At 41.3% G+C, this 143,611-nt stretch overlaps 8 protein-coding genes across 12 annotated transcripts in view; 3 read left to right on the top strand and 5 right to left on the bottom strand.

Annotated features, from left to right (window-relative positions):
- Positions 1–20,794, bottom strand: part of LOC310988629 (rap1 GTPase-activating protein 1-like) — a 60,624-nt gene extending 39,830 nt beyond the window's left edge. For 2 of the 5 annotated variants that reach the window (XM_083975300.1, XM_083975303.1), the window contains exons 1-2: positions 20,703–20,794; positions 7,323–7,358 (exon numbers count right to left, since the gene is read on the bottom strand). In XM_083975300.1, the coding sequence (XP_083831426.1) occupies positions 7,323–7,358; positions 20,703–20,746 (80 nt within the window). In that variant the 5' untranslated portion in view covers positions 20,747–20,794. The remainder of the gene's footprint in view (positions 1–7,322; positions 7,359–20,702) is intronic. The other 3 variants (XM_083975298.1, XM_083975299.1, XM_083975301.1) reach the window with 2 other exon arrangements.
- A 20,326-nt stretch (positions 20,795–41,120) lies between these two features.
- On the bottom strand, positions 41,121–53,731 carry nt5dc2 (5'-nucleotidase domain containing 2). The gene is made up of 14 exons (XM_083975312.1): positions 53,286–53,731; positions 50,624–50,808; positions 50,466–50,540; positions 50,328–50,383; positions 49,099–49,192; positions 48,140–48,268; positions 45,966–46,026; positions 45,770–45,872; positions 45,584–45,685; positions 45,360–45,441; positions 45,085–45,171; positions 43,862–44,002; positions 43,280–43,344; positions 41,121–41,757 (listed from the first exon to the last, which is right to left on the bottom strand). Exons 1-14 carry the CDS (start codon positions 53,650–53,652, stop codon positions 41,496–41,498), a joined length of 1,809 nt encoding a protein of 602 aa, XP_083831438.1. The 5' UTR covers positions 53,653–53,731; the 3' UTR covers positions 41,121–41,495.
- A 6,046-nt stretch (positions 53,732–59,777) lies between these two features.
- Positions 59,778–83,405, bottom strand: LOC310988621 (protein bicaudal D homolog 2). Its single transcript, XM_083975285.1, has 10 exons — positions 83,178–83,405; positions 80,771–81,098; positions 76,811–77,023; positions 76,451–76,603; positions 72,785–73,294; positions 70,448–71,317; positions 69,339–69,518; positions 66,368–66,519; positions 63,847–64,207; positions 59,778–62,436 (listed from the first exon to the last, which is right to left on the bottom strand). Exons 2-10 carry the CDS (start codon positions 81,020–81,022, stop codon positions 62,431–62,433), a joined length of 2,697 nt encoding a protein of 898 aa, XP_083831411.1. The 5' UTR covers positions 81,023–81,098; positions 83,178–83,405; the 3' UTR covers positions 59,778–62,430.
- Positions 83,406–83,718: 313 nt separating this feature from the next.
- apex2 (APEX nuclease (apurinic/apyrimidinic endonuclease) 2) lies at positions 83,719–86,909 on the top strand. The gene is made up of 6 exons (XM_083975313.1): positions 83,719–83,862; positions 83,978–84,061; positions 84,296–84,476; positions 84,644–84,787; positions 85,178–85,247; positions 85,765–86,909. Exons 1-6 carry the CDS (start codon positions 83,748–83,750, stop codon positions 86,899–86,901), a joined length of 1,731 nt encoding a protein of 576 aa, XP_083831439.1. The 5' UTR covers positions 83,719–83,747; the 3' UTR covers positions 86,902–86,909.
- A 5,445-nt stretch (positions 86,910–92,354) lies between these two features.
- Positions 92,355–101,389, top strand: LOC310988652 (sodium-coupled neutral amino acid transporter 3-like). The gene is made up of 15 exons (XM_083975329.1): positions 92,355–92,449; positions 92,919–93,003; positions 93,111–93,226; positions 95,307–95,380; positions 96,322–96,414; positions 96,520–96,601; positions 96,708–96,790; positions 96,980–97,038; positions 97,131–97,289; positions 97,456–97,535; positions 97,631–97,731; positions 97,905–98,029; positions 99,661–99,805; positions 99,904–100,007; positions 100,096–101,389. The coding sequence occupies exons 1-15, from the start codon at positions 92,409–92,411 to the stop codon at positions 100,198–100,200; spliced, it is 1,452 nt and encodes a 483-aa protein (XP_083831455.1). The 5' UTR covers positions 92,355–92,408; the 3' UTR covers positions 100,201–101,389.
- Positions 101,390–101,660: 271 nt separating this feature from the next.
- On the top strand, positions 101,661–112,494 carry LOC310988640 (actin nucleation-promoting factor WAS-like). The gene is made up of 11 exons (XM_083975316.1): positions 101,661–101,946; positions 102,800–102,940; positions 103,516–103,602; positions 103,773–103,869; positions 104,287–104,316; positions 104,436–104,465; positions 104,934–105,138; positions 105,271–105,449; positions 108,766–109,388; positions 110,661–110,775; positions 110,886–112,494. Exons 1-11 carry the CDS (start codon positions 101,845–101,847, stop codon positions 110,942–110,944), a joined length of 1,668 nt encoding a protein of 555 aa, XP_083831442.1. The 5' UTR covers positions 101,661–101,844; the 3' UTR covers positions 110,945–112,494.
- Positions 112,495–113,038: 544 nt separating this feature from the next.
- Positions 113,039–128,713, bottom strand: LOC310988627 (semaphorin-3F-like; the record flags this gene model as incomplete). Its single annotated transcript, XM_083975293.1, has 17 exons — positions 113,039–113,473; positions 113,855–113,982; positions 115,638–115,705; positions 115,797–115,954; positions 117,049–117,090; positions 117,185–117,273; positions 117,777–117,999; positions 118,173–118,317; positions 119,737–119,806; positions 119,916–120,030; positions 120,146–120,291; positions 120,422–120,541; positions 120,688–120,781; positions 120,982–121,101; positions 121,218–121,280; positions 124,133–124,293; positions 128,602–128,713. The coding sequence occupies 17 exons, from the start codon at positions 128,711–128,713 to the stop codon at positions 113,039–113,041; spliced, it is 2,289 nt and encodes a 762-aa protein (XP_083831419.1).
- A 12,774-nt stretch (positions 128,714–141,487) lies between these two features.
- tspy (testis specific protein Y-linked) overlaps positions 141,488–143,611 on the bottom strand; it is an 8,805-nt gene continuing 6,681 nt past the window's right edge. Inside the window, exon 8 of the mRNA XM_083975311.1 lies at positions 141,488–143,220. Coding sequence (XP_083831437.1) covers positions 143,171–143,220 — 50 coding nt within the window. The 3' untranslated portion in view covers positions 141,488–143,170. The remainder of the gene's footprint in view (positions 143,221–143,611) is intronic.

Here is a 143,611-nt window from a genome sequence, read left to right as displayed (position 1 = left end):
GGTATGAATATATTAAGGTATATCTTATCTTATCTTATCTTATCTTATCTTATCTTATCTTATCAGCCTCTTCTTACAGTAGCTTAGCATGTCAACATACAGTACAAGCATGTGGTTATTCATAGTAAACACAGGCTGTTCAGGAAGTCATGAATTTGGTCATAAATCAAAACAGGAGACAAATTTAAATTCTAGGTTGAAAAGTATAGAAATTGACAAGTGTATTAATTCATTCTGAGGGGAAAATAATGTATCATAGTAGTCGAAGAAGCAAAATTTCCCGGTAATTCATCCAACAACTTCACAAGCTGCTGGTGGAATAGAATAAAAGTCTGAACATCACCAAAGTCAGAGGGATTCTGGGCGCCCTGAGTAGAAAACACATTGATTCACTATAAATCAATAACAGTAACTGTACAGTGGCAATAAGATCAATAAAGTCAGTACAATCCACTCAGAAGCTGACTTATTTAGTCTAGTTTAGTTCATTATGGATCCCCATTAGTCACTGCCTCAGCAGCGACTATTCTTCCTGAGGTCCTACGTGACAATATATAAAAAAATAAAATAAAAAAAAAGCTTTAAATCTGGACCAAAGGCGTGAACTGACCCACATTTCCGTCCTCGGCGCCACGAGGCCACTGGTGTGACTGACAAAAGGTTAAATTCCATATTTTAATAAATTAAAATGCATAATTTCCATGCTATGTGAGTAATACACCCTCACCACCTTAACTTACCTCCTAACCACAGGTTTGACCTCAATTACTTCATGAGCCCTGTCCACAGCCGCCTCTAACCCCCCTCACCTCCTCAAACATCATTTATTTACACTGCTCACTGCTGATAACACGTGTGAAATCTTACTTCTGCGGTCGGACGCCAGCACCTTTAGCTACGCTGCTGCTGCTGCACGCTAGTATTGTTTCCCCATGAGACTCCGTATATTACACTGATAACAGCAAAGTGCTCACACATACGGAGCTGCTCTCTCCCTGTTCTCTGATTTTTTTTTTTTTTTTTTTTCCAAATTCATTATGCCGTATAGAGCAGCACCTGCCGCCTCGCCTGTCACCTGTTCTCCACAAGCCGGAGACATAAGGAACACATGTGCTGTGAATTATCACATAAATAGGCCCTGGAATTGCCCTGTTCTCCCCCTCACCCCCTCCTCACCCCCTCCTCACCCTGACCTGAAGCACTCAGACAAACAGGGGGGGGAATGATTGTCTCTGGTGTGAACCCATCTCTCTGAGTGGCACTTTTAGGCGTACTATGTGGCAAAATGAAAAGATGATTTCCTCTCACAGTTTTTCTCTTTTGGTTGAGTTTCAGCGACATAAATGTCTCATAATGAAACATAACATTTGATCTGACCTTTTGACTTATCTCTGTGTCTTAAAGGTACATTGTGTAGGAATTACTCCCATCTAGTGTTGCGGTTGTATATCGCAAGCAACTCAATCGTATTTTTCATGCTGCATTCACGTGAAATTGGGCAGACGGACGACAGCTGCTGCACGTAACGGCATAAACAAGCCTCTATGTAAACAAGTGGTCCGTCAGCACGAGGCAAAACAATACACGTGACAATATGTTGTCATGGCGATGTGGTATTGTTTACCTGACCCACGTTTTACCGTCTTTCTCTGGACTTCTGTGACTAAAATGACATCTGGTTTGTTAGCGACGGCCGTCTGCCCGACTGCAGGTGAATGCAGCATCAGTGTAACGCTCCATTCCTCCTCACTGCGTTACCGCGGTGACTTTTCACAGACGCCACCTCCACCTGAGCCGACAGCTCCGGTGTCTCCGCTGAGTTTCCGTGGTTTCCTACCGTCACGCTGCCACTGAACGTAAAAACATGGCGACACCACATGGCAGCAGCACCGAGCTTACCCGCTCCATGTAGATATGAATGATATGAACGGCTCATTCAGAGCTGAAAGGAACACTTCACTTTGTTGATGGGGGGATTACTGACTAATGAAAAACAGACTTTTGAACCAAATAATCGATTTTCGTGAATAGATAACAGGAGAAGTTACACAATGTCCCTTTAAAAGGGAAAAAACACAAAACAACTCCACAACGTTCCTCAGTCTGTTTTGGAAAATACTGAACCGCCGCAGCCTTTTATCGTACTGCCATAAAAAATGATTGCTGCAACAATCAAGCAAAAGCAAATAGTGGACAAAAATTCAAAAAGCGATAGATAAGTCAGAGAGACTGTTTGTTCCCAAGGGAACTGCACTTCTAAAAGACCTTTAATGCAAACAGGCAGATATGGAAATCCTATTTAGTCTCTCTTATCAAGGCACTAGAACACATTGGCTGCTTTCACTTGAAGGTATGAGCTGGTTTTTATGGTGCAGCGTCGTATTCAAGGCAGGAATATAGTGGGAAAAACAAACTTTGACTACGGGGGCTGTACAATCAAACGCTACACGCTAGGAATTATAAATAATAAAATATCTGTGGGATCCGACGTGACGAGTGAGCGGACTCCTTAATGGGCTCTCAGGAGCTCACACCTCCCCTGACAGCTGCTCGTATTCCGTGTGCACTAAAAGGCCAGGTACAGCAGGTGTTTCTGAATAAAGCATGTTCGCTTCCACCAACAGCTTCCTGATTCCCCGGCTCGCTCGCTCGCTTTATCTCTCACAATATCGCCGTCCAAGATTTCCTTGGTAACGTTGAACATCGTCCTCAGGGGAAATCACAGCGATGCAGATGTGCCATTTCAACAACAGAAGGTCACCGTGGGATCATTTTGCACTTTTTTTTGTGTGTTTGATATTAATGCCACCGAAGCGTATAGCTACATCCCTCCTGTTGATCAAGATGAGACCAAAGGAACTAAATCTTCGACCAGGAGAGAGTTTCCTTTTCCCCATGGGAAAGAAAAAAAAAAGCAGCAAGCAGGAGACAGGAGCAGTAAATCTCAGCCTCTCCCCTTCACGCTGGCTTATACCACACTGTCCTGTGCATGACAAGTGTCAATAAAACAGGCTGCCAACATCCCAGGATATCCACTCAGGGATATACCCATCCACAAACAACAAAGAAATAAAGACCTTGGCTTTCTCTCTCTTTCTTTTCAATACCTGAAGTGCAGTACAAGTGTGTCTTCCAAGCCAGAAGACACTGCAGCAGTTGCAACAGTGGGCGAAGGAGGAGTAAAAAAAAAAAAAGAAAAAGAAAGGAAAAAGCTTGGAAAGAAAAGAAACAACTTCGCCAGAGAAAAAAGCTCCAAGAATCTCAGAGATAAAGCAAAAGAAGAAATGTCCAGTCAAGTCAACGTTGTTCCCGGTGCAGCTCGTCGTCGTCGTCTCAACGGTCCGCTGCTGTCATCTGAGCTTTATGTTTCCTTTTAGACATCTTGTGCCGGTGCTGGATAGATGGATGGTGGTGGTGGTGGTGGTGGATGACATGTCAGGATTTGGATTATTGAGACGGGGGAGAACCAGGGGGGGGCGAGCTTGTCACTTTGGCGCTATATTTAGTGAGACAGCAGGAGACTCGCAGAATGAGACAGAGAGAAAGAGAAAGAGAGAGAGAGAGACAGACAGTCTATCCTGATTGGCTTTGACAGTTCGCTATATCCCCACTATGTCCGCTTCTCTCAGACAACTCAGCCTGACACACACACAAGACGAGCGTGCACAAGCAAACTGACACCCAGGCCCCGGCTTAATGCTCCGAGTGCAGAGAGGAGAGACACACACAGAGGCTGATGTGGAGCGATGCATCTCATGGGAAATGAGCGAAACACAAACAGAGGAGTGTTTACAGTCACACCTCTGAAGTGTGTATGGGCAGAGGGATGAAACACAGGCTCAGAATTTAGACAGCGTAATAAAAAGAGAATGAGGAGGACTAATAAATAGCAAGGTCACAGTGCAGCATTCAATTCAATATAGATTTGTATCTTTTTACCTGCTGAGTAAAATATATATTCACTCAAAAGAAAGAGAGGAAGAAAAAAGGGGGGGAAAAAGGCAAACGTGACGATGCATATTCTCTGCCACTAGAGGGCAGAGGTCAGTTCAACCCAGCACCACCACATCCATCCTCTAACTGAGATACAGACTTTTCAAGAAACAGAAAACAGTGGGCATTTGAGGAAAAGAAGACACTTAAAGGGATAGTTCAACATTTTGGCAAACTGGCCCATTGCCATAATCCCTATAGTCATAGCAGTAGGTTTGTTACCTTTAATTGTCGGTGCAAGCTATTTTTAGAACGGCGGAGCAGAGCCGTGAGCTGCTCAATGGGATTTCTTGGTTTCCCTCATCAAACTCATCAAATACACAATCCAACAACTCCAAAACGCTCTGGTGGACAAGTTGTGACCTGCACATTCACCACGCTATGAGATAATAACAGAACGTTACCAGACAGAGTTGTTTTAGAGGGAAATTCATGCAAAACCACTGATACGCGTTCCTGTCGGGGGAAGTTTTTCAGCAAGCAGTCTCTGCATTTCCCTCTAAAACAACCCTGTCTGGTAACGTTCTGTTATTATCTCATAGCGTGGTGAATGTGCAGGTCACAACTTGTCCACCAGAGCGTTTTGGAGTTGTTGGATTGTGTATTTGATGAGTTTGATGAGGGAAACCATTAGAAATCCCATGAGCCTCCATAGCGTACAGTAACTCTAAGCAGCTCACGGCTCTGCTCCGCCGTTCTAAAAATAGCTTGCACCGACAAATAAAGGTAACAAACCTACTGCTAAAACTATAGCGATTATGGCAATGGGCCAATTTGCCAAAAATGTTGAACTATCCCTTTTTAATGCCTCTTAGAAGGAAAATAAAAAGTGCTTCAAAGCTGCAGCTCTGTCCTGAACGAAGGTCAGGTGGTGTATCATGGGCTGAGACTGAGTTGATTTAAAGAATGAACAGGAAGTTATACAATGCTGCAACAGTCTGCCACAATAATCCACCCTGCTCCGGGGACAAAGAGGCAGAGTGCACTTTGTGTCTGGATGTATGTTTCCATGCGTGTAGGAGCAAGAGAGAGAGAGAAAGAAAGAGAGAGTGAGAGTGAGAGAGAGAGAGGAAGGGAGGCTCTTATACAAGTATAACCATTATCCACACTAACCCTCCTCTCCCATTTCCTCCCATCAGGGGAGCTTAGCAAGACAGGATTACAACCAATTACAGGCCTCCCCCGCAGAGAGGCCGAGACGCGGCTCGAGGATCATCTGTTTGTTGTGTGTATGACCCACGATGACCGGATGTGAGACCATCACTTATAGGCATTTAATCAACGATAAGAAGAAGACTCAAGGAAGGATCAAAAAAACCGAAACATAAAACAACACGTGAAGCAGATTTGTGGCCGTCATCGGCTCGAATACACAAATATACAAATATAACGCTCAAACAATGGGAACAATGGGATGTGCACACACACACGCTATAGGCAGGTGCATCTGGGTCATGCAGGTGTCGTTAAAACTGTCTTATTGTGCAGGTTATTAAGAGGAAACTCACCAGAATTTTTTAGGCCTTCCAATTCGGAAAGGGGAGCACGGCATTTTTGTTGTTGAGTTGTTCCCTTAAAGTTTTAGCCTGTCGGGAGATTTTTAACCCACTGCTCTAAATTTCCAGTCACATCCTGTTAGAAACTTACAGCACCTGGAGGAAGATTTTGACTTTGATTCTTCCAAAGTTTGTAGAGCATACAGTATGTTTGTTTTTTTTTCTCTTTCTTTATCTAACTTTTGTCCTTAGGGCTAAACATAGCAGAGGATCCTCTCTCTAAAAAAAAACAAAAAGAAAAAGGAGCTGTTTGTGAAACATCTGATGCCACTTTCGCTGTCGAAATTGATCTGTCCTGCTGAGCATGAACACTGATGATTATGTGATATCATTCAAGTTCTATTAGCACAGTGGGAAGGTTGAGGTTCCTCCAGATTCATCAAGCTGTGGTATTCCTCGGCGGAGAGGACCAAGTGTCATTCTGCTGCTCAACACCAAATGCATTTTCTCCTGCAGACGTCGCATTGTGCTGCTGCTGCTGCTGCTGCTCTCTTCTTACTCTTCCTGTCACGTCACCTCATCCACTCACTTCCTTTATCCTTCTTCCTCCTCTTCTCTTCCCGCTGCTGTTTTATATCCTCTTTTAGATTCTCCTCTTCATCTTTTACATCCCGCCAGCGTCTCTTGTCTTCTTCTCCTTCTTTACCTTGAGGTGCGGTATGTATGTTGCAGCCGTACTGTAGCCCGACACTCAATCTGCAGTCTCTGCAAACAAGCCTCAGTCACTGCTGAATAAAAAAAGAGGAGGCCTGGCTGCTAAAAGAGATCCTCCTTGTATCTGTATTCCAGAGGGAAGGAGCGATGATACTGCAACGAAGCAACTGTTTAACCTGCTGCAGTCAGACAGAGGAGGAGGAGGAGAAGGAGGGTGGGGGGTTTGAGGGCCAGACTTTCGTGCATGGCACCACACCTAAAGCTTTTTTTTTCAGAGATGGAGAGGATCGTCTATATCTGCAGTGGCACGAGGTGTGCACACTGGGCTCCCTGCCTGTCTGCACGTGCCACACACACACAGCAGTAACTCAACCTTGCCAGCACTGCAGAGATGGCAGCGTGGACTGACTGGGTGTCTGTTTCCCTCTCCACTGCTGCCCATCTGCTGCTGCTCCTCTTCTACCTTTTTATTGGCACATTCATCTTACTTACACTCTACTCAGCGGACTGATTCACACATTTAACACCTACAAGGCCAGTCTGAGGCAGTGACACTGAACGCCACTCCAGAGACTGCTGTAATCCAAGGTGATAAATAGAATAAAATAAAATAAACTCCTTTTTCTGCAACTTAAAGGCCGATTTAGTGCCTACACTGCAAAACTCAAAATCTTACAGAGAATATTTGTCTTCTTTCTCGTCAAAAATGTCATTTCTAGTCAAAACAAATCTCATTATACTTAAAATAAGTCTCACCACATTTAAAAAGTAGCTTGTTTTTAGACACTTTGCAACTTCTTTCAAGCATATTTTCTCTTGAAATATGTAGAAAAATCTGATAGCGGGGCAAGTTTTTCTTTCTTATTACAAGCACAAAAACCTGCTTTCACTGGCAGATTTTTCTACTTATTTTAAGTAAAAATTAGTTTGAAACAAGTGAAAATGATCTAAAAACAAGTACATATTTGGGTGATGAGTCTTATTTTAAATGGAAAGAGATTAGTTTTGACTAGAAATGACACATTTTGACAAGAAATAAGTGAGTTTTTGCAGTGTAGCTGCTGCTCTGTCATGATTTACACTGCAATGGCAAAAAGAAATAGCAACAGAATAACTCACCATATGCTTCTAGCCTTGGAGAAAGTCTTGTCCACCCTGAAAAAAAAGAAAAAAGAAACAGAGAGATCGGCTCTTATTATCAGTGCTTATTTACATCAAATTAAAAACTGAATGCCATGACATTCTGGTTGTTTTTGTTGCCAGGAGGAAATCGCCAGAAATCCTAACCATGATACCAACAAGGTGAGGAAATCAATCAGTCAATAACCCAAAGACATGACACCAGGAGGCACATGACCAAATTCTGCACTTACTAAGAGTTTCCACGCTCTTATCATCTAAGTTTACTCAGACTAATTTAGGTGTGGAAAGTGCAGAGGGATAATGGACCGTCCTCTCCACTCTACTACTCTAAAAAGTCCAGTGAACTGAGAGAGGTTGGTTATATTATATGCAGTGGGTTGGGTTACCCTGAAATAACTCCTGCCATCTGTTGAAGTAGCATTTCCAAGGATGAAAGGATGATTACTGTGAGACAAAAACTATTCTTATCTTTATTTGAATCTGCGCTTTACGAGGCTCATTACTCACCGGCGGTCGCAAAATAAACTATCGCCTTGTTCTCAAGTCGCTCTGGATAAACAGATTTGAGTCGTAATAATGACTGGAAACAATAGCCAGATGATGCAGTGAGTGGTGGGAGCTCCACTGATAGGTAATAATGCAGGATGCTGTTTCTGCCAATAGATGGCACTGTGTGTGTGTGTGTGTGTGTGTGTGTGTGTGTGTGTGTGTGTGTGTGTGTGTGTGTGTGTGTGTGTGTGTGTGTGTGTGTGTGTGTGTGTGTGTGTGTGTGTGCAGACTAAAGGAAATATCTGGCAGGTGAGAGTCACGACAAACTGCCACATCAAACACTGAACCCCCCTCTCCCCCTCGCCCCAGTCCCGACAGGGTGTCAACAACCTCACACACCAACAGGACCAGATACTTTTCACCTGGCTAATCAGGGAAAACATCACAGTCTTTTTTCTTTCTTTTTTCTGTGATCAAATGTTCTTATTTATATCTTCTTTTTCTTTTCTTTTGGCATCAACAGTTATGTCAAATAAGCTTTACAACATAGGGGAGACCGGGGATGGTTGTAACATCATCACTTTCACCAATACGGGATAACATGAGAGTTATGTGATCAATATGATGTGTACACACTCACTCCCTGACATTGCATGTGAATTTGCATGGCTGTGTCAATAAGTGTGTAGGTTTTACAGCCAAAAAACTTTTTTTTTTTAGGTCAGAAACTAATATTTTGGACCAAGTCTACACTGCAAAAACTTGAATATCTTACCAAGAATATTTGTCTTATTTCTAGTCAAAATGTAATGTCTAGTCAAAACAAATCTCATTATACTTAAAATAAGACTCATCACATTAAAAAGTAGCTTGTTTTTAGACACTTTTGACTTCTTTCTAGCATATTTTCACTTGAAATAAGTAGAAAAATCTGATAGTGGAGCAAGTTTTTCTTCCATATTACAAGCACAAAAAAACTTGCTTTCACTGGCAGATTTTTCTACTTATTTCAAGTGAATATTTGTTTGAAACAAGTGAAAATGATCTAAAAATAAGTGAATTTTTAGGTGATGAGTCTTATTTAAAGTGGAAAGAGATTAGTTTTGACTAGAAATGAGACATTTTGACAAGAAATAAGACAAATATTCTTGGAAAGATTTTGCAGTGTACATTTTGACTAGTATCGATACCGTTGAAGTTTGAATTAGGTAACTTGTATAAGATGAAAGAGCAGGTTCTTGGGTGAAATATGAGTCATTTCATCAATGTTTATTTCAAACCACCATGTTGGTCCAGCTGGTCAAACAATGGCTGACAGGGGTGGGGATGGTTGTAACACCTTTTACCTTTGTTGTTCTATTAAGTGTCAGTGTCACTAACTGTCAACCATCTTTCCTGGAATTATACATGAATTATTAGCTGCTTCTGACCTCTTGCTGAAGGTTTCCATTCATACATGTTCACCTTTCATCTGTAGCTATTATCAGAAGATGTTCTAGAACACTAACGTTACAAAAAGTAACACCATCACTAACGCCGGGTATTTTTTACCCGATATAATATACCCATAAAAAAATATTTCTCACCAAAGTATATTAAAATACAACAATACATGGCAAATTGAAGTACACTTCCTTAATTTTCCACTGTACAATGTTTCACAAAATGAAAAAAAGGTATCATGGTGACCCTATAAAAAAATGTCCAAAATTTTTGATTTTTTTTTGTTTTTTTAACAAAAACTTCCTTAAAAAAAAACTAATGGAGCTGGGACTTTGTCCTTCAGACCACCCATTTGTGGGACATTTGAGCCTTATTTGGTGGAGTAAAAAGAAAAAAGAAGAATTTTCAGCATCACCAGAAATGGTCGCCAGATTTAGATACATAAACACTAACGTCGGGTGAAATCCACCCGAACATGTGCCTGCTGAAAAAACTAGGGATGGGAGCAGGGTAACATGCCTACCTTCAATGACGTCAGTGAGCAGTATGAAGCTACCCAGGGACCCATGAAACTCAGACAACAGCAACATAATGAAAATTATGAAACAATAATTTCATGGGTGAAAATCACCCGACGTTAGTGTTCTAGGGTTAAGAAGCTTTCTAATGTTAGCATCCACACCACTGACACTGTTCTTCATTTAACCGTCAGTGATGAGTTATTTTTGTTCATACTGAACCACAGAAAGATGCTTTAGTGTTGGAACATGCACGATAAACTTACATAGATGCATGTTTTTTTTTTGCTTTGGTCTCAGTTTTTAGTTTTTAATTTCACTGTTACAATTGACCCCAGGTTGTGTTAGAACCTATACCCCGGTAGTGGGGCAGGTTGTAACAGTGGCACTCCTTGCATTTGACATCAAGTTGTGAATTATTTGATATACTTTGAGAAGTTTAAGGCACTGCTATTTGTAGTGGATAAATGAGGGTACAGGTGTCAAAATTTGAGAGCCCTACCATGAACACTATGCAAGTTATGGGAGCTGAGACAAAAAGTGTTACAACCATCCACGGTCTCCCCTACACTTACACATACCCCATGGCAAGATTAATAAGAATTAGACAGAGAAAGCTGCAATACATGGTGTTCGTTTGGAGTCCTACAGTACATCTTGCAAGTCTGGTTTTGATTTGATCTGCTGCCATGTGCCAAGATAAGATATTCTGTTCCTTTGCATTATGGATTCGGGCTGTAGATATTTCCAAATAGATAATAATATGAAGAAAAGTCAAATACCAATGAGAGATGTTAAGCGTGTGCAGTGGTTTCCATCTTTTCACAGTCTTAAACGCACATTCACACACACATTCACACAGCTTCTGTTGAAGAGCAGCTTTTCTCTACCTCACCCTTCTCGGGGACAGAGTGGTTATTTGACACTGAAAACTGCTGTCCAGGCAGGGTGTGACTCACGGCTGCAGGCCTGTCGCTGGTGATAGCTGGTGGTGGTGGTGACACGGGAAGATGGGAATGTGAAGCATGTGTCTCAGCTGCCTCTGGTGCCGTTTGCTGACCTCTCCGCGCACAAACAGCAGAAACAAAATACATAACTCAAACAAAACCAAAAAGCTATTGTGTTGATTTTGTCTCATATGACTCCTATTCATCATCCCTCAAGCCACATTTTGGGGCGTCTTCACCATTGCCCGCACCCTGTACAGACAGACAGACCTCAGACCTCTCACTCATCTTTCCTAGGACATAATCAGCTTACATGACACAGCACAGCAGCAACCGAAGGATCAAATAACCAACTCTCTGACTGGAGCGAGGTGTCACTTTTTCTGCATTAGAAATATGGGTAAAAAATAAATAAAAAAAGATTAAAAGTCTAGAGCCAGGGTGATTGCATGCTCATAATTTTTTTTTGCTATTGCTACGTAGCTCAGAAGTTAGCATCAAAAGCTTCAGACTTAGTTCCTTTACTCACCAAGATCTGTTTCCAGAAAACAACGCCAGATTTAACTCTTCTTCTTCTTCTTTTCCAGTGAAACCAACACGCTAAGCAGCAGTAAGCCCCAGTCTGTCCTGTTGCTCTCTCTCTGCAGCCTCCAATCCAACCTGCCCTGAAGACTCCTACTAATAGCACTAATTATAGGACGTATTGTATCATAAAGACAACTATAGCAGCCGAGGCTCTTGTCAAGTGACAATCAGCACCATCCGCGACAGAGAAAAACACAGTAATAGCCGCTCTAACATGCATGTATAATGGGTGTCATCCATGCTAGCAGCTTCACTCTACAACAAAGCTACTGGACAATATTGAAATCTGTAACTGAGGGCATGGAAAGTCAGATGATCGCTGAAGTTACTGATATTCTTCCTGAGGGGAACATGAATGTTTGAACCTAAACACAACACTAAAAAACTTCAAACCACAAACGTGTCTAGAGGCAAAGTCAGGGGATCTATACTGGATATTTGTTATATAGCCTACACTGCAAAAACTCAAAATCTTACCAAGAATATTTGTCTTATTTCTAGTCAAAACAATCTCATTATACTTAAAATGAGACTCATCACATTTAAAAAGTAGCTTGTTTTTAGACATTTTTACTTCTTTCAAGGATATTTTCACTTCTGAATACAATCTGATACTGGGGCAAGTTTTTCTTTCTTATTACAAGTACAAAAAAACTTGCTTTCACTGGCAGATTTTTCTACTTATTTCAAGTGAAAATTTGTTTGAAACAAGTGAAAATGATCTAAAAACAAGTTAATTTTTAGGTGATGAGTCTTATTTTAAGTGGAAAGAGATTAGTTTTGACTAGAAATTAGACATTTTGACAAGAAATAAGACAAATATTCTTGGAAAGATTTTGAGTTTTTGCAGTGTATATCTGTTCTCTGGGGACCATGAATGTCCTCAGACCATTTTATGACAGTCCATTCAACACTTTCAGTCTGGACCAGCAGGTATTTCCAACCCTGAAGTCATGTCTCAAACATGGTCAGACGACAGAATGAGTTTCTGTTCTCATTCATGAAAAGCCGCCTCTTATAGGAAATACTCAAGTAAAGAAAAAAATGTAAGGAGTCGAACTTCTTCTTTTTCTGTGAGAAATTCTCAAAAGATAAATGAAAGCCCCACAACTTCCTCCTTCTGAGAAAACAGTGCTGGTGAGAGGAAACAAGCTCTGGTGGGGTTTGTTTGTTCACTATAGGCTACAGTGAGTGGAGTCACGGGCCGACAGACTTTGTGTTGTTACAGTATATAGTCGTCGTCGCCTGATTCACCACGAGATCGCTCATCGTCGTTAACCTCCGAGACTCCTTGTGACATTATAATGACAGTGAGAGAGAGAGAGAGAGAGAGAGACTCGGAGGTGGTGCAGCTCCATGCATCTCAGCGGTGACTTCACTGAGCCTGACAGACGTGTGTGTGTGCAGTTAAGTGGAATACACACTGGTGCTTACAGAGAGAGAGAGCCAAAATACTTAAGGGGCCTGTCGACTCACTGCAAAGCCGAGTGTGAGGGGGGTGAGGAGGGGGTGGAGGGGTGGCAAAAGCTGTTTTCATATGTGCTGCATCACTAAGAATAACATTTTCTAAACCTCATCCTGTGCTGCTCACCCCTTTCTCAGGTTTCATGGAATTCCCATAAAGTGAAATCAACGCGGGCGTGTCCAGATTATTGGATAAACGCTCCAAACTCAGGGGAGAAAAAAACCAATACAGGACATTTGCGATAAAGCAAAACACACTGCAAAAACTCAAAATCTTTCCAAGAATATTTGTCTTATTTCTTGTCAAAATGTCTAATTTCTAGTCAAAACTAAACTCATCACCTAAAAATGAACTTGTTTTTAGATCATTTTGATTTGTTTCAAACGTATTTTCACTTGAAATAAGTAGAAAAATCTGCCAGTGAAAGCAAGATTTTTGTGCTTTGTAATAAGAAAGAAAAACTTGCTCCACTATCAGATTTTTCTACTTATTCCAAGTGAAAATATGCTTGAAAGAAGTAAAAATTGTCTAAAAACAAGCAACTTTTTAATGTGATGAGTCTTATTTTAGGTATAATGAGATTTGTTTCGACTAGAAATGACATTTTGACTAGAAATAAGACAAATAGTCTTGGTAAGATTTTGAGTTTTTGCAGTGCAGAAAACGAGAGACCCCAGAGATGAGACCTTGTAACAACACACTGCGACAGATAAAGGATCAATTTGTTAAGATTATAAAACGTGTATGTGTATGATGTATGTCCTCCTTCTTTTCTATGCTAAGCTTCTTACAATCTACACACTTGTACAAATATTATACTTGGCTGACATCTTGGTATACACCCTAAAGAAACTATCCTCAGATAAGGGGACGAGAAAAACGAATACGAGATCCACAGTGTTTTCCATAATATCTCTCTCAACGTCTTATTATTAAAGTGTCAACTGGGAGAGAGCGAACCTGGACCGAGCAGAGCAGGACAGCTCGACAGATAAAGAAGAAGCAGAAGAGCTGACAACAGCGAGCCGTAAAAAAAAACAAAAAAAACAACAACTCTGAGCCTTATCAGCAAGACAAAGAATACTCTGTCCCTCTCCGGGAGAACAACGGGTGGAGTGGACAAAAGTAGGCTATGACAAATTTGCTTGTGCTAATGAATTTGTGGGTTATATGACTCATATTTGCCCGGTGAGAACAGAGTGTATAACCTCATTTTATTTAATTAATGTTTTTTATTAAAACAAAAAAGTCAAGTGGTGCATTCAGGAACGTGACAGGAGGATTTACAGTCTCGTTCAGTCTTTTTTTTCATGTTTCCTCTTCATTCTCAGCTAGGTATCAAGTACTAGTCGGTTGCCATGGATACGGTCATCAGCACGATGAGGAGGATGAGGAGGCCCAAAAAGGCGAGAGAGGCGTCTTATTAAGAAACCCTGGCGGCCCATCACCGTGTCAGCAGTCGTGCCACTTCACAATTAGTCCTTTCAACTTAATCTGACTTGAAGTGCGCCCCTTCATTTTTTCCCTCCTCCTCCTCCTCCTCCTCCTCCTCCTCCTTCTCCTCCCGTTGCTAAAAAACTTTGAAACATTTTTCCTCTTCTCTCTCTCTTCAGAAGTGAGCCGATCGAGGCCTGTGTGTGGCGCGCACATGAAGTCAGCAACACACAACAACAACAACCTGCTCATGGCAAGTAGGTCACCGAGGAAATCCAGCTTAAAGCAAACAAGTTTGTTGTTTAGCCACCGATCTGCTGCAGCGCTAATTCTACATCTGAAATGTACAAATCACACACACACATACATACACACACTCTCTCTCTAAACTTAGGTATAATTTCCACTGGAGACCAACACACCCATGAACAAATTATCTTAAAATGCCTATGACCGTACCTGGAAGATCAACTCCTAGACCAACACAGCCTTTCACTGTGTCACCTTTTAAAATGTTTGCCGTGTTATATTTCTTTCCTTATATTCATGTTGCTCCGCTGTTTTAAAATGAGAGCCATTTGTATTAAAGCAGAAGTAAGCAATATTTTTGTGTTAATATAAGTCTTAAATAGTTATATCTTCCGACAGCAATCACTTATATAGAGTGTTTGGTCTGAAACATGGGTCTGTCAGTCACTCTGCTCTGCTCTGAGCTGAGGAGAAAACTTTTCTTGTATCCTACAAGTTTTATCCAATGAGGAGAGAGAACGGCATGCAGGGCTGTGTGTGCAGCCAAGGGATGCGCCTGAATGTGGTGACGTAGGGACGAGGACCAATAGATCCATGACGAGGGCGGGGGCTGCTAACTCCATCGGCTGACAAGACGTTATGGTGCGTTCAGGGCAACCCGTAACTTGTGTTTTTCCGACCTGTGAAGTCGTACCAGTTCGATCTTTCACAGGTAAAACAGGTCGGAAAAACACGAGTGGGTTGCCTGGAACGCTACAAAGTCGTAAGTTGTGACTTGAAGCTGTAATTTACGGTTTCAAAAGCCTGCCTGGAACGCAGCATTAGCCAAAACAACCGGATCGCTTACTTCTGCTTGAACTAATGTTGTGGATATATACCATGATCCAGGAACGCAGCTTGCACAGACATTATTCCTCTTCCCTACAGCTACAATAAATTCTGGTGGAGTCCCAGTCGGTCTGAAACACCCATTTCACCCAGCACGAGTTAATAAGAACATGCTGACTTGACTTCTTTTTTGTTGCTGCCCAGTTTAATTAATACTCTCTAAACAGCACAGAGGTAAAAAAAAAAAAAAAAAAAATAGTATCATGCAGCCTTCGCACACATTTGATTCAACATTTGGGACGTACTGGTAAAGCTAGATTAGCGTTGCTTTAAAAACTCACACTAACTTGAAAAGTTTATAGAGCAGCAGTGCATGAAAACTCCTCCTAAAATAATGTCAACATTGCTGTGGCACTATAGGGGAAAAGTCAGGAGATCAACAGTCAGTATAGGATTAACCCTCAGGGGGAAGACGAGTGTCTCTGCTAAATTTTCATGCCAATCCATCATATAATTTGTTGAGACAGTTCGGTCTGGACCAGATTAGTGCCACGACTGATCAACAAACCGACATTTGTTCTGCACAAAGAAGAAAGGTGGTGGCGATCTGTTGATTCTGAATAAGCTCCTTTTTTTATCACATCAACACATATTCTTCGCTATAAACCGTTCAGATTGCACTGGATATGGTCATTTAAAAAAAAATAAAAAAATCTCCTTGAGCAACACTGAACTATTTCTTTATAAATATCACTTGGGAGTTGCAAAAAGAAACACTGTCAAACAATAGTGAACGTGACCAGATCTTGACTGTATCGTGCATCTGAAGCCCAGTGTGGGCTGAATGAGCCCATTGACAGAGGAAAGAGCATGAAGTGGCTGAATGTCCTCATTTAGCAACAGTACAGTAGGATACAGTGTGTATGAAGGCACACACACACACACACACACACACACACACATCGCTGTTTGACTATATTTGTGCAACTCTGTCACTGACATAATGCTTTTTACACTTTTTACTCAAACATTCACAACTGAATATCCAACTCCAACAGTAAAAACTTAAAAACAACCACTTTACCCGATGGTCCCCACAAAGCTGTTACACCGACACATGTAAGGTCCCCATAAGTATCGTCAGAGTTTCAGACCTCGCAAATACAGTAAAACAAACACACACACAGGTACCACAGATGTGCTGACTGTTGAATGCTGCAATGTCTATTACATAACCAAACAAACAAACACGATGTGTTTTTTGTTTTGTTTTTGTCACTGTCACTGTCAGGATCGTTTTTCTTTTCCTTTGTGATGGCCTGTAACTCAATGTGGTTTTGTCTTCAGAAAGTTCCCGTTGGAAGGCATAAAAAACATTTTTCTGGTCTTCCATTTATCAACAGATTGGCTATTTTCCAATATATATAACACTTATATGAGAGCCAAAGTCATCATAACATACTTAATTATTGTTGGTATATTGCTGTTAGTTGCTGATGTTTAGTATATTTTGGATGACTACTATAGGCCTTTAGTGGTAAAGTGTGCCTTTATGGTAATGATCAATTAGCTGTAACTCACAGAAGAAAAAGGGTATTTGCACAAAACTTCACATGTATAGCTTCAAAACACCTAAGTACAACTTTTCACATTGAAAAAAATAAAAATCCCTTGGTTGACTATAGGGAGATATTCAATGAAACACAAGTTTTCACAAGCGATTTTAGTTTTTTTGTGAAATATGGCATGCAAATGGGACTTTACACTGCAGCAGATAAAATGGCAGGTTTTCCTGAATCATATGATGTTACTACCAGAAAAAATAAGCTCAAAATTGGTAAAAAATAAATAAATATTCAAGGCGTTTTTAGGTCTGTGTAGGCTTTTAATTAATGTTTTTAATGTCATTTAAACAGTGTATTTAGTGCAGGATTCAGTACTTTTTATTGGAGGTTTCTGAGTCTATCTCCTTGTTTTCTGTTGCTACTACTACTGTACAGGTGTGTCTGTTTTCTTATCTGTTCTCCATCTGTAACGAACTTATGTGTCAATACAAACTCAAGGCAGGATTGTCATCAGAGAACGACTGGATGATGTTATTATAGCCACGGTTATTGTTGCCAGAGTCCGGTTAGATAGTGACTCACTGTACCTGTTCATTCGACAAAAAAAATATTTGCGGCACATTCTTTGTCAAGACAAGACACACGGAGCTACGGGTGAACTGGAGAGATGTAGAACAGGTGATAGCGAAGGTATTCATTTACACGTTAGCTGTTGTCTCTATACTGCACCATAGTCAACTCAACCACCTTTTTCTGTCTTTTTGGTGTTGTTTTCTGCACCATTTGTTAAGGAGTTACTGTGTTATGAAGCATGAAGGTGCCGCAGCAGGAACACACCTGTTTGGAGCAGTCGAGGCCGGACACTTTCAAAATGCACGACCGTGATTAAACAACCTTTATGTTTTTTTTATCCTTTCATCAGGGCGAAGTTAAGTTAACGATCTGATCGTCTGCTCCGTGAGCATTAGATAATTAACTGTGGCTCGACCCAACCCTCCCCCCGTCCCTCCCTCCCCATGTCTTCCTTGTAGATGGGTTGCTATTGTGAATATGAATGTGAATGTCAAAGTAAATATGCAAGGTGAACTGACTGAGTAGGCAATGAAGAGCCCTCTGGTTGCCCTACATCTCCTGTTTGTTTTGCCACTGCCCTTGGAAAGGTGCTTGAATGGCCTCCTGTTCTCAAGTAGCGCTGCCTTGCAGTCTAATCATCTTTTGTCATGCAAACATTTGCTTTGGTCAAACAAAAAGACCCTCTCCCCTTCTGTGTTGTTTTCCTGTTGTCAGCGTTCAATACAATACGCTTTAGACTAATGATGATAATCAAAAAATCTGAGACAAAAACTAGGTGTAAGATTAGCTCACACCCAACAGCTGGAGCCACAACCTGCACAAAACAATCTGTCCATGACTCATAATCTTTCATTCACATGTTATCGGGGGGTCATTCATCATCTTCTGCTCCGACACCTTCTCCCTATAACGAGTGTTTATTCTCTAAAACAACACATTGACACGTTTAAAATCAGCAGACCAGGGAATGCCATCTATACATCTACAACAACATGATGGGGGCTTTCCAAACCCTGTTGTTTTTGAACGTGACTGACCTGCATTTCTGTCTCTGGGAGACGACAACATACAGAATCATTGTTCACGTTGCCTGAAGGACTCGTCACTGAGGCAGCTGCCGGGAGATCATCGAGTTCCTCTTAGACACAGGTCGTCACTGTGTTTATTTCATGGTTGCATGGGGGATATATGGGGTGATATCCACTGTGAGCTGCTCAGAAATACGTACAGTATCTCTCATGTGACAACAGATGTGTTTTCTTAAAAGTAGAAGGAATACTTAAGTGTCACCAAAACGGATATGAAAGCTCGGTGTTGCGACATCACGGCCACATTTGTCTAAGGAACATTTCTGCTGCCAAATCCCAGCATCCAACACTGCCAGTAAAAAAAAAAAAGTAATATCTTGAAAAGCTTAAAGAACTGTAAACCTCACACACAGCAACTCAAATTAATTGGCAGCCTCATTCATAGTTGATGCCAAAATTAAAAAGCGTGTCAAAAGAAAAGACAGATCTGCAGAGAACAGAGGGGCTGCGTTTCTTTCGCTGAATGCCAATGGGATGCAGGGGGGGGCAGAGTGTATTACAGATCACCCGCTGATGTGAGCAATCACACTGACCTATCGAAATGCCAAGAACAACGGCTGCTGCTGAACACGAAACAGAAAAGCAACTTGTTTGCTTCATAGTAGAGAGTTGATCTCTGTTGCCCTCGGAGTGTTTAACTGTCAACACTTCAACTGCCCCATTGTGGTATAAAACAATAGACCATTAAAAAAGTGCTGAAACACTACTGGGAACCGATTACTTCTTCGGTATGTTTGCTGGGAAAGAATAAAAAATCTTAAGTATACACGCATCAATTATCATTTTTATTGGAAACTACTATATTCCTTGCATAGTTGCTTGTTGACAAAGTTTTGAAAATTCAGTTGACCTTTGGTGCAGAAAAGATCCTCAGGGCAACTCAAGCAATTAAGTAAAACTAATTAATTAAAAGTGTACTGAACACCACTAGGGGGGGGGCTGTCTGTCTAGAGACCTGACACTCCAAACACACAGTGCAATACTACGATTCAATACCTCAGCTTGAGTTATATTAAGCCAGAAGTATTGCCAAAACCAAACAAAGCAACTTATTTAACAACCAATGCAACTGTCAACGCTCACTATGACTCTCTGGAAGCTAATCAAGTGCAATTGAAGTAAATAATTTACTTTTCTTCCAGGAAACTGTGGCTCTATGAAATAAAGCATTATCAGAGTTATCTCACTCGGAGTTATCTCACTTGTGAATGCACTTCCTAGCAATAATTAATGCGTATCACTTGTTCTTCTGGCACCACTTGGACACCCGCCCAGTTAATGTCAGTTACTACTCTGGCTATACTAAACCCTAGAAACTGCTGCACAGCCCACCCTGCCTCTAAACTACTGTAGTGTCTGCACAAGCTGTTAGCTGTTATATTCCCAGACTTTCTTCAGGCTTCCTTCCAGCACACGTCCTGGGGTAAAAAGGCAGTGAGGCATGTAGTTGCATCGGGGCACCTGTTCACCTTTTGACCATTAAAAAGAAAGAAGGAAAAAAAAGGCTGTGCTGACTGCGTGTCTGGAAAGTCTGAAGTGGGCCACACAAATACAAATACATACTGCACTGAACTGTGCAGTGTTTATCTGTTTCTATTTGAAATAAACTGTAAATTATGAGATATCAGAGGAAAGCAAGAATGTAAGTTAATCACACATGAAACAAGTATGCAGTTGTTTCTACTGTATGTTTTCTTATATGACTGACAGCACATATGCATAGTATACACAGCATGCACAGTCCACACCAACACTTTCCTGTAACCTGAACCCTGTGTAACTTTTCTCTCTGTCGATTTTGTCGCCTTATCTTGTTTATGCTTCTCTGTTTGATACCTCGTCATGACGGTTCAGAACGCAGCCCGTAATAATGATGCAGCAACAGCAGCATTACAGAGTCCAGTTTATAATAATAATAGTAGGTAAAAACCCCGAAAAAACAGAAACAGAAACAAAAATGTCAAGTTGAGACATTCATAAAGCTGTCACGGTGGGATTGATGGGAAACAAGCAGGCAGAGATACAGACAGAGAATCTGCACAGTCATCAAACAGGGGAGACAGAGACAGACACAAACAAACACTCACACTCATACAAATGTGAGCTGTGCTGAGGTTTTCCTGCTTCTCATTATTATTATTATTAATATTATTATAGGAAATTCATTCTTACCCTCCATAGGCTCCAAAAGTGAAACTCCTCTTTCTCTGCGGCATACCGGCTAATGGATAGCAGTGAGTCAGTCAACTCAGAGCTGAATGGAGCCAGCACTTGTGTCACTTACGCTGACTGAGCATGTGTGTGTGTGCATGTGTGTGTGTGTGAGTGAGAGAGAGAGAGAGAGCGTGTGTGTTTGTATGCTTTGCCTGATGTATGAGTTCCACTCCCCCAGCCTTGGCTAACATGCCCTGCCTCTTCCTCAGTCGCACGCCTCCTTCACAAACAGGGGGGAGAAACGGCGAGAGGATGAGGAGAGAGGATGCAGGAGGGGAGGAGGGAGGGAGGGAGGGAGGGAGGGGAGGGAGGGAGGGAGGGGTCTGGCTGCTGCTGCTGACCATGCCCGTCTCCCAGGGAACCAACGCTGTCATGCACCAAGTTCAGGGAGGTGTTTACCAAAATCCTCAAAAACCCACACACACTGAGAATCATGGTCAGTTTAAAACCCTCCTGGTGCCCTGCTGGGTCAAGGAAGGAGGGATGAAAGGAAGGAAAGAAGGAAGGAAGGAAGGAAGGAAGGAAGGAAGGAAGGAAGGAAGGAAGGAAGGAAGGAAGGAAGGAAGGAAGGAAGGAAGGAAGGAAGGAAGGAAGGAAGGACAAAGGGAAAGAAGGAAGGAAGGAAGGACAAAGGGAAAGAAGGAAGGATAAAGGGATAGAAGGAAGGAAGGAAGGACGAAGGGAAAGAAAGAAGGAAGGAAATAAGGATAAAGGGATAGAAAGAAGGAAGGAAATAAGGATAAAGAGATAGAAGGAAGGAAGGAAGGACAAAGGGAAAGAAAGAAGGAAGGAAGGAAGGAAGGAAGGAAGGAAGGAAGGATAAAGGGATAGAAGGAAGGAAGAAAGGATGGATAAAGGGAAAGAAGGAAGGAAGGATAAAGGGAAAGAAGGAAGGACGGAAGGAAGGAAGGAAGGAAGGAAGGAAGGAAGGAAGGATAAAGGGATAGAAGGAAGGAAGGAAGGAAGGACAAAGGGAAAGAAGGAAGTAGGGATAAAGGGATAGAAGGAAGGACGAAGGGAAGGAAGGAAGGAAGGAAGGAAGGAAGGAAGGAAGGAAGGAAGGAAGGAAGGAAGGAAGGAAGGAAGGAAGGAAGGACAAAGGGAAAGAAGGAAGGAAGGACGGAAGGAAGGAAGGATAAAGGGATAGAAGGAAGAAAGGAAGAACGAAGGGAAAGAAGGAAGGAAGGACAAAGGGAAAGGGAAGGACAGATTGGGTCAAAGAAGTAAGGACGAAGGGAAGGAAGGAAGGGAGGGAGGGAGGGAGGCAAAAAGAATTGTGGAAAGAAGGAAGGGAAAAGGGAAGGAAAGAAAGATGGAGGGAGGGAACAGACCAGGTGAACTGGATCAAAAGAGGAAGGAAGAAGACGTAGGACGAAGGGAAGGAAGGAAGGAAGCCAGGGGAAAAGGATTGTGGAAAGAAGGAAGGGAGAAAGGAAGGAAAGAAAGAAGGATGGAGGAAGTGAACAGACCCAGAAGGACGACAGGAGGGTTAAAAAAAAAAAAAAAAACAGCTTAAGGCGAAACACTCTTCAGTCTTGCAACACTAGTTCTCAGTCTCTCACCGCCGCTGGACGACAGCTGGTCAAACAAGCTGCAGTCGTCACACAAACACTTCATCATTCTTCACTAAACGTCCCAATCACAGAGCAGCCGCTGCCCTGGGTTAGCATACTGTAGCTGACGACCTTTGAACACGTTTCTTTCTTTCTAATCTTCTTGATCATTCATCTCCCTCCCTTCTTTCTTTTCTTTTGTAAACCCATCACCTCTGGTATGCACAACAACAAAAAGCACAAGGTTAAGGTACTGTAGCAGCAGCAGCACAGCAGCACCACCACGGTTTCCCTGCTGCTGCTGCTGCTGCTGCTGCTGTGTTACCATTGATTAAACAGAGCAAATAAAACGTCTGGACACGGAGACTCTCACTTGTATCAGGTGATAAACTGGCAACAACAACAACAACAACAACAACACATTAAGCTGCCGTGGAGACGTCTATCTGCCATCTGATAGACACTCACCTCCAAAGCATGTGTGCTATGTCGCATGCAACAGACTGCTCTTATCGTTGGTCAAGTGTTACACAGGGTGGAGTCAAGGTACTTTATTATACTCATTTTATACTAAAACTGAGGCAGTATACTTGGAATAAACTATATTTTATATACTTAAGAAAAGTATAGTGAAGTATACTTGGCTTATACTGAAAAGTATAAAGCAGGGCCGGCCCTAGGATTTTGGTGGCCCCCTAAACAAGATTTTTGTTTGTGGCACCACTCTAAGCGCAAACACCAAATCACTGGTTAAAACTGAATACAGACGTGTTTATGCCCTCTGAGGTTCGGGGCCATTTCTCGACTTTTACATATTTTCTTAAATGTATCTTTTTAAGACACTTGCAGATGTAACAATACTCAAGTGTTTTATGTCTAAATATTAGAACCTCCGCTGTAAGCACACTGAGGCCAATTTGTCCTAGAACACTGTATAAAGAAATAATTTAGGCCAAATGCTGGAAATTTGAGGTCTGCTTTTTGAAAAATGTCAAATCCCTTGTGAAAACACTCCTTCAGTCATGAGAATGAACTGTTTTGGCGCTTGAAATAGGATATGAATACAGTAATAGATAAGTGTAGAAAACAAGTCTAAAATGAAATTTTGTAAGGTTGCTTTTTGAGCACAAATGTTGTCATTCTGCCGTTCTATTTTCACCAAATGTCTCAAATGTGAGATAAAAGAAGTTGAATATTGACTTCAAATGACATATAAAGCCTATAAAGTATACTTCTATGAACTTAAAATGTTCAAATTTAGTCAGAAGAATTGCTATACTTATACTCAAGCATACCTAATAAAATGAACTTCAACTTTTTGCTATGAAAGTTTTCAGTCAGTGAGTTATAATTTCACCACAAAAAAATCACGAGTGAATAAAATCTCGCAGCAACGACCTCCCCGTGGGCCAATGAAGTCTTCATCACATTAACTGCAGAGCACCACTCATAGTAACGGGGCAGACAGACACTTTATTAATCAATGGGCCGACCAAACACGCAACAATCCCCCTGATAGACAATTACATCATCTCTCCACAATTACATCACCGCCTTTCTTTTCCTCTGGGACTGCAATTTCCTAAAAACACTTCCCCACCACCGCAGCGTCACAGTCCTTCTCTGACATTGCTGGTAATGGACCAGACTTTCTCTAATGCCGTCATTTGTCTGACCGGACACCTCTTTGGCTAATAGAGACTTCATTGATTATAGTGATTATTGATGTTAATTGACATTTCTGATTATTTTTGTTTTTGACCTTGCTAGCTGTTGAAAAGCCTGTTGACTTTGATGATCCTCTCACTTTCCCGTAAGCTTAAACTATAATGATGTCAAAATCTCATTGACTGCCCTTTGTTCACTGCTAATTAGTGAAAGATTAAGTGTTAAGCCTTTAATTTACAGGCCGTTAATTACATGATAATGTCAAGAAATAGCTAAGAAATAACAATAATGTCAAGAAATAGCCTAGAAATAACAGTCAATTTCATAGTAATGTCATGTTTTTCAAAGGCAAAAGATTACACATGCTTTTCATGCTTTGAATTTGGGAATTTTGGGGATTTCTACGCAATCAATCGTTGTTTTTTGGCTATATTCCTTGACATTACTGTGAAATTGACTGTTACTTCTGCACTATTTCTAGACATTACGACACAATTAATTGTTACTTGTTGGCTATTTCTTGACATTACCATGTAATTACTTTCAATTAGCTGAAATCACTTGTAAATTAAGGCGAGACACTACACTGATCAATTTTGAGATTTTGGGCTATTTTTCTTCCTTAACATGTATTCTTTCAGAAAAGTCAAAAGAAATGGTAGAAAATCCACATTAAGGTGGTTATTTTACTTCATTTTGTCTCTTTCGTCAGTAGATTTCTCCTAAATTTGCCAAAAGTTAACAGCTACTGTGACATACAGTGCTGTGCCTGTTGTTGATATTGTTGATATATCAATCACAGCCTGATTTATACAACATTTTATTCCTAAAAACATGGCGAAATTGGATTTTTTTAGGGCTGGTGACAGTATTTTCTCATTTACAAAGTGATAAAAAGAGATATCCAAAATACCCTCTGTAAAAACTTCTGACTCTAATATGTCAACAAAATAAAACAAGAATTTTGAAAGGGGCTTTATCAATTTTTCAGATTTCGGTTCTGGAAATGTATGAAAATTAGCTCATATTTCATTAGATATTGACTCATTTAGATACTTAAACATAAAATTTAACAAAACTTGTAATACAAAAAATATTTGTCTTAATGTAAGTGATAAACTTGGGAAGTTTCATGGTGATATCTGTTATTTAAAACTTTTACCATAGTGTCTCCTCTTAAAGGGTTATAGCTACCGATTAAGCTAAGATTCTGAACATTGTGGTGAACACAGTAAACATTATGCACGCTGGTACTGTCGCCGTGAGCACTGTGAGTTATCATGCTGATGTTAGCATTTAGCTCAAAGCACAGCCACAGCCTGTCAGACACCCGCTAGCAGACTGCAGGCTCTTTTTTACTGTTTGTGCTCTAGTGTTTTATCTGTATATCCTTTCAGTCAAGTCTCTCCTGTGCTTGCAGACAGATATCAAAAAAAGTCAACGAGTGTAAAATTCACACATGCAATAAAAGAGACTCAAATAAAAACAACAGTAGGCTACATGTGGTAATTAGTGCAAATCCATAGAGGTGCAAAAAAAAAGAGAGGATCAGTAAACACAACCTCAGTCAGAGCTGTTTGTGTTCTTCTCTGCACCAAATCCGTCTTATCCATCATGGAAAGAAATCCTCATCTACCTCATCAATTCAGTTTCTTTCAATTAGCTGAAATCACTTGTTTAATCTCAACAGGCAGCCAACTTTTCCTCGGCTCCTTGGCACCGCCACAGCTCGGCATCATTTAAGTGCCGCTCTATTGATTCAGTGCATCAGTCTTTGCTCTATACCTTCGCTCCTGTCTGCTCTCCTGACAATTCAATTAGCTAAAGCAGCTGTGGCGTGTGCGAGGCATTCGAATGGGGGGCGCAGTCCAGACAACAACAAACCTTTAATCATATCACCCCGCGGGAACAAGGCCCCCGCCAGCCCAGCCCAGCCCTCCTCTCCTCCTCCTCCTCTGACTGAGCTCAGCGGCTCTCTGGCTCCTCTTTTTTTTGTCTTAAAGGAAGTGGAGGAGCAGGAAAACTCTGGAGAGGACAAAAGAAAAAGGAGATCCCTCCCTGATATCCACGTCGTCAGGACTGATACTGCAGCACCAACCAAACATACAGCCAGACGTTTAACAAAACAAAACACACAGCTGACAATGCATACAAAAAGCTCCCTGTCTGCTCGAGTTAAAGGGATAGTTGAACATTTTGGCAAACTGCATGGCCCATTGCCATAATCCATATAGTTTTAGGAGTAGTTTCGTTACCTTTAATTGTCGGTGCAAGCTGTTTTTAGAACGGCGGAGCAGAGCCGTGAGCTGCTCAGAGCTACGCTAATGGGATTTCTTGGTTTCTCTCATCAAATAGACAATCCAACAACTCCAAAACGCTCTGGTGGACCAGTTGTCACCTGCACATTAACATGCACTGCCCCACCTCAAATAAATTGAATTGAAAAACTGCCCCTGAAGGCAACGTGCATCAGTGGTTTTGCATGAATTTCCCTCTAAAACAACTCTGTCTGGTAACGTTGTGTTATTATCTCATAGCGTGGTGAATGTTCAGGTCACAACTTGTCCACCAGAGCGTTTTGGAGTTGTTGGATTGTGTATTTGATGACTTTGATGAGGGAAACCAAGAAATCCCATTAGCCTCCGTAGCGGCTAAGTAGCTCTGAGCAGCTCGCGGCTCTGCTCCGCCGTTCTAAAAATAGTTTGCACCGACAATTAAAGGTAACAAACCTACTGCTAAAACTATAGGGATTGGGCCAATTTGCCAAAATGTATAACTATCCCTTTAAGTGCATGTTGTTCAAGTTGGAATCACAAACCTAAATGTATATTTCCATAAACAACACCAGTATATGGCTGTTTCTTTTTTTAGGTTCTGTATAAGTCTCCTCACACAACCTGTGAACGGACACAGCCACATAAACTAAATAATTGATTTCCTGTGGAGACAGAGCTGGTGTGTGGTGAACGAGGGATGAGGAGTGGACGGAGCAAAGATCAGTCAGTCCTCCTTATAACTCTGCCTTCATGGGGCAGGAAATTTGCTCCTGAGGAATAAATCAACGCCTGATGAAATATGTGTGGAGGCCTTTGTTAGGGGAAGTGTGTCACAATTCATCATTTCAGTCCTTCTAAATAGAAATTGAATTTTCTATATGTCGTCGCGCGGTTTTAATGTGTTTGAAGCTGGACAAACACCATAAATCAACTTTTGCGACGACGACAAAGCAGCCGCGAGTTTCAGAGCAAACATAAGCGTTATGAAAACAAGGAAAACAATAAAACAATACAGCTTTGTGCTCCATGTTTATTCTCATTAATATTTATTTATTCTTCTCCCAGCATATCTCCAGTTTCAGAGCAGGCCACTCAGGAGAAGAAACCTGCCCTGCCTTGATTATTTCCTCCACTAAATAATACTAATGCAGTTTTCTTTAATGGGCCCATTGCAAAGAAAGGTGCAAAAGAGAGATTTCAAGAGGAGGAAGGAAAATAAAACAGAGACGATAAAAGCCAAAGAGCAACAACCCTCAGTGCATAACAGCACCAGAAGTGGTGGATTTCTGAAACCACTGAGAACAGCAGGATCCGATCTGACCCCTGAAATGTGTTTGTAAATAATCCACTCACACACTCTGACAGTGCATTTTCTCCACAGGCTCCGAGCCCTCACTAAGAGAATCTGTGAGTGGTCCAATTTTATCACACCGTTTTAGCAATTTATCATGCATTTCTTTTTCTTTTTTTAGTATTTTTTTGGGGGCTTTTTATCCAGAAATTGACAGGAAAGTTTAGAGAGACAGGAAATCGAAAATAGTGAGGACTATATTGCCTCTGTATTTGAAGCACCTGCTCAACCCAGTGAGCTTATACGCCACTCCTATCATGCATTCCTAAAAAAGTAGGGGTGTGCCAAAAAATCGATTCACATATCGCAATTCTCATTTAATACGATTCAGAATCGATATAAAATGTCCCCATAAAAATGAAACAAATCTGCAAAATCGGCCTCCATTTCCTTAGAATTTAAAAGGCTGCATGTTTAACTGCACTATTTATTTATTTTAATTTAATTTAATTTAATTTCCTTTATTTGTTAAGAGGGACAGTGTACATTAATGAACATTTTAAAAGAATAAAATGTAAATGCACCCAATTATAGCCAACAGGCTAATTTCCGTTGGCAGTCCCCCTGCCTGATGGAACATGGCATGAAACATAAAACAAAGGTATATAAAAAGTTACATTAAAATACATTAAGACACATAGCACAAATCACAACACAATACACCTTAACCCCACCCCTCCCACCCGCACGTACGAACGCACATATTGTTTCATGATGGAATCCATGAAACAATATGCACACATATAACACGTTGCAGATACAAAAATAAAGAGGCACTTTAAATGTTGTTACTTAAAGCAGAAGTAAGCGGAATGTTTGTGTTAATATAAGTCTTAAATAGTTATATCTTCCAACAGCAATCACTTATATAGAGTGTTTGGTCTGAAAAACGGGTCTGTCAGTCACTCTGCTCTGCTGTAAGCCGAGGAGAAAACTTTCCTTGTATCCTACAACCTTTATCCAATGAGGAGAGAGAACGGCATAAAGGGGCGGTCCTCTCTGTGTGTGCAGCCAAGGGATGCACGTGAATGTGGTGACGTAGGGACGAGGGCGGGGACTGCTAACTCCATCGGCTTACAGGAAGTTAGCCAAAACCACCGGATCGCTTACTTCTGCTTTAAGCAATATGTGATATTGCTTTTATGCAACAGTTTCAACAATTCCATCTAAGCATAGATAAATGTTTAAAACTCAATAAATGTGAAAAAGACACTTTAGTCATTCTATCTTGCAAAGCAGACTGGAGTAGATCATGAGGATCCTTTGCACACCGACAGACTGAAGCAGAAATCATTAGGAATCAAATCGTTTTGAATCGAAAAATCGATTTTGAATCAAATCGTAGCCCCAGTAATCAGAATCTAATCTAATCGTGAGATAGTAAAAGATTCCCACCCCTACTAAAAAGGCATGTGTAATTATTATTATCATAAATTCATTTTGGAGGTTCCTTATGAATTATTAATATTAAAGGTCGAGGGGTGAAGCTGTGGATGTTTTTGTGTGATGAGCGCCTCCTCTCTCTCCTCCGCCTTAAAGAACCAGGTTAATGACTCCACAATATTTATACTGTACGCCGATGAACTCGCTGCCTATGGCCGCTGTATACATTGTAAATATTTTCCAGATACTTGACCGAACAAGGAGTGCACATAGACAGGGCTATTTGGAGAGGGCAAGTTTGCGGAGGAAGGGGAGCCATGCAAATATTTGAGGGGGTGGAGGAGGGAGAGGTTGAATATTCAAAGGGCAATTGTGCTTTGAAATAAGCCGAGCCTTCAGTCTTATCTTTGTTGGGGAGTATTTCTTGTTTTCATTAGTTCACTTCTCCAGCTTCAGTAGCAGAGCGGGCATTTGTTGGTTTAGGATGTTTCCTATGTCGACACTAAACAGACAGAGGCCTGAGTCAGTGTCTGTCTCACTTCACAGGGACTTTAAAGGGACATTGTGTAACTTCTTATTCACGAAAATCGATTATTTGGTTCAAAAGTCTGTTTTTCATTAACCAGTAATCCCCCCCATCAACAAAGTGAAGTGTTCCTTTCAGCTCTGAATGAGCCGTTCATATCATTCATATCTCCATGGAGCGGGTAAGCTCGGTGCTGCTGCCATGTGGTGTCGCCATGTTTTTACGTTCAGTGGCAGCGTGACGGTAGGAAACCACGGAAACTCAGCGGAGACACCGGAGCTGTCGGCTCAGGTGGAGGTGGCGTCTGTGAAAAGTCACCGCGGTAACGCAGTGAGGAGGAATGGAGCGTTACACTGATGCTGCATTCACCTGCAGTCGGGCAGACGGCCGTCGCTAACAAACCAGATGTCATTTTAGTCACAGAAGTCCAGAGAGAAAGGCGGTAAAACGTGGGTCAGGTAAACAATACGACATCGCCATGACAACATATTGTCACGTGTATTGTTTGGCCTCGTGCTGACGGACCACTTGTTTACATAGAGGCTTGTTTATGCCGTTATGTGCAGCTGTGCGGCTGTCGTCCGTCTGCCGTCTGCCCAATTTCAGGTGAATGCAGCATGAAAAATACGATTGAGTTGCTTGTGATATACAACCGCAATGCTAGATGGGAGGAATTCCTACACAATGTACCTTTAAAAATCTAAACTTCCCATCCTCCTCCTCCTCCTGGACTTGGAGGCACATGTGAAAAGAAGTTTACAGTGAGTGTTGTTGACTGTCTGAGTGGGAGGAGTGGAGCGAGCCAACTGAACTGTCCTCCTCCTCCTCCTCCTTCTGGACGAGGTCACGTGCACCTCAGGCCCCTGGGAGCCCCTACAAACACACACATTCACACACACACATACACACTGTGGCCTTTCATAGCCTCTCTCTCATTAGAGCACCAGGATATTGTGGTGGACACGGCAAAAGAAAAGAGGTGCTGTTGTTGCAACGTGCTCCAATCGAACGAGCCATTCTCCGCTCTGTTGTGTTGAGGCTTGAATGCAATTATCAGTTCACTATACTGTTTGTTGTCTATTCTCCTCCTCTGATTAGTGCGGAAGACCGGCAACAGTCTGTATAGGTGACAAGAGAGTCATTATTCATGTTTTTGTTTTCATCCGTCTTCCTCAGTTTCTGAATGACAAAACCGGCATCATCTTGATTATTCCAAAGAGCTGCCAATAACTTAATAACGGAGGTCATTACTACACAAAAAAGTGCCGGTTAATCGTGCTCGTCCATCTTCCTCTGACAACTATGATCCAAAGCAGAAGGATTATTATTAAGGTATAACAGCTACAGCAGAGGATGTGTCGCTCATTGATCTTCGTTGCAGCACAAAAAAAGAAAAGAAAGAAGATCCATTTCAGTTCTAATAGATCCTCAGCGTCATGCTATCTCCTCTCCACTGTGTCCATTCAGGCAGCTCGGTGATGGATGCTCCTCTGCCACTGGGAGAGAGACTTTGTCCTGGTGCCAGGTGATCAATAGATGACTCGCCACAGCAGCAGAGACAGAGCCGGGCTGACACTCTCACACACGTACCACTCAACTTAAAAACCTTTCCGGCTGGTGGTGGAGAAATGCCAACAAGCTAAAGGGCAACTTTTAATCCCCCCCTTTTTTTGCTTTGGGGAATTGTAATATTTGATAGCCTTCATTTCCACCCACCACGAATTCAATGTGAGCTGATTGTGGATTCAAGACACGTTCGCGGCGCTAAAAGGTCAATAAAGAAAGTTGCACAACAAAGTGGTTATTTTCTATTTTGTATGTGGTAAGAAGGGAAGTCCAGATGAGTGTGCATTTATTGTCAGTTATACTCAGGGGAATGAAGAGTAGCAGCGCCCTCTCCTGGACACTGTCATGCAACTATTACACAGTTTACACCACAGCTGATCCATCTGATTTGATTTTATTATCAACAACTGAAATCCACATTATGTTTGTATTTTAAATCATATTAGCCTATCAATTTTTCCTACAAAGCTTCTGATGCAAATATTTCACAGTGGTGTTTTTTTACATCCTCTTCTCACAAAAGGTTAGGGACATTTGACTTTCGGATGAAATTTCAGAATGCACCTAAAATCCACTATAACCTTTACAGCAGTGTTTTGGGGGTCAGGGTTGCCTGTAATTCAAATGGGGTCGCCTGAAATTGATTAAAAAAAATTACTGATAAAAACTTTTTTTAAAAACGAATTATTAGCCTATTCTTTTTAAAATTATGATTAAAACACCACACACAATCTTCAACTGTATTCTTTACCCCTACTTTCTAATTGAGTTCAAATAAAATGCAGCATATAAAAATATCTGAGCTGGCGCATCTTGATTACAAGATTACAAAGGTTGGGAACCACTGCTTTACAGGATAACTTAATTTGACTTCTCTCAACGTTTGAATGCACATGTTCAACTGTTCAATGTTTCAGTGCTTCTAACAGAACATGTTGTTCTCTAACAAGGGGATTAACCACAAAACTGATTTATGAATCCACCATTAAATGTTTTGGTTCATTGACAACACCTGTTTCACAATCCATCAACAGTAACCTGGGCTCTCTCCAGGTTTCAGATGATGGGATGTGTCCACTGAGCTCACAGAGACACAGAGAGACTGAAGGAGTCACAGAAAGACAGAGAAGTGGACGTCACATGACATGGTTGTTGTTTTGTTGTTGTATACCAACCACTGTCATTAGCTTTGGTTTCAATAGCCTACATTGTTGGAGATGAAGAAATGACGATCCCATACTTCTACTTTCATGATATAGGCCTAGCCTAATATCACTGTAGCCTAAACTTTTTACGTCTTCCATTAATTTCACCCGAAAGTCGAATATCACTAACTTTTTGTGAGTAGTGCTGTATAATTATTTTCAAAGCCTGAAAATATTTAATTTTTAATCTTCTACATCTGACTTCTGGAGAACAGATTTAGTATTTTTGTTGTTTTCTTTCATCTTTTACTCTGCATCAGTAGTTTGGCTTTAAAATTTGCAACAAATAATGTTACTACACTTGGCAGACAAGGTCCATTCATGTCATTGCACGTTCTTGTTTAAATTATTAAACATAACCGTTTGCTGTGTTCATGCATGGTTTCTTTTTTAGGTTAAATCCATTGCAGAGGGTTTTCTTTTCCTACAATACAATAAATGGAAGGTGGTCTTTCACTGTAAAGAAAACAAAAGATTTTAAATTAAGGCTGTAGGAATCTGTGAACTGCATAAACCAAACCCTGACAACTGCGGTAATTTCTGCTGTAATAAGGTCTATTTTTATTATCAGCTAGATATGGACCTGATGTGAGGAGGGAGTGTGTGTCGGGAGGAGACGATTCGCTGCATGGGAACAGCAGGTGTCTCCACAAATAGAGACAAAGTCCTGCATGTGTCACCCAGAAAAAGTGCACTGTGGTGTGACAGAGGGCAGGGGTGTTGATGAGTCAGGAAATGCGTGCTCAGCGCCCTTGAACACAACAAACTGTGAGACATACAAACCAAACCAGCACTGCAATATACTTTTCTTATGTTTCCACAGTTATTTTTCTCCATGCACACATCCTTACTGGGTGGGGTCCCACCACACACACACACCCAGGGCTGTTGTAGACCGAATCGCCTTATTGTTTACAACTACTTCCGGGTAGAAAACCAGCATGTAATTTGAATGAGAACAGTAACGACAAACGAGAGTTTAGCTATTTATATATCATATTTTTCACGCCCTATCACCGTTTAGACAAATCTGAAATGATAGAAGAAACATATACTATTTCTGTGTGTGTGTTGCTATGTGTGGTATTTATTCAGTTTTGGGGGAATCACAGTGTCTAGAAAGCATCAGTGGCTGCAGCTGACAGGGACAGCTAACGGCGGTAGAAGCTAACAGTGGTAGCTAAGCTAATGGCGGTAGCAAAGCTATAGAACGTCAGCTGTTAAAACCCTCCTGTTGTCGGACACGACATGAAACTACTCCAGTTAGCTCATGTTGTAACTAATCCGCTGGAGAAAATATTTTTTTATGGACGGTTTATTGAGTCACTGAGTTATTAAAGTTAAACAGGTAGCTAACCGTTAGCCCGGCTAATCTATGATAACCATGACTAATTACAAAAATGTGCACACATAAATAGTAATGTTTGTCCAATCATTGGTTTTATAAACTTCACAAACATCAGATTAGTCTAAATGGCGATATAGTGACATGAAAAATGAGAAACTCTCGTCCGTCATGTTCTCGTGCTGGTTTTCTACCCGGAAGTAGAAACAACAAGGTGATTCGTTCTTAAACCCTGACTTATACTCATAGTAATGCTGCATTAGCATCAACATAGTAGGCTAAATAAAAAATGATAATACGTAGTCTAAGAAAAAAAGTGGAAAAGTCAGGGGCCCACTTTAGTATTCTTTCAGGGGGCCCAGAATTCCTAGCAACGGCCCTGCAGATCTCCCATATCTATTCTCTGTCTGTGTGTCGTACAGCTCAGTGGTGCAGAGAAGAAATGATATGAAATCATTACAGAGAGGAAGAGCACATAGTGTTAATTTATGTTCATGCCTCGTGCTTAAACGAGAATAAGCTTTTCAGGCGGGCTCATGAATATTTATGCTATATCTGAGGAAGGTGGGCCATTCGTTACACATGACGGGTGCATGCTAAATTGCAGTAAGTAGTGGGAAATATATACACCTTGGCATGTCTTAAGTGCTGCACGTGATCGCGGAAATCCACTCTGGGTTGAAGCCATGAATAATGTCTCTGGAGTGAGATTCTGGGGTTTTATAGGTTGATGATGATGTGAATCTAATACATTTAATTCCAGCAAAAAAAAGGCAAAGGACGAGTGATAAGAGAAATCAAATCTCATCATTCACAAACAGCAGCCTGCAGCTACGACCTTATCAGTCATGTTTCCAATTGTATTTTGCAAATTCTCTTTGCTCTTTGAGGACAGATCATCAGACCCTGCACTGCAGCAGAGTGAACTTAATCCACTACGCTTTATGTATTTTAAAATGCACCCATTAAATATTACAGCTGATTTAATTTAAATGCTTTTAACTTAAGACAGACTAGAGTCTTATTATACTACATCTAATTCAAGTGATTTAATGAAAAGATTTGTATGCTGTCGGGCCGGGTCCATCTACTGATGCACATCAAAAACAACTTATCATTAGTGGTTCTTTCCCAGGATCAATATTTGTCCAATCACCTCAGTCGAGCGAGATGAACAAGACAGATGTTTGGTACAAGACTTTTCCCCACAAAGAGCGGTAAATAAAAGCCAAAAAGAAAAAAAAAAAAATCAAAGCCTTGGATCCAAAGTACCAGAGATAGGACAAGACACTTTTCTGAATGTTAATAACATCAAAGCATGCTGATGTGAGCTGTATAGCACGGAGGGAACCACTTCACATGCAGCTCAGTGATTAGGCCTATACGCTTGGGTAGGTATTGAAACTACTAAATGGGAAACACACAGTACAAAGGAAATGCGATGAAAATCAAGAATAAATATAGACGCCTCACAGATACAGAGGCGAGCAGAGTGGGTGACTCATTCAAAACCCATCAAAGAGACAGTACACTTTCACTTTAATAAGCTGTTTGCAGTGGTCCAGCTGACATCCTCCCCTGAGCAGAGAACGCACATAAATGCAGTCTGCAGATGAATAATTCAACAGGCCGGGAAAATGATGCATCCAATTTCTAAAAAAAGGCCCTTTAAGTATCAACATGAAGCTTTAAATATTGTTATGTGAGAACGCAACTGGGAGAGCTCTGTAATTAAGATATCACATAAGAAAGTACAACACTTATAATGGAGGAGAAGAAGGAGGGGAAAATGAAAAACTAGATGATAATAAGCTGAATGTTGTTAATAAGTGTTGCTGTTGTTAAAAGACAGAAAACCGACTTGCTCCGAACAGTCACAGTGACACAATACGCTTTCAATTTAATGCAGCTTCTCATCTTTTGCCTACTGACTACGGTATGTTAATTACCGCACAGCCATGCATTTCAGCCATCACGCACACACACACACACACACACAGGGCTGTAATTTACAAAGGGGACTTCCACAACACATTAGACATCAAACTAAAGTCCAGGACAAAATGATTGCCACCCCTGGAGTTCAAGAGCATAATTCAGAATATCCTCAGAAATAAGTGCAGTTTTGTTTTGCTTGACATTTCATTTCATTTGTTCATTTGCAGGGGTCCCCAAACTACGGCCCGAGGGCCACTTCCTGCCTGCCTAAACAATTGGAGTGGCCCACTTAACAACCCCAAACAATCCCTCTAAACATGGCCTGTTTTTTAAAATTGCATTTTCCTAATATAAAATATCCGCATTTGATGATTAATGTTGGCATTATCAGTGATGTTGCTAGGTACACATCCTGCGTCCCTGACGCATTAAAATCTCAAAGGATGCAGTAAACTCACTATCCATGCGTCCTGGGGAGGCACCTCATTTTCCCCATGAAAAACGATACATTTTAACAACAACTCGTGTTTGAAATCACAGTAACTAGTAGGGTTGTCGCAAGGACCGACACTTAGGTACCAAGTCGATGCCAACACGCAAAAAATATGTCGGTACCTGCCTTTTTTCTGGTACCATGAGTATTGAGCGGACCGGACCGCGTCGACTCCTGTCGGGACTGACACGAGAAAAAACAAACGTGTGTAAACGTGAAACGTATGAGCAATGTGTCATTTTTGCACCGGTATGTGTGGAAACTAACCTAAAAGTGAATGAATGAAAACTGTTGGGGAAATAGATTCATGGTGCAGACAGATGACTATTTTTTTGTCCAGTGCAAGGATCTAATCTGCAAAGAAACAGTGGCTGTGTTCAAAGAATTTAACATTTGCAGACACTATGAATACTTGTTGTCACTTTGGCCCATATAATTTTCTGTTATAGACTGACCCCCCCCGGTCACAGAAAGGAAAGTTGATGTGGCCCCCACCGAAAAAAGTTTGGGGACCCCTGATGTAAAGGATCCATTTAGGCAGGACTGTGGAGCACAAGAGGGGAAGAACTCAGCATCACAGAGTTGCATGTCTGACACAAAGCCAAAGGGGAGTCCAACAATACAACAATGTATGATGATGGTGATGATGATGATCTAAGAGCAAAGTGTCTGTGGAGCAGCCAGTGGCCTCACATAAACCAGCACATCAATAATCCATGTGAAATCTGGCAAAAGCGTGTGTAGAAGCTGACTGGGTGAGGTCCTCCAGACACTTTATCAGGCGGCTGAAGTGAGTGAAAGTGAGAGCGCTTATAACACAATGACTTTGACTTAGAAACACAAATATCCTGGATAGTCAATAAGGATCTTGCTAACTGTAGATCGAGAGTTCACACACCAGCACATGGAAGGGCGGCTGAGTAATCGATCAGACTTTAAGGTCACTGTCAAGACAAAGATGCAACTAGTGAAGTGACATTAAGAGAAGAAACGGTCGTGTTATTTTTGGCTACAGCTGCAGCAGCGTTTCAGCTCAGGAGAGCCTCTTCACAGTAAAAGCAGGTAAACAGAAAGATGATGAATATGTGTTTCAAATACAATACGATTGAAAAAAAGCTTATTTATAAAACTGAAATTCTCCACTATTGTTATGATTTCAGTATAAACTGTTATTTCTTGTCAAAATGTCTAATTTCTAGTCAAAACTAATCTCTTTCCACTTAAAATAAGACTCATCACCTAAAAATTTACTTGTTTTCAGATAATTTTCACTTTTTTCAAATACATTTTCTATTGAAATAAGTAGAATAATCTGCCAGTGAAAGCAAGTTTTTTGTGTTTGTAATAAGAAAGAAAAACTGGCTCCACTATCAGATTTTTCTACTTATTTCAAGTGAAAATATGCTTGAAATAAGTAGAAAGTGTCTAAAAACTACTACTTAAAGCTACTTTTAATGTGATGAGTCTTATTTTAAGTAGAATTAGATTTGTTTGGACTAGGAATTACATTTTGACTAGAAATAATACAAATATCCCTGGTAAGATTTTGAGTTTTTGCAGTGTACACTCAATCAATCAAGACCCTTGATGAAAGATTTACCCTCATCTTAAATTTTAAACCTCTGAACATAAATATCTTGCCTGTACATCTGTGTAATCACTGCCACTTGAATGAATCATTTATCCTTATGAGTCTTATGAGTCTGGCATGTTATCAATTTCACATAACCCTAAAGAAAAAAGGAGCTACAGAACCAATTAGGGCCCACACTGATGATTTAACCTTATTCATACAGACTCAATTGCCGTCATCATGTGGTGTTTACACTGAGTGCCCCACTCCCGGACACTGTCAGGGGCCAATTAGCAGTTGTCTCGAGGCCTCTCTCCGCTGCTCATCCTCTCTTGACTGCGCTACGGCCCCGAGCTTCAGATTCCCATCCCCAGTAAGCCCTGCACGTCCGCTTTGTGTTTGCTGGTTGGCCGAATGGAAAAACAAACCTCATGAATAAACAAATATGTTGTGGCTTTTTATAATTCTTTTGCAGAATAACAGGAATGATAATACAAGACAAAGAAACAATGTAAGTCTGTGTTTTCTCTCTGTGGGGGGTGGAGTTTCTGAAGAAGATGAAGGAAAATGTATCAACTGCAACTGGGAAATCTTCCTGCACAGAGCGGCAGAGATCCTGACGTTGCTCAGCTGTAAAAAGTAAAGTCCCATTACAGTGAATAATAGAAGAGGCTGCTGTGTGTGTGTGTGTGTGCACAGTGCACAGTGACAGACACAGAGGCACTCAGCTGGAAGCAACGACATGAAGGAAGGAGGAGAGGGCTGCACATGGGCAAGAACGGAGAGACTTTGAGGCGAGAAAATGAAGGAATGAGGATAGGAAAAGGGAAAAGGGGATGGAAAGATAAATGGAAAAGGCATGCAGAGTAGAAACTGCAAATGGAAAGAGTGGTGTGGCCACACAGTAATCCAGGATGGAGGCACTGAAGGATGAAAGTTCACAAGGCAAGAGACTAAATCTGTGCAATCAGTCTCTCTATCAACTGGAGCAAGAATGATACCACAATATATAATAATAAACTCAGGCTTTTCAGTGAAGTCAGTCTTAAGGCTTTCTTGCCAAATGCACTAAGACATTTATAGAGGTCAGCAGATATGAAAAAAGCAGTTTACCCCGACAGCGTTGGCTGCTCAGGTGCAGGTTTATTCACCGAGGGGCACAGAGCCATGAAATAAAATGAAAACACCAGCCGGCCCTGCAGAAACACAGATGCATCACTGAAGAACACACGAGGCATTCAAGTAAACAAACACTGCAGCATTTCCAAACAGCAAAACACCATCTCCGAGCACTTGTCTCTCTCTACGATGTGCTTAAATGCGAAACATTAAATGATCATTGGCCAGGAGAGGGATCAATATGGCACTAGGGATCACAGAGTTTATGGAAAAGCAATCAAACACTGAGAAATGCACCGACACACACAAATAAAGATTAAATGATGCCTCCTCCTAGTCTGAGATATCGCACTGAGATTTAGATACATAAACACAGTGAAGATTGTGTTTCATCCCGCCAAAAGAAACATTCCCAAGGAGCTTTCAACACAGTGAACCAACAGAGGTGGTGATGGGTAAAACGATGCAGTCTGCTGCTCAAGCTCGAGGGTCAAACAGCAGCACACACTCAGGGCTCTGGCTGAGGAAACAGGAAGTGCTGTAAAGTCCCTGAAGGAAAATTGTCTCATGTTCTCCAGGAATAGATCAATAGGCTGCATGATTCAGATTGACAGAAAATGTCACCCTGCCACAGAAGGTCACAACGGCTCCATAAACCCTGCTGAGGTGCAGTTAATAGCTAAATGACAAACAGTGGTGAGAAATGTAATCCATCATAAACAGAAGGCGCAGCTGCTGCTACTGCTGCTGCTGCTGCTGCAGGAGCCTCTGCAGACAACAGCTACTGTCATAAAAAGTGACATTATGAAATAAGAAATTAATGTTGTTAAAATGAAAGTGAGAAAATTTTCCTGGAATAAAATATATATATATATATTGTGAAATTAAAAAAATGAATTCCAACAAAACTCACTGATGATGACTTTAGCTACATTTATGGTTACATTTACTGAATAATAGGCCTAATAATTAGAGTTTAGTTCTATATGCCTTTATGTTTTGTTGGAAATGCCCTTTGTGGGCTTTGGCTTTGGCCTTGGACCCTATGAATTTATATTTAATTTATGAGCACCACAACTCACATGAGAATCTGTACTGAGTGCTACATGTGTCATGTACGCAGAAACATGTTGATTTTTAATTTAAAGGTATAATGTGTAGGAATTACCCCCATCTAGCGGTGCGGTTGCATATCGAAACGTATTCTTGATGTTGCATTCACGTGAAATCGGGCAGACGTCAGACAGACAACAGACGCTGCATGTAACAGGATAAACAAGCCTCTATGTAAACAAGTGGTCCGCCAGCACGAGGCAAAAACAATACAGGCGTGACAATATGTTGTCATGGTGATGTCGTATTGTTTACCTGACCCACGTTTTACCTCATAGAGTAAAATGACATCCGGTTGGTTTGCCGACGGCCGTCTGCCTGACTGCACCTGAATGCAACATCAGTGCCTCCGTCCTTCCTCACACTACACAGTGGTGACAGTTTTAACAGGCGCTACCTGGAAATTTTCTGCTAATAAAAAGCCAAATAAGTTACTGGGGCTTTAATTTAATAAAAAAAAAAAAAAAAAAAAAAGTAAAGGAAAAAGAATGTTTTCTCTTCAGCAAAGAAACACGTGCTTAAGAACTACAAAACAATCCTTACTTTACGTTTGAACTACAAACAAGATGTCACCAGTTATTTTGTCCACCTGTCTTATTTTTGTATCCAGCCACGTGCAGTCATGTTGCAGGTAATTAGGAGGTCAAGATGCACAAACACACAACAAGGAGCTCGACTTGCCGAACAACAAAGAACTTTCTGCTCCAGTGACTTCGTGCATCGAGAGACGAGGACAGTGTGTTTTTATGAATGAGCTGCATCACAAATGCCGCGTGCAGCCAACGTGGACCAACAAAGTAGCCTACTAGCGACACAACCGATGCCCTGCGCGGGACAGCTCAACACAACTTTACACATGCGATACTTTCTGTCACACACACACATCTACAGCACAATCACAATCATTTCCACCACAGTAGTGAGTGACCAACCCCCGACATGAACCGCGTGCACAGAGAGAGAGAGTACAGTACCTTGGCTGTGGTCTTCAGGCGGCCGCTGGAAGTGAATGAGTTTGTGATGCTGAGTAGAGTGGTGATAAAAGGATGCTGTGCTGCCTAGCAACCAAACCCCCAATGAAATAAAAGGAAGGAAATGTGACTAGGGGAGAATATGCACAATTCATTAGATGTACTTAATTAATCAAAGCTTCGTCTCCTTGCTGATTTGCGGTGATGATTCAGTGATGTGGATGTAACTTTAATGTGAAAATGTGATGTCTACACACAGTACAAGGGGGTTAATGAGAGATCAACACGGCTTCATGTCAGATTTTACGTCTTTATTTGTTGTATTTGTGCGACGGTAGCTTGTTATTGCTCAGCAGTTCCACATAACACTTCGACTGAGGGAGAAATCGGTATCTGTCAGTCTAGTACCACAACATGTCTAACTGAATCGCCTGTTGTTCTCCAGGCAGCAGCTAATTCTACAGCACCCTCTAGTGAATTCACTGGGTAAGTGGGTCACTATGTGGAACGGGATTGCTTTGCCCTGTGGGGAGGAAGATGCTGAGGACTCTCTCTTGACTACAAAGAAACCCTGTTACATGAGGCAAATCCTCAATCTTCGTCAAGTGTTCACCAGGCCTTAAAATAGGAAATCCTATCAGAGGAGGAGGAGAAAAAAGCGCGGGCGGCTCTCATCGGATGTGAGACATGTCCTCCAGATAAGGTGTCTTCATGCACCCTGTGCAAAGCTGGTCCATCCACAGAGGAGCCTCGTGCTGCAGCGGGGTGCGGCGGGGGTAGAACGTGTACGAGAGGTCGTAGTTCAAAAGGCAGCTGAGCGAGGCCATGTAGATGTCCGAGAAACGACACAGGCGTCTGGAGAAGTAGGTCGGGTTGTGGCAAGTCCTGAAGATGCTGCCGAACTGAGGGTTGAACAGGTTCTTTGTCATCACCCTGCAAAAAGAAAGATTTAAGGGGTTAAAGTTAATAGGATGTGAGGAATGTAGGGTTGCAAAAATCCGGGAAACAGAGAACTTAAATATAGTTGGGCATAATCTATTCTACAAATATATTGTAGCATAATCTTTGCTAAAACAACCAGATTTAATGCAAGTACACTTGCATATCTATGCTATTCCTCAATCACATGCACACAGCACACTGCTTTCTTTTTTTTATTTGGGGGGTAGTAATATTTTACTCAACATTCATCATGTTTTTGTTCAGTAAAAGAATCAAAACTTGATAAAGTTCTACTCACAAATAAATCTGTTGAAATGTCATGTTTTTTTAATTGTATTATTTTGCATTTTTTTGGATGTCTGCTTATGACAAAACAAAATATTAACATTTATGTTTGGATATGATACCATTTGTTTAAATTCCCCCCAATTTCCAGTTAATTCCCATAAATTCACAATAATTCCCATAATTCCCATGGAAAGTTTCCAATTTGGAATATTTCCAAAATTCAGATCTTTTAGTTACGTAACAGTAGCAAAAACATAAAAGTAACAAGTTATGTGATGGTTTCAAAACTAAACACTGCAGGCAGAACGGCCTCTGAATGCATGATGATGCATTAACATGTAAACTGCATTTTAATGTTGCAGATGGTGGATGTGGAATTAATTCTGTTTAATGTGTACATATGAGTTATTTAATTTACTGCAGCAGCATTAATACTTTATTACAGGCCTCTTAGGCGTGTAATGTAACTATGGCAGTCAAATAAATAAAAGAGGAGTAGAAGTATAAAACACCAAAGTAACAAGTGCTCGAGTAAACTACAGCCACCTCAGAGCGTACATGCGTCAATAAATGCACCACGGTCACTGGGTTCATAGTCTGGTGCTTTAGACCGAGTGAGGGATTAAGAAAATAGCTGTGTGCCTTTTTTGACCTCCACCAGCTTTGGCTGACGTGATGGTCAACGTGAACTCGTGTGGAGGAGTAAAAGAAAAGATGAAGGTCATGTTGGACATTTGAATTCCTTCTGCGTCAGGGAGGTCACAACACAACATTGGCCGATCTGGCAGAGAGAGAAGAAATCTAACAGATGAAAACATGGCCGACGAGGGCATCGCTGCTTTTACTAAAACAGAGCCCTGAACCTAAGTGTTTTTACAGCTCTCTGGGTGGAAATAAAAATATATGGTTGGTGTTGGTGCCTTTGTGTAAAAAAAAAAAAAGTGCTGCCACAAGAGGGAGATCAAATTAATGACCTCCCCCCTGGGAGAATTAAACATGGGAGATAATGGATCTGAAGTTTTTCCAGTAAAAACATGCAACCCATGATGCATTTTAATGAAGTCTTTAGCTAATCAGGGTAATTGTCTGTCGTCATGCACTGACTCAGAACAATGGATCCACCCTAATCCCGTGAAGCAACACATTTTCTCACCAACACGTTCATGTGAAGTCAGAGCTGAGCAGTGATTCATTAAGTCGAACTACGGGACCTCAGGACACTCACCGGAGCTCTTCTCGTTCTTTCTGCCATTCCTGAAAAACTTGTTTAGAGTCTAGGTCCCGATGTGTCTGAGATAAGGAAGAAAACAAAACTATGAACACACAAAATAAAATAGGAGACCTAACATTATATTACCCAAATATGAATAAAGAATAATCCGATACTGAAGAGTGAAATTATTGTTTTTACTGCATTTCTGAGCTTCTTCCAGTCACATGACCCATGACAGAGCCAACACTGACTGTGGCTTGTCAACAGAAGTTGCATGAACTCACAGGCGGATTGGTAAATAGACATTTTTGGCATCCTGTTGTGTCATCATTATGTCATCACTGCAGTAAAGCACCAGATTACAAATCGCTGGAATCGAGCACCACGGCAGATTTTCTAATTTACTGTCATTTAATTTAGCAATCTGAGGTTTACCAGGCATTTGTGTCCTTTTACCCTGAATATATTTTGAGTTGAATAATAAGACTCTGCCTTTTTATTTTTTTGCTGTGTCATCATTGGTATTTTGTTTGCATTGCACATGTCCAGAAAATAGAGTGAATGCTCCAAACAAGCTTGACCCGCCTGCCTCACCTGTAGTCGCTCCATCAGGCCGGTCAGCGCCTGCAGCCAGGTGAGGTTCACGGCGTACCGGCCCGTGCTCACCACTTTGGTTTCCTGCTCCAGCTCGGGCACTATGGCCGCCGTCCGCCAGCCGTGTCGCAACATCAGGTCCTGCAACACATGCAGGGTTAACATGTGTTTACATGCACTGAAGTAACCAGGTTACAGTTGGTCAACTTTCTCCACCGAAGACAAAACCCAATTTCCCCAGAAAATTTTCAATCACACGGTTGACCAAGTTTCTAACAGGCTGATTACAAATCTGCATATGCAACAACTTATATATGCAATATGTCATCGCTTCAGTCTAAATAAGTCAGCCTCTTATTGATCTGCTGCATGTATAACTGGGTTTACAGTTACCAGGTTATATGGTGTGTGAAATGTACAGATAACAGCAAAAAAATAATAATACAGAGGGGTTTAATCCACAGCAACATACAGCTGATTTCTAAGGTGAGATGCATAAACACTGAGCACTAGGCTGCATATTCATATTTAATGTGTTGAAGGAGAAACATCAGATCCACTGAGCAGGAAAACATTTCATCACCAAGCATTTTAGATTTCATCATGAGGGAAACAGTTAGTTGCTCATTTGTAACACATGTAACGTTTCTATTAGCATTTATTGTTAGTGAAGCTTTATATGTGCCATATTTACATCTAATTGTCTAACTCTGTTTCAACTGATTTGCATTGTGCTGTTAAATGTCTTTCTGATGCATTTCTTTGCTTTCTGTAAACACCTTGGTGTCAGTGCTGCACTAACACAGCCGCCTTGCTGAAGCAGACAAAAGAAAACTTAAAGCATGAAGGTGTTAATTAGTGTTTTTTCATTCTGCATTACTGAGCTGAACCAGCATCAGTCTGTCTGTACTGCCACCTAGTGTTTGACATTTTCCCTCTGCAGCCCCACCCAAAAACCACAATGGAAATTTTCAGATTGTGCAATAGGTGGAGACAGTGTGCATGTGCATCTGCATTTCTTTGTGTTTGATTTGAGTTACCACTGAACTGGAGTTCATGTTATATTATATAATGAGAAATTCCTTCTAGGGGTAAAATACTGAGGACACTGGAAAAGTAAAGTGCATAGAAAAATCTTTTTTTTTTTACCAAAAATACAAGCTGTTACATAATGTGGTTCATTAAACCAGTGATTAATGGTGATGATATTCTCTGATACTTACAGCCAAGTCGCTATAAAGATGGTCTCCAAAGTAAAGAACTTTTGATCCTCGCCAACCCGTCAGTCTGAGAAAGTCGAACAGGTTTCCCTGCAACACAGAAGAAAACCAAAGATCAGCCACTTCACTCATTAGTTCATTAAGACGCAGAACACACAACAAGTAAAGACATGCGACATTTGCTACGTGTAAGAACGCAGCCATCACTCAGAGAGAGACAAAAGCCTGAGGATTAAAGGTCAAGGGAGGAGTCAGACAGGAGAAAATGTAAGACAGACCTGTTTGTAAATCTTCCCTTTCTCCAAACTTTTTATCTTTTCCCATCGAAGGTCTCCGTTACCATCCAGGAGCCTGAAAGGTCTGTAAGAGAAACAACTTCAGAGATCCTTTCCAAAGTCTAAAAGCTCAAGTAAACGTTTCAAGTTTGATTGATTGGGATTGTTGAGTTTTGATTCAAATTCATTTCTTTATCAGTGTCGGTTTCCCTGAAACATTTACTCACTTGATACAGTCAGTGAAGAAGTGAGGTTTATCCGCCTGTACGATGACAACATCAAAGAATTCTCTCCAGTTTTTTCCCACCATGTGAATCATCCCTTTATCCCTGTGGAGATGGGGAAAAGCACACATTAGTAAAAACAGACCCTGAACTGTTTACTTACAGAGCGGCTTCAGATAGACGACTCACACAAAGCTGAAGGGGCTGTTAGTGATGAGGAAGAGCTTCTTTCCCTGATTGACCAGTCGATGTAAAACAGCGTCTGTCTCTTCTCCTCTGAGAATGAACTTATCTGTGGAGAAAAGGAAGGAAGTCTTTAAGATAACGTCTCTGCGTGTGTGTCCATATTTCTGAGCTGAACAGTGATAAGACACTGATTTCTTACCCAAATCTTGCATGACCCATTTGTACATGTAGCCTTTAAGATGGACCATGCCAATGGCTTCCTGTGGATTACGTAAGTGTTAGATTTTGGCAGCAAATCAATGTTATTCAACAACGTTTATCATCCAGATTATTTCTGCTGACAGCACCAAACCAGCGTCACTCTGAGATAAATGCTACACTCTGTGACAATCCTGACGTTCCAGATGTTACGTGGTGCGTTGAAGCAGAGGGAACACTTCAGTGTTGGGGAGGGACTAGTTACATTTATCAGGATGATGCAGCAGAATTACAAAATAAATTGTGGACAGTTAGTTACTGAGAAAATGTATAACAAATTGTGTTAATATGTAGTAGAGATGTTACGATTATAAGTTTTCTTGGTATGATTATTGTCAAAGAAATAATCACGGTACTACAATTATCACGATTATCATGCATTAATTAATTTCACAACACTATGAATATGTAAAATGCTCAAATATAGTCAAAATACAATTAAATTACTCATTGTAACATTTACAGTATCTATTAATACAGGACCAATTATTAATCCCCCAGGGGAAATGTTTGAAATATTCAGGTCATAAATTGTCATCTATACCAAATGTTAACGTTTATTTTAATCTTTTATGTTTGGTTTTGTTTTGTTTTTTTTATAACAAATGGCATGCTAACATCTAAATTCCTACCAATTCAACGTTACGTTAATTAAATGGACCAGTATCTGTGCATTTACCTTTATTTTGGTGCACATCTACAGATATGGTTCCAACATAATCAGTATTTAGGAATCTTTACGATTAATTAATTGTGTCGTTTAATACCACAATTAATTGTGGAAACAAGTAATCGTGACATCTCTAATATGTAGATTATAACATTATAACATTCACTCTGTTGCTTTGCATCTACCTGCTGTGCAGGAACAACTTATTTTGTTATGTCTGCAGACAGACTGGTGACGGGTTTGAGATCTAATAACACTCACTGTCTAATAACACTCACACCCGGCTTTACTATGCATCCCCATGTGTCTTGAGTGATCAGGATTCACCTCCCCATTTCTTATGCAAACAAACATGAATGCATGGCTGTTCTTAGCCAGTTCAACAGGCCAGATGACAAAAGTGTTTGTGTCTGAGTGGGAGTGCAAGCAAGGTTAAGTGAGGGCTGAGCAAAAACAACCCTACACAATAACTCACCAATTTTCTACTCAACGCCATGCCAACGAAGGGTTTGGATTCTCATATAATGGCGGCGGATAGAGTTCACTTTTGAATGCCTTTTGAATAGTTACACACTATGAAACATCCAGATACCTCCATACTGCTCGTCTGTACTGACCCAATTTTTTTTGAAGCCGCCACATGAAAAAGTTGTTCGGAAAAAAATAATTTGATCTTTGTTTTTAGCCTTGTTGTAGTAGTAGCTACTCAAGCACGGTACACTTGCACTCACACTAGTGTGCCCTTAGGTTCCTGCAGAGGACATAGTTGGTGTCTTTCATGTGCCCTCAGGGTGCATTTGCATTCATTCACATTGTTCAGAGAATGTGGCCACATGTGGCCCTGAACACCTCATGTGTCTCCAGTGATCAGACTTCAAAGCATCTTGGATCCATTTACACCTAAATAAGTAGAGCTATTCACTTGTGATTGGATCGCCTGAGGCAGAAGATGAAACCAGGTCTGCACAGCACCTAACGTCTTTTAGGATTGTGTTTTTATTACAAGTTAATTTGGGTTGTGAAATGTTTGCACCACCAGCTCCAGCTCGAGAAGACTGAATTAACACTATGAAAAGTAACTGAATGCAACAAGTAACATTATTCTGATTTAGTTATTACAATAGTTACAATACAGATGTTATTTTTAACACAGTAAGTGGTCATCTGTAACCTATTATATTTCAAAAGTAACCTTCCCAGCACTGCACTCAGCTGAGCCAGGTAACTGGAGACCTCAGCAGCTTGACAGGAGGCACTCATTGTTCTCAGTCCACTGTGAGCTTCTGACTGAGCTCAGCAGATTCCTGAGTCTCCAGCTGAAGAATCACAGACTGTGAAAACTGTGCAGTGAATCGGGTCTGTGTGTTTCTCGGTGTGAGGACAGAACTAAAACAACATGAGGGGTAACATTAAACACTGCCAGCGCCCGGCGGGGGCACACTCACCGAGACGTCTTTGAAGAGGTGAACTGGATCATATTCTATGCCATTGGTGATGAAAAAATCGTTCGCCACAGCCAAGAGAGTCATCTCCGGGATGGAGAAGATGTCCATGAACTGCTTCACCTTCGGCCCCTGTGACAGACAATATGTTTTAATACTTGATAGTTGCTGCTTTTCTCAGAGGGGATGCAGTGTGTGTGTATATGTAAGACTTACTGTGCCTCTCTGCTATTTTTAATGACTTCTTAATCACATTTAAACCCTTTTTCAAAACCACCTCCACCCACTGGGAGGCTTCACTGACACGGAGCCAAATCCCCACATCAAATTAAAGACACAACAAAACTATTTTCAATGGGACTGCTTCAAGGGGGATTAGAAGATGGATGGAGAGGCAAACTTCCTGCTGCAGGAAAACACTTACAAGACCCGATGAGCCAAAACCATTATGTTCAAAACAACAGACCCCAAACCGCTCCTAATTAGGAAACAGGCCAGATTAGTCCTTGTGACTGTCAGACTCAATAGAGACTTTTTCTTTTCCTGATTGATTGGGTACAACTTGTAAAAAGTCAGGACTTAAAAACAAACGAGTCTGTCGAACACAGAGTTCTTATGTTCGGCTTTGTATAGGCTGGAACATGTCGATCTGATTCAAAGAAACAAGGGAACACGAGATTACAAAATTCAGCATTGGGATTTATATAATAGAAAAAGCCAAGAGAAGCTTGACATTTGAAATCTCTGTGGACGGTTACAGATTTAATCCGGAGCTACATCCCTGTTTGAGAGTGTCCAGATGAGATTACAACAGATGTGCTGGGCCCTCGGTGTTAAGAGGTTATTTCTCATCAGTGCCAAGCCGATACCAAACATCCAGAAAACATGATCTAGAGAGCAACAACTGTGATCAACATCAGACAGCACTCTCCAACCAAAAACATAAAACCCATCTTCCTCACCTTTCCATAGAAGCCACTGTCCTGCTGCAGGGGGACATGGAAAGTCCCCCCAAAGAGCTCAAGAACCTCCTCATCTGGCACTGGGCTCAAACCCCTGGGAACATCAAACATATAGCACAGGTAAAATTATAAGATAATGCAAATACAGTGGAAACTGCTTATAGTGATCATATATATTGTGTATATAGTATATATTATACGCTTATATGGATCAAAAGGCTTGGGAGAGAATCATTTCTATACAAATGCTGTTTAAATAATTTATTTATAGTAATCAAGAAATCCGCTTACAGTATAGTGTTCATTTTTGGTCATTTTATGAATGAAAAATATTGTGCAAAAACAAATTTAAAGGTTGTGTAGGAATTCCTCCCATCTAGGGTTGCGGTTGTATATCACAAGCAACTCAATCGTATTTTTCATGTTGCATTCACGTGAAATTGGGCAGACGGCAGACGGACGACAGCCGCTGCACGTAACGGCATAAACAAGCCTCTATGTAAACAAGTGGTCCATCAGCACGAGGCAAAACAATACACGTGACAATATGTTGTCATGGCGATGTCGTATTGTTTACCTGACCCACGTTTTACCGGCTTTCTCTGGACTTCTGTGACTAAAATGACATCTGGTTTGTTACCGACGGCCGTCTGCCCGACTGCAGGTGAATGCAGCAACGTTCCATTCAAATTCCTACCAATTCAATGTTATGTTAGTTAAGTGGACCAGTATCTGTGTGTTTACCTTTATTTTGGCGTACATCTGCCGATATGGTTCCAACATAATCTTTTTTGGGAAGTGACGTATTTAGGAATCTTTACGATTAATTAATTGTGGCGTTTAATACCACGATTAATTGTGAAAACAAGTCATCATGGCATCCTTACTGCGCAGTAATTAAACTTGCACGGTGCCTGTCGAAAAGCATTTGAAACGACTGTACCATGTTTGAAACATAAATAAAAAAATTCAGTAAATGCTAAGCTGTCCGTTTCGTTACATTTTTCTCATTGAAAAACTATACAAATGGCATTTAGAAAAATCAGTTATACTAGTCAACCGCTTATAGTGCCCACGTGATCGCTATAAACGGTTTCCACTGTAGTGATTTTGCTTTCAGCAGCAGCTATGTACAGTAGTAGATAAAGAAGCTGGATAAAATGAATGTGTCGTATAGGGTGAAAACTAGCAAATAAAAGTTATGGCACACAGCATCATCGTCCTCTTACCGATACACTGTTCCTGGCTGAATGTAATGGAAGGCATCTATCTTCATTAGAAGACCCTGAAAAGAGCATTTTGAGTTGAATGGATATGTGAACACTCCACTTCCCACAATGCAACGTTTTTAATCTTGAAGAATTTACCTTTTGGATGTCATAGTGAAGACCACGAGCTGCAAAGTTGGGGATGTAATCGTATTTGCTGATTTCCTCTGGGTACTGTCGGACCGGAAGAAAAAAGTATGTGAAATCATCTGAATCTAAAAGCAAATGTTACGTCAACAAACTAGTGCAACACTCACCTTGAAGTGTTCGATGAGGAAGCTCCTGGCCGTGTTGTAGATCATGGTGTTGAGTGCGTTTGAGTACATGGCCAGGGTGTAGTCGTAGTCAAAGCCGTAGATGTCCACTTCAGCCAGGTTGACCTCATTGTTGGCATAGATGGTTGAGGAGTTGAGGGAGTTACAAGCACCTGGAGGGATCAGGTCTGGTCCAAGAGGGGGGAACACACAGGGGAAATCCTTGTTCAAATGAAGCCATTACAATGCAAATACAGGTCACACACAGACACCAGTGACTAAGCGAAATAAGCAAGAGAAAAGTTTCCTTCAAGGGGAAGATAGGATTATGCCACTCACATGTCTGACTCATGTTTTAATGACGCAAAAATCAGCGTTATGGGGAAACCTGCTGATTATGCACTTTTGCAGGGAGGAAAAGAAGTAACGCTACCGCTGTTTTCAATCTAGCGAGGCTGGCAAGCTCACCGGAGGTTGCATAACGCGTGCTCCTACGCTGTTAACTGACTCTGCACTGAACTGAGTTGATCTAAAGACAGGGTATATACAGGAATCTTGACGTTAATTTTAATACCTTTTTAAGACTTTTTCAAGACCTTCTCAACATTTTTTAACACCTCACCGCTGCTTCAAGCTGTAACCATTTACATCAGTGACACTTTTAACTCAACAGTTTTAGTTTTTGTGATAAAGACTATAGACCACTATGATACAACAGAATTCAAAAAAGGCTGGGATAATAAATAAAAGGCAAAGTTTATCAAAAATAACTTTGCTCAACTCACAAAAAAACAAAAACAACAATCTTCTTTTCTTTTTCATGAACCGGTTCATCTTTGTTTTTTAATAAAACAAATAAATTCACACACTTCCGCAATGTTTTTTACAACTCAAACTCTTGGACAGCTAATTCTGAAAAAATACCTTCAATATTTAAGACTTTATAAAGTCATGAAAAAACTTTTTAATACTTTTTAAGGGTCTTAATTTTCCCCAAATTGATTTATCACCTTTTAATACTTTTCAAGACCCCGCGGATACCCTGAAAGAGAACATTTTGTCTTTAATCAATGTATTTAATATACTGCACAGCTGAATGGGAAGCAGAAAATGAATTGATCTCTTGTAGCAGAGGTTATTTTCGTTATTTATAAACCAGTATTTTGATAACAGTCACACAGCTAACACATTGGGACACAGCTAAACAAACAGTCCACAATCTGTGTCCGAAGCGGTCTCTAATACCCCGTCTGGGAAATGAGAGCATGTGCTGTGTCAGTGTCTATAGGGGAAAGTGGGGCACGGCGTTCTGCTCTGGGACTGTTCAATAAAGGCTGCAGCTGGACGTGCACGAACCAACCGACCCTGTGACGAGTTTCCCTGTTGCTGGAAATACCTCTGTTTCCATGCATGAGTCACATTTCTAAAGCTCAGACCTATGAATTGACTTGTCTGACTGAAGTACAAGACCAGCTCCGATTAAAACCCATTAGGTGGAGAGTCAATAAAAAACTTTGTGTGAATTTTGAAGAAGAAAAGTGCATGATTAAAGGAGGGAATGCATCTGCAAAACAACCAATGGTACACATTTTCAGTAGGCATGCTGCACTTTTACCTCCACTGCAGGTCTGACATTTACAGCTCAGATCTTAATTTTACATTTAAAACACATGTTGAGTTTACAATGCATGATGCACTGTCCTAAATTTAACAGCCCAACAGTGCAGAAAGCAGTTATAAGAACTCCTTAACCAGCTGCAACATTAACATGTAATAATAAGTAATAATCATTATACCAATAAAATACATCATAACAGCCCTGCAGAGTGAGCATGCTGAAAGTTTTTCCTGACACTTTCTCTTCATTTCACCCTGTGTTGCGGTTTTGTTTTTGCACTTCCAGTTCTGAGATGAAGGGCATGGCCTTGTTTACAAAGAAGTACTGGCTCATGAACAACTCAGAAATCATTGCAATGCTAACAATGCAATGAGCAGCTTGTAACATAAATATTTATATTTAACTTCAGGCTGCTGTGAAGTTTGTTCAAATTAAAAAAAGAAAAAAAAAGTCCTATATTTTCCACGCTTCGTTTCGCTGGAAACTGTCAATATGCTAATAATGGTGTGCAAACGAACAACTAAAAAAACACGGCAACTCTCTGTCAAAGGTACATGACATTTTACTGACGGTAACCATGTGAACTGGTTACCATGTGAACTGGTTACCATGACATTTTTAGAATTAGCTCTATTAACCGTTGCTAAGAGGAACCGTGTATCCTGTAAGCTACTAGTTGTTGTTGTTAGCTAACGGTAGTTCGGTCGTCGTGGTTGTTGTTGTTGTTGTTGTTGTTGTTGTTGAATTAAAATCGCTCACTTTTAACCGTAAATTTATCGCAGAGGAACCAAGTGCATTAGAGTGTCATCTGCTTGATTTGTCGACTTGGCTGAAGACAAAACTTCCCAAATTGTGTTTTTACTAACGCGGCTGAACAGCACTGTGGATGCTGCTGAGGGAGCCAGGCTGGTGGTGACGTGGATGGATGGCCGCACACAACGCTGCTTTTCTGGGGAGACTCAGGGACAATAGGAGTGTGTTTGTGTGTTTGTGTGTTTGTGTGTGTGCGTGTGTGTGTGATGGGGGGTTGGCTGGATCTCTGCTTACCGTGCACCAGCCGTTTCATGTCACTGTATCGGCTCCATAGGAAGGATTTCTGGTCCAAGGGAGCAGCGTTGGAGGTGTATGACCGTCTCCTTACACCACGAGTGCCCACAGGCTCCTTGGTCCTTTTCTTATCTGCAGCCGCGAGTCTCTGAGGAGCCTCGCTGCACTGCACGTCCTCCCTCGCCCTGTCCGAGTCCGAGCAGCAACTTTGTTCTGTAGTGTTCTGTCGCGCCCCTGGCTCCTTGCTGCTGCTGCTGGTGGTAGAAAGTCTGTTAACTTTAGTGGCTCTGGAAACAGGAGGTGTCCTGCTTCCAGTTGTTGTCCACAGTGTGCGGGTCAAAGCTGTCCCCACTGTCTTCAGAGACATGGCTGCTGCTGCTGCTGCTGCTGCTGCATAAGGTAAACACGACTATGAAAACTGCTGCAGATGCTATGCAGGCTGAGGCTGGGTCTGGTGGTGGTCAGCACATGAAAAACATGCCCTAGTCTTCACTGAGGAGGCCACGCCCCCATGTGCCAATGTGGGCGGGGCTTCAACTCATGCAGCCAATCGCAATCCAAGCTGTGCTCATAACAAACACCCATTCACATGGGACGTGAGTGTTTTCTACATTCAAGAACTTCCTTTATAGCCGCCCTAAACTGTTTAGTTTAGATTTGAGTTTGTTTGCATCTAAGTAGACCCACATACTGATCGTTTCCCATGTAGAAGTAGCGATAACACTCTGTAAAAAAAAAAAAGGAAAAAAAAGAGCAACAAGAAGAAAAAGTAGATAAGGTAAAAGTCCAAAACTTAACACACAAAAGTAGGCCCCTACGTGAGAAACTTCCACAAGAAGTATTTTAAAAAAAACAGAGGAAAATTGACTTTCCCCTCCCTTCTTTAAAATGAATGGCATGGTTTCCTGTCTTGGTGAAACTTGATACAGCAGCAGGTCTGGGACTTGCAGAGCATTGTGTCTAGTAGCCTAGTGTGTCAGGATTATTCTGTATTGTGTTGTTTTGCTTAATCCCAAATTTAATTTTCTTTCCTGGGTTTCCTTGACCTTGCTGTCTTCGTGTTACACCAACTTGATTCCTGGCACTCAATCTATTTATGGATGTTCCAGTCACTGCATGGACTGATGTACACTTGTCTTTAACTATGAGCTACACTGTGGCATTTTCTACATTTTGTGTAAAAGCAAACCTCTTAAAACATTATTTCTCTCAATTTTATATTATTGTGACATTATCTATACACATGTAAGAACTGCCTCACATGGCTGATACCTCTTGATGCTGTTTATCTCTTTGAAATTAGATTAGGACCTCCAAATCTTACAACACACACAACTTCACTGGCCTTCTGTATGTGTGTAAACACATGAATCATGACCCTTTGTCTGTAAATGTTTTTTCTAAATTGACTATTGTTGTATTTATGCTAACATCACACAGGATGATCTGGAGATGATCAAACCTTCTCTGCCTTTTGGCTTCAAATACAAGTTCTACAAGTAAATCATCGGCTTGGGAAGTCTGCTATAAAATAAATTATTCCATGTTCATGTAAATACTTTACAACAGATAGTCTAATGGACCTCTGATGTCTCTAAACTGTTTTGAGAAACTCAAGTGTCATTTTGGAATTTAATGTTTGCTTAAAATAATATTTAAGAGGTTATACTTTGTATTTTGTAATTTTCTGAGCCCGTATCCTTATATTAGATTACGGTAGATAAAGTTGATTTTTTTTAAAAAGAGGGAAGAAAAAGGGGAACGTTTGTGCAAGTTCAATGATGTCCATAAACTTTGAGATTGTTTAGTTTGGTCGTACTTTAGTTTTCCAGGATGGAAATTCTGCTATTAGTCATCATTCTGCTGAAATGAATCAGCTTTATGAGACCCCGACCAGCCGAAACATTGTTTGTTTGACGTGAATCCACACAGGCTGTGGGATAATCTGGTGCTCAGTTTGTTCACTGTCAGACCTACAGCAAAGAATAACAGATGGTACTGCAGTTCCAGGTCATTTTAACTGACAATATTAATCAGTTAAAAACTATAACAGTAAAGCTGTTAATTAGAAACAATAGTAGTGCAGGAGCTCCCTCCTTGTGTGCCACAAAGGTATTGCAAGTGGTCCAACAAACAGTAGGCTACAGATCACAGTCAAAACAGTGTAACTGGGTAGCAACAGAAAAAAATATACAGTATATAAAAGGAGATTTGAGAAACAGATATTAATTAACATAATACATTATAAATCCCTGTCTATGGATATTCTCATTCATTCAGGTCATTGTTATCTCTGGGCAACAACCCTACGTCTCCCTAGTAGACAAATACAAGTCCAGTTACCTTTGATTCAGTTTGTTGCCCAGAAATACATGTAGTAGGGAGGTTAAGCGACTTTTGACATTCTAAAGGGAATGTGCTTTTAACATGCATTTTCTCAATTAAAAAAAGGCATTTTAAAAACGTGTTTATTTCAGATACAAAGTGTGATCTCACTTGTGTCTTAGGATAGATTTATTTGTATGACCCTAAGGTACTTCCATGCCAAAGGAGACCTTTGCATCATGACTTGAAGTCAAAGGCCTGTTTTTTGGGCTTAACCTCCCTACTAATGATTAGATATGAGAATATTTTATTTGTCCTCTGTATTGAATGAATGCATGAATAAATGTGTGAATATTTTATTTTTGTGTTGTGCCACCAATGTGGCCCATCCCTTATGGGATTACAAGACACATTTACTGAGAGCATCAGGAACTAGACAATCCTTCCTGTTTGCATTACCCACCACACCACACAAATGTGCATATGACACATACACAAACAACTTAAGACTACTAACAACATTCATCTATAGCTCTTTTTCTCATTGCCCAGGCCTTTTCGAGATACCAAGAAAATGCAAATATATCAAACTGAAAAAGACACTTCAGCTTCTCCATGTCGTCCAACCACACAAAATATTTTTTTGGGTCTACCTTACTAAAAACTGTCTTTATCTGACAGTCATAGAATGACAATATAACGCAAAATGCATTTTGTTTTCCACATCTTTGAGATCACACAAAGTATGAATTCTATCCTCTTTAGCTATGCCTACATATCTGCCTGTCTCGATTTGAAGATACCAGGTCTAATTTGAGCACACAGGGACCTTTTCTTTTTAGAAAAAATATATAAAACATAATTTTCTGACCCAAATACATGCTTTATTTCACATTAAGTGTGCAGCTTTGGTTTACCCCAAATATCTAATGCCCATTTATCTTTACTTTGTTGAAAAATAATTTATTTTAAGTACATTAATCTCCACTTTCTCTTTATTATAATAATCAGTGATGGGAATAACGGTGTTAAAATAAACGGCGTTACTAACGGCGTTATCTTTTTCAGTAACGAGTAATCTAACTAATTACTATTTCCACTGTTACAACGCCGTTACCGTTACCGACAATTAAATGAGGCGCGTTAAACTACTTTGAAGCCGTTGTCCTCCGACTTGGCTCATCTCATCTCAGACACAGAAGCTGCTAAACTGTTGTTGTTTTTTCCTCCTCTCCTTTGGTGAGGGGAGGGGGGAGGAGGGAGGGACGAGACAACCGCATAAGTGATGATGATTGGTTGAGGCAGAGTAAGGTTTCATGCTAAGCCAATCAGAGGCAGTGTTCAGTTTGTACACAAACCACACACGCACGCAGTTTAGCCTCACACACACAGACTAGCAGAGGGAAGCTGCCGAGATCGGAGGGAAAGTGGAAACAGACACTAATAACTCCCTGAGGTAAAAGACAAGAACATGTGAGGTGTAGCTACATTATGTCCCGGAGCGAAGTGTTTGTCCTGAGCTTCTGCTCACCTGACTCTGTGCAGCTTCTTCATTAAATCCAAACAGTCGGACACAGCGACGCACTGCTGCTCTTTGACCCCAAAGTCTCTGTAGCTCATCAGCTGGAACTCTTCCAGAGCAGCTACAGCAGCGTTGTGACCTCAACCATGGTTGGTGAGAGCAGAAATGTTGTTGTTGTAGTGAAAATGGGCGGGCTCGTGAAGACGCGAATTTACACAAAGTCAAAACGAGCGATAAATCGCATTTCTCGCGTATCTCGCGTTTGGTCGCGCGTATAAACTCGAGCGAAAAAAAAGCGTTCCTCGTGTTTGGCAACACGATGCAAAGGACGAAGACGCGAAGGTCCCGTCGCCATAAAAGAATCGGGTGTAGCGTCGCAAAAAAAAAAAAGTCGCGTATACCGCGTCTCGCGCCTAATCGCGTCTCGCGCCTAATCGCGTCTTTGCGTCACGGCCTTTTACACCGCGGACGTAACGAATAAACGGTGACGGTGTGAACGAACAACATAGAACAGGACCAGACGTGACGTTGTTTCCTCTTTTCACCTACAGCTCCACTCTCCCTTACTTACACTAACTACTGTTATTGTTGAGGCCAGATAATTGTGGGATTTGTAGTTTTTGACCAATCGTGTGCTCTTTCTTTTTGTGATTTTTCCGGTTCACACATGTTTGTTTTTTTTAGGGGCAAATGCGAGTGAAATGCTCGCCCATGGTGGGCATAAGAAAATGTAAGACCTGTCTAAAATTATTTAAGACTTGAACACAATAATTCAACAAATTTAAGACATTTTAAGACCTAAAATTTAGATTTTCACATTTTAGACTTTTTAAGACCCCGCGCGCATACCCTGTTATTTCATATAAAAGTTTAAGTGCATACATATTTTATGATGCTGTGTATTATAGCAGAAGTAAGTGATATATTTGTGTTAGTCTTAAATAGTTATATCTTCCGACAGCAATCACTTACATAGAGTGTTTGGTCTGAAACACGGGTCTGTCAGTCACTCTGCTCTGCTCTGAGTCGAGGAGAAAACATTTATCGTATCCTACAGTTTTTATCCAATGAGGAGAGAGAACGTCATGCAGGGCTGTGTGTGCAGCCAAGGGACGCCGTGAATGTGGCGACGTAGGGACGAGGACTGTTATGGTGCATTCAAGGAAACTCGTATTTTTCCGACCGTGAAGTCATACCAGTTCGATCTGGTACGAGTTCAGCGGTCGGAAGTTACGAGTGGCCGTTATAGTGACTTTCACCGGTAAAACAGGTCGGAAAAACAAGAGTGGGTTGCCTGGAACGCTACAAAGTCGTAAGTTGTGACTTGAAGCTGTAATTTACGATTTCAAAAGCCTGCCTGGAACGCAGCATTAGCGAAAACGACCGGACCACTTACTTCTGCTTTAAGACCATCTTAGAATTTTCTAATAAATTTAATACTTTTTAAGGCCTTAATTTTAGATACATGAATTTAAGACTTTTTAAGGATCCGCAGATACCCTGTTGTGCGCTCGCAGCAGGACAGATAATCAGATGGATAATCGGTCAAGTTAATAATTTCACTTAATGTGGCCATGAATAAATTAATTTCGATGTTTCGCCTGTTATTAAACGCAAATCTTGAATAGGTCTCCGCTGTTTTCACATTTAAAAAGGTCTTTGTTGTCTTTGTACAGAGAGAGACAATATGAGATTTGCTTATTTCGCACATTCGGTGACATAAACTGTAAACTGTTTCTTGTCTGTAACAACATCTATTGCACGTCTGTCCGTCCTGGGTGAGGGATCCCTCCTCTGTTGCTCACCCTGAGGTTTCTCCGATTTTTCCCTGTTAAAAGGGTTTTCCATGGAGTTTTTCCTCAGTCGATGTGAGGGTCTAAGGACAGAGGATGTTGTTACGATGCCATGTAAAGCCCTTTGAGACAAACTGTTTGTAAAAACGGGCTATACAAATAAAATTGCCTTGCCTTGCCTTGCCTTGTAGCCACAGCACTTAAAAAACCCACTGTAACCTATTTTCATAGGCACACCAGCCTCGCTTTCAATAAAACACACACTCGCATTCCATAATTGCGATCAGTGAAATATATGAAAACAATAAAATACTATTTAAAAATGAGATTAAAAAAAATCAAAATTCTTCGACATATTTAAACTTAAAAAAAAGAAATAAAACGCAATAGTTACTTTCCCTGGTAACTAGTTACTATTATAGTGAAGTAGTGGAGTTACTAACTCAGTTACTTTTTGGGAGAAGTAATTAGTAACTATACCTAATTACTTTTTAAAAGTAACGTTCCCAACACTGATAATAATGGTATTCATATCCAGCTCTCAGGAGGATGTCGTATATATCCCTATTATTACTGGTCCAGATGTGGGACACTGAGGATTTTTGACATTTAGTTGGAAACGTTTGGGAATCACTGCACTAATGAATGCTGAACTGAATAATGCAGGAAGAGTGATTCCCTTGTAGAACATAGCAATGTATTAATCAGCACATGTATATTAAGTAATAATTTGCCGTATTACTTCACATTATGAGCTGAAAATACTTCAAAATCTGTGTTAAAGAGCAGTAACACTGTATTTTCACATATAAAAAAAAACACAGTCAATCTTCAGTGTTGGCTTGTTTTTATTCTCAATGACAAAATTGGTTCACAGGTCAATGAAAGGTCAACTTGCATACACATAAAAAGTTGAGGACCATCAAATGTGTTATGCGGAGTGTGTGCATGTCGTCTTCTAGAACAATTTACACAGAATGCAGACCACATAAATACAGTTAAAATATTTTACAACAGTGGTAATTAAATTATACACACATCTGCACAGAGAATTAAATAAATCCAAAAAAAAAACATTCAATTTACAACCATAAAAGCAATATGACATTATGTTCAATTATTTTCACTTTCAAGTAAAGTAACAGTCCCAGCTCCCCCTGGGAACCTCATTATAACAGTGTTTTTGATACGTAATGCTCCTCATTTACTGTATTCATACGTGTAATACAGCAACTTAATCTCAAAGTAACATTTCTTCGTCCATTAAAACAGGGGGAAGCTCTTGTCTCATTATTCATTAGTTATAACTAATGACTTCATTCTAGCTTAAAAGTGAAAATATTCTCCCAAAATGAGATATCCCTTTATTCAGTGCTAACACTGCTCAGTGAGTTTCCCCACAAGCAGATGAAACATACCTTCAAAAAAAAAAAAGAAGAAAAAGAAAAGAAAAGAAACAAAATCACATCTACAGTGTTGAAGTAGCCACTATTTAGAAAATGTGACGTGATGGTCTAAAAACAGACAAGGTCAAAACAAGGCACTAAAAACCATAATTAAAAAAGGAATCAATCAGCAGGATGTGGCCTGTTTTACTTAACCACAGGACAGTTGAGCCTTCGTTTAAAAAAAAAAAAAAAAAAAGCAGATGCCAACATTTTCTTGCATTTGTTTCTGATTTTTTTTCAAACATTGATTTCCAAATGTGGTCTAAAGATCATGATTGATCGCATCGGATGATCGGATCATTTCAATTTCAGTGGTGTAATAGTGTCAATGTACGTATATGCAATGCTGTCCTCAAATCAAAGCCCTGGCGTCAAACTACTCTATAAGCATCCCATGTTCTGGCAATCAACGAACATGTGCACATCGACAGTAAAAAAAAATTTTTTTGCTTTCTTTTCTCATTTTGAAACATTTTGCTTTTTTAAATTTGCTTATTTATTTATTTATTCATTGATTTATTTATTATTGTAACTTACAGTGGGGTTTGATAGCTGCAAAGCACTTTGAAATGCTTTTAACAATTATGGGACATTATTGTTACTTCATTTCATTAACCCTAACAGCAGCCTGCTACCATTATTAGCATTCCCAACTGAAAATAATGGACACTGTAGCCACAGGAGAGGAACCTAGCTTGCTGTGGGGAACACTATTACATTACAACATGCTTACTTTGGTAGCACACATGAGCATTGGTGACATTAAATGGTGACGATACGAAACATGGAGGAGCGTTGTTGCTATAAGCCGGAGTGAGAAAAAGCAGAAGCAGAATGGAAACAGTATTTTTTTTTTATATAACTTTGCACTCTACTGAAATAAACATGGGCCAACAAGTTAGTATTAGTTAGGGACAAAGAAAAATTAAGTCAGTTGAAATCTTTTGAGTTTTATCAGACAGTGTCTTGAGACGCAGATGAGTACAATATCAGCCAATGAGATGCTTGCTTGCGCCCCCGGATGGATGAACTCCCAAAGCTGATTGTTGTGAGAGATGCTAAATGACTGCAGCCAGCCACGGGTGACTGGGAGTGACGAGAAGTTTTTCAAAAGCCACCCTGATCCTAAATGACAGCAGGATACAGAATACAGGCACTGTCCTGACTTGGTCTGCATAGTTTGCAAAGTAAGATGCACATTAAAGATCTCCCAAAATCATGTCATCTGATTACTCGGGTGTTTGACCTGAGGTGGTGAACTTATGGCTGCTCTATTTCCATCCATGAAATGGCGTTTACTGACCTCTTTGTTAAAGGGTGTGGCGGCTGAAGCCAAAAAGAGCCAAAAAGGGCGTGTAACTTACTTTACCACCAACTATAGGGAGAAACCTCAAGGCTATGGCAAACTTTCTACTTTTAGGATAGCACGTAGTATTTTATTTAGTAAGGCTGCATTGTTTCTATAAAAACCACTACCTGGGACTTCTATCACAGATGATACGACAGCGTACAGACACTAAGAGACGCAGGACAGGCCTGACTAGGATGCCAGACTAAAGGCAAGAGTGTAGTAGAGAGATATACAGCCTTAAAACAGATTATAGCCTTGAATCAAAAGTCTGAGGACAGTAACACTGTGCAGGGAAAAAAGTCTCAATCTGGAATAAATACTGTCAGTGGTTCGCCAACGACAACGAAGCCTTAAACAAGACCAGATGAAGCTGGAACCACTTTGGTTGGACAAAGACACGGTCAATGACTTCACAGAGCAATGAGCAGCACATTTGTCTCTTCATCCTTTCTCCAGGCTGCATGCAGGTTTCTCCACTCCAAGCAGAGAAGACCGAGAGGGCGGGATGAGAGAGAGAGATTTTTTTTTTTTTTTTGCGTTTTTGTTTGAATCCATGGTTCTGGTGGGTAGAGTGGGGGAATGTAGCATCGATTCTGGGATGGACAGGATGTCTTGAGTCAGGAAAGGAGGAGGGAGCCGGGGAGTCAACATGAAGACAGGTCCTTATGGAGAAGAAGAGGGGGTTTGGAGTAATGGAAGGAGTGTTTCAGCGCTACAGAGACAAGGTGAGACAGAGACAAAAGAAAACATTTAGCGTTGACAAAAAAGGAACTTAAAAAGGTGAAGGTAATTTATAAGGATCAATATTATAGATGAAGGAAAGACATATTAGGGGCATTTGATTAAGGAAAGATTCATAATTGAAAAATAAACTTTTTTAAGCTCTGATAAAAAATGATTAATAATGGAAACTGTGCAAACTAAGTTATTGTTCCAAATTTTAATGATATCTTATTAGATATTTTATATAACACCGGTAACTGTATCACTTATTTAATATTTCTGATATAATGTATGGATATGGTAGTTTAGTATAGAACGAATCTCCTTGTTGTTTACAACTACTTCCGGGTAGAAAACCAGCACATAATTTGAATGAGAACAATAGTAACGAAAGAGAGGTTAGCTACGTATATCATGTTTTTCTCGCCCTATGACCGTTTAGACAAATCTGAAATGATTGAAGAAACATTACTATTTCTGTGTGCACGAGCAAAGCAGTTTTGTGTTGCTATGTGTGGTATTTATTCAGGTTTGGCCGAATCACGGTGTCTAGAAAGCTAGAAATGCTAGTTTTCTACCCGGAAGTAGTTGTAAACGACAAGGACTATAGAGCATATACATATCTTCTGACTGCTTTATCTCAGCGCCTACGAGATGATTTGGAGTGCGAGCTGCGAGCCCGGCCAGATGTGGCCTGAGCTCTGTTACCAGAACTCTTACTGACATTAGTGTGCGATTCCTCAGTGCTTCTATTTGTGGAGTTGGACGCTCTACGTCGCGACTCTCTACACACTCCAGTGATCTTGCTCTTACCAGGTGGGTTGTGAGCAGAGTTGGACGTGGAAGATTTAGCATTCAGCTGAGAAGAGGCCGCGTCTGACTGAGATGTGTTTCTGCATGCGGATGCCGCCTGGACAGAGTTAGACCTGTGAACCAGGGGTTGTTTTCGTCGCACAGAAGTATCTGAGTTTGGTTTTAGATCAGGCTTTTGTTTAGTTTCACTCCATGCTTCAGATGTGTTAGGATACACACGCAAAGCTTTGGAAGAGGTTAGGTTATCTATGGATGAAGACAGAGAAGACTTTATCTTGGTGGAGGAGCCAGGTGCAACACGAGTTGTGATGAAGGTGTCCTGACGTGCAGGAACCGAGGCCCTGCGGCCCGACGCGCCTTTTCTTGAATCACCGCCTCGTGTTTTGGCCGTAACTTCACTGTTCACAGACCGAGTGGAACCGTTACGTGACAGAGAGAAGCCCTGACTCACCTCCACATTAAAAACATCACTGACGCTACGACTTCTAATGAAAGTGGCGTCTCGAGGGAGAGCTTTGCCCTTACGAGACCGGCCGCTCGTCTGTGGGGTGGGGGTGTCGGCGGAGAGAGAGAGAGGGGTTCTTACGGGGCTCGTGTGGAGGCTTCGTGTCAGCGCTCGCAGGTGGTGCGTCGCCATGGCGGGAACGCTGCTGCCGAGAACCGGGCTGGCGCGCGGGCTGCTCCTCATGGTGGGCCGCGCCGGGCTGCCTCTGGGACTCCTCGGGGCGCGGCCGGACTTGGTGGCCAGCTCTTTGGCCCGGGAGCGGCGGGGGCTGCTGTTCAGGCTGTGGGGAGACAGAGGAGCCTCCAGGTCCTCCAGACGCTGCGTCAGAGCCAGTTTCTGCTGGATGGCCATACGCAGCAGAGAGTTCAGCGTCTTCTTCTCGTCCTCGGCCGCCGCCAGCTGCCTCTGCATCTCGTCCAGCTGGGTGACATACTGGTCACACCTGAGAGACGCACACACGATTCAAAGGATGCAACATGCACAGGCAGGCAAATCACAAAGCCAGAAACACACAACACACATGTTAAACATGACTTGTAGGCCTAGGCGACACACACTGGGGGGTTTAACACTCCTGTTGTCCTGTTGAAGGAAAGAGGGGAGGATGGAGGAAGGGAACAGATCAATTTGACCCAGAAGGACAACAGGAGGGTTAATAATATTAAAGTGGGGGATTCCTCCTTCATTCTCAGAAAAAAAACCTCAAAAACACACTGTCAAAACCATGCCAAACTATATAACCATGACTGTGAAGCTACTCTGATCAATAAAAAGCCTGAAAAGAAAGTTATTGTTAAGGTAGGATAACAACTGTGGCATGACGACGAGCCAAAAACTGACATTACAGAAACGTGTTTCTGATCATTTTTGCTATGAAAGGAGTTTTGAGTGACCTGAAATACAGTTTGTGTGTGGACCAAAGGTCAGAGGTCAGAGAGAGCAGCACTGTGTGTTTAAAGATAACTGTGTAGACGTGGACTAGGCCACATCATTTTAACACCGGCTGTGACACAACACAGATTACAACTCAAGATTATTTTCATTCATTATCTTAGGTTTTTGTCATTAATTTTTTTCTTATCAAATCCACTAAAATGATTCACAATGAGTGACACTAGTTAAGTTTTCTGGATCAAATAATGATTATTACGATTAAAGGGACAACGAGGAGTTTTGGAAAGCGAAGTGTTTTCATACTACATTTACCATGAGCCTCCGCGCGCATGTTGAAATTCTTGGACCGGCGCAAGAAGGATGTCTTGCCAAGAATGTTTTCATTCATCAAGAATTAAAGTCAGAGGTTCGAAGGCGATCAGATACCGTTGTGGTTCCGACCATAAACGGCGATTCGGCAGCGTTACTCCCATGACCCGCTGGGCAGCATCCGCAAAACCGAAAGTAAGGAAACGCTGGTCGGCTCTCCCAGCATTTCCACCACTAATAATAATAACAAAATAACGATAGAGACAAAACGATAAACAGTATTTATCGAAAATTGGCCCATTAACAAGTGTGGGTAACGTAGATTCATCCACATTAATACGAGACTTTTTTATTGTCGCGGAATTTTTGGTTCTGCCGGTGGAGAAACTCTTCGTTGTCCCTTTAATGCTTATTGATTACTTATTATAATTTTGAGAGGAAGAGGAACAGGAGGAGAGAAGGGCTCATATGAAGATGAAGAAAACGAGAATGGCCACTACTATAAAAAAAAACTGCATTGAGTATAAAATAGAAATGTTCTCAGTTCTCAGTACTTCACAGGTTACAGGTCCAGATCCAGACTGGACGGTGTCTCGGTCTGGATCTGGACTGTGGTCGACCAATTAAGTGACCTCATATACTTTAGAAAATGCAGTCCCTCCAGCCATCCACATGATGGCTCCACTAAACTTAATTATAAGCGAGGGGGATCTTTTTAAGCTATAATCTTTAGCCTGTTGCAACAGACAGTCCTTGACCACTGTCTGTTCTCCAATCCTTCTTAAGGATAATCAAATGCCAGCTCATAACTGTCTGGAAGGGGCCTAGACAGTCTGACGCATGCCTAAGAAGATTTAATAACTTCCAAAAATGCTAATATTTCTTTGCCGTCCATGGTAAAAAAAGCAATTAGTTCACTCATTAAACCCGTTACATAAAACTGTTCCCATGCCAACTGATGCTCCAGAAGAGGTTAGTGATTAGTGAGTGAGGTTTAACCCTTGATAGCACATTCTCACTCTATCTACTGCCCCCCCACCCCTCCCCTATCTATCAACATGAGGCTTCTCCTCCTCTAAGGTGACCTGGCTTGGTGGGACAAATCTGTCCTCGCCTCCTCCCCCCCCGTCGGCACAGGGTAGAGCATGTGGTTCGTAATCTTCACGTGAACCAGTGGATTGTCCACAGGCGTAATAAGCGTGTTAAGCTTATTACATGTGTGGTAGCAAAAGCTGCACCACAACAAGAGCAACGTTACTAAGCACGAAGAAGAAGAACAGTGGCAAAAGATGTAAAGACCAGACAACAACCAGAGCTAAGTCACATAGGCTATCAGTTTAAAACAACTTTGACCACAGGAAACAAATTAAAAAAACAAAAAAACAAAAAACAATCTTACCGGCTGGCAAACATGACACGGAGTGAAGAGAAGGTGGCTGCATCCTCCTTCAAGGCTTTGAGCTCGTTCCTCAGTTTCATCATCGTCTCTGACACCATGCTCTTCTCCGTCTCATATTTGGTCTTCAGATTGGACAGGGCCAACTCTGCAGTCTGCATTGACAAAAACAATACAATTATACCTCCATTATTACTCTTTCAAAGTGGGATGCATGTTCTTTTACACCGTGTTATTTATATGGACATTCGTGCTGAACTATTTAGTATATTTTCACAAGTATATTGTTAATTTTAATGATCTTGATGATACAAATAAATTGTGTGTAATTTTAGCTGGTAAACATTGCATCAATGACTGTGCCAAAGCCTGCCACCTCATCCTTATAAAACAACTGCTTTGTGTTTTGTCTTATGGTACCATAATGTACATTTTTATCTATTTCATGATTTTTTAGTTGGTGTCTCACAACTCTTTTTTGAGTGGTACCAACATTTTTAATTTTGTCAAGGTGGAGGGGGGTAATTTGTAATGAAAACTGTATTTTTATATTGTCTCTGTATTTTTAATGTGTGTTGTGGAGTGACACCGAAATAAAGTTTATTTATCTATCCATCTGCAAATTATCATATTATCATGCATACAGGTGGATTTGTACAGAATAGAGATGAGTTATATACATAAAATCAAACTGGCAGCACCATCATACACAGGAAGAGTGTTGTTCAATTCAATATCCCAAATAGCTTAGTAATAAAACTAGCAATAACTGTCTGTTATCTTATTATCTGTTTAAGGGCGATCAGTCTCAGAGGTTGGATGGTCATTGGAGAAAAAAAAACACTGCTGTGATTATGAAAACAGTATTTAGCTGAAGGACTGAGGACAGTTTGTCCCTCTCCTACAAACACCTTTTACGTGTCTGTGTGCCTTGAATTGCAGGTGTCGCACATGTGAATACCATAATTACATCACAGGCAGAGACCCGAGGAGGTAAACTTCTGTGAGCATGGCCCTGCCAAACAGATTACCTTGGGTGTTTATGTGTGTGTGTGTGTGTGTGTGTGTGTGTGTGTGTGTGTGTGTGTGTGTGTGTACGCGTGTGCGTGAAAGGGAGAGTGACAGCTCAGGAAAAGACAGAAGCAGGTCATGCAGTGCTTGAGGCTCACGCACTGCGCAGCGGGGGGAGAGGAGTTCAATCTCACAATGTACTCAAGGTACAGAAGCAGGGGGCACAAGGGACTGAGTCTAGACGGGTCACCACCGCTTATGTGAAGATTATGCATCGATAATAATACTGAAAAACACTTGCTCTCTTATCTTATCAGGAAAGCTTTATTTTTATATAAAAAAAAGGTCAGTTTTTTTCTTATCAAGAATGGGTAAAAATGGCAGCAGAAGGAAAAGTACATGCCACAGCAGTCTGTCCCTGTGTATTAAAGTTTTGTTTTTTATATTTAAAGAAATTATTAAAGACTCTGAATAAAAAAAAAAAAGAATATTTGTTTTTAATGGCAAAAAGCGGGCACATTGATCTTGGATATGAGCGGACTACATTGGAGGGTATGACCTTGACAGCTCAGGTGGAAACCAGTTCCATTATTGATTCTGCTCATTGGTCCAGTTCTTTATCAGTTTCCTTCATGTTTATTGATCAGTTGTCTGTGTGTTTGTTTGGGGGGGGCAGGAGTAGGAACAGCATGTGGCTCAGGTGTGGATCAAATGAAAGATTACTTGTAAAACAAATCCTTTTAGTTTAGTTTGTCTTAGCCAAAGGAAAAAAAATCTACTAATCCTGTCTGTGCTGTGCTAATGATATTATAGGATATTTACCCTCCATAATGGACGCAGTGTTTCCAACTTTACTTATGTTGGGGGGACGGGGACGGGGGGGGGTTGCAGCATGTGACCAACGTGCATACGCATATTGGTGCAGTTTTCGAGGGCACATGTAAGACCAGGGTCATTTTATGTGATTACAATTTACAGATGGCTCCTAAATGCCTCACATACAGACTGCTGGGTAAATGCCACAGGTTACTGATGTTCCTGAAATGCCTGAAACACGCGAGCTATTGTTAGACACCGGTTAGGTGGCTGCACACAGGGAGGCCTCTAATCTCCGCTCAGTTACTGACTGCCGCACATGCACGTCAGGCAGGTGTGTGGCCTTCGTTAGGTTTGAAAAGAGTGAAATGAGGCGTTCTAATGAAAGATTTAGCTGAAGCCGAGCGATTTCTTCCACCTGAGTAGGTTGATCTAACTGCACGGGCCCAAAGTAGAGTCTCTGTATAGTAGAAAACTGCAGACTGTCCAGGAATTTAAGTCCACGTTGCATATAAAATAAGTTTCTATATAAACTGGCCTTCACCCTCAGACTACGGGCTGAACAGAATACAAATTACCGGGAAAGGTGGACTTCATACTCTTTAACGTGTAACTCATTGTCTGTGTGAATGATCTCTCCATTTTGCACTAATATATGACTTCTGCCAGCCTTGTCAACCTGTCTGTTCACTTTTATTCTCTGTCTAATTTTGTTCTTTGCTCTTTAAAAAATGGCGATGCAACATGGCCGCCTCGGTTCGGTGCGTCGCCCACTTATGTATTTGTAACGACTTTTAACAACTCATTCTAAGGTACGAAAAAAGCTTTCATTTGTATGCGGGTGTGATTCGACTTCAGTGAAATACGTATTTATGAAAGACATATTTGATTTTTGCTAATAAAAAGCCAAATAAGTTACATACTGGGGCTTTAAATAAATAGAAAGTTTAAAAAAAAAAAGATGTTTCTATGTATTGTGGGCACCGTCTCTTTAGTAAATGAAGCCATGCTCTGGCCTGCTTCTTGCTCTCTCCACCATCCGTCTTGTTGCCAGAGTCCAGCGCAGTAGATGCATCAATTTGACACATCACAGATCTGCGTCCTGCAACTTTATGTAACAACGTCCTGGCCTACCTGAGTGACCTACCTGTTTGTTAGCCTTGAGGACAGTCCTGAGGGTAGCGATCTGCTCCCTCTTGGTGCTGAGAAGGGACTTGAGCTTCAGCACTTCCTCCATGAGGCTCTCGGCATCCCGCTCAGGCTCCAGACTGCTGCTGATCCCTGAATAAGGCATGGCGCCCCTCTGACGACACAGGTCCACCGCCACCTGAGGGAATAAAAAATAAAAGCAACACAGTTTTATTTTTAGCATGGGAAAACATTTTTTTTTTATGAAGAGAAAAAAGTTTGGTTGTGTTTTAAAATCTGAGTTTAATAACATGTCGCTTGTGTTTTCTCAAAGGATTCTGTCTTGTAGGAGCCACAACACAACTTATTGACCCCCTGATAATCCAATCCATTCAAACCCACACGCACGTGTCGACAAGGCACCACACCAGGCAAATGGATTTGTACAGACATGAGAGCTGCGTAGCGACTTTTAACAGTCTGAGCTGAGCATTAAGTTCAGCCAGAACTCTGTGCAGGAGGAAAATGCCTTCACCCAGAACAAAAGACCGCGATCAGGTGGGAGGGAGAGAATTTGCACTGGTTTTAACTTTCAGTTTACAAACAATCATGGTGGTATGGTATTACAACTAGGGCTGCCCCCGACCAAAGATTTTCTTGGTCGACCAGTAGTCGTCATTTATGGCGATTAGTCGACTCGACAGCACCTGCTAATTGTTGAAAACAGCGCTGATACGTACTTTTACGTGGGAGTCTCCAAAACAGAAACGTCTGTAACATATATGATCGGTTAAAGTCGCTTTTGAAAAAAAAAAAAGAGAGAGAGACCTGCCGTGCCTTGTAAAAAAGAAAACAACAAAAAAAACTGACAGCGAGTGAGTGTCACGACTTCCTGTATCTGGCCCTTCAAATTAAAAGCCCTATAGCCTTTCATATACAGTTCAGTCATATTGATTTTGACTTAATTTTGACAAGACAGGGCTCCAAATGTTTTTTTTTCTTTCCTAAGACCAATTGACCAATGAAATTTTGTTCGGCTAATGATTTTTTGGTCGACCAGTGCTTGGTTGACTATATGGGGGCAGCCCTAATTACAACAGCACTTGGTGACGGGCAGCGTTGTCTTACCCGGAGGTGTTTGATCTGGCAGCGGATGACTGCCACCAGGTTGCGGACGTTGGAGGGGTCCCTGAAGTCCAGGGTGGGGGATCCGGGGCAGTTGGGCGACTCGGTGATGGTCCCCGCGCTGTCCACCTCTCCCATGAACTGCAGCGCCGCGGCTTTGGAGATGAACGTGCCGTCGGCTCGCGGCTTCTTCTGGGCGTTCTGCTGGGCGATGATGTGTGCTCTCCGCGCGGCGCTGCTCCCCACCCCGGCCGCCCTGGCGCTGTCGCGGTAATAGTCCAGGGTGACCCGTTTGGGCGTCAGGTTGTTGCACACGCAGATGTGGTGGTAGAGGTTGGACAGCTCCTCGGAGAAGGCCAGCAGCTCTTCCTGGGCGACGGTCAGGTGCCCCTCCGAGTCCACGGCCACTTTCCGCGTGGCTCCGATCTCCTTCTCCAGCTCGCCGATGCGCTCCTGGTCCTGTTTGCTGGACTTGATGCACTGGCGGATCTTGTCGGCCAGCTCCTGGGCCTCGGCCCTCCAGCGCTCCTTCTCGTGCTTGTACCGCTGCTCCAGGGTGTTGTAGCGAGTTCCCGCCTGCGATAGTTCGTCCCGAAGCTTGAGGAGATCTTCGCTGGCCGTACGCATGCGCGCCTCCAGCACCTCCTTGCTCTTGGTGTCCACCTCGTAGTCAAAGACGCCATTGTCGCCGTCTCCGTTCTCCGTCTCGTCGTCTGCGTCCTGGTTGTGCTGCTGGCTGCTGTGCACGGCCTCCAGCTGCTGGGTGAGAGAGCCAACCTTGTCCTCTTGCTGACTGAGGGCCTGTTTGGACATCACCAGCTGCATCTGCAGCTCCTCCACTTTGCCTGCCAGGCTGGACTTATCTCGTTCAGCCTGGATAAATGTAGACACACACACACAAAAGATGTAACTCTTGAGACATACTGTAAATTCTCAAATAAAAGCAGAGTCTCAAATAGACGCCGTTACACCGGTCTCCTATACTGGCTATTCTGGCTTCAGATTTGAGTAAATAAAAGCCAGTCTCAATTAGAGGCCGGGTCTATTTCTATTTTTCTATGTACAAAACCTCTCAAAGCCCATGATCGCCGGTCTGAGTAGTTTCTAAGCTGCTTTGTTCCTGCTGGAGTTCCCTCACAATTAAGAGCCGACCCGGGTGTTGAAGCTTGGACATGACATGGTCAGACTCACAAGCATTAATTCCCAAGGAAAGAGCTGGAGCCTATGTACAGTCTGTGGCCCGAGCACTCATTTATTTAGTTTAATTGGTGCTGATCAAACTTCTAAATGAATGCTGCTCTGGATTCGACTCTTTCCTTCTATTCTTACTCTTTGAAACAAAATGTTCAAAATTTAACAAAAGCCTGTCCCATACAGATGCCTGTCTCAAATATAAGCCGGGTCAGTTCGGCAGTTGAAGCAAATAAACGCCCGGGATTTTAATGGTATATGCATCTTTAAATCGATAAAATCACTTAAAGCTGTCCATTAGGTGAATAATAAGTCAGCCCAATAGTTCAGTACTGATAAATGATTATTTTCCTTGAAACAAAAGAACAGTTCTTCATCACAAAAACGTCTTCCCCCACCTCCTTCACTCTTAATGCATTTTTTATGTCAAATGAAGGCTGACCCCATTCCACTCCACATTTTCAACATCTGTTGGGTAAGGTTACCCAACCCCCAATTTAAGTGCATCATAAATAATAGATTTCCCTCAGACAGACAGGGATGACATCTCTAGACATCTTCATTTTTCTTGACCACCTATAATTTGTGAAGCACAACTGTACCGTGGAGGGAGCTGACTGAATTTCTTAGTTAAGTAGATTATGCAATGCGGTGCCAGGTGGATCTTCAGAGACTAACATACAGCGGATGTGGTGTAGAGCAGGAAGCAGCAGACGTCCCTGTTAACAGTTTCGTCACGCAAACTAATCTGATGAGAATCTCACTATTCAGCTCAACAAAGTTAATATTCACTTTTGCTGGAGGTTTGCTTCGCTGACATTTTCAATTTGACTTGTTGATTGACGTGTTATTAAATTTCGTCATTCATCGCCGGAGGTGAATCGATTCCAGGAACTTTACTAAACTGTGACCTTTGCAGACATAGCATCCCATAATAAAACAAACAGGCACCTTGCCAAGAAACTTGCAGAACACTTCAAGCCAAGAAGGGAATATAAACTTTATAATTTTGCTCAGCTTATTCTCTAAATCAAGTTTAAGCCTTGTAGCTTTGCTGTTTGTTTTTTAAGGATTTCTCTTTGATGCACTTGAATTATTTATAAATACTATTAAATTTAAAAGAGTGGGACGTGTTTTCCTGTGGCTCACCTGTAGAAGTTGCTGTTTCAGTTTCTGACTGTCTGAAAAGTGCAGCTCACTCAGCAGGTCTGACACCAGCCCAGAAGCAGGAGCGCGCAGGAACATGTCATTGTTGTTCGGAGTAGAGCAGCGATGGATGAGGCCGTTAGTTTTGGAGCCCCCCAAGTGAGGAGGGTGAGCAGAACCGGGAGCAGACCCAGGACCATTATTATAGCCACTGTCCTGGTCCTCTCCCTTGCCCTCCCCTACGCCCTCTCCCCTCTGGCCCTCCTCCTGGCTGTCGTCCAGCTGCTCCAAGTGGAGCTCCAGGTTCCCTTCGAAGGGGTTCAGGGTCAGAGCGGAGAGCTCTCGCCGCAGACTGTTCTTCTGCTCCCTCTCCTCCTTCAGGGCTTCCAGGGCCTCATCCAACTGCATCTCTGCTATCTCCCTCAGCCGCGCCGCCTCCTCCATCTGAGCTCGCAGCTCGTCCTGCTCTTCGTTCTTCTGGGTCAGCTCCAGCTTTATGGATTCAAACTCAACCTGAAATGTGATGAGAAGCAATGACCACATGAAAATCCAGATGCAACGGGTTTCTTTTCATCTAACAGATATACATGCAAATTTTATCCACAACAAATATAACAATGCATTCAGCACAATATGCTACAACCTATATGGATTGGTTGGAAGACAAATGGCAACACCAAGAATCTATAATTGATAATTTCAAGACCCCTCCCCCCAATTATAATCTCCTATGTTAATGTTATGTATTGTTCTTCCTCTGATGTAGAGTTTAAATCCTATTTTGTAAGGTTTCATTAAATAAATGAAGTTCAGTTGGCCTGAATCTATGAACGTCATTGTAGGAGCCATTTTAGCTTTTATTTTGGTGTTTTGTTGTTGGCAGGTTTTACTGTTGTAACCTGTCAAGAGGAATTTTGTTGTAATAACTGTTGTTTTTTACCACTGAAACCTCGTTTTGGGCACTCTTTGTTTAATCGCACATGCACATGACCTTCTTTTTATCACTGGGATGGGCAGAAGGCCACTACAGTCATTATAGAGTAACAATAAACATCTATTATTTTTCAAATAAGCTCAACATGTAGCAGTAAAGCTGTTGGCGTCGACAACAAGAAGTAAATGTTGACACCAGAGACTGTGGAGACTAGACTAGGCTCCATCGGAGAGTCAACACACAGGTCATGCTCACATAAACAAGCCTTCACTACATTTAGCTCGAGTCATGGATGATTTGTCTTGGCAGAGTTTCAGTATACACAGAAAAAGCCCATCTGCATTTGGAAACACTTGTCTCACACCCTCAAGAATTTTAAACCATGGCAGCTTCTCATAACCACTTTACATAACAACCTACGTGACTTCTGAACATTCTTTATCGTGAAGTAAACAGTATTTTGATGAAGAATTTTCAGTATGTAACGCAAGATAAGAGTTTTCATAACTCCTCAGCTTCTCTTCATCTCAGCTGCCTGCACAGTATCCTGTTGTACACTTATAATAATAATCTGTAATACTGTAATACATCTGATTTGCTGAGATACAAAGACCTAGATAACATCAAATTGCATTTTGGTCTTTTATACCAATATAATTACGATGTGTAACTGAAAACAAAGCATCATCCAAAACAACATTATGCTCTGAGGATACGTCACTCTTAATAGCTTCCAGTTGAACCAGTTGTTTCATTAAGCATCTGAACTCTGTTAAGTGCTACTCTGTGGCACAGGCCAGCTAACATCACATGTATTCACAGAACATCCTCCTACACAACTTAATACTGCCAGTGCCTGTATAATCTCACCCATTAACAGGCATTTAAAAGCTTTATCAGGTCAGTTGCTGACTGCTTCATGATTTCTGACTGACAAGTTCTTCTCAGCTAAAAGTACAAAAACATAATAATACATTTCTGGGGGCAAGAAATTGAGTCGTCCGGAACATAATTCATTATTGTCCCACAGTCGCTTCTGAATCATGAAAATACTAGGTTGGACACTGGTTGCCATGATGCTACTTGCACCTATAATCATCCACTCTCTGCGGTATATTGCCAGCAAAATGTTTCATCTGGGTCTAGAGGGAGGCAGCCATTCTGGGAATGCACTGACAGATGGAAAAAACAGATAATCAGGGGAAGAGTGACAGTCCTCTGCTATGGAAGCTATTTTGCCATCTGAAAATAACAGTATTAAATCACCCAGCAACTGGCAGTCACTTCACCATTGGCCAATATGTAACCCAGTTAGTTTTGTTACCAAACAGGGAGAGGAAGATATGAAGTTTGTGGTGAATCCGAAGAACCACCAATATGAGTTTAACTAACACAGAATGTGAACAGTATCAAAAAATATATCTATGAATGGGAAATGGAGAAAGAGGATTAGGGCCACTGTAAAAACTTTGTTCTCAGAATTCTGACTTTTTTTTTTTTTTTTTAGAATTCTGATATTCTTCCTCAGAATTCTGGCTTTTTCATAGAATTCTGGCTTTAAACTCGGAATTCTTTTTTTTCTCAGAATTCTAACTTTTATTCCTCAGAGTTCTGAGTTTTAAGTCATAAATTCTGTGAAAAAAGTGGCCCTAATCCCCTTCCGTAGAAACACAACTGTACACACTTGATTAAATATCTAAGTGCAATGTTATTTGTTCAGGATGACTGCATTTTTTTATTCTCTATAGAGGGATTATATGTTTACCAACAAGTCAGGATGCGTGCGCAACCTGACTGCAGAAAGAACCGGTTGTCATGGTTACCTCCATGGATCTAGTGTAGTCAAAGCGGTGTTAGCTAGCGATGTTGTCAGCGTACTACAACAGTTTATCACCTACTGATGTAGTGTGTGTTTTATACATAGACTGTAGGTTTTATAACTGCAGGAAAAAAAAAACCGTCAGGACGGAGGATCGAGTTTGTACTGCGGCAACGGCAACTCAGCCACGGGACAAGCCACGGACACTCACAGCACGGCGTCGGTCATCGGTAAAAACAACACTGCATCCCTAACGTTACCTACAGCTATTTAACAGACAATAATGTTCAGGAAAATACTCACGATTACAACACTATGTGGCTGTGAGGACTGAGATGCTGCCTGGTCAGAGACGAGGGAAGAGGACGGACATGTCTAAAGTCTGGAACAACTGCATAACGTAACTGTAACGTTACGTGCATGGCTGAGTATGTACCGGTAATCTAAAACAATATAGTTTAACGTTAATTAATCTCAGTTTGCTTTCCATTAGTATGTGACCTCGTCTTCAGTCACTGTCGTAGTAAACATTTCACAACTCATTCGCTGCAGTTCTCCAGCTGTGCCTGTGAGCATTTAGCTTCATCACCATTCAAACCAACGTGTCTAACACGTTATATTGCTCGAAATTAATCGCCAATGTACTATTTTCTCTCTCGTTTGCCTTGAAAGGGGTGCGAGTTGACGGTATTCTGTAAAATTTGCGAGTTTTGTTATTTTTATCAAAACAATTAGTGCAACTAACAGCACAAAAAGACATGATCGCGGCTCTTCCTGCTCTCTTTCTGCAGGCGACATGCGCAGTAGAACGTCAGTGACGTAGGCGTATAATCCCTCTATTCATTCATTTACTAATACAGCCAGTAGGTAGAACTTTAATGTAATATGTCATGTTTTAGTATGAGTGATGACTGACCTGGTTTTCCTTGAGTACAGACACCTGTTTCTGCAGAGATATGTTTTCCTCTTCCAGCTCAGAGCTGTCCTGCAACTGACGTAGCTCACGTACTTTATACTCCTTCATCTCATCCCTCAAATGGCCCTTCTCCGCCTCCAGACATTCACACTCCTGTGGAAGAAACCCTACTGTCAAACCAATGCTAAGCACAAACTTTTAATGTAATGCACACTTATCTAGACACTGTGAATGAGGCTACACAGCTAATAGACCCTCCAGTGATTCAGGGGTTTGTGCTCATGTATCATGAAGAGATAGGGCCTGATGATTTACAGTAAAATACCAATATATATAGGTGTACCGTCTACTACACCTTACCTTCTTCAGCTGGGTGGAGACTACCCCCAACCTATCGATATCTGCGTGAGCATTGCCCAAAGCAAGGCGTGCTTGCTTGAGCTCTGCTTGCACTTCCTCCATGCGGGTTGCCATGGCAGCCTCCTTCGTGGCAGTCTCCTGCAGCAGGTTCTCCTCCCGGCACTCTCCATCGGCAGCTGCACGTTTCTGGCTGCTCACAGAATCCGCAAACGCCTTTACACAGGCAACAAAAAAAGAAGAAGGTCAAGTTTATGGGCAGACCTTGCAGCAGCTGGCAGGCCAGTACGGGAGATGTTACACATTGGAACGACATCTGCAGTGCGCTTAGAGACAAATGCATTCATGCTGCACTCCTCATATCAAGACCAGGAATTTAATTAACAAAAGAAAGGAAACAGGATTTCCCTGGCAGCCATCAGATGAAACCCGAACACAGCAAGGAAATGACCAATATGGTTTGGCATCAAGAAATCTGAGACCTTTAACAACAATAACAACCTCCAGAGATTTCACATTGTATTGTTTTGTGCAGCTGAAGTTAAGATGTGAGCTCAATTCATGTCATTTAACCCTGTAATTACATGCATTACTTCACAGCTTGCCATAATCAGTAATTGTGACACATTATGCATCAGTGAGTACAGATAAGAGAGAAAAAAAAATCAAATGCTACTAAACATGCTCAACTAAACACATCATGGTGCAGTTATATAATGATGCTAATTTCCAACATGAGTCCATTCGGCTTTGTTAAAACCCTGCCAAAGCCTAGGTAGATAAACAGCCAAGAAATAAGCTTTATGCTGATTATATAAAATAGCTAAAATTCTGTACCACTATGTCCCTTCAGACCTAAAGAGCTTTGCTTCATATGTGATTATAAAACATTGGAATGGACCAATTTTGGTGTTGTGTTCAGGCACAGATTTGCTGCTAAATGTCCAATTGCCCGTAAGCAGGATTTAAACATTATTTTCATTTTAATTTAAACAGGTAGATGGAACAATTGCAAAATCTACCCATGACAGGATCGGATTTTATGGGATTACTTTCTTACATAAACCAGTTTTAATAGGCCTGTGGTAGTAATATACAGTAAATACCTCCAATGCCCATCTGGTGTATTGATCACAATGTATGCATCAAGAAAATCAACTAAACTAAACTAACACTATAAAAAAGGATTTAAGATACACATTTCCATAAAATGCTCCACGTACAAAAGTGTACTACTCATGGAAAAACAACTGATGGTCTTGTTGGCAGCTTCACCGCACAATGGTTGATTATTTACAAAAAAGTGAAGCAATTTAAAATGAACACTGAAAGCACATAGTTTGTTTCAATCTCTAGGGAGTCCTAGTACGTCACAATTCATAATACATATGTGAAATGCATGGATTACATGATCATCTGAGATTGGTCTAATCTTTTTATCTTGACCAGGGCTGTAAACTAACGGTCGCCACTCGCCAAATGCGACTAAAATATTCCCCTGGCGACTTAAATTTGGAGGGCTACACGCCACGGGGGCCGGTAGATGTTTGTCCCGCTTATCCCGTGTTGTTGATGTTGTGTCGCACTGAAGTCGCTCCCCCGACAACCCCGCTGTAGAAAACAGTTGTAGCCTCACGCCAGTGTCACATGCGGACACCGCGGAAGCGCTGCAAAGCGCCGCGCACCGAGCCGGAGCCTCCCTTTCACACCAGACGTGCATTACTCCGCGCCGGTTGACAGCGCTTTTGCCCCGCAGCTGTGTGTGTGTGTGCGTGCCTATCTCTCTCGCGCTCACGGAGCTATGGACCAGAGATGAGGACTCCGTTTGCGACTCGAACTCGAGTTGCACACACAGAGACTTCAGACTTGACTTGGACTCGTGTTTTGAGACTCGTGAACAATCATTATTATTATTTTTGGCTCGTGCCAGAGTGCAGCCAAACACAAGAGAGAGGGACAGAGAGAGGGACAGAGCTCCTCTGACAGCTCAGTCAGCTGCGAGTGAGTGACAGGTGACTGTAAACCGGCTTTTTTTTTTTTTTTAATAGCCTATAGCCGCACCGTCCGTACAGGTGAGGCACAACGTTTGTTGTCTGGCCCTCCTTCACGGGGACTGCTGCATAACTGGTCTGGCACATATTTCTTAAAGGGATAAGTTGTTGTTGTTTTTTTGCTGCAAAATATGACTGAAGGCCCGTATGGAAGTCTGCACGTGTCGACACGCCCCCATGAGTTGACTGAGCTAATTAAAAAAAATAAATAACAGCAGTTCTTCTCAGAAACATGCATAGAGGCAGAGCAGCCTTGATTCTTTCTTGACTCAGAATACAGTTTTTCTTTAGATAGATAGATAGAGAATACTTTATTCATCCCTAGCAGGGAAATTCAAGATAGTTTAAAGGAAAGCTTTCATTGTGTGTTTTCTTCATATTGCATTGCAATAGCCTATTTAAAGTGATCATAAACAAGTAATCAGTAGGTACTGTTTGCTAATAAAGGAGTGATAATAATACAGTAAATGCTTTGAATGTCTTAGATATAGCTGTGCAGTAGCCTATTCTTAGTAGACTGGATAGCAGAAGGGTCATTACAACCAGAAGAGAGAGGAGACTTTTATTTTTTGGAGACTTGAGACTTGACTTGGACTCCTGACCAAAGACTTGAGACTTGATGAAGTCTCACCCCACAAAGACTTGAGACTTGACTTGGACTTGCAAAAAAAGACTTGTGAACATCTCTGAGTAACAGAATATAGAATAGAATAAAAGGAGTGTTTCGTTTGTTAGTTTTCCCAATTTGGAATGTTTTGATTATTCAATAAGATTACAATTTATTTGGCTTTGGATTCTTTTCTAAGCATGTATTGCTATAAAATACTGTTATCTCAATGAAAAGTGCTGAAACTGATGTATATGTAACGAAAAGAGGCAACTTATTATTTGGCCGGTAAAAAATGTCCTTGGCCGGTAGATTTTTTCATCTACCGGTCCCCTTGGCAGGTGAGCCAAAAAGTTAGTTTACAGCCCTGATCTTGACTATTTGATGCTAACCTAATTCAATCCTTAATGCTATGCACTTAAGTATCAAAATCACTTGAAGGTGAGCAGAGAAAGTGCAGCATGTTAAAAGCACTGGGCTAAGCTGTAGCGGTCGTCTAAATCATTGAACAGTCTTCCCTCTCTCTCTCTATCTCTCTCTGTGATGCCATCAGCGTCAGACGGCATACGAGAGCAAAACTGACTCAGCATGCAATCACAAACATCTTCATTCAAAGTATAACATGCGGTCACAGCTGTTAACAGAGCTCGTACTGTGGTAGCAGAACGACGGCTACCGAACGTGACCAATGACAGGATGAGCAATCAAATTCACGGCATAGCTGACTGATAGACATGAAGAGAGAACAGAGGTATCTTTATGTGACTGGGAGATACACTGCGAGGCAGCTTCTCGGTTGGTTATTAAAATAAGCAGCATGAACAAAGAGTGTCTCTTTGTCTTAATGTTACGAAATGTTCTTGTACTGCATTTTGCCAAATGTGGGATCTGAAGCCAGGTAATAATAATAAAATAACTACTAATAATGATACTCAAGTATATGAAACAATAAAGACTGGATATTACTTATGTCTCTCAATAATTCAACAGTATAGTAGATGTAGTTTCATCTTTAACAAATATAAAAAGACAGCAATCAATATTGTGCTCATTGATAAAATCTGAATGAAAGAAATCCCTGGCTTCAGAGTGCATCCTCACAGCAAAAATAAATACATTTGAGTATTTGTGAAGGTAAAACATGTCTGAGAGGAAAACCAGAGGTCACAGATCAGTAGCTCATTATCGGCAAATACCACTACACAACGTTGGCAGAGGATCCTCACAACTGTGGATGAAAATCTATACCGCATCGCATCTGTTGACTATAAGTCTATAAATATAGAAGGCCTGGGGTGTTCCTACCTCTTTGAGTTGCTGTAGCTCCGCTCTGAGCGTTTCGTGTTCTTCCTCCAGCTGCCTGTGTTTCACCTTGAGAGTCGAACTTTCCTCCAGCACCACCAGGCCGTAACGGGCCGCCTGCAGCTTCTCCTCCGTGGCCTCCTGGAGCTCCAGAGTCAGCCGAAGGACCTCGGCCTTCAAGTCTCCGCTCCCCATCTCTGCCTCCCCCTCTCCTTCCACCGCTGCACCTGCTGGGTCTGCATCCGCCTCCAGCATACTTTCGCCTGGCCTCCTACTTGTCTGCCAATGTTCTACTGGGACACCTGCCTCCTTCACGCCTCCTCTCTCATTACTGCACAGCACAGAAACAAAAAACACAAAGATGAATGGTTGGTTACTGGTTGTATATAAGCTGCTTAGAACAATGACCAAGATGGCGAAGAGTTTTTGTTTTTGTATAATTCATATTATAACACCAGCTGAGCAAACTAAACTACGTGGGGAAAGATTAACTGTGAATCTGGTTGGGTGAGTGGGAAAATACTTCTTGTTGTGTTAAGAAGGTCAAAATGGTCATTATGCAAATCCAAGACATAAAATACCAAACTGACAAGTACATGCACGTCACTCGAGTATTTCCAGTTTATGTTACTTCATATTCCCACTCCAATGCAGCCTAAGAGGAAAATAATGTACTTTTTTATCCTACTACTTTTCTTTGATAAATGTCATTATAATTTCCATAGTGGTTCAGAATAATGATAATGATTTTTTTGTTTTGTTCTTTTGTTTCCTTTATTGTTATTTATATAATTTGATTGTTTATCTCTTTGTGTAATTTGCCTATGATAATTTTTTCTTTTATTATTATCATTTATATATTTCTGATTGTTCAAGTATGTTCTGCTTTCTTTTTTCATTGTAGGTGGGGGCATCTGATAAGCTCTAGTTTTCGCCTCTTCCAGCACTGTAAATTACCAAATTGTTCCTTTTACTTGTGAACTTTTAAATGTGCAAAATGAATCTAAATCTAAAAAATATGCAACTGTCCATTCTGAGTAATTTATTTTCACTAATAGGGTTATTTTTTTATTATAATAGGGTTGTTTTTATGGTGATATCTGTATTTACAACAGATGGTACTTTTACTTGAATAATCAAAAAAAAAAATCTGTGTATTCCTTCCACCAATAGTTATAACAAAGAATTTGCATATTACTGCTATAGGCTACACCTCTTTACATTAGTCGTTTTGCCTGAGGCATTTAAAGTTCATTCATGATGACTCCCACCCCCACCCTATAGTTTTCAGGTTTTCATTGACCTTTATGCACATTTTCAACATCAGCACCATTACATCCACCCCAATGTATAGTTAGCTACTAATCTCAGCCACACTTATAAGACACTACAAGGATCCAGACTAACTCCTTTTTTACTAGGAGTACAGTGGCCCCTAACTTAAAATTTTAGGAGGAGCACAAGCAGAACATTTAGAGGCACACAATGTAAATCGACTTTCATAGCAAATATTCAGAACTCCTTTTCATTCATGATCCTCACATAAATTCGCCTGCCACTTGTAATGACATACCAGATTCTTTGAGGAGCACCATCCACATTTCAAGAAGAAAAAAAAAGCAAATTTACTGGTTGCACATACGCAAGTAAATTAAATATTTACTTGCACTGTCTCCAATTTTAGGGGCAGTATGGAGCCCTGCTTCATAGATATTGGAGTCATGTCCTCAAGTGTCCTCTTTTATTGACTAGCCGTGGACACAATATGGATTAATGCTACTCTGACCACCCGTATTGACTGGGTGGGGCGGAGTTTCCCCCCCATTTCCTCATGATGTCCTCTCCTCCTCTGACCGAAGATGGAAACACCACCAGGCGCCGGGCTGACCCGGTGCCAAGTGATGTGTCCCGTTCCCGTATGCATCCTCTTTCTCTACGCCCACGAACTAAACTCCTTCATGGCGTCAAATTACAATAAACACAGGCACCTGCTGAATATTATGGCCGCCTGTGTGTTGAACCTGCTTCCAGAGTAAGCAGCTTTTCCAGAGGGTAAAATAAATATATATATATTTCTGACATGGATAGCGTGTCAGGCTGGAAACAGGACACGGACACGGCCCCGGTCAGCTAACATGAGTAGCTTTAGCCTGATGTATTACACAGTAAATGACACCACAATGCTGCTAACCGGCTAGCTCGCTAGCTTTGTAACTAGCTACATTTCTCCCCTAGACTTGGTTAGTTGTACAAAAGACGATCACTTCCATCATCACCCAACTCACTCACGGCGGTTGTTCTTCTTCCTTCTCCCGTTACGTTAACGTTACGCCACTCGATCCTGTCAGACAAGCTAATTAGCCACGGCTGCTAAGATATCCACCATTAAAACAAAAACCAGGTTACTTACCCACTGGTTTTCCTCTCTCTCACAAAAAGGCAGACGGGACTCGCCGGTTGCTACACAACGTTAACGTTAACGGCCGCTGCGCGAGCTCCCTGGGTAAAGGTGCTGTCAGTAGCAACGGTTGCTAATCACGCTGGTAGTCAGTAGCCCCGGGTACCAGGCAGCCCAGCCTGGGTGGTGTGTGTCTGTGTGAGGAGAGAGGAGGACAGCCGCTTCCCTCCCTTCCTTCCTCCCACGACCAGATTCTCCGGTTTCACGGGAGGTCGAGTGTCAAAAGCGCGCCGAAACCTGAAAGCACTTTTACTCCCTCTAGCTAAGCAACGGCGCAATGCAATGAATGACACGACACTCCGGATTTAAGCGGATTAAGCATGTACGATTATGTAAAAAATAAAATAAATAATAATAACAATGCAATGAATATAAAATAATTATTAACAAACACAAAATAAAAAGAGAAATAAAGACAGATTAGTAAAAAAAAAAAAAAAAAACACTTCCGGTAGACGCTCGCTACTTCCGTTTTACTTCCGGGCGCGCACATTGCTGTAAAAACAACTGTAGTTTTGCAAGATGAAGATCGTTACCTGGAATATAAATGGCATAAGGACTTTTCGAGGAGGCATTAAACAGATTCTCGACTCACTGGGTGCGGATATAATCTCTGTTCAGGAGACTAAAGTGACGAGTAAGTTAGACGGAGCAGCCAAACATACAACTAGCTATCTGCCAGTCTGTTATGAAAGTAATAATAATAAAAAAAAAAAAGCTACATAAACCAACTACACTTCCTCTCCCAACAGGAGACCTGCTCGACGAAAGAACTGCAATTGTTGACGGATACAACTCCTACTTCAGCTACAGTCGAGGACGCAGCGGCTATTCAGGTGCATGGCATAGTCATAATAATTCAATCTGTGTCCTTGAGTCATGGCTGTGTTGTTTTCTCACTGAATGCATTTGTTCCCAGACAAAAGGACACCCTCTTCTAATCAACAAAATACTGTCGTAATTGATTTTAATGAGTGGACACTTGCAAACCTTTGCACTTGTTATTGCTGCTGCCACACTGATGCACCATGCAAACTAATTATTCACTCCACCATGTCTGATTTGCACAGGGGTTGCCACCTACTGTAAGGACAGCGCCACACCTTTTGCTGCTGAAGAGGGTCTTACTGGTCTGCTCACTAACCATGAAGGGGCTGTTGGATGCTACGGTGACCACACTGAGTTTTCAAATGAGGAGCTGCAGCTTTTGGACAACGAAGGACGAGCTGTCATCACACAGCACAGAATCAAGTGAGAGAAAAATACTCAGCTTTGAGGTTTTCATAAATTTGTTTTCATTTTAAATTGTATATCTGTGCAGGTGTGTGTATTCAAATGACAGAAAAACAATCTTGTTGTCTTGGAAATGCGCTGAAATTGTAAATATTTTTCTTTATGAACTCTCTCTGACCCCACAGGTGTCAAGACAAGGTGCAAAGTGTTACTGTCATCAATGTGTACTGTCCACGGGCCGACCCTGAGAAGCCAGAGCGAAAACAGTTCAAACTGCAGTTTTACAAGCTGCTTCAGTGTCGAGCTGAAGCCTTACTGAAAGATGGCAGGTGGGTGTTTAATTAAAAAAAAAAGAGATGAAACACATGTGTATCCTGCTTTTACCACAGACATGTTGCCTAAATGAAACTGGTTTGTTCTCCAATTTGCAACAATTTCACTTTCTATTGCTGTTTATTTGTGAAAAAAATCTTAACTTTTTACATTTTGACATTAATATTTCACAGAAGGTTTTTTTTAATTCAATGAAACTTAAATGCAATGCAGTTAAGGAAACAACATATTAAAGTCTGCAAAGAAATGTTATAGTTATGCTCATCATGATTTATGGCAAAGGACAGTTCCCCTATGTGGGTATTTATTTGTGGGCACATTATTGTGAAAGTGTTATGATGTTGACTCGAGCAATCAAAGCAATTTCCTTATGTTCTATTTTTCAGCCATGTGATTGTTTTAGGAGACGTAAACACATCTCACCGGCAAATAGACCACTGTGACCCCAGTGATAATGTAAGTAAAAGGTTACAGGTCTTCATGCTAAAATAAGGTTAACAGATGTTAAACAGGTTTAGGTTTAGGTTTATTTATTTAGCACACATTTATATTCAATGGTGCAAGGAGGGAACGAAGCTGATTGGCTTGTACATAAGTTCCACCCCTGTCACTAATTACAACAAAACAAATTTCTCTGGCTAACAAATAAACATGGAGAAAAAAAAGGAGATAAAGTGCATACATAATCAACGTTATATGAGCAAAATGAGGAGATAGAGAACAAAGTGATCAGTAACAAATAGAGACAATGGAAATAAGGTACAAAAAATAGATTGAAATCATAAAAAAAAGACAGTAAGGATGTGGGATATGGAGAGAGCGGGAAATTCAAGAAAAGTTAAGATGTATTTTTAGCTGCTTTTTAAAGAGTGAATAGGAAGATATGGATCTTGTATGAAGGATTAATAGAATATTATATTTTTTGCCTAATGTTATACACTACTCTACCTACTTTGTTTTTCTCATTGCCTAGGATGACTTTGGTGAAAACCCGGGCAGGAAATGGCTGAATAGGTTCTTGCACAGTGACGAGACAAAGGAGGACGAGGATGAAGAGCGACCTAACGAAGAGTCTGATCTTCCTACAGCAGGTCTGGACCACGGTGGAAAATTCGTAGATACGTTTCGCTATTTCCACCCAACTCGAACAAACGCCTTCACGTGCTGGTCCACGATGACCGGAGCACGGCAGACCAACTACGGCACACGCATAGACTATATATTCGCTGACTGGCAGCTGGCCAGGGACCAGTTTGTGGGAGCGGACATCATGCCGGAGGTGGAGGGGTCGGACCACTGCCCCGTTTGGGGGCAACTGAGCTGCCCTCTCCTGCCCAGCTCCAAACCTCCTCCCCTTTGTACTCGTTACCTGCCAGAGTTTGTCGGCAAGCAGCAGAAACTCTCCCGCTTCCTTGTTAAAGTGGACCAAAGATCAGCTCAGTCGGAGCAGAGAGAGGCGTTGCCTGGATCTCAAGAAGAGGAGGAAAGAAGGGAGAATCTAAACCCGGTACCGGTCAGTGCTGGAAGTGGAAACCCCGCTGGTAAAAAACGGACATTAACGCCAGATCCTGTCGTCCCAAAGGGGAAAAAGACAAAGACGGTAAAGGCTTCTTCAAAGCCACAAGGTAACCTCCTCTCCTTCTTCAAACCTAAACTCACAACAAGCGTCACTCCCTTCACCGAAGCTGCCACCAGGCCGTGTGAAAAAACCTCAAGTACCTCAACCACAACACAAAACCCCCAGAAAGCGCCATCCGCAGCTGGAGACGTTGACACGTCAACCTCAGTCACACCTACAGAAACAGAACCGGACCAACAGGTGAAGACAAAACATCCAACCACCCCACAACAGCTCGGTGGTGGCGGTAGCATCGGGCGCTCCAACGGCACCAAAGGGGCGTCATTGCATGTGTTTTGGAAGTCGGTGCTCCACGGGCCGCCTCCTCCGCCCCCCTGTAAAGCCCACGGCGAGGCCTGCGTGCTGCGAACGGTGAAGAAAGAGGGGCCGAACATGGGCAAGCAGTTCTTCGTGTGCGCCCGTCCCCAGGGTCACGCCTCCAACCCCGAGGCCCGCTGTAATTTCTTTGCGTGGGTTGAGAAGGGGAAGTGACACGTTCAATGAATGCACGGACCAGGGTTTTTTTGTTTTTCCTGACTCATTATGAGTAAAAGCTCTTACTCAAACAAGTACTGTAGGACTTTCGTCTTTCCACTGGTTTTAACTGTTTAACTGTTAACTGATTATGTGTTCTTTCTTAGTTAAATAATAAAAGATAATAGTTTTCTATTACTTTTGAGTTTGGTTTTATTTGTTCTTAGAGCTGAAATGGTTTTGTTAAAGCAGAAGTAAGCGGAATATTTGTGTTAATATAAGTCTTAAATAGTTATATCTTCCGACAGCAATCACTTACATAGAGTGTTTGGTCTGAAACACGGGTCTGTCAGTCACTCTGCTCTGCTCTGAGCCGAGGAGAAAACTTTCCTTGTATTGTATTCCTTTCCTACAACCTTTATCCAATGAGGGGAGAGAACGGCATAAAGGGGCGGTCCTCTCTGTGTGTGCAACCAAGGGATGCGCGTGAATGTGGTGACGTAGGGACGAGGGCGGGGACTGCTAACTCCATCGGCTGACAGAAAGTTAGCCAAAACAACCGGATCGCTGACTTCTGCTTTAATGAATGCTGCATCCAAATTCCAACTTTGACTTTTTTTACATTATTGTAAATTGAATATCTTTTTGGAAATTATAATTGGCCCTTTCACTTTTTTTTTTGAATGATCATCTCTGTATGTATGTGTTGTAACCCTATAACCCTATTTATATGATTTACTGATGTGTTATTACTTGTTATTTATTTATTTTTGTCACCATGGAGTTGCTGTCCACTAGATGGTGACACAAAGCAGATGGTCAGAAGGAGAAATTAGAAGTAACTTTCCACACAGCCACACTTTTTTTTTTTTTCTATTGACACCAGCAGCTGCACGGCCACACAAACCACTGTAATGTTGGCCAGTAGGCCGTGTATTTCTGGCAGATTGTAGTTTTTATTTCTCACCTTTAGGTTTAGATTACAAGTAGAAAAGCCAGGGCTCACAGTGCTGGCAGGCTCCAGATAAATGTTGGAAAGAAGAAAGGCAGCAGCAGCAGCAGCAGCAGCAGCAGCAGCAGCACCACCACACGTGGCTTCATCTCATCTGGGAGGAGCTTGGCCTCTGACATGACAGGAAATTTTTAAGGCGCGAATCTGTCCTTCTTCCTGCCATTATTTCTCTCCCACAGCGGCATGCTTTTGCCGATTTTTAGATGTGAACCAGCCCAACAAGTTTGAACTTTTTTAACGCTTTTCTTCCATCTAGACTTGAAGACATCCGTCCGTCTGCCCTGAGAGGTGAGTACAAGGAGAGGTCTCTCCTTTTTTTGACCTACAATACAATCTCTCCCATTCATACACACAGATACACACAGCTGACGGTTACTGTCACCACCTCCACTGATGATATGCTGTATAGTGACAGATGAATTACTGCTCAGAGTCTCTTCTGTCAGATGGTTTCTGCTTTGGCCTTTCAGCTAAGAATATATTTATGTTCTCATTCCCGGTTTGTGCCTTTAGTGATGTGCTGGCAGAGAAGGAGGAGATTGGAAAGAGAGGGACAAAATGCTGGCAAGACTGTTCAGTACAAAAATAACAAAGAACTTGATACGTGACTGATGTGCTATATTATATTTCACACATGTCGTCCGTTCCTTTGTTGATGTTTGTTTTTTGTTTTACCCCAAATGACTGGGTGAACCGGCTACAAGTTAAAAGTTTGACAGCAGTTATTTAAATCCACCCAGTTTGCAGAACATACTCAGTGTGATGTTTTGCTGTTTTGGCTTCGACTGGCGTCAAACAAAATGACTAAGAATGTGGAAGTGTTATCTTTTTTCTTTTTTCTTTTTTAACTCTAGTGAATTGAAACTAATCTTTATTTAGGCAGAATTTTTTTTAAAGAAAAGAAATCTTGCTATCAGCGTGTGCACACACCACTGCAGGAGAGCTTCATACGACAGGATTTCCAGTAAACGTTTTGTGTCGAGATGAGATAAAGAACATGTGGGTGTTTCTAGGGTGGGCAAGCAAGCAAGCAAATCCACTATCTCACTTAACTTGAGCTTTATCATCCAACTGAAATGTTGTCGGGTGACATTACAGATCTAAAGACCCATCTACAGTTTAAAAACTAGTTTCTATTTTGCAGGCATAAGATGCTGTATAACATCTCCTTGTATGATGCTTATATATGGAGATCAACTGTGATTTTAAAGGAGCCCTACGTGTCATGTTGCATGTCATGTTCATGTCACTTATAACATGTCAAGCTCAGGCTTTTTCTGTTTGTTTTGGCTCGACCACATGATACGAGCGAGCATGCACAATGTTTCCACTCTTAACCACCATCACATGTTGGCAATCTTAAAAAAGCACTTATCTCCTAATCTAATTACCATCACTGTGACTTCCAGCAGGATGCAAACTGTCACCGAGTATCCGCCCCATGCCGTAACAAAGCCCACCTCGGATGACACCCACTTTTCCCTTTCCCCTCCTCTCATTCCGCATACTCCATAATGATATGGTAATTAGCCTCCCAGTATACCTTCACCAGAATCCCTGTTGATTCGCCGAGGTTACCTGCAGACTGTCTGAAAAACTACAGGCCATTCATTTCCATATGGTCTCTAGTGTTGTTGACACCTTTTTCTGTGCAGACACCTGGTGAGCGGAGCCCCCGTAGTGTCTTTGTAACCGTGATACTACCTGTAACTGGTTAAACAAAGGGTTAAGTATGGGTGTTCCCATTTCCCGCTTACTCCCTCCCAGCCTCTAATCTCTCTCACTCTCTCCTCTCTTCACTACCAAGGAGCTTTGGAGAGACTCCTAAGAGCAGAGCTGCACATAAACATTGGCACCAGAAAACTGAGAGAATCTGTACAAAGGAGTTATTGTGTCAATAACCGGAAAAGACAACCAAGTCTGACCAACAGGGTAAGTTACACAGGATTTGTATCTGTGTGTGTGTGTGTGTGTGTGGTTTATCCTTGAGTATCAAATGAGGAGGAAGAGAAGGGAAGGGCTAACTGTCAATAGTGAGCTGGTCTTGCGTCAGACAAGAGCCATGTGGTGTGCATAGTAAAGCTACTCTAATATCTATTGTGTTGAACTCAACATATGTCGTTCATTGGCAGGATTACTGTGGGGATTATTCAATGTATCGTTGTTTAAATAGATTTACAATACATTGAAGACATTGTAAATAGCATCAGGGAAGGTTGTTGGGAAAACTGGGAGTATAATCGGATGGAAAATACAGGAGCACTTTTGGTTTTTATTACTTTTTTCCACTTTCCACTCTTTTTTTTTTTTACTGTTTCCACTGTCTGAGAGAAACCCTCATGGCCAATGAAATATCTCAACATGGAGCACGGAGAAATGTTCTAGTTAACCAGGTTTGTCTAGTTTCGTCAGCAGCCCCCCCCCCCCTCTCTCCTATTAAAAATGCAAATTAGGCCCATGTGGGGGAAAATCTGCCTTTTTTTACAGTGTAATGGAGACGACTGATCCATAGAAACCGCCTCTCTGTGAAGGTTAGACGACAAAATATTCCTGACATTTAGTCTATGCTGTGTTGGCTGTGTGTGTGTGTTGGCTGTGTGTGTGTGTGTGTGTGTGTGTGTATGTGTGTGTGTGTGTTGGCCATGGACCATGGGAAAGTCATCGGGTATGTAGCTAAAGAAAGTTACTCAAACCAAACTTGACCTGGGGCCAGTATGCAGGGAAAGGGCTACTCTGTACTTAGACTAAATAGCACCATTTAACACAGAAACCCTTTTGTTTGTGTCTGTCGCTCTCGGCTATCAAGGACCAACTTGTATGGATTATTGTACTTGACAACGTGCCACCACCGCTCAGTGACAGAGAGAGCGTAGGAACGTGCAAAAATTCTGGTTTTTGTGTAAAAACTCTTAAGGAATGTAACGCAACGTAGTGCGAGTGTCCCCTTAGGGGTCAAATGTGAAAATCCTGAGGGCCGTCTGACCCACAGAGAGGGGAAGTATCCCATGACCCCGTGGCAGCAGCACAGACCTACGCTCATTCCCAGAGTGCGTCCATGCCGGCTTTGTTTGGCCCACGACAGATTAGAGCAACGTGACAACGTTTGTTATTTAAAGCCTTTCATGTCACACAAGCTTTTAAAGGACGTAGTCAAACAATATCATCCCGTTTCTCTCAGGAATTCTATTTCGCAGTTTGTTCACTTTTTTTAATCTTCCCTTAGCAAAAAGTAGTAGTTCATTTTATTAATTATTCTTTATACTTTTCAGTATACAGTAAGCCACAGGGCCGTTGCTAGGAATTCTGGGCCCCCTGAAAGAATACTAAAGTGGGCCCCTGACTTTTCCGTTTTTTTTCTTAGATTACACATATTATCATTTTCTATTTAGCCTACTTTGTTTTGATGCTAATGCAGCATTACTATTAGTCAGGGTCTAAGCAGAATAATTCAGTCATACAAAGATTAGACTACTGGGTTTTTTTTGTGGGGCCCTACTGGGCGCTGGGTCCCTAGAATTATCATCACCTTTCTCCCCTATACAACGGCCCTGATAAGCCAAGTATACTTCACTATACATAAAATATAGTTTATAAAAAGTACACTTCCAAGTATACTGCCTCAGTGTTAGTATAAAATGAGTATATTGGTAGTACACTTTAATAAACGACTTTTTGCTAAGGGTTGACTTCTGAGGTACAGGGCAGAACTCCAAAACAAAGCCGTGGCGAAGGATTTTTTTGTATTGCCAAAACGTCATAAACGCAAGAATCTTGTTGTATTTGGCAAGTGGGACAAATTACAGTGGTGTGTCTCAAGACTTTATAAATAGATCTGCTCTTTTGAGGCCACATGGCATTTTTCTGTTTGTATTGCGCCAGTCATATTCACTGTTTCTGGAGCGCTGTGGCTTCTGTCGCTCTTTCTGTGGAAGTACAAATGTTTACCTTCTCAGGATATTTAAACACCTTTTTTTCCAGTCTGCTACCGTGACTGTAATATGTAACTGAATATTTGTAGTGTCGTAGAGACTGTATCCTCAGAGCTGCAGCCTCACATCCATCATCCATGTCATGAAAGTATTACAGAAGCACATTACAGCATAGTTCCCTGAAAGACCAACTCTGAGATCTGGGGACAAGTTAAGACTCGGTCATTTCAGAAAAATGATGCATCCAGACGGCATCCATCAGAGTTAATGACACACGCTGAGGTCAACCTGTTTGCTGTTTCTTTTTTTTTCTCTTTTTTTTTCTCCCCCACAAATAATGGAAAGTTGGCAAAGTAACTCCCCTGCAATTGGCTGGAAAACCAAACCCCCCACCCCCACCCTTCCCTCCCAAGCAGCTGACATCAAACCTCCCCTGTGCATAAATAATGATGAACACATTTCTAGGGGGTTTTTGGCGAGTGACGATCTCACAAACTAAACACTTGATGTCTCGTCTCTTCCAGAGAAAAAAAGTCTAAAGTCTCTCACGTCACAACCCCCCTCCCCACCGAGCAACCATCAGGATGGAGCTTCAGAAGATGAACGGACACAGCAGAGATGAGGGGTAAGACTCACAAAGGAAGAATAATTAATTATATATACATAATATCACAGTATACTGTATATGTTGTACACTGCAAAAACTTTTCTAGTCAAAACAAATCTCATTATACTAAAAATAAGAAACATTCCATAAAAAGTAGCTTGTTTCTAGACAGTTTCTACTTCTTTCAAGCACATTTTCACTTGAAATAAGTAGAAAAATCTGTTAGTGGCGTTTTTCTTCCTTATTTCAAGCACAAAAAACTTTAACTGGCAGATTTTTCTACTTATTTCAAGGGAATATTTGTTTGAAACAAGTGAAAAGTATCTAAAAACAAGTAAATTTTTAGGTGATGAGTCTTATTTTAAGTGGTAAGAGATTAGTTTTGACTAGAAATGAGACATTTTGGTAAGAAAAAGGACAAATATTCTAGGAAAGACTTTGAGTTTTTTGCATTGATTGTACACTAATGTTTTCCCCTGTGTTACAGGTTTGATGGGCTGGACACCTTGGCCGAACATCAGGAGTTTCTCCCGCATAAACCTGGCGGCAAGAAAGAACTCCACTTTACAGATGTGAGTGATTCGTCATAGTCAGATCAGATACAGTAAACACTGCTGCTGTTTATGTTGTATCTGTTTATGCATTGATGTGTGTTACATCTCTCTCTCTCTCTCTGCAGTTCGAGGGGAAGACCTCCTTCGGCATGTCCATCTTTAACCTCAGTAACGCCATAATGGGCAGTGGAATCCTGGGACTGGCTTTTGCAATGTCCAACACTGGGATCATCCTGTTTCTGTGAGTACACGAGCCAAACACGCACACACTCCCTATGAGCCGCAGTGTATTTGTCAATGTGTGTGTGTGTGTGTTTGTCTAATGTGTCAACCCAAAGAGACACATGAACTTGCTCCCTTGAGTTGTAATATTGTTTCCTCTATATTCAGCTCCTTGTGATTTACAGTATATTTAGTATTTGTGTAAGAGGGCCAAATTGTTGTACTCCTTGTGGCTGTGAGGATAGGGGCTGTTCTGTGTGTGTGTGTGTGTGTGTGTGTGTGTGTGTGTGTGTGTGTGTGTGTGTGTGTGTGTGTGTGTGTGTGTGTGTGTGTGTGTGTGTGTGTGTGTGTGTGTGTGTGTGTGTGTGTGTGTGTGTGTGTGTGTGTGTGTGTGGGTGGATGGGTGGGTGTCTGACTTCATGAGTTGTGGACCAACCCAGTGGAGATGTTTGCAAAATGAAGTCATTTGGGCCATTTCTTGATGGCATTTCTCCACGTTTTATCTCATATTTTAAAATGGATTTACATTGACGATGTCTCTTTATTCATGTATGTTTTATTACTTTATGTTTAAAACTTTGTGTCTTTCTGTTGTGTGAAAATGTTAGTTAGTACATTATTAAGCATTAATTAACTGTTTACAGATATATTAACAATCATTATTATGTATGATTTAGGATTAGGAAACACATTAATTAATGTAGCCTATTAGTAAGCAGTTAATTAGTGTTTACTACTCAAAGTTAGTTAATAAATTAAAATTTTGAATAATGTAATCAGTTATCATTATGTATGCATTACTCAGCATTAATTAACACATTAGTTTATATATTAATGCTTAATAATGTACTAACTAACCCTTATTGTAAAGTGTTACCAATAATTATTATTTGGGGGTAGAATATTAATTTAGTTTAGTTTAGTGTAGTTATTTGAAAAGGGACAATGCACATTAATAAACATTGTAGAAAAAAAACACATGTAAATGCACCCGAATTAGCTTGAAAAAGCTAGTTTCCATCGACTGTCCCTCTGCCAGATTGTACAAGGCAACCTTTAAAAAGAACAACAATGGAATAAAATATTGTACCACATAGGGTAGAACACATACACATAACTAACTGTCCATAAATACATACATGATAATCTAATGTTTGGGTTAGGAAATAGGTTAAAGATTGGGTTAGCGTCGTTTAGCTCAGTTGTAGTTATAGTCCTCGCTGTATTGAATCCCGAAACCCTTTGCTGCGTCATGTCTCCTCTCTTTGCCTTCCATTTCCTGTCGCTCTTGACTATAGCTACTATCGATTAAAGGCAAAAAAGCTCAAAAATATATTAAAAAAAAGAAAAAATAAATAGGTTAAAGGTTGTATTAGCAGATAAAGTTTGGATACAGACAACAGAGGTTCCTTATAAGGCTAGAAGTGGGTCTGCAGCGGTGTGTGTAATGTATCATCTGTCTGACTGACTGTGTGTGTGTGTGTTTGTGTTAGGACAGGTTATGTGTGGTGGCAGGAGAGTTGAGCTGTGTGCTGGGATCTGTCTGTCTGTCTGTCTGTCTGTCTCTCTATCTATCTGTCTGTCTGAACCTGCGTGAGCCGCAGGTGTGACGCTGTACACACACACACACACACACACACAAACACACAGCAGCTACCGTACAAATCCTGATCTGTCACAATGTACATTAGAGCTCATACACACGCAGCAGCTCCTCTAAATCAGATTTGAGCAGTTAAATATAGACACTAGTGATCAGGTCCAGGACTTGCCGGCTGCTGCTGCTGCTGCTGCTGCTCCTTGGATCAGTCCTGTGCTATGTGGCGGAGGGAAGGAAGAGGGGGGGAGGGGAGGAGGGGAGGAGGAGGAGAGCTGCTGGAGAGCCCGTCTCTCTCTCTCAAAGCACAAACTCAACTCACTCTTTCTTTCTCTCGAGTGGGCGGAAGAAGAAAAAAAAACAACAGAGATGACAATCATGAATAGGAGTTATTAACAGAATTTAGTTTCTGAGGAAGTCTCAAAAGAGTCAGTGACTTTATTTCTCCTTTTTCCTGTGATGTCATTCTTATTTAGACACATTTGTTCTTGTGTCTTTTCAGAATCCTGTTGTTCTCCATCGCCATTCTCTCCGCATATTCAATTCACCTCCTGCTGAAAAGTGCCGGCGTCGTCGGTAAGAAGAAGCCGCGGCCGTATAGTCTCACTCCGCATACACTGCAGTAGGGGGGAAATGAGTATTTGATCCCCTGCTGATTTTGTAAATTTGCTCCCCCACAAAGAAATGGATGTTTTTTTTATAGTTTTTATGGTAAGTTTATTTTAACAGAAAGAGACAGAGTATCAACAAAACATCCAAAAATAATATCATCGTCTAAAGGTAAAAAAAATAATTTACATTTGATAAAGTGAAATATGGGCAAAAATCAGCAGGGGATCAATTACTTATTTTACCCATTGTATGTAGCCACAGAGGCAATTCTGCATCTATATATCACACAAGTATATAGCTCTGGAAAAAAATAAGAGACCACTTTCACAAATGTTTCTAAAAAGCATCTCTACATGTATGACAGTCATTCTTTTCTTTTCCTTTTTATATACCCATACACAAACACAACTCATTCTACTTAATGAGACACTGAAGTTTTATAGGAAGATAATAAAAACCACTGCTGGGATTAAACATTGACATTATCCCACAAAAACTGATTTATAAACTCTTCCTGAGTTAAACAATTCTTGCTGTGTTGTTTAGGAATAAATATGAACATGTTTTCTTTGCATTATTATTATTATTCAAGGTCTGAAAAGACTTGATATTTATAGTTTGTTATTTAGGCTAGTTTAGTCATTTTCAGCCAATAAAAGCTCTAAATGACAAAATTTTAAATTCAATTTTGGGAGAAATGTTGTCGGTAGATGATTTGATAGAATAAAACAAAAAATGTTTAATTTCATTTTACTCAAACACATACCTATAAATAGTAAAACAAGAGAAACTGATCATTTTGGGAGTCGTCTCTTAATTTTTTCCAGAGCTATATATATAGAGAGAGAGTATTTATTTATACGTATATATATGTATATACGTATAAAATGTTACTATGTTTTCAGGGATCCGGGCTTACGAGCAGCTCGGGAACCGGGCTTTTGGCAACCCGGGAAAAGTGCTGGCTGGCATCGTCATTACAGTACACAACATTGGAGGTACTGTCGGGTCATTTTCTATATCTCTCAGTGAACGGACGAGTATTTAATCAGAAACTATTAAATATGCTCAAGTGACACAGTTTATTTCCTCTTCCTTTTAAGCCATGTCCAGCTATCTCTTCATCATCAAATCTGAGCTCCCCCTGGTGATTAAGGCGTTCCTCGATGAACAAGAAAGCCTTGAGTGAGTGTTTTGATTTGTGTTCATAGTTCAGTAGTTCATGTTTCTTTTGGTTTTGTGGAGTACTGATTTTTTTTTTTTCTCATCTGTTTGTCTGACTGTTTCTTAGCCACTGGTTCTTGAATGGAAACTACTTGATCATCATTGTCAGTGCTCTCATCATCCTTCCTCTCGCACTCATGAAACAACTTGGTATGTTTTTCATTCTGTCATCTCATTTTCTTTTTAAGAGAATTCCCCTCTCTTGATCACTCATGTAGATGCAGTTTTTTTGTCATGTTTTACTGTCTCCTTCTATTTTGAAATCAAAACTATCATCACTCCTGAATCTGTTTTTTTTTTCTTTTGTTGCTGCGACATCTTGTTATCTCTGCGATCCAGGTTACCTAGGCTACACAAGTGGCTTCTCCCTCTCCTGCATGGTGTTTTTCCTCATTTCGGTGAGTCAGTCAAAAGATACACAAAATGCGACCAACTGTTCCGTGGTCAAATATTTATCTTTGATTAACCAAATGGGTGCAACTCCACACAGGTCATATACAAGAAATTCAACACGCCGTGTCCGCTCGATGACATGCTTCCTAACGCGACTCATCCCACTGTCCACCCTGACCTCCACGGCCACCATGTCCACCACGCTGATAACACGACAGCCATGTGTGAAGCCAAGTTTTTCACCGTCAACTCACAGGTTAGAGGAAAATCATGTTCCCATTGCCTTCCCCCCCTGCATGGCTTCCTATTTCTTTGTTTGCACAGTAGATTTACTGCCCTGTGTTCTACGCTGGAGTGTGTTGTGTCAATAAGTGAGTATTGGGTATAAAACACACAATAAAATGTGTGTGTTTGGCTTTCAGACCGCATACACCATCCCAATCCTGGCCTTCGCTTTTGTCTGTCACCCAGAAGTGCTGCCAATCTACACCGAGCTACGAGAGTAAGTCAGGAAATGCAGAATTGATTTTATTATTATTATTATTATTATAGGTGGTAAGAAAGCTCATGTGGTTTTCTGTATGATTTTACCCATAGTGCCAACAAGAAGCGTATGCAGCGCGTCGCCAACATCTCCATCCTGGCCATGTTTGTCATGTATCTGCTGACTGCTCTTTTTGGTTACCTCACCTTTTACGGTAAGAAACTCAAAGGTCACTTTGTTCTGCTGATGTTGTGATTGGAAAGATCTCAAATGAAAGACCCACTTGTAGCTAGTACCCAGAGTCCATACAACATTTTCCAGTGTTGTGAATGAGGGGATGTGTGGTCAGTACAGGACCATATGTGAGATACTCTGTGTCTGCTATAGGCTCTGTGGAGTCGGAGCTGTTACACACCTACAGTCGTATCGGCTCTCGGGACGTCCTGATCCTCTGTGTGCGTCTGGCCGTGCTGGTCGCCGTCACCCTGACCGTCCCCGTGGTTCTCTTCCCGGTAAGATATATCCACTATGTTAGGTGAAAAATCATAGTGTAAGAGCCATATTTATATTGCTTACAATAGTTACACTGCAAAAACTCAAATATCTTACCAATAATATTTGTCTTATTTCTAGTCAAAATGTCATTTCTAGTCAAAACAAATCTCATTATACTTAAAATAAGAAACATCACATTAAAAAGTAGCTTGTTTCTAAATAGTTTTTTACTTTTTTCAAACATATTTTCACTTGAAATGAGTAGAAAAATCTGATACTGGAGCAAGTTTTTCTTCCTTATTACAAGCACAAAAAACTTGCTTTCACTGGCAGATTATTCTACTTATTTCAAGTGAATATTTGTTCGAAACAAATGAAAATTATCTAAAAGCAAGTTAATTTTTAGGTGATGAGTCTTATTTTAAGTGGAAAGAGTTTAGTTTTGACAAGAAAAAGGACAAATATTCTTGGAAAGATTTTGAGTTTTTGCAGTGTAGTAGTTTTCCTTTAAAAATGTCGAACTGCTCCTTTAATTACACTGCTGATGAAATCACAGTAACTTAGCTCTCAGACCAGAGCGATAGATATCGCTCTGTCTCAGACCATAAGCCGCTACAATCAGCATTAAAAAGAAACAAAACAATATTGCTGTTGTTTTGCACAGTTCTCAAAAGACAAAAAACCTGAACTGATTAAATGTCTCTAAAAGATTGAATTTATTTATTTTTTGAATTTATTTATAGAAATTATATTTAAATTCTGTTTGTAAGACATTATGGGGTCGTATTAAATTCTGCCAAAGTGATGGAAGTCATGACACTGAAAATGCCTCAGTGTTTCAGAGCAAAACTTCTGGAACCATGTGGGCTACATGCGGCCGTTTCTGTTTCAGTTTGACTGTACGGAGCATTTTAGCCATTTGACATCTGAGTGATATAGAGATACAAGATGCTTTTTCGAGATAACACCCACTTTTAAAATGACTGGCAAACATCCACAAATACATATTGATATCATAAGCCTTGTGCAGGTTATAGATTGAAAAATAGATTTGGGGAAAGATTGATTGAAGCCGGCCCTCATGACTCAAACTGAAGCTAGCAGTCAGTTAGCTGAGTTTAGCACAGGACACATTTTACAGCACTTCCAAACTTTATAGATAAAAAACATTATATTTTGTTTGTTTAATTGCAGGTGCAAAAAATCAAAGTGTAAGAATAAGTCATGGTTTTATAAGGGGGTAGTTTTTATGCTAGTCTCTAGGCTAGGCTAGGCTAGGCTAAGCTAACTCTGGTTCTAGCTTCACAAACCGTCTGTTTATGAAGCTGCTGTGTCCGTATAGTCACATAACCACTGTTGAGTAAGCAAATATTGAAATATTACTCTATCATTATGTTACTGTGCAGAAAGCTGCTGCTGGGTGGTTTTTAACGAATGTTAAGAGCAACCTACCTGAAATGTCACATAGTTGAGGTACAATCAAGTTGACACAAGTCAATCTGACACATAGGACGCCCTGAATAATAACCGCTCCTCAACAGCAACTCATTAGCTACAATGACAAGATTTCACTTGAATAGAGTTTTTTCAATTGATCCTGATGTTTGTTTTCTTTTTTAACATTTATTCTACCCAATTTCCTCCGCAGATCCGCAGGGCTTTGCTCCAGATCTTGTTCCCTGAAAAGGCTTTCCACTGGGCCAGACACATCGCCATTGCATTTTGTCTCATCTTCGTGGTCAACCTCCTTGTCATCTTCGTGCCCTCCATCCGTGACATCTTTGGCCTCATCGGTATGTTTACACATACCGATTCATTCATAGATTTTGTATTGACAGAGTATCTTGTGTGTACAATTTAGACTTACACTGTTCTCCACCTTCATCTGCAGGAGCCACATCCGCCCCCAGCCTCATCTTCATCCTACCCGGGATCTTCTACGTCCGGATCGTCCCTGAAGAACAGGAGCCTTTAATGTCCAGACCCAAGATTCAGGTACAAGTCGGTTCCTTCAGCCACATCTTGGTTTAAATTTCAGTATAGCCTATTTCTGATCTTGTTTTCTTTCCCTCTGCTCCTGCAGGCCGCATGCTTTGCTGCGCTGGGATTCGTCTTCATGATCATGAGTTTGTCATTCATCATGATCGACTGGGCGACCGGAGAGTCCCGGAGCGGCGGTGGGCACTAAGTTGCCGTGACTTGAACACATAAGATACACCGTGAAAAGAAAAAAGCCAAAAACCAATGCTCCCTGTCAATAAAGTACAACCCCTAAATCTGCCGAGTTCTCAACCAAAGCAAGTAAAAGCTCGGCTGCACGTGACGAAGGATATGTGAAGGACCTTCGTCTTCAACCAATACAACAAACAAAACAAACTAAAAAAAGAGATGAATGTGTTTTGAGATGCGTTGGGGCAGACAAACAGTCCTGAGAACACAAAGTAAAGTGTTCTTATAGAATCAAACCTGTGTCACAGGTCACAGTGGAGGCATATGTAAGAAATGTGAAAGACAAGAAAGGAGTAACAGCTTTAAAAGGATGAATGGGAACAACATGACTCAAATGGAAATCCCAGTTTAGAGTATGGATGTGTAGCGTTCCCGTGAATAACTCAGTCACTGCCAAAGTCCTTCCAATCTACTTCCCCAAACTATCTCTGTGTTTACACAAAGGAAATTTGATGAGGCGGTTCTCGCCTTTTTTTCCCAGGAGTTTTATTTCTATCAAACCACAAAAAACACAACAAGACATTTTTAGTTTGTTTGCTCATCAGTTGCTGTTTCATTATGTCAAATCTGCAAAAAACAAAACAGATTGAGCTCAACACGTCTTCAGTTCCACGTTAACCATTCCCATGTATCGTACTACAAGTGTCACGTGATTTGTACAGTACGTGGAACTGAATTAAGGAGTGAAAATGTGATATTTTTGTTAATATATTCTTAACTATTGCAAAAGTTATCGTGTTCAAGTTTTTTTTGAGTTTGCGGTGAACTTTTGTGTGGGATCCAAAAGGAGATGATGCAGTTTTATGAGGTTTTTGCTGCTACTGACAATCACATACACAAAAAAAAGACACAGAGAGGAGGTTTGTCCAGGTTTTAAAGTTTTTTTTTTTAATGTGTGTCCCTGAAAACGTCCATAGATACAAACCAAAGAATATATTTACGAAAGAATATATTTATTGTGTCACATTAAGATGGGGATGAAACCCACTATGTTTTTTTTGTCTGTTTCTTTCTTTCTTTCTTTTTTATCATATTTTGGCAAAGGCCAGTTACAAATTGCTCATTCAAAAAAAAAAGAGAGAGAGAGAAAAAAAAAACAGTGTTACATTTAATGCTGCGTCCCTGTCAGCACTCCCAGAAACTGTCCAGTGTGGTGAATAATGAATTCAAGTTAAGATGAATGGATTCTTTTTTTGTTTTGAAAAAAAAATTGCTGTTCATTCTGTACATTTTTAAATTAACTTGAATGTTATCTGTCAATAAAATATGTCTTTCATTTGTACATAAGCACTATTGCACATGTAGTTTTTTTTTTTTTTTTTTTGCATTAGGAAGTTATGTTCATACTGCCTCTCTCTGAAAATGGAAGTAACACATTCATGTGTGTTCAGTGTCTGAGAGAAAGAAGAAAAGTGGGGGGTTAGAGAAGTGCGGTTGCCCATTTCCTGCTTTGAAATGATGTGCGCACAGAACAGAGAAGAGAAACTTCCTTGACTGGAGAGCCTTGTTTTCTGTCAGTGTAGGCGACGTACGCTCTTTTTCAAATGCTGTAAAACATTAATTTTTTTTAGATAAACCCCGGGAAGAACTTTATTAGAGGACTATGAGCCGCGGATCTAAATCTAAATCAGACTGCGTCCGCAGCTCTTTGCTGAGCGTGCAGGAGAATGAGAAGCTGGAGGACCTGCTGGGCAGAAGGTGTGCTGTAAGTTCAGAGAGGAGGAGAGGAGTCACACACTGTGTCATTATATATCTGCTTTATCTGTCCTCATTAGTGTTTGTCCTTGGTGGAAAGAGTTTAGTGTCAGTGTGAAAGACAAACACTGCTGAGACAGTAGCGGTTGTACTGTTTGCTGTGTAGAAATGTAAACCGTTTCCACTCCTCTAGACCCGTTTCCTTTAGTGGTTTAACATCATTACCTGAATTTTAATGGGCACACTCACATAGGTGACCCTTCAGTTGAAAGCTTTTTCACTTCTTATTTAACCTCACCACCAACAGCCATGTAGTTTCACATGTATTATGTCTGCTTTTTTGTTATTTCTTTCACTTACTTTTCACTTTTAATGATACATATCAGAGTAAATTTGATGTCAAGTCTTATTTTAAAGTGTAAGATCTACTTTGCCGGATGCAAATGCAGTTTAAAAAGGAGCTTCTGACATTAGGTCATCAAAAAAAAAAAAACAGGAGGTAGCGGTATCAGGAAATGGTGGCTGAACCATTTCTTCCTCTGTGTCAGAATTAGAAGCTGTCAGCGTCGAGTGTTGCTGCAGAGCAGAAGTTGCTTTATTCCTGCCTCGCTTTAGTCACGGTCGCTTTTACCCTCTGCAACACTGCCACAAAACAAAGACACAAAACACTAAATATGAAAATGCACTGTCTAAGGACTCACACCAGCAGTGGTAGATTAGAAACATCACCACAAAACACCAGATTTACATGTGAGCTGAGATAAAGTTGCTCTTAAGTTGCCCTATCAGCACTGTTTTCAATGCCTGTGTTGTCTCTGTGTGTGTGTGTGTGTGTTTGTGTGTGTCTGTGTGTGTGTGTTCAGTCCATGGCCACTGCAGTTGCCCAGCTGCTCATGGCTTTGCCCCACAGTCCCAACGTCTGGAGCCTGCAGCACACTGGAGTGGTGTGCTTCGTCAAAGACAACCCTCAGCGCTCCTACTTCATACGGATGTATGATTTAAAGGTAATTATGCACTGAAAGGGAAGGGGGCGTTATAACTTTAACTAAAATTTAATTTCAAAATCCAGAATATATGCACAACAAGAAGGAGTTTTTGTGTTCCTGTCTGTGGAATTGAACAGTTTGAATGTGAGGTATACCTTCAGTTTGTTTTTGTATATGTCTTTATATGTATATGACTATATATTAGAGAGATAAAGATTAGTGATAATATGTTAGAATAAATCCAGCTATAGATAAATAAAATAAATTAACTTATTGTATAAATTATAATGACAAGAAAGCTTGATAGCTAATTTATGAATAAGGGGTGGGAGTAAATAAGTTTTACTTATCCCCACTCCTATTCGAATATGAAAAAAATTATCTTTATTTTCAATTATTTTATTTTTGTTCATGTGTTGTCTTTGCAAAGTATTTATTTGTTATGTCTGTCCATTACTGTATTATGTTTTATTTCTTTTAACATGTCCGAAATAAACTAAAACTATCTATCTAAATGATCCTCTGAAACATCACCTGTTACGAGATGAGAAATTGCAGTATTAACAGTATTTTTTTTAAATATTTTTTCACAGGCAGGACGTCAGGTTTGGGAACAGGAGCTCTACAACCAACTTGTTTACTCCACACCACAGATGCACTTTCATACCTTTGCTGCAGATGTAAGTACCTACACTCCACCTCTTCCTGCAGCTTTGATCGTTGTCTGTTGTTACTGGTTGGATGCATGCGGTGCCCTGAAAACACAATCTGTGTTCAGATCATCAGCAGGTCACACATCTTTGAAATGTTGTTTTGAGAGAGGTTTTTATTATTTTGTTACCCGACACAGGACTGTCAGGTGGGACTGAACTTTGCTGAGCCACAGGAGGCCGAGGCTTTCCAAAGTGCTGTCGAGGAAAAAATTTGCCAAAGACACAACCGTCAAGGTCAGTGAGGTCAAGGCCAAAACTGGTTGATTTCTATTTCAGATGCTCAAAGACGCTTACATAAAAACAGCAAGATTAAAATACAGAAACAATGTGCAATATCAAAGGGGAATAGAAACTCAGAGAGAAAAGAACAGAATTTTATTTAGACATATTTAATTACTCTTTACTCTTTACAATTACTATTACTCTGTGCTTATTATTTCCAGTGCAACCAGGAAAACAATTGATATCCATTATAATTTCTGCTGAATTTTGATATTTTTCTAATAGTAAATGCTAAAATTCTATTTATAATTGATAAAGCAACATATTTTTTCATTTAAATTGTATTTCTGGGTATTTTCAATGCATAAATGATGGATGCTGGTGATCATTAAAGCACTAATTGGTTTCTCTCTCCTCTGTTATTCACAGATAAGAAACAGCGCCACCCGCCACCTAGTGGTAAGATTGTAATCTACTTGTAGACTGAGACATGCTCCTGTATTTACATGTGCAGCAGACTGTGAGAGTAACCATGGCTCTTTCTTTCTCTCTTCCTCTACTGTTTCCTGTCGCTGCAGACAGAGGTTCGCTGCCTCCACCTCCCGCTGGTGCGTGACTCCTTCACTTTTACACTTGTATTTTACTATCACCTCAAAACTGCAAAAAACTCAAATGTCTTACCAAGAATATTTGTCTTATTTCTTGTCAAAATGTCATTTCTATCCAAAACAAATCTCATTATACTTAAAATAAGACTCATCACATTAAAAAGTAGCTTGTTTTCAGACAGTTTTTACTTATTTCAAGCATATTTTCACTTGAAATAAGTAGAAAAATCTGATAGTGGAATAAGTTTTTCTTCCTTCTTACAAGCTTTCTACTTATTTCAAGTGAATATTTGTTTGAAACAAGTGAAAATTATCTAAAAACAAGTACATTTTCTTATTTTAAGTAGAAAGAGATTAGTTTTGACTAGAAATTAGACATTTTGACAAGAAATAAGACAAATATTTTGAATTTTTGCAGTGCTCAGGCAAAAATACCAACTTATATATTCTCTGTATCTCCTCTAAAAGCATCAATAGGTAGCCCTGGGTCTCTCCATATGGCCACAGTAGAGATCCAGAACCCGGACATCCAGTCTTCGCGGTACCGCTCGGTGCCTACGCCCGCCCCCGCCTCCCTGTCCCTGAGCAGCAAAGACAAGAAGAAGGACAAGAAGAACAAGAAGAAGCTCCCCAAACTGTCCAAAGCAGACATAGGAGCACCCAGTGGATTCAAGTGAGTCTACTCTGAGGCTGATGAATGTGTTGCGTTCTGTGTCATTTGATAAACATCTTGAGAGGATGTTGTTGTTGTTGTTGTGCAATATCACATCTAGTCTCTCCCTCTCTTTGTTTCCCGTCACGTCAGGCATGTGAGTCACGTCGGGTGGGATCCCAACAACCTCGACCCAGATCTGATGAAGCTGCTCTCCCAGGCCGGGATCAGCGAGGCGGAGATGAGGGATGAGAAAACCTCGCAGCTCATCTATAACGTCATCGAGCAGTCTGGAGGGATGGAGGCCGTCAAGCGGGAGGTGAACAGAGCAGGTGAGCCGCGTCGTCTTCTACCTGCCTGCTTATCAATCTCACTATACTGTGTGCAGGTTTGTGTGATGGTCAGCGCCAGCCCGAGCCTCTCTATTACTGCCAATAATACTAATTGATCATTTACACACCTAGTATTAAATTATTAAATTTTTTGAATCTGTCATTACCAATCATCCTCCTAATCTGGCATGTTTTTAGCCCAATCTTTGGTTTTTAACCTGAAATGGAACCAAATCCAGCTAAAAGTGCAGCCTGGGGTTGATTTACACTCATTATTCAAAGCGCTATGGTACTGAGTGGTGATACTGAATGTCATTGTGGCCTACTAGAAGTAGCAAAATGAACCAATAGACAATGCATTTCCTGTAAACACATTTGCTTTTTTGATTTTAAAGGGATAGTTCAATATTTTGGCAAATTGGCCCATTGCCATAATCCCTATAGTCATAGCAGTAGGTTCGTTACCTTTAATTGTCGGTCGTGCTGTTTTTACGGCGGAGCAGAGCCGCGAGCTGCTCAGAGCTACGCTACGGAGGCTCATGGGATTTCTTGGTTTCCCTCATCAAACTCATCAAATACACAATCCAACAACTCCACAACGCTCTGGTGGACAAGTTGTGACCTGCACATTCACCACGCTATGAGATAATCAGTGATGGGAATAACGGCGTTAAAATAAACGGCGTTACTAACGGCGTTATCTTTTTCAGTAACGAGTAATCTAACTAATTACTATTTCCACCGTTACAACGGTTACCGTTACCGACAATTAAATGAGGCGCGTTACAAACTACTTTGAAGCCGTTGTCCTCCGACTTGGCTCATCTCAGCCACAGAAGCTGCTAAACTGCTGTTGTTTTCTCCTCCTCTCCTTTGGTGAGGGGGGGGAGGGAGGGACCAGGGACGAGACAACCGCATAAGTGATGATGATTGGTTGAGGCAGAGTAAGGTTTCATGCTAAGCCAATCAGAGGCAGTGTTCAGTTTGTACACAAACCACACACGCACGCAGTATAGCCTCACACACACAGACTAGCAGAGGGAAGCTGCCGAGATCGGAGGGAAAGTGGAAACAGACACTACTTTAATCTCCCTGAGGTAAAAGACAAGAACATGTGAGGTGTAGCTACATTATGTCCCGGAGCGAAGTGTTTGTCCTGAGCTTCTGCTCACCTGACTCTGTGCAGCTTCTTCATTAAATCCAAACAGTCCGACACAGCGACGCACTGCTCCTTTAGACTCTAAAGTCTCTGTAGCTCATCAGCTGGAACTCTTCCAGAGCAGCTACAGCAGCGTTGTGACCTCAACCATGGTTGGTGAGAGCAGAAATGTTGTTGTTGTAGTGAAAATGGGCGGGCTCGTGAAGACGCGAATTTACACAAAGTCAAAACGAGCGATAAATCGCATTTCTCGCGTATCTCGCGTTTGGTCGCGCGTATAAACTCGAGCGAAAAAAAAGCGTTCCTCGTGTTTGGTGGGAAGCCCCTTGCGGGTCTTCCCACCAAACACGATGAAAAGGACGAAGACGCGAAGGTCCCGTCGCCATAAAACAATCGGGTGTATTGCGTCGCAAAAAAAAAAAATCGCGTATACCGCGTCTCGCGCCTAATCGCGTCTCGTGCCTAATCGCGTCTTTGCGTCACGGCCTTTTACACCGCGGACGTAACGAATAAACGGTGACGGTGTGAACGAACAACATAGAACAGGACCAGACGTGGCGTTGTTTCCTCTTTTCACTGACAGCTCCACTCTCCCTTACTTACACTAACTACTGTTATTGTTGAGGCCAGATAATTGTGGGATTTGTAGTTTTTGACCAATCGTGTGCTCTTTCTTTTTGTGATTTTTCCGGTTCACACATGTTTGTTTTTTTTAGGGGCAAATGCGAGTGAAATGCTCGCCCATGGTGGGCATAAGAAAATGTAAGACCTGTCTAAAATTATTAAGACTTGAACACAATAATTCAACAAATTTAAGACATTTTAAGACCTAAAATTTAGATTTTCACATTTTAGACTTTTTAAGACCCCGCGCGCATACCCTGTTATTTCATATAAAAGTTTAAGTGCATACATATTTTATGATGCTGTGTATTATATATTTAAGACCATCTTAGAATTTTCTAATAAATGTAATACTTTTTAAGGCCTTAATTTTAGATACATGAATTTAAGACTTTTTAAGGATCCGCAGATACCCTGTTGTGCGCTCGCAGCAGGACAGATAATCAGATGGATAATCGGTAAAGTTAATAATTTCACTTAATGTGGCCATGAATAAATTAATTTCGATGTTTCGCCTGTTATTAAACGCAAATCTTGAATAGGTCTCCGCTGTTTTCACATTTAAAAAGGTCTTTGTTGTCTTTGTACAGAGACAATATGAGATTTGCTTGTAGCCACAGCACTTAAAAAACCCACTGTAACCTATTTTCATAGGCACACCAGCCTCGCTTTCAATAAAACACACACTCGCATTCCATAATTGCGATCAGTGAAATGTATGAAAACAATAAAATACAATTTAAAAATGAGAGAAAAAAAATCCAAATTCTTCGACATATTTAAACTTAAAAAAAAGAAAGAAAAAGTAACGCAATAGTTACTTTCCCTGGTAACTAGTTACTATTATAGTGAAGTAGTGGAGTTACTAACTCAGTTACTTTTTGGGAGAAGTAATTAGTAACTATAACTAATTACTTTTTAAAAGTAACGTTCCCAACACTGGAGATAATAACAGAACGTTACCAGACAGAGTTGTTTTCCAGGCAAATGCAGAGACTGCTTGATGAAAACTGCCCCTGAAGGGAACGTGCATCAGCGGTTTTGCATGAATTTCCCTCTAAAACAACTCTGTCTGGTAACGTTCTGTTATTATCTCGTAATGTGGTGAATGTGCAGGTCACAACTTGTCCACCAGAGCGTGTGAGAGTTGTTGGATTGTGTATTTGATGAGTCTGAACTCTGAGCAGCTCGCGGCTCTGCTCCGCCGTTCTAAAAATAGCTTGCACCGACAATTAAAGGTAACAAACCTACTGCTAAGACTATAGGGATTATGGCAATAGACCAATTTACCAAAACGTTGAACTGTAATGTGCAACAACAACAATTCAGGGTTTTTTGTAATTATGCAGGATTTCTCTAGGGATCAACAGAAGTTACGCACTATAAAAATAAGATAGTTAATTAATCTTTGGGACCTCAGGTGCTTAGTTCGCTTATGATGATGGTCAAAAAAGCTCTGGCTGAATAGTGATGGATAATATCTCCTCTTCCTCCTCCTCCTCCTCCTCCTCCTCCTCCTCCTCTGTGTTCCAGGCTCTGGCCCTCCGCCCCCGCCACCTGGCAGACAAGGCCCCCTGCCCCCGGTGCCAGGCTCCAACTTCTCTGCCCCGACCCCCCCTCCTCCCCGCGGCCGCTCCGGCCCCCTGCCCCCCCTCCCCGGCCAGCCGTCCTCCCGCGGCCCCCCGCCTCCTGCTGCTGCTCCTGCACATGCGCGCGGCGGCCTGCCACCTCCTCCACCTTCGTCCAACAGAGGCGGCCCCCTCCCACCGCCTCCTCCTGCACACTCGGTGCCCTCCCCCCCCTCCGCCCGGCCCCCTCCCCCCATGTCCGGCCACCACGCGCCTCCTCCCCCGCCGCCCAGCCAGCAACAGCAGCAGCGTTTCCCACCTCCTCCGGTTCCTTCTCCAGCCAGCAAAGGAGGTGCAGGAGGAGGTGGAGGTGGAGGTGGAGCGCCTCCTCCTCCTCCCCCACCCCCACCTCCTCCTCCACCGGCCCCTGTTTGTTCAGATTTCCCGCCACCTCCTCCATCCTCTGGTTTCCCAGCGCCTCCTCCACCTGCAGCTGGAGGAGGAGGAGGAGGAGGAGGAGGAGGAGGAGGAAGCGGCGGCAGAGGAGCTCTGCTGGATCAGATCCGCCTGGGGAAGAAGCTCACAAAGGTAAAGCACCTTGTTTTCCTCCAACACATGATACCTTTAATGATACCAACACCTGATATGACTAAACAGGTCTTAAAGTGATACGCCAACATCTTTTTTTCGTGTCTTGCCTCATTCCCGAGTCCATGCCCAGCAGATAGACACCATCCTTTGGACTGTGCGTGCAGTAACAAGGGAGATAGAGCCGTATCGCCCGTAATTAGCTTAGCTCAAACACTGGAAGTGTATGGGTAGCGTTAGCCTGCCTCCACCTAAACTCATCAGAGAAACTCTTCAGCAACTCTAAACGGAAACCGGCGAGCCGATCTTCGTCTCAGAGCTGACAAAACTCTCCGGTAAGGCATCTTGAGCGGTCAAATGCCGGTAACGGGACGAGATCGGTCAAAAGCTAATTACAGGTGATACAGGCTCTGCCCGTATCTCCCTTGTTACTGCACGCACAGTCGAAAGGATGGTGTCTATCTGCTGGTCATGGACTCGGGAGTGAGGCAAGACACGAAAAAAAAAAGTTGGTGTATCCCTTTAAAGGAGACATATTCTCCCCCTTTTCCACAATGAAAATAGTTCCCAGGTGTCTGTGACATGTTTCGGTCAAAATCCCCCAAGGATCAAACATCACAGCTCTTTTCATTCTTTAAAAACTGCCCTGTTCAGAACGGCTGGTTTCAGTGCCTGTCCCTTTAAATGCAGATGAGCCACTGCTTGCCCCCGCCCCCTCTACCTGTACAGGTACTCACAGGTAGGGGTGGGATTATGCAAATTCGAAAACTGATTACATCATTGTCAGACAATTGAGGGAACAGCTTGAAAAACCACATGGATTTCAACCTAGGGAGCCTGAAAATTAGAGATTTTTTGCCAATTCTCACATTTTGGAGGAAAAGGCAAGAAAAACACCCAAATATGTGTTGAAGAGCCTTCAAAAAGTGACATTTCCATAATATGCCCCCTTTAAATGCAAATCAGTCAGTGCTTGCCCCGCCCCTTCTACCGGTACCAGGTAGGGGTTGGTTTATGCAAATTCAAAAGCTAGTTACATCACTGGAAGACATCTGAAGGAACATCTCATAAAACCACGTGGATTTCAACCTAGTGAGCCTGAAAATTACAGATTTTTTTTTTGTCAATTATCATATTTTAGGGGCCAAAAGGCAAGAAAAACACCCAAATATATGTTAAAGAGCCTCCAAAAAGTGATATTTCCATAATAAACAAGTGCAGTCATGGGTTATTCTTCTTTAAACACTGTTCTTTTCATGGTGTGTGTTTTAGGTGCCAGACAACCTTGAACCACCTCCATCATCTTCAGCCGGGGGAGAAAGCGAGGGCATCGTTGGTGCTCTCATGTCGGTCATGCAGAAGAGGAGTAAAGTCATCCATTCCTCTGGTAAATATGGACACATATCACCACCATTTGCACAATGCACACAAAGAAATAATAATAAAAGGTAAAAAGCAAAGTCCTGAACTCTTAAACACTTTGCTGTCTGTTTTCAGATGAAAGCGAGGAAGAGGGTGGAGATGAAGACGACGACGACGACGAATGGGACGACTGATGCAGAGGTTTTTTTTAATGTTAGTCATGATGACTTTTGTGATTTGATTGTGATGTGATTTGATGATTGAATTGAATCCTCTGGGTTGCAATGTGTTGTTTGAATTTTGCAAACTGGAATTTTGCCATGTAAAGAGACAAACTGTGGGTGATGAAATAAACGAGTCATCAATGTGTAAAAAAAAAAAAAAAAAAGGACTGTGACGGGCACACGTGAGAGAGTTCTGAAATGTTTATATATTTTTGTTAAAACATTTCCAGTGTAGGATTGATCAGCATGACAGCACGTAGCACTGTGTTAACTTAACTCACAACGAAGGTGAACTGGCGGCTCTGGCTTGGAAAAACATTGTTCGTTTTTTTCTCCTTGTGCTTCCACTGCAAAGAGCCACGTTTCTTTTTTAAAAAGACGTAAAATACAGCTTATGACAGAACACCACCGATTCCATTTCTAACTCTGAGCCAGTTTCATTCCCATTTTTGTAATAACATACTCACACTGTACATGAAAATTATGTTCCTTATGTATCATTTTCTCATTACATCTGTGCAAAGATCCCCCAAAGTCCCCTCTAATACCGCCACCGACAAAAGTGCATAACTGGAAGAACACTGTATGCTATACATATCAGAAACACTCACATACTGTAATGTCACTAGAGCACGGGACAGTAAGGGCGCCATTATATGACAACATCCAATGGAATTAGCTTAACAGAGAATACGTTACACCGTACAAACATCGTAACACACACCGAGGTTGAAATCAGAACAGTAAAATGTACAACTTGCAACAAACAATGACGGATACAAACAACAGCATGCAACATCTGCATTTATGTCATCATACTATCTTCATACAATACAAGAGTAATCCAATGACCATATATATTATATTCACAATCAATATATTACATTTTTTTGTTTCAAGATACTTAAAAAGACCAAAGACCGACCATACTTGTGGTTTTGCATGTAAGAGCCTGGTAACTGCATGTTGCATTGACAGTCAAATATTTCTAAAACAACAAACTTGCCTGAAATATGTGATGCTTTTTTTTTTTTTTTTTTAATTATCATGGTAACAGTAGCAGTTGCATGGTAATCCAGTTGCGTTTTCAAAACTTTTTCCTTTGTGGTGCTTTCAAGGACAATCAGTGGTGCAAACGTCTCTGTTTTCATGTAATGTTATGCCAATGGGGGCGACCTTAAAGACTAATAATAATAGGCTAATAATAATACGCAAATGTGGACACTGTGAAAAAGATTGTATGTTAAGTGTATTTCTTTGTTGTTGTTTCTCGGACTAAAATATTGATCTTCCACAGAGATTCTGACAATCACCTGAATGTACCAACAAAAGAACAAGTTACCACACTGCAAAAATTCAAAATCTTACCAAGAATATTTGTCTTATTTCTAGTCAAAATGTCATTTCTAGTCAAAATAAATCTAATTATACTTAAAATAAGACTCATCACATTAAAAAGTAGCTTGTTTTTAGACACGTTTTACTTTTTTCAAGCAAATTTTCCACTTTAAATAAGTAGAAAAATCTGACAGTGGAGCAAGTTTTTCTTTCTTATTACAAGCATAAAAAACTTGCTTTCACTGGCAGATTTTTCTACTTATTTCAAGTGAAAATTAGTTTAAAACAAGTCAAAACTGTCTAAAAACAAGTTAATTTTTAGGTGATTAATCTTATTTTAAGTGGAAAGAGGTTAGTTTTGACTAAAATTGAGACATTTTGACAAGAAATAAGACAAATATTCTTGGAAAGATTTTGAGTTTTTGCAGTGCATTGATACCTGAAAGAAAGAAAGAAAGAAAGAGCGAGCACAGTGTTTCTTTGAAAAGTGGTTGTCAAAAATACATAAACATAAAACAATCTGTGTTTTCTTTTTTTTTTTTTTTTTGGCTGACACCTGCAAAACCACCAATACAGTTCTTTTTAACGACAGCACGAAAGCATCACCCGCCCTAATGAGTGGAGGTGACGCCCGAACATGCATGTCCAAAAAACACAAAAGTCCACCGTAAAGTCCAGACAGGCCAGTGTTGGACAGCGTCAGCCCCCCCCCCCCCCCATGTCCCTCTAGCCGAGGCCTTGGTCCTGGCTCTCTGTGTGCCTGCGGCTGGTTCGCTTGCGCTGCTGCTGCTGCTGCTGTTTGGGACTAAGCTGTTCCCAGTAGGACTGGCAGTACTGGTTAATCAGTCTGATCTCGGGAGGGAAAGGCGTCGAGATGAGCGACGACTGAGGGTACAGCCCCCCCGCCCCCGCCCCCGCCCCTGCCGCTGCCGCCGCCGCTGCTGCTGCTTGGCGAGTTTTCGGCTCGTCCTCCTCGTCCTCGTCCTGAGCGGTGAGAGCCAAAACAATGTCTCGGTCCAGGATGCGCAGCGCTATGCGGGCCACCGTGTGTTTGAAGTTGTTCTCCGTGGCGAGGCAGTGGTAGAGGCCGGCGTCTGATTGGTTGAGAGACTTCAACAGGATGCCGTGGTTGGTCTTCAGTACGCCTGACACGCGGTTGAGCTGTGGAAAAAAGAATAACATAGAAATAAAGTGAGAAAGCTGACTGTGAGTTTAAAATAAGATAAAAAAGAAGATAGCCTATATGAAATTACTCTGTAGAGCAGCAGGAATATAACACACAATATAAATAGAAATAAGAATAAGAGAAAGAATAAAATAGAAACAATATTTTAAGAAGAATATATACATAGTGTAAAGAATAGTTTGTACAAATGATGGAATAGCTTAGATCTGGTTAGCTTAGCTTAGCATTAAGTGACTGAAAGTAACTAAATTAAACTACCTGCTGCAAACTATTTCAGATTTTTTTTGTATCTACAAGAAAATCTCAACAAGGAGGATAGTGGATACCCCAGAAGAAGTGTTTCTGCTCGTCCTCACCAGTTTCCTCTTCCCCTCCCTCTGGAAGAGCCACTTGACGGTGGCCTGAGGAGAGCGAGGCTGACACTCCAGGAAGGTGCTGCTGCCCTCCACCCCGAACTGAACCGTTTCCCTCAGACGTTTCTCCACTGGGAAGAAACAGGGCAAAGTCAAGGTCAAGGTTAAAGGTTTAAGGTGTTAGCTACAAGTTTATTCCTCCCGGCCAGTAGGCTAAGTGTTGCACTCACACTTGCTACAACCTTCAATTGTAGTGGTTGCCAGGTAACCTATAGGGAACGGCTAGTCGCTAAAGCTAAGCTAACGCTAACAGTATTTAAAGGGATAGTTCAACATTTTGGCAAATTGGCCCATTGCCATAATCGCTATAGTCATAGCAGTAGGTTCGTTACCTTTAATTGTCGGTGTAAGCTATTTTTAGAACGGAGGAGCGGAGCGTCAGGCTGCTCAGGGCTACGCTATGGAGGCTAATGGAATTTCTTGGTTTTCCTCATCAAACTCATCAAATACACAACCCAACAACTCCAAAAGGCTGTGGTGGACAAGTTGTGAGCTGCACAATCACCACGCTATGAGATAATAATGGAACGTTACGAGACGGAGCCGTTTTAGAGGTAAATTCATGCAAAACCGCTGATGCGCGTTGCGTTCAGGGACAGTTTTTCAGCAAGCAGACTCTGTATTTACCCTGTATTTACCTCGAAAACGGCTCCGTTTCGTAACGTTCCATTATTATCTCATAGCGTGGTGATTGTGCAGGTCACAACTTGTCCACGAAAGCGTTTTGGAGTTTTGGGATTTTGTATTTGATGAGTTTGATGAGGAAAACCAAGAAATTCCATTAGCCTCCGTAGTGTAGCTCTGAGCAGCCTGACGCTCCGCTCCTCCGTTCTAAAAATAGCTTACACCGACAATTAAAGGTAACGAACCTACTGCTATGACTATAGCGATTATGGCAATGGGCCAATTTGCCAAAATGTTGAACTATCCCTTTAATGAGTATACCGGCTGACCGCTAGTTAGCATTAGCATTAGCACGATGCCTCACGTGACATAAATGTACGAATGCTGTTGGCGCAGAGATCATTTCATGCCGACGTGGCTGACGTAACCAGATGTAAATATTTATATATTTTGGACCTGGGAAAATGTATAAAACAATTACTTATACTTACTTATATATTTTATAAATTCAGTAAAATTAATATTTTTATTCTGCACCCCTAGTCTAGACGTTCTGTGGATGTATTATTTTTGAAAAATTAATCGTTTTGATGAAAAAGTTGTAGTTATAACCTTTAATGTCAAGGTCAAGGTCAAGGTAGGTAGATTACAGTGGAGTGAGTCGACACACAAGACAGCACATGGCAAGGACTTAACATGATCAAAGTGACCAGTGACAAAGTGCATAAGTAGCTACAATAAGAATACTTGAATATATGTGTGTGTGTGTGTGTGTGTGTGTGTGTGTGTGTGTGTGTGTGTGTGTGTGTGTGTGTGTGTGTGTGTGTGTGTGTGTGTGTCAAAAGACATGGAGAATAAGAACCAAGATAAAAGTAGAAGAAGTACCAAAAGTGAAAAGTACCATCAATGATCAATAAGAACGCAATTGATATTAAACAAGATAAAACATGATTTAGAAGTGCGAGATACAGATCAATTAATAGTCAATAAATAATAGGGTGTTCCTCATTCATTCATTCATTCATTCAGAGACAATCACTTGAAATAAAAAGATATAAATTCTTTATGATCTTTAATAAACACAGATAAACGACTGCCTTACCTTTGGCATTGAAGCCTCTGCACTGCCTCAGCGGGTCGCCGTGTTTAACGTCCTGTCTCCTGCTCCTCCTGAGACAAAAGATTCAGATTCAGATTGAAGTCTTTTTTAACTCAACATGACTCTGAGCTTCATGCTGCAGCAACAGACGCAGCTTCTGACCTCTTGGTGGACGGCGTGAAGGCCGAGCAGCTCTCTCCATCCCAGGCGCAGTAGGGGTCCCGGGCCAGACAGCAGTCGGAGCACGCTCGGCCGTACACGTCGCAGCGGTGCAGCGACACCTGGGTCAGCCCCGCATCCGACGACACGTAGAGCTGTTGCTGTGGCGACACAAGCGAAACACAAGTAACTTTATAACACTTTGTAACACTAATTCAGTATCTTTCATTTTTTTCATGTAAATTGGTCTTTTTTTCTCTTTTCTATTTTTGATGTCATGAATTTCACTGCAAAAACTCAAAATCTTTCCAGGAATTGTCTTATTTCTTGTCAAAATGTCCTCATTTCTAGTAAAAACTAATCTCTTTCCACTTAAAATAAGACTCATCACCTAAAAATTAACTTGTTTTTAGATCATTTTCACTTGTTCCAAACAAATTTTCACTTGAAATAAGTAGAAAAATCTGCCGAATCTGCCAATCTGAAAGTACGTTTTTTGTGCTTGTTATAAGGAAGAAAACTTGTTCCACTATCAGATGAAAATATGCTTGAAAGAAGTAAAAACTGTATAAAAACAAGCTACTTTTAATATGATGAGTCTTATTTTAAGTATAATGAGATTTGTTTTGACTAGAAATGACATTTTGACTAGAAATAAGACAAATATTCTTGGTAAGATATTTGAGGTATTTTCATAAGCCTTTTTTGGCTTCCACCTCTCCTGCACAATGTTTAATTTCATTGTTTTCAAAGTTTATGCATGTTATATAATGTGCAAATAAAAAAGTAAACACTGCAATAACTCAAATATCTTACCAAGGATATTTGTCTTATTTCTAGTCAAAATGTAATTTCTAGTCAAAACAAATCTCATTATACTTAAAATAAGAAACATCACATTAAAAAGCAACTTGTTTTTAGACACTTTTTACTTCTTTCAAGCATATTTTCACTTGAAATGAGTAGAACGGTCTGATAGTGGAGCAAGTTTTCTTCTTTATTACAAGCACAAAAAACTTGCTTTCACTGGCAGATTTTTCTACTTATTTCAAGTGAATATTTGTTTGAAACAAGTGAAAATGATCTAAAACCAAGTACATTTTTAGGTGATGAGTCTTATTTTAAGTGGAAAGAGATTAGTTTTGACTAGAAATGAGACATTTTAACAAGAAAATTGGAAAGATTTTTGAGAGTTTTTGCAGTGAAGTAACTCAGTGAGTGTTGAAATATGTGAGATAAGGAGGAATGTGCTCACTCTTTTAGAAGATATCTTCATTGTTTTGACAGGAGCTCTGGTCTGTGAATTCACACACAAAACAAAATAATATAAACTTTAATGTCACATATTAGAGTATTTTTAGTCACTTCAGGGTCACGTCTTTGAAACATACCCGAAAAACCTCCACTTCCTCCAGCGTGAGCTCCTCCATGCTGATCGGGTCCTTGGGCAAAACTATAACTTTTTGCACAGTGCCTCGATCTACAAAGGAGATAGGATAGGATAGGATAGGTTTTATTTGTCATTCTTATGCGTCACATAAAAACGAAATTATGTTTCACACATCCACCGTTCGAGATCAAGATCAGTGCATTAATTTCAACAATAAATAAGTAAAACATGTATAATTAAAAACAACATATAAAATGAATGATCATAAATAAAAGAGAATAAAAGTTATCATTAGATAAACGCTCTAAAAAATCATTTAATTCACATTCTTTTGTTAAGGAGTCTGATCACTGTGGGGAAGAAGCTCTTGCTTTGATGCTTCTGTACCTTCTTCCTGACCCGCAAGATTGTGAACATGCTGTGAGAGGGATGTGTGGGGTCCTTTAAAATGTCCTCTGCTCTGCGCACACAACGGACTCTGTAGATGTCCGGCAGATGTGGCAGTGGCACACCAATGATAAATTAAAATTCGACTTTAAATCCCCCCAAAATAATCAATAATCAAACAACCTTCAGCTGTGTTGCCGTCTCACCTGTCCCCAGGAAGAGCACCTCGTAGCGTCCGTCCACAGCGTCCACCTGGTCCACCACCAGGGCAGTGAAGCGGTAGTCCACGCCGGTTCTCACCACCAGGGGGCGGCGGTGGATCGGATAAACCGGGTGGAACATGAGGGGATGGGATCTGATGAAATCCACCGCCTCGTCCGAGAAGTTCTTGGAGGAGCGGATGCCGGGAGTGAAGGTTCCTCCTGGACACTGGATGGGAAGGAAATAAGGAAAGGAAGGAAGGAAAGGGAAGGAAAGGAATGGAGGAAGAGGAGCGGGTGGAGTTTGTTTATGCACTAAATAATCAGGCTTGTGTAAAGGTTGATGATTGATTTTTTTTTGCTTTAAGGAAGAGGATAACAACACCACTGCTGCTGACGTACTGTTCCAGGCCGCGGGTAGGGGATCTTCCCGGTGTACTCGGTCCACTGGTAGTTATGACCGTGTTTGTGGGCGAAGGGTCCGTTGAAGACGTTGCGGATGTCGGCCATGGAGTAGACGCAGACCGCCGAGCCCTTGAACACAGAGCTGAGAGAGAGAAACACACAATGAATGTCAGAGAGGGACTTTAGGACTTTAATACGTGTGAGATTTTCTGTGAGATTCTGTGCTAGATGTTCTGAGAGACATATGTGTTGTGTTTTTCTGTGAGATTTCTGGAGATGAGTATGAGATGTTTTTCGGGGATGTCTATTGGGTGGCTGCTTGGTTGCTATGTTCTCCTCGGACCAGTTATCTTTTTGATGTGTTTATTGAGATGTGTCTCATGATGACTTTTGTTCCATTGCTGATGATCATGTTATGTGTATCAATACTGACCTGAAGATATAACTTTATTCCCTTTTTACATTTCTATATTTAAAGCCAAGCGCCTCTAATTTGTTGTTCTATGTGCTATGACAGCCTACACTGCAAAAACTTGTCAAAATGTCTCATTTCTAGTCAAAACTAATCTCTTTCCACTTAAAATAAGACTCATCACCTAAAAATGTACTTGTTTTTAGATCATTTTCACTTGTTTCAAACAAATATTCACTTGAAATAAGTAGAATAATCTGCCAGTGAAAGCAGGTTTTTTGTGCTTGTAATAAGGAAGAAAAACTTGCTCCACTATCAGATTTTTGTACTTATTTCAAGTGAAAATATGCTTGACTGAAGGAAAAACTGTCTAAAAACAAATTACTTTTTAATGTGATGAGTCTTATTTTAAGTATAATGAGATTTGTTTTGACTAGAAATGACATTTTGACTAGAAATAAGACAAATATTCTTGGTTAAGATATTTGAGTTTTTGCAGTGTACACAGCCTGAACTCCTACATAAACTCACATTAGATGTATATATATTTTTGTATTAATGATATTTTTGTATATACCCCTCTGTGTACTATGTTTAATATGTGTACGAGTAACTGCTGCACAATCAGTGTTAATGGATGATTGTTTACTGACTGGAGCTGATGCATAGCAGGTGTGTGAGTATGACGTGACTTTTAAATATGGCGTCTGTCTCTATTGGTACTCTTAACATCTGAAGAAGAGCTTGCAGCTCGAAACGTCATGATTTAATACATTTTTTGCACTGGAGCCATATGGTGTTGTGGACCCCCTTCTTTTTGTTTTCATGCTTTTGATTTGATTTGATTTGATCAACTTTATTAATCCCAGAGGGCAATTCTGTTCGGCAGTCCACCAAGAACAATACAAGCTCATCCACAACAATACAAACTCATCTTTGTTTGCTTTGCTTTGCTCTGCTTTGTTTTCATACTTTGCTTGCGTTGGTCCAGCATCCACCCACCCGCCATGGGTTATTTGGATGTGTGTGCTTTTGTTTTTCATTTTTGTCAGAGAGGGAGACACACTTTTTGCACCCCTCTCCTAAAATTAAAGTTGTGATGAGGTTGGGGTGAGGTGTAAATTAACCAAGCTTCTAAAAAGGACTCACCCCGCTGTGGTGAAGAGCGCGTACACTGTGGGGTTTCGCTCATCCTGTGTGGGTTGGATAAACACATCCCCTAGAAGAAGATGAAGATGAAGAAGAGCGATATGCAAATTCAGTATCTCTCGCTGCAATTAAAATGCAATGAGTTGCTTTATTTTTTTTTTCTTTTATCGCAGCCTCACGTAGTTCATCGAATCGTGTCTCCACTCCATCTTCTCCTATCACAGAGCAGATAAGACGAGCCTTCAGGAACGTCGTCCAGCGGTTCACCAGGGACTTCTGCCCTCCTTCATCATTCTAGACAGGGGAGGAAATTAGGTCATGATTCAATATGTACGACACGTTTCACATTACAAGGTACCCCTGTTCTTCTTTTTCCACTACATGCACAATGTGGTTTTTCTCAGCTCACCAGACACACTCTTCCCACCCGGGCTAAGACGCTGGGGCTGGCCCCGCCGCTCGAGTCGAGGCTCTTCTCACGGAAGAAGAAGTAAAGTTTGTCGTCGTTCCTTTCTGCACTGTCAGGGATCTGCTGGATCTGAACAAACACAGGCTCTGAGGGGGGATAAAAACAGATAAGCAGAGGGAGGGAGGATTGAGGCAAGTGGTTGTCAGATGAAATGAGAGGAACCGTAACCTGTAATCAGCAACATTTTCCGTCCTCACACCCCCACACTTTACTCACCGTTGAGCCACCTGGAGTCATACTGCTCCGTCCTGATGGCTGTCCTCCCTCCCATGGTCCTGAACAGAGCAGCATCTGTACTCATGAAGTCAATATGGACGCCCGCGTACAGGTTACCATCTGCAGAGGTGAGACGGCGAGAGGACGGAGAGATAAGACGAGGCGATCGGAGCGATAAAGGACAGATTAGATTGAAAGAAGAGGAGTGTTGTGTTGTTTTCTTTTTTCTTTTTCTTTTTTCTGCTCGTAAATAATGCATGACTTACTGATTAGAACTGCAATGTTCTCCTGTGTGGGATCATAGGAACATTTTCCCTTCCCCGAATCCACATACCCAGGGACCAGCCTAAACAGGTAGTCCTGCAGAGGCAGATTAGACGGAGGGGAGAGCGTGCATAAAAATAGACGTCACATGGGAACATGGGGAAATCACAAACAAATCAGTGTCCCAGTTTGTAGTCCTGAAATATTTAGCAGGACAAAGCTCTGCGAGGCCTACAAGTCTGGGTATGATTTTTTTTTCCTTTTCTTTTTTGCTGTAAACGTCTTTGTGTTTTCACCTCTGCCCTCCAGCCTCTGTTGATGAATGTGCAGATGGGCTGGTACGCTCCCGTCCCACAGGTGTAGAGGTGGGTGCGGTTCCACGGCTCGATCAGCCTCACGAAGTTGGCGCACTCTCCCTGGATGAAAAAAAAGAGAAAGAGAAAGAGAGAAAGAGTAAGACAAATGGAATTCAAACATCATGAAAGCACAGGTTCTGGTGAAAGAGCAGGATGTAAACACATGATCCTCCCACCTGTCTTCCCTTTCCTGTCATCTGACATTCCCCCTTTCTCTTCGCCGACGCCGGCCAGTGGATCTGTCAACGGAAAGAGACATAATCCAGAGATGAGGTTCAGCGATAATAAGCAATCAGGTTGAGTTTGTGTTGTGTTGTGTTGTGTTGTGTTTATCAGAAAGAGTGTGTTCATTCGTCTTTGTATCATGTCTGGTTTAGGAGTTATGAAAATTGGCGTATTATTGCTGTTTTATTGGTCGCTCCCACACGTTTAGCTTTGTCGCTCATTCCATGAATGCACAACTCTTACAAGTTGTACCTCGTTGGAAAGGTGACTAATCAGGCTTTCCATCGGTTTAAAAGACTGCACCAACCGGAGTTATTAAAAGGGAGAAATTATGGACTGAAAAAACATTTCCGAACTTTTTTTTGAGTAATTTATACTAAAATACTACTTGAGAGTCCATTTTTCTCTGACAAAGGGTGGTTTTTTTTTTTGTTTTTTTAAACTCTTTATTTATTTTGCTTTTTTTGTTTTACATAAACAAGAGTCATTGCACAACAATGCAATTCACCAAAATGATAGAAGATGAAGAAAAAAAAAACAGAGTAAAGTAAAAAATAAAAAAGTAACAAGTGGATGTGGGGCACACCCCTCTGGTTGCAGCTTTCATCCCTGTCCATTATGTCTGCTGCATATTAGATTCTTCTTTTTTTGTATACACAAACCATTTCTGCCACCTTTGGTCTAAAGTCCCTGCTTTCATTCTGAGACAGTAAGTCAGTCTTTCCATCAAGTAAATCTCCTCAACAATATCCAGCCACTGCCCTGGACTTGGAGGGTCACTTTTCAACCAGTTTCTTGTTATGGCCTTCTTACATGCCAAGATCAATATTTTGAAAAGATACAGGTCCTTCTTTTGAATAGTATCTTCTGGAGACAAACCCAGATACAGAGTCCGGGGGTCTCTGGGTATCATGTAAGAAAAAATATTTTCCAGAATCTGAACCACTCTGTCCCAGAACCCCAGCAGTTTTACACAAGACCAAAAAACATGCGTGTGATTGGCACTCAACTGCCCACATTTCCTCCAACATTGCTGCTGTTCACCTATTTGTTTATTTTTGATGTGTGGTGTGATGAAAAAGCGAATTAAATTCTTCCATCCAAACTCCCTCCATCTTTTAGAGCTGGTGGAGGTTTGTTGAGTTCTGCACATAGAATGCCAATCAGTGTCAGACAGTTTAATGTTCAATTCTCGTTCCCATTTAGATTTCATTTTGTTTTTGCAGACCTCTACACTGCAAAAACTCAAAATCTTACCAAGAACATTTGTCTTATTTCTAGTCAAAATAAATCTCATTCTACTTAAAATAAGACTCATCACATAAAAAGCAGCTTGTTTTTAGACACTTTTTACTTCTTTCAAGCAGATTTTGACTTGAAATAAGTAGAAAAATCTGACAGTGGAGCAAGATTTTCTTTCTTATTACAAGCACAAAAAACTTACTTTAACTGGCAGATTTTTCTACTTATTTCAAGTGAAAATTTGTTTGAAACAAGTGAAAATTATCTAAAAAGAAGTTACTTTTAAGGTGATGAGTCTTATTTTAAGTGGAAAGAGATTTATTTTGACTAGAAATTAGACAAATATTCTTGGAAAGATTTTGAGTTTTTGCAGTGTATACAACTTAGAAACAATCTTAACAGGCGTACATTTATATGCATTAGTGAATACTTCAATCACTTTGTTTTCTTCTGTAGAAACTCCTCTTTTGATTACTGTCTCATAGAAATGTCTTAGCTGTAAATATCTAAACAGGTCACCATTATCTAAACCAAATTCTCTTTTGAGTTTTTCAAAAGTTTTGAAAGTTTTTCCCTCTAGGAGTGTACACATCGCTGTAATCCCCTTATCTCTCCACCTTGCAAATGTGATGTCAGTTACAGCGGGACTAAACGATAAAGAGTGGTTTTACCATCTCAGTAACCTTTCCATTTGATTCCTGGTGTCATAATTATCAGAAAAAATGTGTTAATTTGTCTTTGTATGATGTCTGGTTTAGGAGTTATGAAAATTGGCGTTTTCACCATTCGTGCGGACATAAATTCAAAATGGCCGCCAAAAAACCCCCATGGGACATTAGTTGACCCGGGCAACAAGCAAAAATCTTAAGTAGACACCTTAAGGGTTCTTAAAGGTATAATATGTAGGAATTCCCCCCATCTAGCGGTGCGGTTGCATATCGTATATCGTACATAACGTATTCTTGATGTTGCATTCACGTGAAATCGGGCAGACGTCAGACAGACAACATGTAACAGGATAAACAAGCGTCTATGTAAACAAGTGGTCCGCCAGCACGAGGCAAAACAATACACGTGACAATATGTTGTCATGGTGATGTCGTATTGTTTACCTGACCCACGTTTTACCGTCTTTCTCTCGTCGAGTAAAATGACATCCGTCGGCCGTCTGCCTGACTGCACCTGAATGCAACACCAGTGCCTCCGTCCTTCCTCACACTACACAGTGGTGACAGTTTTAACAGGCCGAGCCCACAGCTCCGCTGAGTTTCCGTGGTTACCTACGGTCACGCTGCCACTGAACGTAAAAAAGATGGCGATGCAACATGGCCGCCTCGGTTCGGTGCGTCGCCCACTTATGTATTTGTAATGACTTGTAACAACTCATTCTAAGGTACGAGAAAGCTTTCATTTGTATGCGGCTGTGATTCCACTTCAGTGAACTACGTATTTATGAAAGACATATTTGATTTTTGCTAATAAAAAGCCAAATAAGTTTCATACTGGGGCTTTAAGTAGACACCTTAAGGGTCAAAAATGTTTGTCTCGGGGACATTGGGACCCCTCCTTCCTACTAGACTAGTTGTGTTTGTGTTGTGTTGTGTTGGGTTGTGTTTGTACGCACAATCAGCGGCTCCTTGTTGACGTTGTGCATGTCCAGGGCCACCAGGTACTCCCGGCTGCCCAGGTAGAGCCGGCCCTGGTCCTGGTCCATCAGGAGGATGCGGTAGTCGCTGGTGTTGAAGGAGAAACTGAACGGCCGCGCTGCCCGAGTGTCCATCAGCTCTGTGGTGAGAGAGAAAAAAAAAACAAAGTTTGCAAAACTCGTTATTCCACTTCGTTTGTCACCCCTAACCCTAACCTCCCTCCCTCCATTCCTCACTTCATTTCCCTTTATGCCTTTAACATGTTTCATTACTGACTTGGATGAACTCGTGGTCCCTTGATGTTCTTCTCACTTCTTTTCTGGAAAATGTGTGTCACCGATTAAATATAACTCAACTTTAGAAGCATTTTTAGGAAACACATTCGCTTTTAAGATCTCAATATTTCATGCGTCCTGACTGTCTGATTGAGTTGAAGGCGCCACATTGCTGCATTGTGCAGACGAAGAAAAAAAAAAACCCGCCGGTCCCCGTGGGGAAACACGGTCAGTGGAACGCCGCTCGCTGCTAATTCTTAAGATCGGGATTGTGTTCAGCAGAGCAGAACCTGTTAGGACACGCTGCAGTGGAAAATGTTTCTCCCCCCTTTTTTTTTTTTTTTTTTTGTTCTCCTGAAAGCTTTGATTGAACAATTTTCATCTGCTGCGAGACAAATGGACTCTGTGCAGCCCTCGCCTCGCCTTTTTTTTTTCCATTCTGCCATCCAACAATCCATTGCATCATTTTACGCACATGAAAAAACAACTCACACAGTCACACATCTGTGGTATGTGCACGATATTGACAACCATGTGTGCAGACTGAGACATGGTGGAGGCATGTTAAAGACAGCAGGCTTATATCAATGACAAATGTTCACACAGGCCCCTCAGAAGCCGGCTTACGGGGGGGATTCAAGAGGAAGCGCAATCTTTATTTACATCAAAGAGCCTGCAGCCAGCCAGCCATCTTCCTTTTTTGAGGTCAATGTTAACAGGATGCAGCCAAGGTGCCACTAAAATAAGCGATGCAATCGGATCTCCGGTACGACGCGACGTGAGGCGACACGGGATGGAGCCTCACCACTCACTCACTCCCTCCAGGTCCGGTTCTGTTCCCTGAGAGGTAAACACAGGATAACAAGCCTCTGACACACACACCGCGGGCTCCACGACCAGTAGGGGCCATAGTGGAGATTCACAGAAAGAAGAGGCTAAATGTAGAAACACCACACCCCTATACATGTCTCCATTCTCCTAAAAATAGCAAACAATGTACTGCCATCATCTGGTAAACATTCAGCAAACACTTATCCCCTGACAGCATTCTGACACTGACAGGGAAACACTGCGGGAAGGACGGAGACAATTCAAGTATGGAGGCCACTACAGTATGAGCTCTCATGTTACAACCTGACAACATATTGTCACTAAGGCACTAATGACCCGTTGTTGCTGTTTAGGCCCCAGCTCTATCTCAAGCATGAACAAACTGGTGACAGCACCGTGAGGGCACGGGCTCCTAAAAAAAAACAACACCCGCTTCAATTACACTGCACATTTTGCTCTCTAGCAACGCTGACTAATTCTATTAAACCAATCCCAGTCAGCCCCCCCCCCCGACCCCCTCCCCGACCCCCCCCGACCTCCCTCCTGCTCCCTTTGAAGTGCGCACGACTGACACAACTTCCCGGTTAGGAGAGGAAACAATATGAGATCTCTATCCTCTTGCAGGCCCTCGCTGTGTGTGTGTCACCCAGAGTGTCACTCTTTGATGGCTCATTCGCTCACAGCAAGGCCGTAACCATGGAGTCAACATTGGGAGGGACCAAATCTCTCTCTTTCTACTATATATATATATAAATACTGTATACCGTACTTTCCGGACTATAAGCTGCTACTTTTTTCCCCGCCCCGGTGTCCCAGCTCTCGTCTCTGCACACCACAACACAAACGCGCTCCGTAAACCGTAATCTTTTGTTTATGACAGTTAAGACTACACAAACACACACGCTGTAACATCATATATGTTATGTAACGTTATCCGGTCGCTCCATTTATTGATTTTTCGTTGTAAACAAATGCACATGGGCGAGAGGAGCGTAACAAAAACAGCGGAAAAGCGAGCGGACTTGCACATTTCCCTACTGTCTTTCTGTGTAAATATCTCATGTTACAACATGAGAACCTGCGGCTTATATTCAAGTGCGCTCTATAGTCCGGTAAGTATGGTAAAATCGCTAACACATGGGATACATTTTTATTTTTTAAAGGGACAACGAGGAGTTTCTCCAGGGGCAGAACGAAAAATTCTGCGACAATAAAAAAGTCTCACGTTAATGTGGATGAATCTACGCTACCCACACTTGTTAATGGGCCCATTTTCGATAAATATATTGTTTTGTCTCTATCGTTATTTTGTTATTATTAGTGGTGGCGGAGATGCTGAGCGAGCCGACCGGCGTTTCCTTACTTTCGGTTTCGTGGCGAGTCATGAGAATAACGCCGCCGAATCGCTGTTTATGGTCGGAACTACGACGGTATGTGATCGTCTTCGAACCTCTGACTTTAATTCTTGATGAATGAAAACATGAGTCTGTCTTGCGCCGGTCAAAGAATTTCACGGTGCGCGGAGGCTCATAAATGTAGTGTGAAAACGCTTCGCTTTTCCAAAACTCCTCATTGTCCCTTTAATTTTTATTTCTTAATCAGCTAGCTATATATTGGGGGGGGGGGGCTATGTCCTCCCCAATGTATACGGTAATTACGGCCTTGGCTCACAGGGAGTCACATGTCCTCTCCAGCCGCCCCAATACCTCCTCCACAGGCGCCTCAGGGAACAAAGAGGCTCGCTGTCACAAACAATGAACAATAAAAAACCTCCAAGTGGCAGAAAACAGTTGGGGAGTAAATCCAACTTTCCTCCCCTTTTCTTTCTTTTTTTTGTGTGGCATTATAGGAGAGGGAGTGGGGTAGGGCGGTGTTGGGGAGGTGAGCGAGGGCCTGCCGGAGCTCAGGAGCAACAATCTAATAATTCAACACCTCTCAGCTGTTTTACACGAGCCTCCGGTGTATGAATCTGTCATGAGGAGCTCGTCGACCGATGTGAATTCCTGAATCCTACGCAGGAAGGAACACGATAAAAGTTCAAGACCAAACTTGTGTAATTGGTCGGACCGCTACTTTGTGAACTAACTGTGCAAAAAAAAAAAAAAAGAAAGAAAGAAAGAAACGCACACAGACTGGAGAGTATAAGCTGTTTACCGAAAGTATTAGTGTTAAAGGTCGTATAAAAAACGACTGCCCCCTTATACAAAGCAGCATCTACACAGCTGGTTTCAGTCGCACAAACTCTGTTGTATTCAGAACAACACTGCATGATGATGACGATTGCCAGAAAATATTAAGCACAGACCTCCTGATAGCTCACCTCTAATCTGCTTCAGATGTCTCTTGTTTACAGTGAATGAAATCATGAAATGTTTCTCATTAAATCATGGCAGTGCAAAAAAAACACACACACACACACACAGAAAAAAAAACACACCCAACAAAAAAACAAACCGAAAGATAAGACACCAACAACATGCGTGGACTATGTGTCTAGACCTGACCCAGGACTCACCACCTCCACATCAAAGCACTGAGGAATGTTATAAAAATCTGATCCCAACCTCTAATTCACGCCTCACAGGTACTTCAGGTGTGACGTTGTGGGTTTTTCTTTTTGTCTTTTTGATGAGCGTGCATGTCGTCCACACGCACAGGTGCATTTGAAGTGACAATATGATGAGCGCTGCAGAAATAACTGTAATCATCCGGCATTGTTTTGATCAAGCGTGTCATCCTCACATCTGTAACTTTAATCTCCTGCAATTAGAGTTAATGAGGAACCGGGAAAATCCCAAAAAGCTCCACACACACATACACAAAAAAAAAAGATTTGGAAACACGGTCGGTCCCTTTGCTTCAATCTACAGATCTACAGCAGCCCACCGCCCCGGGGCAAAACATTAACACTCTGAAATAACGCTTTGCTTTTTTTTTTTTTTTTTTTTTCCTGATCATATTTCAGGTGTTTCCTTTTTGTGTCGAGGTGTCAAACATCAAAAACAAAGAAGAAAAAGAAGAAGGAGAAGAACCGCCAGGTCGGATGAAAATGTGTGTGTGTGGGTTTTTTTTAGGGTGTGGGAAGAAATTCTGTCGAAGGGCAACCACCAGTAACCAACCGCACGTAATATCCACCTTTTGTTTTCAGCGTTGCTCTGTTTGACATGTGGCAGGAAATAGGTTCTTTACATATGTATGAAGAAGAGGAAGCAAAACCGGTGCAGTGGTGTGGATACGTGCGTGGGTGTGTGCACGCGCGTGTGTGTGTGTGCATGACTTTGTGTGTGTTGTTAGAACAGTTGCGGTCAGAGGAGAGTTTGGGTTAATCTGTATGATCTCACCTTTGAAGGAGAGGCGAACCCTCGGAGCGGACTGCTGCAGGCCCGAGCCTCTGTAAACACACAGGGCCAACAGGAGCAGTTGGGCTCCAGATGCTGTCATGGTAACAGTCATGCAGGTAGCCCACAGAGATCTAAATCTGGAAGAAAAAAAGAAAGAGAGAGAGAGGAGTTGTTGAACTATTATTATAATAAGAGTGCCCCATGAGGAATAGGAGACAGAAAAAGAAGAAGAAGGGAGGACAGACGAGACAAGAGAGACTCTCTTTTTCTCTCCCTCTCTCTCTTTCTCTCTGTCTGTCTCTCTTTCATTCTTTTCTTCCTCTGATCTCTCTGATCAGAAGTTTGGCCTGCAGCTTGCCAAGTCGAGAGGTATAGCTACAGTCTGAACAGCGTCCAAACCTTCACACCTGCTCTGAAAAATATGACAGCCCTATTATTTATTTAAAGTGTAACAGTAGTGAGGTGTGTGTTAAGACTGTAAAGTGATAGAAGCCTGAGCTCAGTGTCTTTTTATCTTCATCTTGTGCATTTTACTAAACATGTGCTATTTTCTCTAACTAATTCACCCACATTTACATAGAAAATCTGTCTAAAAACAGGACCGGCCGTGGTGTGGTGTGGTGTAATGGGATGCGATGCCCATCAGTGATTCCCTCCCTGCCTCTCGCCGGCTCGCTCACTCTTTCAACAAAGCACGTCTCAGGTAGGTTCGCGCGTACAGCTACTTTTCCTTTCAGAAGTTGACGAGTGAAGTACATGACAGTTCAAAGAAAACAGGTAGTCGTCGCCGAAACCATCTCTGACAGTTTAGGGGTGTTGAAACGTAGCCTAACTGTTAGACCTTAACTCCGCATTCATTATGTATCTGCACTTTGCTGGAGAGGATCCCATATAAATTATGAATACTAAAAGCTGAGTCCATAACATCCATTAAATTGTCTCCCTGAAGGTGTGCTTGGCTCGGGCTATAAGCCATCCCACGGGCTTTTTCTCTTTCTCCTTTCTCTCTCATGACATCCATGTAGCCCAGGCCTCTGGTGGGCACATGGCACAATAAAGCTTTTAGGGGGGGGCGAATAAGAAGAAAAAGAGGGTAATCATGGGGAAAATTAGTGAGATTTCACAAAATGTTTACTATATTTCACAAGAAATCCACATATAATAAATCCACATGTGACACATTCAATTATACAAGAAAAAGAAATATGTCCTCATTAAAAAAATCCCAACATTGTGATGAAACTGCAGCAGCTGGCTTGGTGAGCAATTGGAAATTAAAACCAGAAGCCATTGGAAACGAGGCTCACAGGCTTCCTGGCATAATCTCACAGTTGCCATATATCTTCTCACCAGGGAAGCCTTGATCCCTGTTCCTCTTATCAAACAGTGTAGAAGTGCTGTTCATAGTCCTGTAAGCACCATCAAAATTATATGTGCACTCATTTTTCATGTCATGAAGGTTCACAGGTATTAAAAACAGCATTAAATCACCTTTTTTAGCCGCGTTTATAGCTCTATGTGTGGCTATATGTGAAGAAAGGCACTATTAACATACATAACATATAACTATATATCAGCACAGACATTTCTAAAGTCAGTATTTGATTTTATTGTTAATAATAAGCAAATTATCCACAGCCCACAAAGAATCTGTCTCAGTGTGATATGATTACTCCTCCTGAATTGAATCTACTGTCATTTAAACGAAGACAGAAAGGGAAACTGAGGGTAATTATTCCCACTGCAATATCTCAAAGATATCTAAAATAACCAATTAGAAAATATGTCTAAAAGATTAAACGCTGCCTGAGGCTATATATGAGCTTGTCTGTGTGTGATGGTCGGATTGTTGTATAGTTTTGGATGAATGATGGTTATTTCAGCTGGTTTTTCTGCGCTGGGTGGCACCGACAAGACAAGTTCTGCTGTAATAATATATGGTCTGGTCTCCCTTTCAAAAAAATAAATATATAGGCTATAATTATAGGATTTCTATAACCTAGTTCTTTTTTTCCGCTGAGGAGTGCGCACTTACCTGTGAACTCAACATCCAGAAATAGGAACCGAACAAATGCGTGCACTTCAGTCAGTCACCTTCTCCCCCTTCACGCTGCCGTAAGCCTATTTACTAACTACACAGTAACTCAACTGAACTAAACAGGAGTTAAAAGTTAAACCGCGATGACGAGTTCAATGTCCTACCTTTTTTTTCTTTCTTTTCTTTGTTTCTGAGTGTCTCTGCGGCTGATGAGCCTCACGGATCCAACTGAAAACTTGCGTGGTGATGTTACCGCTGCATTCCCCTCCGCGTTTTATGCGCCTTTGCTTTGCTTTGCTTGGGATTGGGGGAAAGAAGAGGAAAAATCTCTCTCTGCACAGCGCAGGCAAGCAGGCACCAAAACAAATCCGATAGAGGTTTGCAAATTCCCTCAGAGAAAAAAACAAAAAGAAAAGAAGAGGGAGAGAAACGCTGTTTAATGAGTCGCTATTTCTTCCATGGAGCTTCTTTTTTTTCCCGCTGGACGCTGGTTCCCACTCTATCCAAAAGTTTACGCCCGGTCGGAAAAGGCAGCGACCATCACCGGGGATGAGACTCAGCGAGATGTTGTGTCGACGGACGGATCCTTTAATTAATGAAAAAAAAGAAGAGAAAAAAAAGAAAGAAAGAGGTGGAGTTTGTTTGAGGCTTGTTGGAGAGTGAATCAAGTGACCAGGTGCAGGTGTTGGGGGGAGAAATGTCTGCCCCGCTGTCCTCTCCCTTCTGTTCTGCCCCCACCCAGCCTTCCCTCTCCTGTTGGCCCACAGCAGCATTGGACCAAACCTCTTGGTGCACCATATGGGTATGATTAACCCTGTCACTGCTGGTAAGTTCAGCAGCAACACTCACACTTCACTCCACCCCACTTCCACTCCCAACCCACTCCACCACTTCACACAGCTCAGTCATTTTCTCCTGGCAAAGTTTATTTAACCTGAATAATTCAGTTAAATGCTGATGGGCGTGCAGCCACAGCTTTCCTCTTTTTTTCTGCTTTTCCTTTTTGTAATGAATGTTTTTCTCATGCACTGGAGACTATTCTTAATACATGATGCAGGGGCTGAAATAATTCACTATTAAAGCAGAAGTAAGCGGAATGTTTGTGTTAAAGGGACAACGAGGAGTTTTGGAAAAGCTAAGTGTTTTCACACTACATTTATGAGCCTCCGCACGCACTGTGAAATTCTTTGACCGGCGCAAGACAGACTCATGTTTTCATTCATCCAGAATTAAAGTCAGAGGTTCGAAGACGATCACATACCGTCGTATTTCCGACCATAAACGGCGATTCGGCGGCGTTATTCTCATGACTCGCCACGAAACCGAAAGTAAAGAAACGCTGGTCGGCTCGACCAGCATTTCCACCACCACTAATAATAACAAAATAACGATAGAGACAAAACGATATATTTATCGAAAATGGGCCCATTAACAAGTGTGGGTAACGTAGATTCATCCACATTAACGTGAGACTTTTTTATAACCAAATAGAAACTCCTCGTTGTCCCTTTAATATAAGTCTTAAATAGTTATATCTTCCGACAGCAATCACTTATATAGAGTGTTTGGTCTGAAACACGGGTCTGTCACTCTGCTCTGCTGTAAGCCGAGGAGAAAACTTTCCTTGTATCCTACAACCTTTATCCAATGAGGAGAGAGAACGGCATAAAGGGGCGGTCCTCTCTGTGTGTGCAGCCAAGGGATGCGCGTGAATGTAGTGACGTAGAGACGAGGGCCGGGACTGCTAACTCCCATCTGCTGACAAGAAGTTATAGCCAAAATGACCGGATCGCTTACTTCTGCTTTAATCTGAATAATTCAGTTAAATGCTGATGGGCGTGCAGCCACAGCTTTCCTCTTTTCCTTTTTTTCTCCCCTTTTTGTAATGAATGTTTTTCTCATGCACTGGAGACTATTCTTAATACATGATGCAGGGGCTGAAATAATGCACTATTAAAGAGGAGCAGAAGGAGGAGAGAGGGGGGGAGAGAGGTCTGCCACTTGGACCGTGTCACCGTTACTCTTTAGCTCTACATGAGAGCCAGGTCAGGCGAAAAAGATTCCTGAGATTCCTGCGTGGCTGGCTCCAGAGCTCATGACAACGGTGACAAAGCAACCAGGCTGGGTGGGGTGGGGGTGATAGTGGGGGGGGGACTGGACGTAAAGGACATCCATCCTGTTAACAGAGAGCTTGAGCTTGAAATTAAAACAGCTCATCCCCACTGGCTTTTGTGGTCGAGCTGTGACGCAGTGGTGGTGGTGGTGGTGGTGCTGGTTGCCCCCCACCCTGCAACTGCAAGAAGACAGTAAAATAAATTAAACACCAGGTTGTGCTGCCAGTGTGGTAAAGGTCACAGGAGGAGGGCAGGTCCAATGTTGAAAAAAGAAAAAGAAAAAAAAAAAAACCTGAACTTTCTTTCTAACTTGTCTTTAATGCACATTCTTGGGTTTGAGTCATTGTTGCACAGTGAGACAGGGAATGTAAGCAGTGACGCTTTTTATTGGGATTTTTGAATATCACACATTACAAATAACACATGTGGAAAATGTTGGTTACGAAACAATATTAAAGGAATAGTTCAACATTTTGGCAAATTGGCCCATTGCCATGATCGCTAGGTTATAGTCGTAGCAGTAGGTTCGTTACCTTTAATTGTCGGTGCAAGCTATTTTTAGAACGACAGAGTTGTTTTAGATTAGGTAAATGCAGAGACTTGCTTGATGAAAAACTGCCTCCGACGGGAACGTGCATCAGTGGTTTTGCATGAATTTCCCTCTAAAACAACTCTGTCTGGTAACGTTGTGTTATTATCTCATAGCGTGGTGAATGTGCAGGTCACAACTTGTCCACCAGAGCATTTTGGAGTTGTTGGGTTGTGTATTTGATGAGTTTGATGAGGGAAACCAAGAAATCCCATGAGCCTCCGTAGCGTAGCTCTGAGCAGCTCACGGCTCTGCTCCGCCGTTCTAAAAATAGCTTGCACCGACAATTACAGGTAACAAACCTACTGCTATGACTATAGGGATTATGGCAATGGGCCAATTTGCCAAAATATTGAACTATCCCTTTAAGACTTGTATACAGAAAGTGAACAGATAACTACTGTATATTATACAATGCTTGCACTCCAGGAAAAGGAAAAAACAACATTACCAACAAGAACAATCTAAAAGCAGTGACCTTTTTACCTATTTTTTAATCTCAGGTTGTGTATCTGTATCTGTGATGCAGCATGGCAGCCAGAAGAAGATGTGTCCCGAGTGGGAGTTTTCTTTTGTTTACCGCCCCACAGGAGGCTTCCCCCTCCTAGTTTCCAGCTAAGGAAATGAGTCACGAGTGTGTGCTGAGTTCAAGTTTCCGTGTGCACTCAACTTTGACCATGGACACACTGGTACACACTGACTGACCAGCTCCCATGTGTTTCATAAGCACCGACTAACGTCATCCGTATACAGTATCTCTGACAGAACCCATCCTCCATCCTGTGTGACCAGCATGACACCACCACCCACCGCTGTCACCACCCACCACCTCAACACGCTGCACAGAGATAGCAGCGGCTCTTCACTCGCCATTAGATTAAAACCCTCGGATGATCCTTCAATTTGTACCACTTCCATGACCCCCGGACAAAATTTAGACATCAGTTACTCCCAAAATATGTCATACATAGTATAGGGCTGGGTCTTGACTAAACATGAAAACCACTTTTGACATGGATTTCAACATTTTTAACCCCTTCCTGGCCAGTTGTTTTTGCTGCAAAAACACATAATTTCAATAGGGCTCTATGGGCTTTAGGGCTGGTGACAGTATTTTCTCAGTGATAAAAAGAGATATCCAAAATCCCCTCAGTGAAAACTTCTGACTCAAATATGTCAACAAAATAAAAAGAAGAATTTTGAAAGGGGCTTTATCCATTGTTCAGATTTCGGTTCTGGAAATTAGTGCATATTTCATTAGATATTGCCTCATTTACATATTTAAACATAAAATTTAACAAAACTTGTAATATAAAATATATTTGTCTTAATGTGAGTAATAAACTTGGGAAGTTTCATGGTGATATCTGTTAGTTAAAATTTTTACTTTAAAATACATAAAAAAAAACCATAGGTGGACATTTTTGTCCACTTGAAGGGTCATGGATGTGGTTAAAATGCATTACGGGTCCAAAAAATGGACTTTAAAGGTACATTGTGTAGGAATTCCTCCATCTAGCGTTGCGGTTGTATATCGGAAGCAACTCAATCGCATTTTTCATGCTGCATTCACGTGAAATTGGGCAGACAGCAGACGGACGACAGCACGTAACGGCATAAACAAGCCTCAAGTGGTCCCTCGGCGATGTCATATTGTTTACCTGACCCACGTTTTACCGTCTTTCTCTCGACTTCTGTGACTAAAATGACATCTGGTTTGTTAGCGACGGCCGTCTGCCCGACTGCAGGTGAATGCAGCATCAGTGTAACGCTCCATTCCTCCTCACTGCGTTACCACGGTGACTTTTCACAGACGCCACCTCCACCTGAGCCGACAGCTCCGGTGTCTCCGCTGAGTTTCCGTGGTTTCCTACCGTCACGCTGCCACTGAACGTAAAAACATGGCGACACCACATGGCAGCAGCACCGAGCTTACCCGCTCCATGTAGATATGAATGATATGAACGGCTCATTCAGAGCTGAGAGGAACACTTCACTTTGTTGATTAAAAAAACAGACTTTTGAACGAAATAATCGATTTTCGTGATAGATAGATAACAGGAGAAGTTACACAATGTCCCTTTAACTGGCAATTACCAAAGGCCTGAGTGCTGACAGATTTACATTTTAAGACACTGTACTCTCACTCATCCTCCCTCCCTTCCTCCCTCAGCGCACACCTCCTGTCGTGTGGAAGGAGCTCTTCTTCTTCTTCTTCGACAGCTGTTGATACTTCCAGCTGCATTTTAACAGCCAGGGGAGTGTGTGCCAGTCTCGTCTTCAAGGCAGATGGTGGCTGACTGGTTGGCTGACTGGCCGTCCTGGTGGACACGTGGCATGTTGGACGACTGCAGACGCTGCTCCATCTCACAGGGGGGATGGGGTTGGGGGGTTGGGGGGGGGGTGAAGCTGCAGTAACGGTATGCCTGAGCTGCGTCCTCCATATGAAAAAAAAAACCTGCAATCACCTCACTTCCAATACAGAGCAGCGAGGCGGCGGCCAGCGAGCGAGCAGGCTGCGACTGGAATGTGTTGCCACGTATGCGGCCTTCATGTCAAAGATGTTTTCCAAAGTTGCTCTCCTTTGATAATCATCGGTGTGTGAAGTTCGTGGACGTCACACACACACACACACACACACACACACACACACACACACATACACACCGCACCTGTTCCCTTATCTTACATAGTGATGTTTACCTTTTTTTCTCTTCTTGTTCTTCTTCCCCCTCCCAAAAAAAAACCTGTACGATAATAATTAGAGGACTTGTAAAGTCATGCGAGAAGAGTACGGGTTTGGAAAAAAGGAAGCAAAAATAATCCTGGTGAATAACTGTACCTTTATTTTCTCTACCCTATAATTTCCTCTCAAGGTCATGGTCGTCCTGCTGCGGTGACGCCCTGGACTTTTTTTTTTCTTTTTCTTTTTTGTTTTTGCAGCAGGCATGTTCGAACACTCATCGATTCATCAATGCGCTGTAGGAAAACACCATCAGTGGGTCAAATAATGGGGTTGCTTTTCCTCCAGGGGACAATGCTGCCTTTGCCCCTTAGTATCGTCATGATTGATGTGTCTGGAGGCCCCCAGGATTCATCAGCCCACAGGGATAAACGTCTACCTCACTGTTAACATTACCTATCCATTAGAGCAGGAAGATCCTCCTGACAGAGCTCTTTTTGTGGAGCAGAGACAAAAAAAAAAAAAACACACGCACACTCGACTTGTTTTCTAATCTTCAATATCTGTTTCCATGCAACCATCCATCAGGGTGGAGGGAACAGGGCTCTTCAGCCTCCCCTTCCTGCTGCTTTTACCTAAGTACATGGAGCAGCAAGAACAACAACAACAGCCAAAAAAATAAAAAAAATACCTCACTTATTAACCCTCCTTTTACCACCTGGACTTTTTTTGTCCACCTCTCACACTTTCCCAACTCCCCACGGTCAAATGAAAGGTCACTGGGGCCTGATTTTTGGCAAGGAGGTGTATCTTTGGGTAAACTCTGGATGTCCCGAATTTCAGAATTAAAGGGAAATTGTGTAACTTCTCCTGTTATCTATTCACGAAAATCGATTATTTGTTTCAAAAGTCTGTTTTTTATTAATCAGTAATCCCCCCCATCAACAAACTGAAGTGTTCCTTTCAGCTCTGAATTAGCCGTTCATATCATTCATATCTACATGGAGCGGGTAAGCTCGGTGCTGCTGCCATGTGGTGTCGCCATGTTTTTACGTTCAGTGGCAGCGTGACGGTAGGAAACCACGGAAACTCAGCGAGGAATGGAGCGTTACACTGATGCTGCATTCACCTGCAGTCGGGCAGACGGCCGTCGGTAACAAACCAGATGTCGTTTTAGTCACAGAAGTCCAGAGAAAGCCGGTAAAACGTGGGCCAAGTAAACGATACGACATCGCCATGACAACATATTGTCACGTGTATTGTTTTGCCTCGTGCTGACGGACCACGTCTGCCGTCTGCCCAATTTCAAGTGAATGCAGCATGAAAAATACGATTGAGTTGCTTGCGATATACAACCGCAACACTAGATGGGAGTAATTCCTACACAATGCACCTTTAAAATGTAAATCTGTCAACACTCCAGCACTCAGGCCTTTGGTAATTGCCAGTTAACGATTAAAATAAAGTGTCCCAAATGTTTTTGGTTGTGCTTCTGTGTGGTTTTTATTACTTCAGCTCCGTCTTAACCGCATGCCCCAGAGCATCAGGGTGAAAAAAATAACATAAAATCTGTCATCACTGAAACAAGTGAGAAGAGAGAGAGCATACGGCTCTCACATTCGCCTGCCAATTTAAATCTATACCGTGTGTGCATTGCAACATGCACAAACACACATGCACCTTCTCTGCTGCTAGAATTAGAGTTCAATTGATTTCTCTTATTTCTCCTCCCTCTCTCTCTCTTTCTCTCCCTCTCGCTGCACACATCCTTGAAGACACCGGACTCCAGGTGAATTTCAATGTCAAAGACAGGAAGGTAACGCAAGCTCTGCAATCTGTTCACTCTGTCAAGTGGTTATGTGTGTAGGTGTGTGCTGCGCATGTGTGTGTGTGTGTGTGTGTGTGTGTGCGTGCGCTCCTGTGCATGTGTGTTACAGTATGTGCAGTGTGATTGGTGGGGGGCAGGCCTATTCGTCTGTCTGGTGTGATCATGGCTCTCTGTAACTGGGGGCCGAGGCGCGAGTATGCACTCTGTGATCTCCCAGATAAGAGTCATCCATCTGCTGTGTGTATCTGTCAGGACCCAGGCAGCTCTGCTTATCACTGCACTCATCCATTTCCCTCAATCATGCTCACTCTATTCTCTTTCCCCATCCCTCTGTGTTACCCCCCCCCCACCTACCCAACCCCTCCTCCACCTTTCTGCACAGTTCAAATGCTGTGCTTCATCTTGATTAGCCGACAATCACCAGTACGCGCACTTTAAAAAACCTGAAAACATGTGCGTGTGACTATAGGGATGTCACGATTATAGATTTTCTTGGTACGATTATTGTCAGAGAAATAATCATGGTTACGATCATCACGATTATTATACATTAATTGATTTCACAACACTATGAATGTGTAAAATCAAATATAGTCAAAATATAATTATATTACTCATTATTTACACAAAATATTTAAAGTATCTATTAATATACGACCAATTATTAACCCACCAGGGAAAGCGTTTGAAATATTCAGGTCATAAATTGTCATCTATACCAAAGGTTAACGTTTATTTTAATCGTTTTTTGTTTTGTATTGTTGTTGTTTTTTTAAATACAAATGACACACTAACATTTAAATTCCTACCAATTCAATGTTACGTTGGTTAAATGGACCAGTATCTGAGCATTTACCTTTATTTTGGCACAATATCTGCCAATATGGTTCCAACATAATCGGTATTTAGGCCTTACGATTAATTAATTGTGCCGTTTAATACCACGATTAATTGTGAAAACAAGTAATCGAGACATCCCTACGTGTGACGTGCAGCTCCTGCACAAAAATGTGCATGCATGCATGGAAAGGTGCAGGAAAGAATGCAAGCTTTCACAAAACATGCCTTTACACACATGTACGCATTTCCAACAACACACACAGGTAGTTGGTATTCAGGGGCACTACCTCAACCTCTCACATTACTCTCTGTAGAAAGCAGCACAAGCTCTTTTGGTTTACACTCAAGCCTCTCTGTGTGTGTGTGTGCATGTGTGTGTGTTATCTTTTCATTTCTCAGTCGACAGGGAATCAAGTCTGAGTAGCAGATTCCAACGAACTACTTTGTGAAACGTGAGAGCATGAAGCGGCATGACAAGATCATTTGTGTACAGTAGCAACACCAGCTCAAACCCAGGGGAGTGTATAGTTTACAGTGGGGGAATCCATTTAGGGCTTTTGCCACCGCATACATAACAAAGGCTTCACAGACAACCGTCAGAACCTCAAAGCAGCCCGAGGACAGCTCTGTTGTCCCGGCAATCTGTACTTAGTTTGTCACGATCAATATTGTAGGAACCAAACCCCATTATTAATTCATAGTTATATAAAAACATCGCACTCCGACGAGGTGGGCTGAGTAAAGCCGCTTCAAAAGGAGGAGCCAAACACTGTGTTTCACTTGGGATCATTTCACGGGGTATAATGTGTTTCCATCATCAGTATTAATAGTATATGCCCATCCTAGATTGCATACCCTGGGCGCTGCTGGGCCCACAGCAGGACAGGTTTTTGCTAGTGGAATATTTATAGCTGTGCATTAAAAGTGGAATCAAGGGTTTAAGTGTACCATTGCAACACCACACTGCTGTTCCTTTGTCTGGGCCTGTCCAAAAATGTCTTACCCTGGGGCTATTTGCAGTGCAACATTCAAAATGTCAGTGATATCAAACACTGCTTGTCATATCAGGAGATGGAATACATTAAAGAACAGCTGTATCACTGCTGCTTTATTCTTTTGGTATTGTTTGATTCTTGACTTCAAGAGCGAGCCGCATGCAGCCAAACATGTGAGAGCCGAGGTGACTTTTATGTCAATAATATGTCACACATGTGCTTTGTTACCGCAGCTGAACATTTGAAACATCTGAGCTCAGTGAGTGAAGGATGAGGGTTTAAGATCTTCCTCATTCGTGCACCTGTGAGTGTTTAAATACAGACGCTGTACAGTAAGTGCTTCATGTGCTTTTTTTTTTTTTTTTTTAGTGCGCAGTGTTTTAACACATAATTAGAATTAACACCGACAATGTGAGAAGAGCAGCAGGCTGAGTTGAGTTACGCTGCCATCTTGTGGTTTTTTCTCAGAGGCCCAGAGACAGTTGTTCAAAATTAATCTGATCGGATTTAGGATAATAGATTGGATCAAATATTAAAAATGGGTTGTTTAAAACTACAAACAGATTCTGAGATCCTATTAAAACACATATTTCAATCTTGGTTTTAATCTCAGGTTGTGTTGTTTTTAGTGGGATCAGGATAACTTTGATCCAAATGATTTGATTTGGATTATTCTGATGTCAGCAGTCGAGTTGATTCAGGAACAAAATATAATTTAAATTACATTCAAAACAACATTTATAATATAATATTTATGTATTGATATTTTGCACCTGATTACAGCAGGGGTGTCAAACCCATTTTAGTTCAGGGGCCACAAACTGCACAATTTGATCTCAAGTAGGCCGGACCAGTAAAATATTTGGCTTAATAATAGTCTATAAATAAAAAGAACTTTGAATTTTTCACTTTGTTTTAATACATTATTTAGATGTTTATAGTTAAAGCAGAAGTAAGCGGAATGTTTGTGTTAATATAAGTCTTAAATAGTTATATCTTCCGACAGCAATCACTTCTATAGAGTGTTTGGTCTGAAACACGGGTCCGTCAGTCACTCTGCTCTGCTGTAAGCCGGGGAGAAAACTTTCCTTGTATCCTACAACCTTTATCCAATGAGGAGAGAGAACGGCATAAAGGGGCGGTCCTCTCTGTGTGTGCAGCCAAGGGATGCGCGTGAATGTGGTGACATAGGGACGAGGGCGGGGACTGCTAACTGCATCGGCTGACAGGAAGTTAGACAAAACGACCGGATCGCTTACTTCTGCTTTAACAAACTATCCTTTTAGAAAACATTTATGAACAACCTGAAATTCCTTGATAAATATATGTGCAATTTCAAATTTTCTCACTTGACAAATTTAATCCTGAGGGCCAGATTGGACACTCTGCTGGGCCAGTTTTGGCCTGCGGGCCGCATGTTTGACACCCCTGCATTACAGCAATAAAGTAAATTTAGGATCAGATAACTTTTCCCCAACTAGGTATTTAAGTGAATTTGGAAATTTGAAGTTTACATTTGAAAAATATTCACAATGTACATGACTAATGTAGGCTACTGTATATTTCCTTTTTTTTTTTTATATCCAATCCAAATTTGCTTTGAAACACTGGTGCAAAAAGTAAAATGGATTACATGATCCTGAATGGCAAACCAAGGGATTTTAAAATCCAGATTAAACCTTTTGAACAACTGGGCCCAAAGGATGATTAAATTTTAAAAAAAGTAAACGCACCAACAGACGTCAAAGGTGAAACAACTGCCTATTTTTTTTATATTTTTTATTAGGGTCTAAGTCAAAAGGTGGACATTTATCTCCAAGCAAACAAAATTACCCCAAAGCAAACAAACAATTAGGTCTCTTTAAACTACAGTGTCCTATAAAACACAGCACACAAAATATAACTTTCTGAACATGTTTTATGAAAAAATTCCAGATTATTCGATAAATTTATCAATGGATTAAACGCGTGTAATTTGCCTTATCCAAAAGACAATGCTGAAATATTATGTACAGGTTCATTGCTAATAAAAAGTAAGCAAATAAAAATACTAGTTCTGTTACAGTGCACCCCATAATGTTGTGCTGTGAATTTTTTTTTTAAAAGACATTTAACTCCACAACTGTGCACCGCAAAATTATTTCCTCTAGACAGCCTCCTCGTAAGTAATGTAATGTAATCATCCTGATTTATAACTCATGCTCACAGGCATGCCGATGACGTGGACGTGTAGAAAAACAACATAATAAATATCATCTTTTTAAAAAGAGGATAAGAAATCCTAACAACACAGAACACAAAAAAACAAACCTTACGCGATTTAGAAAGCAAATTCAAATTAAGTTACAATCTAAAAAGAAAGAGAGAACAAAAGAAAAAAATAATAATAATACAAAACTCAGCCACTTATTGTAGTAGGAGTGTTACAAAAATGTAGGAATAGGAATCCATAGAAACATTGATCAAACTACGCAATGATTTCAAACATCAGAGATGGTTCACAGGTTGTTGGGAGGGCTGCAGGTCGGTGTGTGAACAAGACTGAACAGAGAAGAATAAGAAGAGGGAGAAAAAACCACAGGTATTATATTAAAACAATATCCGTTCCTATTTCACTACAGTAGAGTACACGTTTCCTTACGCACAGCCAACGACAACAACCAGAGAGTGTAAATGTCTGAGAATCAGTAAAAGTCCATTCAAAAAAAGAAACAAAAAAAAGAAAAAAGAAACACACCACCATGATCATCCCTGAGAACAAATTTTGGTTCAGTACTGTGTGTGCATTTGAAAAAGTACTGTCGTTATTTATATATATATATATATGTGTCAATTTCAGCTTTGTGACGCGTCGGCCGTCGTCGCCACGTCGAGTCTAAAAACAGCCAAAACTTTGTCTTGAAATGACCACTACTAATGCCTCAGAAGGTTTCAGTGTTATTCGTTTGAAGGATTTGCAAAAAAAAAAAAAAAAAAAAAAAGAATGCCAGGAAGAAGCTGCAAATCAAAACCTACGTACGTATATGTGTATGTATGTGTGTGTGTGTGTGTGTGTTTAGGCCGTCTTCGTTTAAACAGAAGAACACTACTTGTGTGAAGCTGTTGTAGAAAAAAGGAGGTGAGATTACATCAGAATACACGGTACCGACTGTAAAAAATAGAGGGGAGACGGAGGGGAAGAGTGCTGCCTTGGCTTTATTATTATTATTATTATTATTACAGTGAACCCTGATTTATTTTTATTTTTATTTTTTTAATGTTCCTATGTATTTTAGGTATAAAAACAAACAAAAACTGATATTCTGTGCATAAAAATGACTAATTTCAGGAAGAAGAAGAATTCAACGTTTGCTCTGCTACTCTAAAGTCGACTCCAGCCGCCATCCTCTTCATCTTCCTGGTCTCTGGTCCCTTGATGACTCGTCTGCTTTGACATTAAACCACCGCCTCCTCTTTCTCCTCTTCCTCCTCTGCACCTCTTCTTACGCCCCTTCCTCCTCCTCCTCCTCCTCCTGGTCGCTGTCATCAGAGCCTGCAGGACAAAGATAATATAATTATTGAACCATGATGATGAACAGTTTGCTTGTTTGTGATGGTGGTGGTGGTGGTTAGGGATGTCACGATTATAGATTTTCGTATCTACTATTCATATATAACCAATTATTAATCCTCCAGGGGTTCTTACTTACTTATTTCTTCTTTATTTATAATATAATATAAATGTATTGATATTTTGCACCTGATTTTTTAAACCATTACAGCAGGCTGTCATAGTTCAGGGGCCACAAACAGCACAATTTGATCTCAAGTGGGCCGGACCAGTAAAATATTTAGCCTAATAATAGTCTATAAATAAAAAGAACTTTGAATTTTTCACTTTGTTTTAATACATTATTAAAGGTACATTGTATAGGAATTATCCC

The sequence above is a fragment of the Trachurus trachurus genome (assembly GCF_905171665.1).
Source record: "Trachurus trachurus genome assembly, chromosome: 7".
NCBI lineage: Eukaryota > Metazoa > Chordata > Actinopteri > Carangiformes > Carangidae > Trachurus > Trachurus trachurus.
The sequence above is the reverse complement of the archived record's forward strand: the minus strand, read 5'-3'. Positions and strand labels throughout refer to the sequence as shown.

Excerpts from the sequence above, each read along its gene's own strand:
- nt5dc2 (XM_083975312.1), bottom strand. The coding sequence starts at position 53,652 with ATGTCTCTGAAGACAGTGGGGACAGCTTTGACCCGCACACTGTGGACA. Across the intron at positions 50,541-50,623 it reads TCCTCATCGAACACTTCAAG|TACCCAGAGGAAATCAGCAA; the intron begins GTGAGTGTTGCA and ends CCGGTCCGACAG. Across the intron at positions 43,345-43,861 it reads GCCTGATGGAGCGACTACAG|ACACATCGGGACCTAGACTC; the intron begins GTGAGGCAGGCG and ends TCCTTATCTCAG.
- LOC310988621 (XM_083975285.1), bottom strand. The coding sequence starts at position 81,022 with ATGCTGGAGGCGGATGCAGACCCAGCAGGTGCAGCGGTGGAAGGAGAG. Across the intron at positions 73,295-76,450 it reads CTGTACTCAAGGAAAACCAG|GTTGAGTTTGAATCCATAAA; the intron begins GTCAGTCATCAC and ends ATCACATTTCAG. Across the intron at positions 66,520-69,338 it reads TCCTCAAGGCTAACAAACAG|ACTGCAGAGTTGGCCCTGTC; the intron begins GTAGGTCACTCA and ends TTGTCAATGCAG.
- apex2 (XM_083975313.1), top strand. The coding sequence starts at position 83,748 with ATGAAGATCGTTACCTGGAATATAAATGGCATAAGGACTTTTCGAGGA. Across the intron at positions 83,863-83,977 it reads TCAGGAGACTAAAGTGACGA|GAGACCTGCTCGACGAAAGA; the intron begins GTAAGTTAGACG and ends CTCTCCCAACAG. Across the intron at positions 85,248-85,764 it reads ACTGTGACCCCAGTGATAAT|GATGACTTTGGTGAAAACCC; the intron begins GTAAGTAAAAGG and ends CTCATTGCCTAG.
- LOC310988652 (XM_083975329.1), top strand. The coding sequence starts at position 92,409 with ATGGAGCTTCAGAAGATGAACGGACACAGCAGAGATGAGGG. Across the intron at positions 92,450-92,918 it reads GGACACAGCAGAGATGAGGG|GTTTGATGGGCTGGACACCT; the intron begins GTAAGACTCACA and ends CCTGTGTTACAG. Across the intron at positions 93,004-93,110 it reads AAGAACTCCACTTTACAGAT|TTCGAGGGGAAGACCTCCTT; the intron begins GTGAGTGATTCG and ends CTCTCTCTGCAG.
- LOC310988640 (XM_083975316.1), top strand. The coding sequence starts at position 101,845 with ATGAGCCGCGGATCTAAATCTAAATCAGACTGCGTCCGCAGCTCTTTG. Across the intron at positions 101,947-102,799 it reads TGCTGGGCAGAAGGTGTGCT|TCCATGGCCACTGCAGTTGC; the intron begins GTAAGTTCAGAG and ends GTGTGTGTTCAG. Across the intron at positions 105,139-105,270 it reads GGAGCACCCAGTGGATTCAA|GCATGTGAGTCACGTCGGGT; the intron begins GTGAGTCTACTC and ends CCGTCACGTCAG.